Here is a 110,413-nt window from a genome sequence, read left to right as displayed (position 1 = left end):
GGGGCTGCTTCACTGCGCCTAGGGCAATGGGTATTGGTGGGGCAGGTGATTTACAGGCAATACATAGCAGAGGGGGATATTCTGTGAAAGAAAAAGTTTATGGAAGTGGAGAATATTCTGTGTGTAACTGGCAGTAATTATTATTATTATTAGGGCAGATTCTTTCTGTGTCAATGGGGGCAGGTTCTGTGTTTTAAGGGACAATAAATACTATTAAATATATTATGATTATTATTATTATTAGGGTAGATTCTTTCTGTGTCAATGGGGGCAGGTTGTGTTCAAGGGGCATTAAATACTATTAAATATTATGATTATGATTATTTTTATTATTATTATCATCTGACATCACAGCATTTGCCTCCTGACATAAACAGGACACATCCCCGGTCTCATTTCCTTCCCATATATTGCCCTACACGGTCTCTCTTTTTTCCGAGCTGGCAAATAGAATTAGCGCCCATATTACTTCCCAGCACTTTAGCTGCTACTTTCTCTGCTTCAGTTACACTTTCAATGATTGTCCCTTCCGAGTGAGCGCCCACTGCTCCTTGTTCTATTCCGCAGTCCTGGGAACTCATCCCCCCCAGTCCCTATTTCAACCATCCCGGACATTAGAGAAGCACCGTAGTTGGCCTTTACCATTCCCGGCCAAGGGGTTATCCACAGGTGACATGTAGCCATACACAGAGCTGGATTTGTGGCATCCCCTCTTGGTTAAAGTTGTAGCACAGTCGTGTAATAATATGAGCAGTTAAAGGCCTACAGAGGGCCCGGGCCCCCAACTCACTTCTCACCGATCCCCAGTTCTAGTGCCAGGCAATGTCCCCCAGGCTCTGTTTGGACTTTTGTATTTATGTTTTTTTTTTAATCAAGATTGTGTGCACACATAAAATGTGTTTGAGGTCTGAACAAGAATAACAAAGCCCAGACTCCCCCTGAAATATATTTTCCATCCTCCCCACAATGCCCCCCCTCAAATAAATTGAGGCCCAGCCTGGTGTTTTCACAAACCCTCGCCCGAGGCGCTCTCTAACACATTGTGGCAGTAAGTGCTCTTAATGGACACGTTAATTAAACTGTAATTAATCATACTGTCCGGGCTAAATTTGAACAATTACACTAATCAAACAGAAGTTAATATCGGTCAGAGTCTTGCCTGGGGCCACACTTCTGTTCTCCAGTATCCTAATCCCACAAACTGGAATACACAGCCTGAGCCAGGGAAGTACTTTTGTTATTCTATGGACTCTTTCCTCCTGATTTTCCTGCACTGCCCCCCATCCATCAATAGCCCCTCCCTTATAGAGAGTTTACCCTCAATATAAAGGCCAAGTGCACCCAGAGTGTCTCAGCACTAAGTATTGTCTTCTCTGTAGGTTCTCAGCTGGAGCACCTGGGGCCATTCTGCAAAATGATACGGTCCTTTTCTTATCTATAGCTGTCTGTCTGTCTATCACAGGGGTCCCCAACCTTTTTTACTTGTGAGCCACATTCAAATGTAGAAAGAGTTGTGGAGCAACACAAGCATGAAAAGAGTTCCTGGGTGGTGCTATTTGATAGCCCCTGTCCGAACTGGTAGCCTATAGGAGACTCTGTCTGGCAATACACCTGGTTTTTATGCAACCAAAACTTGCCTCCAAGCCTGGATTAAAAAATAAGCACCTGCTTTGAAGCCACTTGGAGCAACATCCAAGGGGTCGGTGAGCAACATGTTACTCATGAGCCACTGTTTGGGGATCACTGGTCTATCTATAACTTATCAGCTGCTTCTCTGAGTCCAGCAGTCTACCTGTCCTTTTATCTTATAGGGTCAGATTTAAAGGAGGGCAGAAGGAGTATCTGCCCTGGCAATTTTAATAAAAGTACAATATCCATGTGTGTAAATCTTGCTGTGATGCACCAGAAATAACCAAGACCAAGTAACAGAAATAGGAAGAAAACAGCAGAATCAGCATTCACCTGCAACTGCTAAAGGGCTAATAAATGTATCGGGTATTTCATTTGCACCAACAAAATAATATCCAGGTCATAATCCTTTGGCCTCCAGCCCAGAACTATAGATCCAGGGTCACATCCTACTGCCCTCTAGATTATTACTAGAGAGCCAGACCCTGGGCAACTCATAGACCCTATTGGACACATCCAGTGCCAAGCAACTCATGCCCAAGTCCTCCCCTTGTTACAGATCCCTGGGCCCTGATCACTGAGGCTAAATCTGATACCAGGGCTTTACTTGGGTTTCACAGCAGCAGCCTGGCGTCCTCCATCCCATAATTACCAGGCTATTCTGTAATTATCCCGGGGTACTGAATTATTTAGGGACCTATGTGAGGGCTTGTAAGAGGGTGGTGACGGGAGGTTGGGTGCCCCAGTTAGGGTCCTCACACCTCTGGCGTCTGTAATTAGAATTCCATTTCCCTCTCTCTCAACCCACTCCAAGGATATAATATCCCTGAGTCAGCTCAATATAACCCTCCTTTTTCAGACATACACTTGTGCAGCAGAGAGACCCCCCCCATACCCAGTAGTACAGAATCACACATACCCTCTACATCCAGTAGAACAGAGCCACACATACCCTCTACACCCAGTAGTACAGAATCACACATACTCTCTACACGCAGTAGTACAGAGTCTCACATACCCTCTACACCCAGTAGTACAAAACCACACAAACCCTCTCCATACCAAGCAGCACAGAGTCACACACACCCTCCCCATACCTAATAGTAAAGAGCCACACATACCCTCTACACCCAGTAGCACAGAGTCATACATGCCCTCTACACCCAGTAGTACAGAACCACAGATACCTTCCCCCTATCCAGTAGTAGAGAGCCACACATACCCTCTCCATAACCAGCAGTAAAGAGCCACACATATCCTCGACACCCAGTAACAGAGAGTCACACACACCCTCCCCATACCTAATCGTAAAGAGCCACACATACCCTCTACACCCAGTAACACAGAGCCACACATACCCTCTACGAATCGGAGTACAGAGCCAGAAATACCCTCTCCATACCCAGTTGTAAAGAGCCGCACATACCCAGCAACACAGTGCCACATGCACACTTTGCCACAGAAACAGGACATTCTCTTTAGAGACTCTGCTTTCCAATAAGAAGCGTGTATGTACATTTGTCCTACACTTACTATTGTTACAGGGCAAAATACTGTATCTGTCCGTGTGTGTATATATCACACAAAACAAGCATACTGCAATGTGCAGGATCCAGATGCTGGTGTGGCCATACTGGTTGTGCATAGTTACTACACAGTGAAAGTTGTTTCATGGCTCACTGTCCCCAGATCACTCTCATCACCTTCTATCATTCTCCCTCTCTGTATCTCTCATTCACACTCTTTTATTATTAATGCATTTCTTTGCACTGACTGGCAATCCGTGTAGGTAAAGATATCTATTTATCTATCTATCTATCTATCTATCTATCTATCTATCTATCTATCTATCTATCTATCTATCTATCTATCTATCTATCATCTATCTATTATCTATCATCTATCTATCTATCTATCTATCTATCTATCTATCTATCTATCTATCTATCTATCTATCTATCTATCTATCTATTATCTATCATCTATCTATCTATCTATCTATCTATCTATCTATCTATCTATCTATCTATCTATCTATCTATCTATCTATCTAATCTATCTATCTATCTATCTATCTATCTATCTATCTATCTATCTATCTATCTATCTATCTATCTATCTATCTATCATCTATCATCTATCTATCTATCTATCTATCTATCTATCTATCTATCTATCTATCTATCTATCTATCTATCTATCTATCTATTATCTATCTATCTATCTATCTATCTATCTATCTATCTATCTATCTATCTATCATATATCTATTATCTATCTATCATCTACCTGTCTCAGTGGGTCTGTCCCAGGTGAGGACATGCTGCATAGTGTCAGGCAGTGAGTATACAAGTGGCTGTCAGGCTGCCTTCTCACCGACTCACATCTTTTAACAGTTGAATTAACTGGAGTGTTTTCGTCTGATAATTAGGTTTAATTTACATAATTAGTACAGTATAAAGAGTAGTGGGGATAATGAAAAGGTAAAGACGTATTTTGCTTACTGTGTAAACACAAAGCCGGAATTAAAAAAAAGGCAGATGTAATTACAGCATTATGTTGTGTTAAGGCAGGGCCCTAATTGTAATGAATTTCTAATTAACATTCAATGATTAGTAAAGGCAAAAGGCTGTAAAATTTGTCTGTAGTTCCCCCATTTATATTTCCTTGGATTGAGTATGTACATGTATGAGACTGAAAGAAGGATCTTGTGGGGATGCAGGGGGCTGCCTGGCTCATCGCTGGTGACTGGGAGCGAAATTAAGGGGCGTTTAAAGCAGTATTATTATTATTATTATTATTATAATTAGAATGATTAATATCTGAACTAAATCACACTGCACGAGAACCAAGTGCAGGGAAGATGAAAAGGAATATTAAGGACTAGTGCAGCTCTTAGTCTGGGGGGGCTGTGTGGGATCCCAGGGGGGCAAATAATAACCATTCTACAAGGGTGTCACTGGGGTTAGATATTTAATCGGGTTGTGTGAGAGAGACAGTCCTACTCCTGCTGATGGAAAGACTGACAATGAAAGGACAGGAGGACAGGTAGAACTGCTGGTAGAGAGACTGCAGGACAGACAGGTGGGAATAAGAAAAAGTTGGAAGAACGGGTTCAAAATTGGAAGGTGAGACAGAGAGACAGACAGAAGGGTCAGATAGGGATGGAAGAGAAGAAGTGAACAGTGTCAGGGATGGGGAGGCAGGAAATATACATTGTATACATTGTATGTATAGTCAAATAACATTGGCATCATTCTCTGAATTGTTCTGTCTCACAGTGATACCCAGTACTCACATATACACACACACACAACCGGCACACTGACACATCTAAAATACACATATCATATTAGATCTTAAGTACAGTATTTACACATTTAAAATAACATTTCCCCGTGAAGAGCATGTGTATGTCATTTTTTTTAAATAGTGTTTTATTCTCAAGAGCCTTTTCCTTTTCTTCTGCTCTCTGTCTGTAACTGAGCCACCTACACACTGACACTGACACGCAACCCAAGTTATAGGAAAAGGCGTTTTTCCTTCACAAATCAGTTGATTAAATAAAGTAAGTTTAAGTGATACTGACTGAATACACTGGAACGTCTTTATTAGACCAGAAGGCAGAGAAACCTTGAGTAATATTACTATATGAATAGCCAGAGGCAACTGTTCCATAGGCCGCTCCTGTAAAAAGAGCCGCTGCGCCTGGATTCCTATTGCTGTGCTTTGTCATTAGATCTTCTGTTCTGTACCTCCACCCAGTCATATTGTCCCATTGAGTACAAACCATCCATCTCTGCCAGACCCTGTCCTGGGGACAAACTGGGAGATGCTGAGGATACTGGAAGCAGTGGGACCCGCTCCTGACCTTCTCTTTGTTACTGAATGGGAGATTAGCCAGAGAAATCGGCATTTAATAATTCAGTAGAGGGAATTATTTATTTGGCAGGTCTCTCAGGTCAAACGCACGGGCTCCTTTCTTTCCTAAAGTGCCACATTTAATGTCTCTCTCTGATTTACTGAGCTCAATATCTGCCCGTTTATAACGAAGAGAGAGAGAGAGCGCAAAACTCTAATTGGGCGCTGGGGGCGCTACTGAGTCCCCTCTCCTGCACTTAGTAATGGCCCTTGTGCTTGTGCCCCTTTATCCTGTATCACTAGAGCAACCAATGAAAAGTTCGCTTCCCTATCTCTGAGCGCGACAGACGCATCTAAGTCAATTGCTGATTTGCTGGAGTATTTATTAAACTGGGGGCGGCCGGTTTCAGCTCTTGTATTGTGACAGTGTCACGGCTCTCAGTCTATGGCTGTAGGATTAAACGCGGAGCTACTGGCTATTTCTTTGTCTGGTTAGGCTTGTGGGTGTAACTGTCGCACTTAGCTTTTGTATGATCCAGGAACTTGAGCAGGTTCTCTCCAATGAACAATATGAATCCTGCAGCCTCTTCTGTCTCTAGTAGTGTTTAGGCCCTCGATACCTGACACAACAATAGCACAGTTGTTCTGCCCTCACTCCCTGTTCTTAGCTTGGCATTTTCAGCGAACCCTTGCACAGTACTCCCTGACCCTGTGTGGCCTCTTCCAGAGAGGCAAATCCTTGGCATGACATTTTCTAAGTCCCCAGGCAAGGAATCCGGTGTATTCCAGAAGCAACCTGGCACTTCCACATACCCTGGCACTCAGTCTCTCACCACAGCTTTGTACTGTATCTCCTGGCTTAGTCTTGTATTCATAGTCTGGGATACTCTGTATCTCCTGGCTAAGTTTTATACTCATAGTCTGGGGTACTCTGTATCTCCGTCTTAGTCTTGTACTCATAGTCTGGGGTATTCTGTGTCTTCTGCCTTAGTCTTGTACTCATAGTCTGGGATACTCTGTGTCTTCTGCCTTAGTCTTGTACTCATAGTCTGGGGTACTCTGTGTCTTCTGCCTTAGTGTTGTCATAGTCTGGGGTACTCTGTATCTCCTGGATTAGTCTTGTACTCATAGTCTGGGGTACGATGTGTCTTCTGCCTTAGTCTTGTCATAGTCTGGGGTACTCTGTATCTCCTGGATTAGTCTTGTACTCATAGTCTGGGGTACGATGTATCTCCTGGATTAGTTTTGTACTCATAGTCTGGGGTACTCTGTATATCCTGGCTTAGTCTTGTACTCACAGTCGGGGGTACTCTGTATCTCCTGTCTTAGTCCTGTACTCATAGTCTGGGGTACTCTGTATCTCCTGGTTTAGTCTTGTAGTCATAGTCTGGGGTACTCTGTATCTCCTGTCTTAGTCTTGTAGTCATAGTCTGGGGTACTCTGTATCTCCTGTCTTAGTCTTGTTCTCATAGTCTGGGGTACTCTGTATCTCCTGGTTTAGTCTTGTACTCATAGTCTGGGGTACTCTGTACCTCCTGGTTTAGTCTTGTACTCAGTCTGAGGTACTCTGTATCCCTGGAACAGTCTGGCACATTGTGTCCCTGGCACAGTCTCAGTCTTGTATCTCTGTACAGTCTAAGGTACTTGGTTAACATCCCTGGTGTAGTCTGGGGTATTCTAGGTCCCTGGCAATGTTTTGGAATATCTGTGTCTTTGGCACAGTCTGGCTGGGTACTTGGTGCTCTCTGGGTTCCTGGCACTACCAGTGCCCCCTTTTCCCTGGTACATACTGATTGAGTACTTTGTAATCCCTGGTCTCCACCTTTGCTTCTCCAGCAAAGACATAAAGTAAGTGTAAGTGGCTTTTATTTCTGTAGGGGACGGATAAAACCGCAGTGTGTGGAAAAAAGATTGAATTTCCAGCTTCTATTTTCCAAACATTTAGGGCCCCCAGAAAAAAATATCAGCAGTTTCTTTCTGAACTAGACTGGAGTCATTTTTCGGTTAAAAGCTACAGATCCGTGTCCTATAAAATCAGAACCTTCTCCTCCGGGAAGATTGCCCTATAAATCACTGCAGACTAATTCAGTGCAAGTTTAATAAACGCTCCTATTGAAAATGAATGTTCTCCATTTAACAGTTGTATCAGCACCATATAAAAGCGTGACCCCTATAAATCCCTTTTTACAGGCGGATCAATCCCTCCTCTCTATTGATCTGCAGTCACACTATTCCTCTGTAGCATTTCTTGGATAGAAATAGCATTTCGATTAGACCCTTTATTAGGAAAAGATTGTTCCAAGCGGATCAGCGCGAAGAGATAATTAAACGTTGACATTTTAATTACGGGACATTGATGAAAGAATGCAAGGGAATGGCTGGGTGCTGCTGGGGGATCGTGGGTGTTTGGGGTGGTACTTGTTTGACCCAATCTGCTGACCAGTGTGGCTGAGAACAGGACTTATCCTCGCTCAATTCTAACAGAACCTGCTCTAAATCAGTAAATAATATATGCAACAGTAGCACGCTCAATGTTTGAGGTCCTGTTATTACTGTGCACCTTAGTGTAGTGCATCAAGTCCTGTTATTACTTTGCACCATAGAGTACTGCATCAGGTCCTGTTATTACTGTGCACCTTAGAGTACTGCATCAGGTCCTGTTATTACTGTGCACCTTAGTGTAGTGCATCAGGTCCTGTTATTACTGTGCACATTAGTGTGGTGCATCAGGTCCTGTTATTACTGTGCACCTTAGTGTAGTGCATCAGGTCCTGTTATTACTGTGCACCTTAGTGTAGTGCATCAGGTCCTTTTATTACTGTGCACCTTAGAGTACTGCATCAGGTCCTGCTATTACTGTGCACCTTAGTGTTGTGCATCAGGTCCTGTTATTACTGTGCACCTTAGTGTAGTGCATCAGGTCCTGTTAATACTGTGCACATTAGTGTGGTGCATCAGGTCCTGTTATTACTGTGCACCTTAGTGTAGTGCATCAGGTCCTGTTATTACTGTGCTCCTTAGTGTAATGCATCAGGTCCTGTTATTACTGTGCACCTTAGTGTAATGCATCAGGTCCTGCTATTACTGTGCACCTTAGTGTTGTGCATCAGGTCCTGTTATTACTGTGCACCTTAGTGTAGTGCATCAGGTCCTGTTAATACTGTGCACATTAGTGTGGTGCATCAGGTCCTGTTATTACTGTGCACCTTAGTGTAGTGCATCAGGTCCTGTTATTACTGTGCACCTTAGTGTAATGCATCAGGTCCTGTTATTACTGTGCACCTTAGTGTAATGCATCAGGTCCTGTTATTACTGTGCACCTTAGTGCAGTGCATCAGGTCCTGTTATTACTGTGCACCTTAGAGTACTGCATCAGGTCCTGCTATTACTGTGCATCTTATTGTTGTGCATCAGGTCCTGTTATTACTGTGCACCTTAGTGTAGTGCATCAGGTCCTGTTATTACTGTGCACCTTAGTGTTGTGCATCAGGTCCTGTTATTACTGTGCACCTTAGTGTAGTGCATCAGGTCTTGCTATTACTGTGCACCTTAGTGTTGTGCATCAGGTCCTGCTATTACTGTGTACCTTAGTGTAGTGCATCAGGTCCTGTTATTACTGTGCACCTTAGTGTAGTGTATGAGGTCCAGTAGCTACTGTGCACCTTAGTGTTATTAAAATTGTGCATTTGGGTTACACTGTAAGTCCTGTTACTATTGTGCTTGTGGGTCACTGTCTCAGCAGGTCCTGTTTCTGAGGCTGAGTAAAGCCGAGAAGCCCTGGCGGATTCAGCACTTTGGACAGCGACCTCCCTGTAACGCACAGACGAGCCATTGTGCAAAGAGCCTCGGGGGGAACTAATATCCCTCCATTCCCAGCTCTCCGCGGCTACACGATACCATAGGAGGGATTTATAGTTATTTCTCCTTATGGGATGTTTGCTTAGAATTATATCAATAAAAACATTTCTTGTGGCGCCCATAAAACCCGCACTCAGGCTAAAGCACAACGCAGACTAGTCATTTATATCCAGGGGACTTTGTATATGGGACTTTGGCGCAATAAATTCCACTGGGCACCTTGTAGCCCCACTGACCTCATATTCGTGACAGCCCCCAGGCCTTTCTCCTACTGCTGGCTACTACCGGACTTGCCTTATTGATGCCTCCTAGAAATAGCAAATTATGTGTTTCATGCCGCACCCTGGTCATCTGATCTTTTGCAAGACAACCTGGTATTCCAGGCATTCAAAAGAAGGATAAGATAGTGAAGTAGAATGAGATATTTTTATCCGACCTGGCTCTATACCGACTGGCACGTTTAGCATCCAATAAATAATAATTGTATCATAATTACTATATATATATATTTATTTATTTACATTATTTATATTTAATATACATTAAATTTATTTGTATATATATATATATATATATATATATATATATATATATATATATATATATATATATATATATATATATATATATATATATACATACATACATTATTTTTAATTTTTTTTACATTATTACTAGCTAAACATAATAGCAGCCGATACAAATCACACTTCTAGCTTTTTTTCCCCCCTCCGAAATAAATCAATCGCTCAAAACAATTCTCCACAAGCTGCTAAAACGCAGGACCTGGGACTGAATTCAGATACAAAGTTCCTTGTGTGAGTGTAACGTGTTCTGTGCCGGGTCCACGCGAGAGCAGATCATTTATCAGCGTGGGCTCGTCCTTGTTATAGAATAGTGATATGAGGTTCTTGAATAGCAAAAAAGGTTTAGGAGTGGGAATATAAACGTGCAAAATAATGTCTCCATATTTATAAATAATAAACCTTTGAATGAATTCAATCAGCGACAGTTTGTTTTAATGTAATATCATCTAGTTATATTAATACATTGCCTTACAGCAGATATACTCACAATACACATATCTGCTCCTGTATTTTATTAACGACTGATCGTTGTTGTTACCCAGTGTTTATACCTCCACTAAGGCCGAGATCGAGAGAATTTGACAAATGCAGTTTTTACAATTGAGCATTTTCGTTTCTGATGGATATTCCAGTGCAATGTAAGAGGCTGCGGAGGAGGAGGAGAAACAAAGAAATCTAATCAATGGACAATGTAAATGCATGGGCAATTGAACAGTGATATTTAGATGAAAGCAAAATTCGACTAAAACTGTGACATGGTTACAATCTGGATTTTGTCTTTTTTTTTATTGTGCGACACTTTGGGTTTAAGCAAATATAGAAAACTGTTTGTTAAATAATAAAGAACATCCTGTTATAAATAAGAATTATATGTCCTGCTAGATCTTAATGAACTGGTGAAAATGTTCTCCTTTCTCCACGACTTCATGGTCACCCGAATCAGCAGTGAACCGCCCCCCCCCCACTGTCCCCCAAATGGGTTTGTAACTATCCCAAGATATGTATGGTACATGAGAGCACACGTGTATATAGACTACACCCTCCTTTTACCTCTCCCACCAGATCAAATCCCCTCCCCCTGGAAATAATTATTGAACATTTTAATCAAATACATAAACAATAATTATCTGTTCCAATAAAAGGAAGTTCCATGTTATTTTTTTTAACAACTCCCATCATCATCCCCAGCCTATTAAACATATTGCTTTACTTCTGGTCCTCTACCATGGGCGCCCTTCTCTTGTGCTCCAGAAGATTTATTGTCTTGGCTGGTTTATCATGTTAGCCCGTATAAAGTGTAAGCTCCATGGATCAGGACCACCATAACTGCTGTAACTGGCGAACCAATACTCGAATATAATATTTCACTTGTTTGAAAGATACGAGCGTGTCCCCAACAGTGAATTTCTCACAGCTCCGTTTAGAGATGTGTACCTTCCTTACAAATAGTTTATCATGAATATTTACAATAGTAAATACATATTAAATGGACAGTTATACTTGCAGGTAAAACGTTTTAGAGAATTATATCCATTAATGGGAACTACCATACTGGTTCCCAGGCAGAGACCTTATCAGATATATATATTGGTATATATATATATTGGTTCAATAAACATATTTTTTTTGTTCATCACCAAAGACCTGTGAATGCAGTGTAATATGATGTATCTATCTATATATCTGTTTATATATATATGTGTGTGTGTGTGTATATATATATATATATATATATATATATATATATATATATATATATATATATATATATATATATATATATATATATATAATTTGTGCTGTTTTATATTTCAAATAAAAGAGGAACAAAGAGTGAAGTATCTTAAAGGTGGAAATACGCAGAAACCATTGTTCTGAGTACATATTTAGCTTTTGTCCTTGTAGTTTCTTTGAGATGAATATACACACAATAAATAAATCGATATAAATGAATAATAATGATTATAACTAACGTATAGAAATGGCAGTTTTTCGCCTTTGAAGGAAGCTCATTGGTTTGGCTGAGGAGCTGTCCAAGGTGCTGAATTCGCATTGATTAGCCCGTTGGTTTGGCTACAGCTCTATCCAAGGTACTGAATTCAGCCCAAATAGACAGCGCAGCGACTGTTGCAGCAATTAGACTGACTGGTTAATACAAGAGACCCCTCCTTCCTCGTCCGAGGCTGCTTGAAAACTGCCTAATTTCTATCAATTGCCAGGCAGGTTGCTGGTAAGGGATTTTGCAAAATGAAATTTACACGATCGATAGACAAGACTTTATTGATTAGGTTAAAACAGCTCTAAGGGAGTCGGTGAAAATGAAGGAACAGGAGCAATTAAGTCATCCAGTTAACCCTGGCTTCACGGCGACTAAATTGTAGTTTAATGAGAATTGGAGGAGGGGCCCAGAGGGTGACAGGGGAAATGGGAACATTTGCTGGGGGGCAGTGAGGGCCTAGACAATGGGAGGCAGATGAGGAAGACTACATATAGGCAAAGTTAATTGTTTCATATAGAGATACAGTGTTTCAAAAGTGTTTATATTTGGGTGGTGTTGATTGCAGCATAGGAACAGGGCCCATAATCCACAAGGTATGTAGAATAAACCCACTTGTGGTTGCTTAGCTTTTTTTCCAGAACTACAACTCTCACCATCTCCTGACAGGGTTGCTGGAAGTAGTAGTGTGTATACACACAGACACACACACTGGTAGGTAAGAGACACTATCAGTACAAACTGGATTAATATATGACCCATCCTGCTGCCTGAATATCTCATATATATATATATATATATATATATATATATATATCTCCAGACATCTCACACTAGACTTCTTCTGGGTCAGACAAACCTATAAACCTTGAACTGTGAGGGGGAAGTGCGACAGAAATTGGCACCCATTTATTCAATAAATAGACCTCAATAAATCGCAGCTTTAGTGCTCTCTAAATCATCGAAATCATCTCACAGTAAATGGAGAGAGAAACACAGAGCTCAGGGACGGGGCAGCCTCAGGTCCTGGGGTTTATGGTCCATTAGGCTTCTACAGCAATGTGTGTATATATGTCTAAGTGTGTGTATTTGTGTGTGTTAGTGTGTTAGTGTGGTTGGTGTGTGTGATTATAGAACATCATATTACACGGCACTTCATGGTGATGAACAAAGAAATATACCTTTATTGAACCAACATTTCGGTCTCAACAGATACCTTTATCAAGATTACAGTGTATGTGTGTGTGTGTGTGTATGAATATATATTCCTTTATACACAGTGTCCTTGCAAAGTATTTAGACCCATGACCAATCCTTTCACTTTATTGACCAGCAAACCTACACTGGAATCTGCTATTTGCATTTTCACAATGCACTTTGATATTTCTTTGAGTCACATTTTTAAAGCATTGCTCTCCAATGGGAGATTCCCATTTGGGTGACATCAGGGTTTTGACTGGGCTAGTGTAAAAAATGTACCTTTTTGCTCTTGGGTCAGCCTTGCTTTTAAAGCAGATCTACCCCCACAAACTGATTTTGGCTCATGAAAGAAAATCCAGAGCAACTGCCCCATTCCTAATAAATAAATACAGTAGTATTAAAGTTATTTGTAAATGTAGTGAAAGCAGTGTTTGTTTAACCCATTCTGTTCTCTGCTTCTGACTCTTAAAACAATGTAGCAGAAGTCAATTCTACTCCAGTTAATCAGCTGGTTTGGAACATTGAGCTGGCTTGGAACACTGGAGGGCAGAGAATATAAACAGCCAGACAGATACTGCTTGAAATCGCTATTTGACTAGGAGGCACATTTACTAAGGGTCGAATTTTGGAGTGCTAAAACTTCGAAATTCGTTAAAATTCTAAAGTTTTTTTTGAATTTAGCAGTTTTCGATCTAATTAAAATCGTTCGATCGATCATAGAAATCGTTCGAATTGAACGATTTAATCGATCGATCGAAAGAACTATTTTCAAAAAAAAACAAAAAAATAAACTTAGACTTCTAAAAACGTAGCCAAATATTTTCTATAGGTTCTAGGAGGTCCCCATAGGCTAACATAGCAATTCGTCCGGTTTAAGGTGGCGAAGTGTTGAATTCAAAGTTTTTTAAAGAGGCAGTACTTCGATTTTTGAATGGTCAAATATTTGAAGTTTCTTCAATTTGAATCGAATTTTGGCCTATTCAATAGTCGAAGTACCCAAAAATTACTTCGAAATTTTTGTTTTTTAATTTGAAAATTCACTTCGAATTCATTTCGACCCTTAGTAAATGTGCCCCCAGGTGTATCATTTGAAAGGGGTTTTAGTTGGATGTTACTGGGCCTCACAGCAAATGTTTTGGGACACACAAAGTATATCAGTCAGTATAGTCAGGGCAATTGTGTGCCGAGTAAACACCGTGTGTCAGGGGAATAGCAGCCAATACATATGGTGCATGATTTGTCTATGAGCGGCATAGTAAACAAATATGCAGCCAATATAGTTACACAGCAGCTATTGATCATTTAATAACAATTATTGATTTACTTGTTCCACAGTGGTCTCATGTTTCCAGTTGTATTTGTAATTTTTATTTTCTTTTGATAATCAGGGTAACAAGCCTTGATTTAGAGAACTTGGAAGGAAAAGTAAATATTATGCACAACAGGGGGCTGCTGGCTGAATATTTTCATTCCAAGGGACCCTGCAAGGCCGAGGGCCAGGAACAACTGCCGTCTCTGGGCATGTATTGCCTGTTTAATTACTTATCCATACTTCTACATCTTACGACGTGCACAGTTATGTCTAGTGAGAGAATATTCCAATGATTTTTATGTAATTGTCAAGTTATAAATTTGGATAAACCCTATAATTGCATTGTCATGAAAAGGGCTCACAGGGCTTATTTATTAACAAGCCACTTTGAATTGCTGGCCTGGACATTACATTAGTGTGGATGTCGCTAGTATAGCCCAATTGTTTCACTTAGATTCTGCCGTCGTCATCATAAACAATGACCATGTTATTAAGGGCCATTCCTTTCTTGTATGTTGTATTAGGGCAATGGAGATAACTAAATACAAGGATGGTCAATCATATATTGATTGGAATATTTCAAGGAGGGTACCACTGGCTGTTGCCTGATAGGCGGGTGCATTCATTTAGTGTGCCAAGTTTGAGAGCAATTACCAATATTGCCCAATATTAGCAGGGGGTGTAACTACAGAGGAAGCAGACCCTGCAGTTGCAGGAGGGGCAGTAGTTCAGGGGAGACATTAAGGCCCTAATTAAAGAGACATTTTAACACAACTTCAATATATCTTGGTAGGTCAATTTATCAATGGGGCCCTAAATTGAATTTGCTGTGGGGCCCAGCAACTGGGCATGGTGAAGACCAAAGCATCAGCAGAAGATCTCATTAGATCTCATAATGTAAAACGTTCTTATAATAAGGATTATTCAGTAAACTGTAGAGTTTGAATGTACCTTTCAGTACATTCATTGTATCTGAAACTAAAACTCACTAGAATAGGTAATGCAACTTTCAGCCAGGAAAGAAGAGCTTTGAGTAGATTCTGGTCAATATTCTTCACCCATGTACCCCCTTTACAGTCTGTATTTAAATCCTATCCCCTCACTCCACTTCAGTCTTTGTATTAAATCATGAGATCCCACCCCCATAGAGAAGGCTGCCCATGTCAGTATATTCAACTGAATAGCAGCAGCCATTTTTATTGTGGTGCAAGAATATAAGTAGTGAGCATGTATAGCACACAATTGCTTTCTCCCATATCTTCTTGCATATTTGGCATTCAGTCTCAGCAGGGTTGATTAACCCTCGATATTCGACTGTCAAAGTTAAATCCTTCGACTTCGAATATCGAAGTCGAAGGATTTACCGCAATTTGTTTGATCGAACGAAAAATCTTTTAAATCCTTGGATTCGAAGGATTTTAATCCATCAATCGAACGATTTTTCTTCGAACAAAATAAGATAGCAAAGCCTATGGGGACCTTCCCCATAAGCTAACATTGACTTCAGTAGGCTTTAGGTGGCGGACTAGGGGGTCGAAGTTTTTTTTTAAAGAGACAGTACTTCGACTATCGAATGGTCGAACGATTTTTAGTTCGAAACGTTCGATTCGAAGTCGTAGCCGAAGTAGCCCATTCGAAATTCGAAGTTTTTTTTATTCTATTCCTTCACTCGAGCTAAGTAAATGTGCCCCTCTGTGTCTGTCATTAAAAGGTGGTTCACCTTTACATTAACTTTTATGTATGTTATGCTTTTCAATTGGTCTTCATTGTTTAATTATTTATTTTTTTATAGTTTTTTAGTTATTTGTCTTTTTATTTGGATTCTTCTCAGCTTTCAAATGTCACTGGCCCCATCTAAATACAAATGTTCTGTAAAGCTATAAATGTATTGTTATTTCCACTTTTTATTACTCATCTTTCTCTTCAGGTCTTCTATTCACATTCCAGTCTCTTATTCAAATCAATGCATGGTTGCTAGGCTAATTTGGACCCTAGCAACCCAATTGCTGAAATAGCAAACTGGAAAGCTGCTGAATAAAAAGATAAATAATTCAAAAACGGCAAATAAAAAATGAAAACCAATTGAAAATTGTCTCAGACTATCACTCTACATCGTACTAAAAGTTAATTTGAAGGCGTATAACCCCTTTAAGTTGTAAACATTGTGGTCTGACATCAGAACTTGTTATTTCTCAGGATGCATTGGAAAATACACTTACACATTTTTAATCGTTAAATGAGGTGAACAACCTCTTTAAAGACAAACATCTCCTCTTCTTTTTGTGCCTGTATGAGCCTGAGACGTTAAACAGCTAAAGACAATGACACTTGATTCTTAGTAAAACCCTCTGCAAGTTGATCAAGAGCAGGGCTGTCCACAGGGTTTCCTCATCCCCAAATGATCGCCTTAGGGCTACATACATTTCTTTCAGTGACATCACTGGTTATACAAACCAACCACATTCACAGGCGACAATGAATTTTCTTGCTGAACCCTGGGTCTCTCGATTATCCATTAAGAAAAATCTCCTTGCTGCAGTTATCTGGCCACTTACTGCTTCAACCAACTTTGATATGAAACAAACAATTTATAATCCTTTCAGTCTCTGTTCTACCACTTTACTCATTGTTTTTATTCAGCCCAAGTGCGTGATTTTGTATTTATTAGAACTGAACTTTACCACTTCTCATCTCTGCTTACTGTGCCATAAACTTCAACTCTTTCTGTGCTCAGCATTTCTCAAGCTTAGTTTCCATACATGTTCATAGTTTGGTGCCATCTGTGAATACAAACCATCACAATAATACATACACAACCAATACACTTCTCAATGATTTCCAGTAAGCTTTGACTAGGCTCAGAACCAAAGGCCACAAGATGTGCTAGATGACAATACTGTGGGCTGGGAAAGGCTGTGGGCCTTCAGCAAGCTAACCAATAAGGGAGTAGCCTCCTCTCTTTTCCGCAATCATAAGGGCTGAAGCGGCTTTTGCAAACAGTCAGGTATTTTGGCGAAGAACTGCAAGTCTCTGCATTTTGAGCGGAAATCCGCCAAGTCTGTTCCAACAAGCCCATTCAATGCGGGAAAGTGAAGAGGCTATTGCCTGCAGCATGGGCTGAAAAAACTAAAATGGGTAGATTAGACAGGTACAGTTAGGGGCCGATTCACTAAGCTCGAGTGAAGGATTCGAATGAAAAAAATTTGAATTTCGAAGTATTTTTTGGGTACTTCGACCATCGAATTGGTTAGATTCGTTCAAATACGAACGAAATCGAACGAATCGAACGAAAAATCGTTCAACTATTCGACCATTCGATAGTCAAAGTACTTTCCCTTTATAAAAAACTTCGACCCCCTACTTCGGCAGGTAAAACCTACCGAAGTCAATGTTAGCCTATGGGGAAGGTCCCCATAGGTTTGCTAACCTTTTTTTGATCGAAGGATTTTCCTTCGGTCGTTGGATTAAAATCCTTCGAATCGTTCGATCGATCGAACGAACGTTTAGCGCTAAATCCTTCGACTTCGATATTCGAAGTCGAAGGATTTCAATTAGAGGGTCGAGTATTTTTTACTTCGAAATTCGACCCTTAGTGAATCTGCCCCTAAGTGTAGAGAAAGGGAGACCGTAAGTGAAACGGAAACGAAAAAACAGGAAGAATGCAGGTGTTAAAATAAGAATGGGAGTTAAGATAGGGAAGGGTTAGGTGAGAATGGCAGAGGTAAAAAACAAGAATTCTTTCAGTTCTGCTTTCTTAGTGTAATAGTTCACAAGTACGGATAGTACAAGCTAATATGAACATTTAATAAGTAATTATTACAGGCCTGCTACAAAATCAACCTACACTGGCATCAGTTTATGCACCCCACAACTCTAAACAATGCTTTTTCAGAGACTTTTTTGCTAAGCTTTCACATCTTTCAGAGGGCAGCGTAATTGTAGAAGGAGACTTTAATGCCACTCTAAACATGGATAGGGCTCAAAGTATTTCAGATCCCTCTGTATAGTCTAAACATCTCTCCATATACCTAACATTGGCAACTGGTAGATGCACTAGACAAAGATTATTCACACTACTCCAACACCCATGCTCCCTAATCAAGAGTTCACTTTACATTCACCAAATCCACATTATTATACTCCGTTCAGTTATCAAAAATGAATGACATAACTTGGTCAGACCGTGGTATGATCTATATCATTTTTGATCAATGGGACTTAGTGAGGGGACACAGATGCTGGTGTCTGAAGGAATCCATTCTACTAGGCAGTGACACATGAACCAATTTATCCAACACAATAACAGAATACTTTCAAAACAAACACCATCTCGAACAAATCTCAAATTGGCCACCTCAATCCTAGTGCTGCAAATTCCCTCTTAGCAGCACATTGGAAGCAACAGCAGATCCTGGGATTGCAGACACTTATCAATATCAGAAACAGCCTCCAGAACAGTAGCAATGAGGGGGAGCTGGAGACGTTTCTGTGGGCCCACTATATAAAAAGTTTGCAGCCACAACCTGACAACACCACTACCTGAGGAATTCTTCTCGACACCCACCATATTGGGTCCCTTATGAATTTAAAACAGAAACCTGAATCATTTCACTCTTTCTATCCTACCCCACCCACCACAATTAAAATGGCTAACTTGTGACACATTTGTGATGTATCTTTGCACTTTTATTGTGTCATGTATGAGTGATGACATATTGATATTGCTATTACTTATATTCATCATCATCATTTATTTATATAGTGCTGTCAAGATACGCAGTGCTTTAATATATATTGATATTACTGATGGCTGGATTCAATAAAAACTAAAATTTTAAAACAAACTTACACCATGTCATGCTCTGTAAACCAATAGGTACTAAATAAAACCTTGTGAAGATTGAAAATGATTGGGGTTATGTGGATTAAGTTTTCCCAGGGACAGTAAACCATAGCCACCAATCAGCAGGTAGTATTTACTAGCGACTGTATAAATGCATCTTATTGGTTGCCATGGGTCACTGCTCCTGAGCAAATTTAGTGCCTTATATTGCATATTGGGGTATGCGTCTAAATAGTAAGGCTAGCTTGATAAAAGCTTGTAAATGCCAGAGGTTTTTACATAACATTTTGTCCCAGGAATCTGTTCTTGCATCCAGATGAAAGGTAGACTGCTTAAACATTGAGTTCAATAGAGAGTCTACACCATGCTTTGTACAATCCAAGGAGGAACTTTCTCCCTTGTAACCAGGGGATATTCTATTCAAAAGCAGAGAGATAATTATCATATCAGATGTAAACACTGTAATTTCAAACACTGGGCCATTGAAGTAAGCGGCCAATAGATCCCAATGACTAGGAAGAGGCTGAGGATAACCCATATCAATAGGCTGGCAATTAGATCAGGAGAGGTTATGCACTTCTTGGTGCCCAAAAGGTAAGGGTAAGTTCACACAAGCAGATTCAGGGAGATTAGTCGCCCCAGCGACAAATCGCCTCTTCTTCGGGGCGACAATCTCCCCAAACTGCCTTCCCCCTGCCAGCTAAAAATGAAAATTGCCTGCGGCAATTTGTTTTCCAAATTCTCCCGAAGTTTCCTTGTGAAGCAACTTTGGCGACTTCGGAAAACGAAGCGCCGCGTGTGCATTGCCGCAGGAGATTTTCATTTTAGCTGGCGGAGGGCAGGGGGAAGGCAATTCAGGGAGATTGTCGCCCCGAAGAAGAGTCGCTGGGGCGACTAATCTCCCCGAATCTGCTCGTGTGGACTGACCCTAAATCTGTTGTTTCATTATCTGCGCTCTTGTCCAAGATTAAGTTCTGCAGGGAACTAGAATCCTACCTTTTATATTTTAAATACATCTTTTGTCGCCTTGTGGGACATTAGTGAGTTTAACCAATACAATTTTCAAAAGAACTAGAAATGTTTAGATATTATTAAGCCTCTTTTGGCTAAAAAACAACTTAAATGGAGTATTTTATTTACACAATGCTTTCAAGAAGCTATAAGGTTTCAAGGCTATGATAAACAAGATAGACTCTTATTTCTGGATACTTGGTATCATTTTATCAACAATTTGGCCTCAAAAGAAAAACAAAACTTTGAAAAAATCCTTTAGAATCAAGTGAAAGACTGTGTGATGAAGGTGTCTCAATAGTCAGAACTACGATTTGGTATGAAGCAACTCTTGAAGATTTACTTTAATCAGATACTTATTCTGGTAAAGGTTTAATATGGTTCTTTCTTCTGTAACTGCAGTTTGTTTGTTAATAACTTATACTCTATGTACTTTAGTTTTCTTCTTTTTGCGTTTTTGGAAACGTACTTCTTATTGATTGTGCATGAATGGGAATGTTTTTCTGTTCACGAAAAATAAAATAGTCTTTGGAGAACAGAGGTTATGGGGGCCCTAAAGACACAATCCAAGGCTAGAGTCTGCAACTGAAACTGCTATCTGGTTGTCTGGGTCACAGACAAACTTTTTTGTGCGTGTTGAAAAACACACGCTGAGCACGTAAAAACACATATACTGAAAAACAGGGTTTTTGTGAGCTTGAAACTCATCTCTATTATATTATGAATGTATGTCAAGCACGAAAAATACAAGCAGGCATAATGTAATCATGTAATCAATTAGCCAATACATTTAGTGCTCTTAAACCTGTGTCTCGGACATCAAACGAGTGTGCCTGTGTGTAAGAGCCATAAAGCAAAAGTTATCAACATGCCTCCAGATACACATATAGTACTGCCCTAAAATCCAAACAGGAGGTTTGGACCTTTGCTTAAAAAATGATGTGTGAAGACATGCATATTACTTCTTTATGTCCCTGTGGTCTGTTGTGCATCTAGAACCGCTGTTGTACTCATCTTCAGCCACAAAGTTAACAGCCATAAATCCAAAGTTACTTTTCTGCATCTTTTCAATTCAGTATACTTCAGTAGAATGCTGTAGGAATAGCAACAAAGTTCTCATTGGAAAGAATAGTTTATCATCAGACTCACCTTTTAGTGTTGCTTCTGGATGCCTGCCATGTCATCGCCATGCAATACAATCACAACAATGATAGGAGAGGAATTCACTTTCCTGTCAGGCATTTAGCCAATTTTATTAATTCTCAGACTGATATCCCTCGGGAAATACTAAAGGTCATCACAAGTCAGTCTGTGGCTTAATAAAATTGTCCACATAATAGGTTATGATGCCTCAAGAAGTGGTCCTCACCCCATGGATTTCTAAACCTGTTGATCAATATCTGGACCAGTTCCAGGCAGATAATAGATTGGGGAGGCTGGTCCGAGGGCCCCATATATAGGCAGAATGGGCCAGATCAACAGATTAATTCTATCTGTCTGGCCACCTTAAGGTCCATGCAGAAAGAGTTGGCCGAAATGTGAGCGGCAGAGCTTGGTCAGACCACAAATGGGTGCTGAGCACCCAGGGTATGAATTGTAACACTGACTGTGAGCCAAGCATGATTCCCAACATCAGCACCCAATGTAATTCTCTTAAGACTGAATGGCAAAAGCAAATCCCACCAACAATGTTTTTCTAATTTCCCCAAAGAGTAGAGCCTATTATGCTGCAAAGAGAGGAACAATATTTGATGTAGGACAGCCAGATGTCTGGATACTTTTGGGTAAACTGGGTAAGAGATTTGGGAGCAATGTATGGCTATTACTGATTATGGAGTAACTGAAATCTCTCCGTTGTTCAGGCAAACTATAGGGCATATCCCACTTATTTACATAAATACAGATACATAAGAAATATGTTCTGTGCAAATAGTGACATTTCATGTTACTGCCTAAGGCAAACGAAAAGATCTGCATAGTATTAAAAACATTTATTACAGAAGAAGCAGAGACCAATAATTAGAAAATGATACATAACTACTAGTTGGAACCCCCAAAAACAAAAGGCGAGGAGGGAAGGCACCTGTGTGTCTGAGGTCATTATTGGGAAAATTCTATAAGCCAAGTCAGATGGAACGAAGGACCCCCAAGACCTGGAATTAAATGGCACACATACACAAGTCTGCGTTCTGGAGAGTTCTCAGTACAGAAACTCCCTAACCAAAGAAATGAACCTCTTGATAAGTGAGGGTTATCTCTGCCTTTTTTTTAATCTGAGCTATCTAAAAGTTTATGTGATATGTAACAGTCATCTTTCCAATAAGCCCACTCTTCTGCAGGCCTTTCATTTCTGGGCACAGTGTGAAGTTGCCATTATGAAACAGACAAATGTTATCACCGGACGGCTCAAAAGGCCACATCCTTAAAGGCATGGCTGAAGGCACTGCACAGAAAGAATTTAAATAAGTCTCTGCGCTGAAGGTGCGAGTTGATCTTCTGCAGCCATTGATCGCTGTTTGCCTTGCTATTAGGCTCAGATCTTCACCATGGATACAGATTACGCCTGTCCACTTTGTAACCTCCTCTCTTCCAGCGCCCGACACACCCACATGGACACGGCTTCTGTGTTCCCATCATTGAACTGGACAATGAAAGGATGATCCTGTCAATGAGACAAAGACATTGCTTCATCCTATTCACAATCTATCATATACTGGAGCATCACCTGACATGAATGGAGTTCAATGAAGAAGTCTCTTGTTTATGGACTAAAAGAGATATTCACCACTGGCCATACAGTGTCACCCTCTATAATGTAGTTCTGCAGAATTGCCAGAGAACATGTAGGCTGATCAGAAATTAGATCAAGCAAAGTATTGTAGACAAGGAAGTTCTCATTTTGCACTAAGAGCTCAGCTCATATAGTCATATGTCTCATATGTCATATAGTCATATGTCCCATGATGCCGTGGGTAGTTATGGAGAGGCTCAGCATCGGCAGTGCAACTCTGGCAGGTAGTTCAGTTGCAGGGTCAGTGAGTGGCATTTCCAACCCCTCATTTCAATGTTCCTTGCATTAATCATCCAGCAGCTGCCTCAGCCAAGCCCACCTGACTGTCACAATCAGACACTGAGCTGCCCTTGGGACTCCCTGCAAATTCTTAATTGTTTCTAGGTCTTGATGGTCTTTTAATCTAAGATTAATTTATGCAATTTTAAATAACTCTTCTTATGATTAATAAGCTTGAAAATTAAAAGGAATTGGAAGCAATTATAAAAAGCCGTTGGTCATAACCTCATTAGCAGAGGGGCGTCAGGTTTCTTAAAATACACTGTTAACATTGGATGAGCTCTTCAGATTTTGACAATAGTCTGACTAAGGGGTGAAAGAGGCAGCATTGCCAAAGGAACATATGATGTCATGCAAATGATTGCTGACTCTGAACCTGAATATGTACTACCATCCCCTCCCACTGATCTTCCAACTATAACTCACAGAATTTTCAGTGTCTACTACGCTTCCTCTCATTGATTTTCAAACTATAACTCACAGAGAATCTTAGTGTCTTCTACTCTCCCTTCCACTGGTCTTCCAGCTATAACTCATAGAGGGTCTCAATGTCTACTATTATCCCTTCCACTGATCTTCCAATGGTAACATACCGAGAGTCTCAATGACTACTATTCTCCCTCCCACTGATCTTCCAACTGTAACTCAGAGAATCTCAATGATTACTACTCTACCTCCCACCGATCTTCCAATTGTAACTCACAGAGAGTCTCAATGTTTACTACTCTCCCTCCCACAGATCTTCCAACTGTAACTCGCAGAGACTTTCAGTGTCTACTACTCTCCCTCTCACTGACCGTAACTCACTGAAAACCTTATAGTCTAATACCCTCCCTCCCACTGATATTCCAACTAACTCACTACTACTATTCCTCCCATTGATCTTTAATGCATACTACTAAATCTGAATCTAAATGCGTATGACCCGTACACCGATCTGTAACTCACTCACAGACAGAATTTGTATTTCATGTGCCCTTACGTTTTATAAAAACATACAATCTATACAACTATTATTATAAAAGTAGCCTAGTAATGTCTATCTACACTATTTTCTTGGTCTCTCTCATTTTGCTGCTTTCACAGACGAGGTCCGTACTGACATGTTACACTAACACATGACTTCATATAGAAATACCTTTATAAATAGATAGGGAAACACTTAAATTGTCAGACCACCTTCCAAACACAGTTTTCAGATAGTACACCAGCAACAACTGCTTTTTCTTTTTAAACATTTTTCTAATACTAAAGTTAAAACTTTCATTTTTCAAAGTTTAAACTTCAGTATTAGAAAATCTGTCAAAAATAAAAAAATAGAAAGCCATTGAAAAAGTCTGGTTTCCTGTATATTATCTAAAACCAGCTGAACTGAGAGAGTGTTTTGAAGATGAACAAACCTTTTAAAAGGCAACATAATTCCATAATCATCCTTTACAAGTGGCCCATTCAACTTACCCAGCTCCATGACTTAGTATGGCCTTTTGATATGAATGCATCTTGTAGCATTGACAAAAACAAGTTTTACTCCATACTGACATAGTTCTAGACCAATGCTTAATTTTTATTATTTTGTGGGAAAATTATCTGATATAAAGTCATAGGACAGTATGTGAGATCTTTTTCCTGTGGATGGCTGTATTTGGCACCTAGCCCACAATCTGAACAGGCATGCTGTAGTCTGCCCCTATATATATTATAGATTTTTAAATCTTTTATAGTAGAAGGAAAGTTAAAATCATGGAGAGTTCCAAATGGTAGGTAACTGTCTCCCAGTGATTATAATAGCTTACCTGCGTCTGTGCTATCTGTTAGCAGACAACTGCATTGGCCCAGAGTATTTCTGTGTGTATTTATTATAACTTTCCTTTTCCTTTAATATTTCCATTAGACAAATACAAAGGGAATTTTAAAAAACATGGAGCCTTCCTTCAATTAGCCAATTATTAATGTCTTTAAAACCCTTACCATAGACATCCAGGCACTTTGAAGCTTTTTTTTTTTTGCGGCCTTACCAAAATTATTGCCCTACTTCTTATTGATTCCCTTTGTACTACACACATCTTGTATATAATCCAGCCTTACCATCAGCATTTCGGGAGCTGGTCTCTCCTTCGGTGGCTTTCTCATACTGTGCAAAAGAAAAAAAAAGTGAGCATTAGAGGGTGTGTGTATATAAAGAGCATCTGTAATGCTACAGTTGCAGAACTGGCCAAAACCAAAACATACTGACAACATCCCTCTCTAGTTGCTGGGAAGATGTTCCATTCCTAGGCAACTACTAACACTGGGCAAATTAAGTTTTGTTCAGCCAGCAGCAGGAATAATATTGAAGGAAAAAAGTTGATCAGTTTCCAAGGGCTACTATTTGTTAGTAAATACAACAAATTTTAAATCTAATATCACTTTGCTAAGGCCCTATTCATAAAATAAATGTATTCATACTGAGAATAAAGTACAGTACCCAGATAAGAAATGTCACGTGGCACCATAGACAAATTTCTTACCTGGGCTGATAGATTAAAACACATACATAATGATATAGAAGTGAAAGCAGAAAGAGTGGCAGGTGTGCAGTAGCCAGCATCCTTTGGAGAGCCTGTAAATGGTGAATGATGCTCATAGTTGCAGTTTATCATTTCTTGCTGATGCATAGAGCAATATGGAAAAGAAAGGGAGCAACAGCAACACAAGGAATGTAGAAGTAGGGTTAGTGACAGGAGGTAAGTATTTGGACTGGAGAAAACAATCTCTTTGTACAAGCTCTTAATTTCTATTAAATTAAGGCTTGAGATGGGTCAGCACTTCATGTAGTAGAACTCCAATTTTACATACACGGATTTTAAATTTTCCCAGAACCGACGGCCCCATATAGGCAAGTGGCATTTTTCCCCCCTGGATTTTAGTTTGTCCCAGAGTTTGCGCTGTTCCCTGGGAAACATAAAATCAGGGTTCTACTGTATATAGAAGAGCATACCACAATCATTTTTACAAGAAAATTTGATCTCCTTGAAAAACAAGGAGCAGGGTGTTTGGTGTAAGTAGCAGATAATCATACAGTACATAGTGCTCTGTGAGGTGCTCATTGCTCTATAGCCATGGGCAGTGCAAGTAAGTGCACCCTGGCTCAAGGCTATAGCTATGTGTTAGATTATGTAGATAGCATGTCTTGTGCAAACTGCTCCGATTACTTTATGCACCAGAGGTGCACAATAATAATTAACATGAAAACCTTCTGATGATATTAACAACAACTCCCAGCATCCCACTAACAGTCTAAAGGCTGTCAAGGGTCACCAGGTAAAGGGAAAAAAGGTGCTCCAGAATATCAATATAAATAGCAATGTAAATAGCTCACCAAGTGTGACCAGGTGGACCAGCCCCAGCAAACAGAAATGTACAACAGACAAAAAAGCCCTCTTTTTTCTGCTGTACAGGGGCCACCAAATGCCCACTCCTAGTAGAGTATGCCAAGCTGCCTTACAGTTCTTACCATTGTGTAATGAAGTGCACAAAGGATTCAGAGAATTCACCCACGGGGAGGACAGGACACTCCTAGGAGAAAGGACAAAAGTAAGTATCACATAGAGTATATTAACCGAACATGCAAGCCCATTAACCCTAACGAATCAGAACACATCCTTGCAACAGGCATGAATAATATATGCTCATTAAAACACAACGGACTGAAGGCAGCACGGTGAAATGATGGTTAGCACTGCTGCCTGGTAGCACAAGGGTCCTATAGCCAAAGCACTATGTGCAAGAAGTGTGTCGGTTATCCTTGTGTAGATTTCCCCTGGATAATGGAAGGTTACTTGGATCCTGAGAAAACTGACCATTGTGTATATGAATGTGGTAGGACTAGAAACTCAACTGGGGCAGGGATCTATGTATAATCTCTATGTTGGTTCTATATAAAGAATAATAATTTTATTCAGAACAAGTTATTTATTTGTGCCTTTATTAAGGAGTGGGAGCTGCCGGGCTGCTTACTTTACTGAGGTTAAATAAAATAGCATCCATGGACCACAATGCAGCAGAGCCACTTATCACCTAGTCATCATTACAATGGCAGAATGCTTGCTTGGTATTTAGTAAGCAAAACATATAAAATAAGAATTTCCCATTCATTAGAGGTTTTACTCAGCAAGAATTTATATACCAAACATCCGTTGAATTGGGTTGGATAACTTCCTTTAGGACAAATTCATGCTCACACACAAACTAAAAATGCAAGTATAAATCAATTCTACAGTATTATACACAAAATACAGATTTCCCAATCACATACCTGTTGCCCAGTATCATGCGGCTACCTAAAAGTTATGCAGACGTAACTAGCACCGTGGCAGACATATGCCAGTTTCAGTAGTGGCAACACACTGCCATCTGATTAGGAAATGTACAGATAATTGCAACGACTCAATTATCAGAAAAACAAGAGCTTTAATTACAAGAAGGACAATTAGTTGGAGCTCTTATTAAGGTTTTTGCTTTATACGGAGAGACAATTCAAACAAAGGATAAACACAGTATTACCCATGTACATATGAACAAACATTAACTATTGTCGCTAGGAAAGGGTCATGGACAGGGTGCCTTTATGCTGCTTAAGGGTTGCCCTGAATGCTACAGAGCACTGTAACCAACTCATTGCAAAAAATAAAATAAAGTACTGCCAACAAATAGAATGGACTTCAATGGAAAAAAATGCCTTATGCATGCATGGCCATGCTCCTAATCTGACAAGGCCAAGTCCAATTTTGACAAAACCCCTCTCATGATCTGCCTAAACCCTGTATACTCTTGATAGTGGTCCTTCACACCATCACATCAGCCAAAATATGTATAAGAGACTGACTATTGCTTTCACTTGTATATACTTAATCACTACTCCAAGCCCAAGAACCTAGACTGCCCCTCTACCTAAGCAAATAAATAATCTCTACTGCACAAACACACACTTCACGCTCTATATACACAATCTTACTGCAGACGTAGTATCATAAATATGTCTTTCCCCGTACAATGAGTATTATATTTACCTACTGCTGCTGATTATCTGTTTTGTGAACAAGAACCCCTAAACAGGACTGAATTCTCCAACATCGTAACAATTAGGGGGTTATGCAACAACACGGGTGAGGACTGTTACAATCTAGTAATTTGTCAACAAATCCAGAGTTGTAACTACAGAGGAAGCAGACACTGCAGCTGCAGGGGGCCCCAGGAGGTACAGGGGGGCCCCATGAGGCCCTAATGAATGGGCCATTTAAATATATTGGTAAAACAGGACAGCCTCTGCATATGTTGGGGGTCCTAAAATTTATTTTCTGTGGGGCCCAGTAACATCTAGTTATGCCACTGAACAAATCAGATGTTTATTGGCTTAGGCCACCAGAATGGCTAAGGCACCAGAATTTAGACCATACACTCTTATGTAAAGATGCACATTATTTTTCTATACTGATAGTCACAGCATTAACAAACCTGGGAACCTAGTGTTAAGGATAGTGTGGTGATAAGCAGCCTAAAACCAATGTCAGTCAATCTGGTACTAGGATGATGGTGTCATGGCTCCAGGTGTGTAAAGTAGGGCTGCCTACTTTGTGGTTGACGTTTTTCCCTACTATACTGCTTATCCCCCCATTTTTCCCAACAGTAGCTGGGAAGTAATCCCTATTGAGCTGGGTATATATACACATATGTACTCATATATGCACACACATGCAGATGGAGCAAACTTTTGCATGGAAAAGGGTGTAATAATGATCTACTGATCATTATTAGTGCCATCTATAAATACACATACAATGACACCTCGGCATCACAGCACACAGATAACATAAATTAATATTCCCAGGCGCTGTCCGTGGTCCCTATTATATGAGCCCGGATCAGCCTGCAGGGAGGCTCCATGGTGGAATGGGGTGGTGGAGAGCAGAGGCCAAGCCATGTTAAACAGGCTTTGCCAATGAACTCTCTCAGAGGGTGTCGTCCATTGTGCTTCATTAAGAAACAAAATATAAGCTTTCCACTCCATTAGGAATGACTTTAGGAGCGAAGGCACATAAGTCTGAGACTCACCTCATCAACAATGCATTGCAATATCTGGAGCGGCTGCAGAGAGAGACAGAGACAAGTATTAACCTATATGCAATATCCCTACAGTCGAGTCATAAGAGGCACAAAAAAAAACACCATTAATGCAATAAAAATAGCAAGATTAATCAACAGCAGAGAGCTCTTATAAAAACGCTTGTGCTGAAGCATTCGCTATTATTTCTAATGGTACCTAATCTAATATAGGCAGTTAAATGTTTGCTTTTTCTTCAAAATGCAATTTGCAAAGTTTAAAACAAGGCAGTGGAGCATGCAGGGAGAATCAGCCATCAGGAAAAAAAAAGAAAAGTGATTTTTTTTTTATCCACAGCATTCCCCCCTCCCCTGAATCTGGTTGGTGCTGTCCCCCCCCCCCCCCTAACTTGTAATGCTTACCATTAAAGATCCGTGGTTTTTTCTGAATCTGGGGAAGAGATGGGATTATAATAAAAAAAAAGGGAGCGAGAAAGCAGAAAAAAATAAATAAAGGAAAGGGGAAAAAAGGCAATATGTAATTAGCATGTCATAATCAAAACATCTCACTAGGACACATTATGATCACTGGGAGAAAATGATTGTCTTGCTGGTGGCAATTTGTGGGCATGTGTTAACACAATTTACATAATGAAAATACACAAGTGTTAATAGCTCTTCTCTCATTTATGGGTGAAAGTCGGCAGAATGCTAATTTACCACAAACACTTTTTAGTATCCTCCAGGTTATATTAGAAAGAGGGAGGGGAAAAAAAAAACATAATCCATTTCAGAGGCAGAGCGGTTTCCGCTTCGTGTATAAATAATGTTTTATGCGGCTCCATCGTGAGCGCAGAGCTTAATGTGGCAATCATCGCTAATGTGAGGAAACTCGCTCTTTTTAAATTAAAAAACGATTTATTTAAAATTGAAATTAAATCATCGTCAGAAATTAGAATTTCTGGCCGCCTGCCAGGGCTGGCCTGGCGTGTCACCCCTGCCTAATTTCTGGCTAGGAGACACAAACTTTAATTATATTTCTGTAATGGGACAGGGATCTGGTATGTGGAGTGAAGGACTGAGTTAAGTGGCAGATAGGAGGGTTTCTACAGACTTGCGGGCTGAAGGGCGGCACTCTAACCAGCCGAAATGGTAATACAAGTGGCTATTCATATACAATGGCAGAATATAAGCAGGTGCCACAAGCTTCTGAATAACTTGCAGCCAGTAAGTGGGCAGAATCCGAAAATAAAAATATATTTTACTACCACTGCTATGAAGAAGAACTGGCCTTTTTGGGGAAAGAATTTCTTAATTATTCCAGGGCAACTGTTTTGAAATAAAAAATAAAGTGGTATAAAGGTGATATCTTTATTGGCTAACTTATTTTTTTTTCCAAAAGGGTTGCCCTGTAACATTTTTACTGGCGAACACGATACAACAACTTTACGTGCAATTAAATATTCTACAAGCCATTGTGTTTATCTGCTTGATCCAATTGTTCTTAAAGTGTCCAACCAATTGACTATGCAACTTTGTTGAGTTGGCTGGTTATCATAGAACAGATGACCAACAGAAGTATAGAAAGATGGTGGCAACCTTCCTATTGCATACAAACAGTAAAATGTAGAGCAGACCATATAAAAGGTAGTCCAAGATACAACTCCCAGACTGCTGTGTGAGCTAGTTGACAGGAGTATTAGGTCTATGGGTGGCACATCCTATCCAGAGAGATTGTACAGAGATTGTAGTAGGCCCTGTTTGAGCAAAGACATGTTTTGTTGGCTGCAGTAGCCATGTAAGCATGGCACTCATTTAATAAAGGTAATCAGGGTCGCTTCTGTTATAAGGAAAGGTAAAAACCTTGCCTAAAACAGCACCAGAGGCATCAAAAAGCGGAAAAAATCTGACAAATGAATCTGTATTGTATTGGGGTAACTTTAAAAGATGCCCTGTAATGGGGGGCAATAACAGGTTGAAGTTTAGTACATCGGTGAATCCAATCCACGTGAAGGCTGCATTAGTAAAGGTGGGAAATGTTATAGCACAATTAGGACATAATGACTTCTCTCCCACTGTGCATCATAGACAACTCTAATTTAGTCACAAAGACACCTATGAACTTTTCCAGGGTGCAAATCTATGGTTGGATCCACAAATCCCTACCCCTGTACTCCTGTACTACGTCTACTAGGTCTAGAAATAGCATTTGGCTGACTAAAGACGTATCAAATGGCTTGCTATATAAATGTTAGATATGGAAGCACATGAACTAGGAAAGAAATGGTGTAACGGCTAAAAGCCCTATCTTCAGAGAAGCAAAACAATCTCTCTTCCCTCTGCCTCACACTTCTCCCTGTTCTCTCTTCTCTTTTTATCTTTTGATCATTCCTCTTCCCACTGCGTTCTCTTATCTGTCTCTTCTGTCTTGTTCATCAGATAATCTTCTCATTGCCCCCCTCACACGACACACGCCTGCATTTTATTCAAATAATTCTTAAAAACAGCTTAAAAAGCCGTTTGGAATAACAGAGAGCGTCGCCATCAATCAGTACGGGGGAGGGCGAGGATTTCCGCTGGTAAGTGTATAAACAGCAGATCAGCTCTTCAGAAGCAGTCATAAAAAACTCCATTAACTTCTGACAAAGAATGCAAATTAATCACAACATGGGGCTAGGCTGGAATTAGTGTGCATTCTGATCAGGGGCTAGGACTGAAGAGATCCCCAGTAGCCCTCGCTACAGCTAAATGAAAGCCCAAAGGAACATGAGATTTTCAAGAAATAGCGCAAAACCCATTTCATCCCAAAAGAACTAGCAGCTTCCAGTTTCATCTCCAGAAATAATTTTTATGACTGCATGGATACATTCCTGTGATGTCAAAATGGAAGCTCTTGTCATTTAGAAGAAGTCATAGCGAAACTACCACAAATAAAGAACAATATACAGAAGAGTTTTTTCCAACCTGGATGAGTTACATATCCTCACTCCCCACACATATCAGACATCTCACGATTTACGCATTCAGACACACCTCATTGTTACGATAGGGAATTAATATCCAACAACAACATAGACAGACCAATATATCCAAAATCTTCACCGACCACAGGAGCAGAGTCAGCGATCACCCCCAGGAGTCCCCAAATCAATAGGATGCTATTTACAAGTTGTGTACAATCAACAGCGATAAACTTCAGTTGTGGGATATATTGCTGTACAGATCACTGTTCTAGTACAGACAGTTAAGTTAAATCTATAATTTGCTTATTATTATTATTTGTTAAGACAAACTTTTACCTCCAAACTCCTTTCAAATTGTTTATTTTATACTGTTATGAAAATTAAATTAAAACATAGCAAATATTCCCACCATGCTCATATTTTACACAAAATACAATATTTCTGCTCAATAAAGTTAACTTAGTGAGAGGAAAAAAACTACAAACAACTATAGGAACTCTAGTCACCCGGAGATACTGTATGGTTGGATTCCATGGTAAAACATACACAATAACGTAAATTACATAGCAGGAACCAACGGGTCGAATAAGCAGATAAAATAATTTCTAGGCCAGAATTAAAGAGGCACTTTGACTGCAATGGTGCATGGGGCAATTTCAGGCACTTTGCCCGTCATGCTTGTTAATACAGCTCAAAGATAAAGGATAAAACCCAAGCCAAAGCTAGCCATCCTTAACTTCGTATGTGAATCCCCTAATAGCAGGAGTCGCATTAAAAAAAAAATAAACACATGAGGTCATGGCCACCTGAGTACTTGTTTGCACACTCGTACCAACACAACTCAACTGATGGAGCTGGACAGCAACTCCAAAGTTTATGAATTCCTGCAAGAAAGCTCAACGTCTAGAGCTCAACTGATATAGTGACATGGTAGCTGAGTAATATATGAGATTGAAGGAATCTATTATGCACATTACTCCACCTCTTCTAAAATTCGTATGTACTCTGTATTTTTCTGCATCTGAGCATTTTGATTGTCCTACCTGCATTCTATAAAACATGTTTTTATTGCCTGAAGTCATGAAGACCAGTGCTTTAAATTTGTTACAGTAGAACTCAAAACCATTAACTTCTGGGGAATAAAAACAGAGTTAAATGGGTAAAGCAGATCTGGTGATCCCAAGAATAGAAGGTGGGCTGCTTAAAAAAAATAAAATAAAGACATACCATGGGGCACCAACCAAACTCAAATCCATCTTCAATAGAAGTCAATGGACATGAGTTCTACTGTACTCATCCAAGCAGTCAGATCCAAATGACAATTGGTTTGTTGGCAAAGAGCATATAAACACTAGTTTGAATGGGTCTGAATGCATACACATCCTTCCATTATATAGAAAACACGGTGATACTTCAATGTAATGGATATAGATACCATTTTCAGCACCTAAGCCAATATTTGAAAATTCCTATAAGAAATAATGATAGCAGATAGCTCCCTAAGTGTTTGTGTGTATTGAGAATGGAATGTGAACAGACTTGTAATGAGACTGCACAGTGTTTGGAAATGAAGAAGTTCCCAATAAATAGAAGGTGCTGCAGATGCTCATCCACGGAGGGGTAGTGGCTGGCACATTTGGGCACTAAGAGTCTGGACTCGCAGCTCGTGCCTAAGGGTTTGCAGCATAATCTCATTTAGCCCCCAGGTACAAGCTCTGCCTGTGCATAAGGAGTCGGGAAAATTAAAAGCACAGAGAGGACTCTGGCATCAGCAGGGGGCAGGAAGGAGGGGGCCTTTGATGCCTTTTGAAAAGATGGGGGTTAAGGGAAAAAAAAGGAAAAATGAAATTTGAAGATGAAAAGATGGAAGTATATGAATTAATGGGGTGTGAAAACATAGGGAGCGCATTTGTAACAGAGGCCATTCCCTCAGATATCCGATCAGCTCATCTCTGGGGGATCTCCATTTCATTTACTGGCAGATTTCTGGAACTGGAGACAAAATGGGTTTCTTATTCTAACCAAAGTCCTCGCTTAGTGAATGTGCTTTAAATAACATGAGTCGGTACAGAGCCTGCTTGCTGCTACAGGCACTTGGGTATGTGGCATAAAACATAGAAACATAAGGGTGAAGTGACTCTGTGCCTGCTGCAGGGAAAGGGCACATTCTGGAGATAGAACCTTCATGCCAAATCCATTAAACTCTGTTGGATTTTGGCTCACTGATGGCACTCTATAGGGTTGGAACACTGGGTAAAACTGGACAGGTGAATCCCTCATTTTTACCTCCCTGCAGAAAAGCCTTGTTTAGTAAAAGAAAGGTTACATTGTCGCTGGTTTGTAGCAGGAGAATGTGGAGATGGTTTAAATGGGCAGATTCTGCTTACAGCATTTTGTCCCAGGCTGAGACACCTCTATTTGCATTATAATAGGTTATTAATAGCAGCCTCGGGAGCTCTGCCTGCCCCATCTTATAAATAGCCCAACACAGCCTGGGGCAGCAGCCAGACGGCAGAACATTCACCCACCAACAGCTCAGAATTTTCCCAGGACACAGTCTCTCAGGCAACGTACCAAGTGTCCTGGCTTTTTTCCTGGTGCTGCTTAGTATTGGAAATATCGAGAGAGGGGCGTAAGGCATAAAACAACAGTGTTTGTAGCCTCTTCTCTGGCACAATGTGATAGCATTACCCTAGCCTCTACTCTTGCTTTCATCTCTCCTTCATTGGCAGAGGAATTGCACACATAGCTAAATTACTCTTTTAATCACAATGTCCTCTGTGCTCCTTCAGTGAGAATGGCTGTTACAAACGTGAATTCCTTGTTAATAAATGTTTGTGAATATGCCGTACAGTTTTGGTCCCCATCACTCAAACAGGACATTATTGTATTAGAGAGGGTGCAGAGAAGGGCAACTAAGCTGGTAAAAGGTATTGAAGATCTTAGCTATGAGGAAAGACTGGCCAAATTGGGGATGTTCACGCTGGAGAAGAGGCGCTTAAAGGGCAACTAAAGTCTAAAATAGAATAATGTTAGAAATGCTGTATTATATATACTAAATATAAACATGAACTTACTGCACCAGCAGCCTAATAAGACAAATGATTTATGCTTTCAAAGTTGGCGCAGGGGGCTGCCATCTTGTAACTTTGTTAGACATTTCTGCAATATCAAGACTCGCACATGCTCAGTGTGGTATGGGCTTCAGTTGGGAGGTTAAGCTTAGGGATCGTCATAAATTATCAAAACAGCACAAGTCAAATAATATCTGCCATAGAAGCCAATACAGCAAGACTGATTAATAATCATAATATAGAGACTGCACTGCGTCTCTGGATACAAATCTCTACAGGGAATCCAACAATGCTGTTCGAGTTCTGGGAAGTAAGGTGGGGGGGCTCCCCCTGCCATTTGAAAGTATGATCGTTTACCTGCACAGCAGTTGGGGACCATCTGACAATTCCTATCCACAGCAGTAAAAGAAGGGGGAATTGCACTGCATACAGTCAGGTTTATGATAAAAACTGTAGACATCTTTTAATTAAAGTATATTGGAGATAGATTTCTTTTTCATTAAAGAAAGTAAAAATGGGATTTTATATTTTTGCCTTTACATGCCCTTTAAGGGGTGATATGATAACCATGTATAAATATATAAGGGGATCTTATAATTATCTCTCTAATGCTTTATTTACCAGTAGGTCTTTCCAGCTGACACAAGGTCACCCATTCCGATTAGAAGAAAAGAGGTTCCGCCTAAATATTCGGAAGGGGTTTTTTACAGTTAGAGCAGTGAAGATGTGGAATTCTCTCCCTGAATCAGTGGTACAGGCTGATACATTAGATAGCTTTAAGAAGGGGTTGGATGTTTTTTTAGCAAGCGAAGGAATACAGGGATATGGAAGATAGCTCATAGTCCAAGTTGATCCAGGGACTAGTCCGATTGCCATTTTGGAGTCAGGAAGGAATTTTTCCCCTCTGAGACAAATTGGAGAGGTTTCAGATGGGTTTTTTTTTTGCCTTCCTCTGGATCAACTGGCAAATAGGCAGGTTAAAAATTTTTACTATGTGACAGGCTTAAAAATAACAGGCACTCTGTGTGTAATAATGCCGGTAACATGCCATATATGCTTTTTCTTATAACTGTTAAGCCACGGGAACCATCTCCCATCACAGCACTGCCTGCCTGTTTCACATACTTCCACACTATATACATGGCAATACTACAACACACTACAATATATATACAGATATGCTAGGGTTGGCATGATAGTGGGAGTGTCCATCCTCCGACAATGTTAGGGAAGAGAGTTGTAGTTCAGCAGTAGCTGAAGGGACCTCCATTCATAAAACATACATACCTGTGGATAAGGGAATCTTCCAAGAGCCAACTAAGGGAAGAAACATAAAAACATCATGTTAGAGAATAACAAAGTGGTCTTATTGGTCCCAAGAGGGACCGAAACGTTGGTTATACATACTATGTATACTAACAATACAAGTTTTTTTCACTGCAAAGACCCCTGGTGCTGGTTTTTGTTCTCTCTTTATTTATTTATATATATATATTTTTATATATATATATATATATTATATATATATATATATATATATATATATATATATATATATATATATCTCCTTCCAAGTGAGTATCCGCACTCCAAGGCAAATAATTTCAGCAAAGGGAGGGGTGCACGGTAATTATGTACATGCCAATTATTCAGAGACCAGCACTCCCTATAGTAAAAGCCAATTTCTTTATTGTGTCTGTGCCCGACGTTTCGGTCCCGATTGGGACCTTTTTCAAGGAAAAAGGTCCCAATCGGGACCGAACTGGGGAGAATATTTTCTTCCCATGATGAACTTGCCTTATCTGGATGATGGAATGGACACCTACGGCTGCCAGCTACAGTTGTCTGCAACCCCCTGCATCCCCCAACACCAAGGGGGTTATTTATTAAACTCCGAATGCCAAAAACGCAAATAATTTGTGTTAGTATAAAATCTAAATATTTAGTGGGGAAAAAAACCCCAGAATTTTTAGGGATTTATTATACCCTGAGGATGGAAAAAGTCAGAATCCGAAAATCTGGCATCTCAGACCTGCTGAAGTTGCAAATAATATGATCACTTCTTTGATTGGTGTATTTTCATTTAAATATCACTGGTTGTATTGAGTATCCCTAGCTTATGATTAAGTGCCCAAAAGGCATAAGGCCTCCCTCTGAGATGTTCCTCTTTGTATGAATAAAACTTTTTAATTCACGTCTATTTTTTGTCCAAGTCCAGTTTTTGTGCCAGTCTACCACTGAAATCCAAATGTCTAGCATTGCCTCCCCAAGCTGAAGGTCTGGGGCTTGAGCACCTGGACCCCCTGATGTTATTGGTGAGTTTACCTTACTGCCCACGTGTTTTTGTCACACTGGAACGTTTTTCCCCCTTTTCCCATTCCCTGTTACCCTTGTTAGATTGAAGTTGCATATAAGTCAATGGGAGAAGTCCAGAAGATATTCTGATATGCGCTGGGTTTTGTGCAATAATACAAAGATTTGGTGGTTTTCGGGCAAAAATCTGAAAAAAGCCGAGTTTTCGGGTGGAAAATCCGAAAAATTAATACGATTCATTTTTTTTCACAAATTTTTCCCGCAAACAAAATTTTCAGGAAAGTGCATTGATAAATAAGTAGAAATATAACCCAGTGCGGATTTGTTCAGAGTAGTTTCCAGAAGATTTGAGCCTCCCAATGACTGAGCATTTTGGAAAGTGCAGTTGGAGAACCACGGGTCACAGATCACCTGATCTAGATAGCGAGTGCTTTTCTGCAAGTCAACTCTTCTAATAATGTTTTAAATTAAGCTACATTTAAAAAATGATTTAAAATAATTTTTTTATAATACACTTGACATCAACTATTAGAACTGATATGATCACTAAGCGCTACAGTGGAACCTTAATTTTACATACCCTGATTTTAAGTCTTCCTGCATTTGACACTGTTTTTCTATGGCCCAGCCATTTTATAATGCATGATACATTTCCCCCCATTTTACACTTTTTTCTGGCCCGCTGAAAAAAAACCTTAAAATGGGGGTTCGAACATATTTATATTTCAGATAGGAAATCAATGGATTTTGCACTATAACCATAATATACCCAAATTATCCTAGTGCTGCCCACCAATGTCTGAATGCAAGATGCATTTTCTGTTCTTGCTTATTAATTTTGGGATGTATAATTGCCAGGAAATGAAGATCTGCAGAGAGCAAAGTGTAATGTTCTCCAGACACAGCCTCCAGACATCTCACTGTACGAAATGTGCTTTAGATTTAATGAAGCCTTTATATCCTGTTGTATTCAGCCTGTGCGTTTCACGCAGGGTCACGCTGCAATCAGACAAAGGGGTTTGGTTTATAACCGGGTGTTGAAGGAAAAATACACAAACAAACTCAAAACTAATTTCTAATTTGCTTATGAGCTACACTGTATTTTCTTAATTAACTCTACTGGTTTAAGTGCTTGAACAACGGCTAACCCGGCCGGGAGATAGGTATTTATAATTAGTTTAGTGCTTCACATCAAACACATAAAGACAGAGTTTTATGGCATCTGTAATTCAGTGGCTCTTTTTATTGGCCTCAGTGACCCCAGCAAGCTTAAGAGAGGGTCCTTCAATAACAATTCTCAAGAAAGTGCAGGTCAGGCAGTTCTCTCCCCACTGCTTCATCCCGTATTTCCTCTACCTTTATCTTTCATCTAAGGATATCGTCATGTCATCTAAAGGAGAGGAATCTTAGAAAGGGTACAAGTATGGGATTCGTAAACCATTAATCTGTTATCCAGAAAGCTCTGGATTGTGGGAAGGATATAATTAATGCTTATTGGAGGCAGAACAATCCTATTGAGTTTATTTAATGTTTCAATTATTTTTTTAGTTGACTTAAAGGTGTTCTTCACCTTTAAATTCATTTTTAGTATGTTGTAAAGAGTGATATTCTGAGACAATTTGCAATTGGTTTACATTTATTATTTGTGGTTTTGGAGTTATTAAGCTTTTTATTTAGCTACTCTCCAGTTTGCAGTTTCAGCAATCTGGTTACTAGCGTCCAAATTACCCGAGCAACCATACATTGATTTGAATAAGAGACTGGAATGTGAATAGGAGAGGGCCTGAATATAAATGTAAACATAAATAAAAAGTGGCAATAACAATACATTTGCAGGAAATTGGAAAGTTGCTTTGAATTGACCATTCCATAACATATTTAGGGGCAGATTTATCAAAGGTCGAATTGAAAATTCGAATTTTCAAGTTTTTTTATGGTCAAAACTGGGGAAAAAAATTAGACTAGGGAATTGTTAAAATTCGATTAAAGTTTTTTAAAAATTCGAATTTTGAGATTTATCATACACTAGTCCTTTAAGAACTCAAATTCAACTATTCGCCACCTAAAACATGCCGAATTGCTGTTTTAGTCAATGGGAAACGTCCTGGGATCAGTTTTGAGTTGTTTGCAGCCTTCCTGTCATTTGAGTTTTTTTCAGAGAAAAAAACTCTAGTCGAGCATTTAAAACTCGAATCGAATTAGATTCGAGTTTTCCGGTCGATCCTATTCACCCGAGTTTAGAAAATTCGATTTTTTAAATAAATTTAGGTTGGTCAAATTTTAAGTTCATGGGAGTTTTTCTGAGTTTTTAAAAACTCACATGAATTCGAAATTCGCCCTTTGATAAATGTGCCTCTTAAAGTTAACTTAAAGGTGAACTAGCCCTTTAAAGTATGGAGATCCAAATTATGATAAGACCCCTTATCTGGATTTCACAATGTTTTGCCGACTGGTTCCTTCTGGGTGTCTTTATGGGGGTGTGCAGAAATTAACCATGGGTAGATAATCACATTGCCCCCATTTTTTCTAACAAACAGAAATTTTAGACTTTACACAGGCGTGTAACATGCTCTACAAAAGTAATAAACTAGTGGCCAACCTTTTCTCACTATGTGATCTGAGGTTTTAAATGTTGCTACAGGTAAGCTTCATGTACATGGCTGCCATCAAACTATTCCAGGGCTGTCCAACTGGAATGTTTTGGGCCAGCTGTTGGCCTCCAAAGTTTAGGTATAACTCTGCCTTTCCTTTTTTTTATTCAGCGTAATGGTCTATCACATAGAAGAATTTGGATACAGCTGAAGTTTGTCCAAACACCACAAGTGGTACCTCTTTATTGAAACAATGGCACAAGCTCTAAGAAATTCAACATTTTAGGCCTCCACAAATCTTTTTTGCAAGCTTGATATTTATGTTGCTTGATGTTGTAGAGGTGCATTTAAACCTTTAGCTTTTTGTGTTAATTACTAAACTTGCACTACAGCAGATACATACAGAAACAATTATATTAGCCCTGGAGACCCACATGGGGAGCCACCCACGGATTAGCACCTCGTATCTTTACCTTAGGGTGTGCGCCTCTCTACTTTGTTTTTCTTCATACAGAAACAATGACTTTTTTGACGTTTTACCCCCTAAGAATATCATGGTGATCAGCTAGGGACATCAGCATTTCTTAGGTGATTTTGATGCAATTATTGTTGAACTCCAAGATGAATCAAATATCCTTAAAGGAAAACTATACCCCCAAAATGAATACTTAAGCAACAGATAGTTTATTTTAAATTAGTGGGATATTAAAGAATCTTACCAAACTGGAATATATATTTAAGTAAATATTGGCCTTTAACATCTCTTGCCTTGAACCACCGTTTCGTTATGGTTTCTGTGATGTGTCAGAGATCACCTGAACTCTGTCTGTTAATTGGCTCATGTGATCTAACAGGTATGGTTTGTTTGTGTGCACCGTGAATCCTACGATCCCGGGGGGGGGGGGGTGGCCCTTATTTTTTTAAAATGGCAATTTTCTATTTATGGCACATACTACTGAAAAAGTAAATTATTATGAAAATGGTTTATTTGCATGAATCAGTGTTTTACATCACATGATCTGTTTTATGCAATATGTTTTTATAGAGACCTACATTGTTTGAGGGGTATAGGTTTACTTTAAACATTTTAGAGCTGGAATATTATGATATTCTGTAAATAAAACCTTCTCTGACACAGCACCTGCACAATCCCAGCAGTACAACATTTTAAAAACCTTAAGTTATCCCAGAGTATTATAATAGAGATCCGCACAAGGCTCTGTGCTTTAAATAGTTCATTGTTGCATTTTATACAGAGAGAGAATTACATGTCACTTCACAATAAACCAGATTCATGGATCATTGTTTATCACAGGCATGTACAAGTGAGGGCTTAATCTTATCACAAGCAGGGCAAGTAAATTATCTTGGCCCCTCTCATTGTGTCGAGTGAGCAATTGCAGGAGGGCACAGGAACAGTGACTGTGAATGAGGCTGGTAGAGCAAGTGAAGGAATTACAAATGAATGTAATCTGATGTCTACAGGCTGCTTCTGCACGGGGTGTCTGGGGGTTTAGAACAAAGCACGAGAAGAGAGGGGAGCAAGGAAGCTACATGTTTAATGTATAACACTATTAGCTGGCAGCTCGCAGAGGCTCTGACCCCTGTGGAGGTGCACAGAAGTCATGAACACAGATTGATGAAGGGGACAGAGCCCTGACCTGTAGCAGGACACAGCCTGTGACAACTGACAGAGCACAGAAGGAGCACTATGAACATACATTTGTGAGCTGGGAAAGTGGAGGACGTGAAGGCAGAAAACATAGTGAATGGCATACAGTGGTGTAGGAAAAAAGGTGCAGCAGAGGGACACTTCTTTATTTATATAGTGCAATGCATTCCCCAGCTCTTTACAGAGGTTACAGGAGAGCATGTTGTAATAAATAACAGGAAGAAAGTAATTGAGCAAAGGTAGTGGGCATATACAGAAGAATAAGGTCGGAAGGACTTTTCAGACATCTAAATGATGTTAAACTACAACCCCAGCACAGTCTTTATGGGTTGCACAGTAACATGTTTAGGTGACTCACGTGGGACACCCGTTGCCTATAAAGCAGGGAGGTGCTGCTTTCATTATTTTCATACTTCATGGAATAATAAATATTCTAGAAATTATTTTGGTCAACCCTGAACCAAAACTCAGTTTTGCATACCATACATTTTGACAGTAACTCTCCGTAGACAAAAACACAGGAAAAATCTGTGCTCAAAATGCCACGCAGCTTTATTGTGCTGGGCAATAGAACACAACTAATCTATGCATAATAAAGGTGCAGGGGATTATAGATGGTAGTTTGGGAATATTTTAAACAGAATTATGCTTGTGCATCCCTGTGTGTGTCCCTGTGCATATCTTTAGAGCAGACTCTGTGCAATGAGACAGTGCAGTTCTTGTTTAACAGCCCCGTTCCCCTCTACCCACCCTGCTGGACCCAGCCTAGTTCCCCCTTGCTCTGCGCATAATGTTGTTGCTGTAATTGCCTTATTTATCTTGTGAATCTCACACAAGCTGTGTGTGCACTGGCTTCCTGATTTTGATGCATTGGAGTCCCAGCCGGGCCTGAGCGAACCTTAGCTTACACTTCACAGCCATCTTGCCACCCTCCCACTCTGTGTCCCTGTGCAGCCCCATGATAAATCATCTCCGAAATTTACTCTGGTGAAGTTTGGCTGCGGATGGAGCTCCAGCTTCAGAATTGCTGGAGCACAGGCCCATAACATGCACTAATTATGGAAGTTCTGGTCAGTGAGTGATGGATAGCCCTCCGCAAGGCAACCAAAGCATTCCCAACACAACTGACGGGAGAGGGGAGAGCAATATTCTGCAAGCAACTATTAATTCACAGCCAGAAATGCCACTAGTACATTGGAAGTCAAAACTGGCCTAAAACCTGCATCAAGACCAGAATATGCTTAATATAGTGAGATCTTGCTCTCACATAGTGTAGTGCTGCAAATACAGACACTGATATTTATTTGTGTAAGTTACCCACCAATTTAGATTGTAAACTATATGGGGACTCCTCCCTTGTCTCTTACCACTAAGCACTTAATCTTGATTGTAATACCAAGTAACTATATAGTATACAGTGTGAGCACATAAGTGTTCAGTGCTCTTTAGGCTGTGGCTTTAGAAAACCTTCAGTCCAACATGTGGTCAGCACCCTTCATTAATTCATACAAAAAGGTATGGATACATAGAGGGTAGGACTCCATGAGCATTTTCGGCGCAATCCGACGCGCTGTGACATAACGCATGCAACAAAAATAAGGTGAGTAATAGAACTGTCGCATGGCGTCGCAGTGTTGATCAGAAACGACAACTGTCGGATGCAGACGCATAGTGCAGCATCTGCATCCGACAGTCGTGTTGCATCGGATCAACGCTGCGACGCCATGCGACAATTCTATTACTTACCTTATTTTTGTTGCATGCGGTTTGTCACAGCACGTCGGATTGAGCCGAAAACGCTTGCGGAGTCCTATCCTAAAACATTAACATTTCAGTCATCTTGCTGTTGTTATGTGCCCATGGGGGGCTCAATCTAAATGCCAGTAAGGAAAAGATTTGGGTTGAATGCAATTTTCACTCCTAGAACAAGAGAAAGACCATCTTGGAGGGCATAGAGAAATTGAGCAGGCACTTCCAAGGACCAATCTTCCAGGCAGACTTTTCAATTAAAAAGTATTTTATTTATTGAAGTGCACTAGGACACAGCCTAATGCATTTCGTATCGACAGCTTGGAGGGGGCAGTCAGGGTGAGATTTGGGATGATGACTTAAAGGAACAGTAACATCAAAACATGCAAGTGTCTTAAAGTAATAAAAATATAATGTATTGTTGCCATGCACTGGTAAAACTGCTGTGGTTGCTTCATAAAGACTACTACATAAATGTTGTACTGCACTGGTAAAACTGGTGTATTTGCTTCAGAAACTCTAATTGTTTTTATAACCAAGCTGCTGTGTAGCCATGGGGGCAGTCATTGAAAGCTGAAAAGGCACAGGGTGCACAGCAGATAACAGATAAGCTCTGTTGTATACAATAGGATTATTCAGAATGTATCTGCTATCTACTGTGTATCTTGTGCTAGAATGGCTGCCCCCATGGCTACACAGCAGCTTGTGTATATAAACTATAGTAATCATTCTGAAGCAAACACACCCGTTGTACCAGTGCAGAGCAACATTACATTTAGAACACTTTCATTTTTTGGTGTTACGGTTCCTTTAATTTGCTGGCAAAATATTCCTGGAATTACTGAGAGTATGACAATGTTTTCCAGTATCCGCAGCCTTCTCATGAAAAGACTGGACCAATGGGGACAAACAGAAAAAGCCCAATACAACCCACTGGCTTGGAGTGAATGGAAAGTTGCCAAACATTATAAACACAGCTTTAAAGCAGGTGGCCTAAAATCTTCACATTGTAACTGCAACACTGTTAACAACTGTGTGTGTGGCATTGTGGATACGTGGTTATCACTCTGCCTTGTTGCGCTTGAGGCCTTAGTTTGAATCCAACCTTGGCACGATCTGCAAGGAGTTTCTATGTTCTCTCTGTGGGTTTCCTACATGCACTCTGGTTTCCTCACATACCAAAAACATACAGGCAGGTTAATTGGCCTTAATGTGTTGTGTGAGAGTTATAGAAACCATAAATTGTAAACACCACTGGGGCATGGACTGACGTGAATGATTAACAATCTCTACATAAGCACCGCTTAAATGTGTCACTGCCAGTAAATAATCGGTAATAAATAAAAAATATATCTGCAGGAATTAAACATTCTGATGCAGTGGACTGTTTGAAAGCCTTACTTTCATGGACAAGGAAAGATCTATCATGTTTACTACCATATCCGCCTGATGCCTCCTTTTTCCCACCCCATCGAAACAGTTTGTTTCTTATTTTTCTTAAAAATTCTTTACCCACCTTATTTATTTTGCGTGTTACCCCATTTAATTCATCCATTCTTTTCAGTGGGAAAACTCTGACGTATTTTACATTTTTATTTATGTATGTTAAACTCACAACTGGTTTATTAATGTCACAGCTGTAGCCTCTCTCATCAGGAAAAGACTTCATACACTCAGTATGTATTGATGCTATATATGAAGAGCAAGATGATATATGACTTTTATTTCTACAGACAATGGGGAATTTAGCTGGCCATACACTTAGGGGGTTATTTAGCTAAGTCTGAATTTGTCTCAATATTTTCTGCTACAAACTCGGATCAAATCCGCTTGGGTTTTTTACACTTATTTATTATTAAATCGGATTTTGACAGATTTTTTGGACTTTTTCATCTGATTTTCAGGATTTTTTCATATTTTCACCCGAAAACTCAGAAAACTTCGGGGTATTGCCCGAAACCGAGCACACATCAAAAAATCATTGGGACTTCTCCCATTGATTTATATGCAACCTCGACAGTCTTGAGATGCCGTATTTTACAGATTCTGACTTTTCCATCCTCGGGTTTAAATAAATTTTGAAAAATTCGTGTTTTTTTAAATAGTCAGATTTTATTCAAAGTTTAGTAAATAACCCCCTAAAAGATCCACTCACCTGCCTTAGGTTGGGTGATATAGGTTGATCCGATCATTTGGCCCTAGGGTCAAATGATCAAATTACCATGATGGCAAATGCTGAATATTTAAACCTGCACAATCAATATATGGTCAATTTTCAGCCAAATATTGGTCGGGCATGTCCCTATATACAGGCTAATAAACTGCCGAATTGTTCCAGAAGGGCTGAATCTACAGATTTACCAGCCCATATATGGCCACCATTAATGTAACTGTACAGATATGCTCAAAATATATATATAGTCAAAAGTGGTATATAAAATTGTAGAAAGGACCAGCACTCTGTTTTCCAAAGAATTCAGTAGTTTATTTTAATATCACAGTGTCTCCTTTTAAAATAAACTACTGAATTCTTTGGAAAACGGAGTGCTGGTCCTTTCTACAATTTTATATACCACTTTTGACCAAGCACCCGGCAAAACGAGATGTTGTGACGGAGTGCAGGTATCATCTGCAATTTCATTTTATATATATATATATATATATATATATATATATATATATATATATATATATATATATATATATATATATATATATATATATATATATATATATATATATATATATATATATATATATATATATATATATATAATTCTTAATGAATCAGATGAAAATTGAGCATAGGACTGGCCAGATATGGGTTAACTGACATAGTTGGCCATCTTAAATATATTGCAATAAATGGACAAACAATCCCTGTTTTGTTTAAAAGGGTAAGGCATTTTTCAGTAGCAGTATGCACAAAATGTCTCTATCTTAAATATATTGATAATGGGTTGAGTGCAGAGGACTCTTGTATTTGTCTATATGTATTTTGTGGTCACAGCCTCATTGTACCCCCGCCTTATGGTTTTTAAAAATTAGTGGTGAGCACAACTTTCCCTTGTGTGTTATAGTTCTACAAGAGCAGTGACCAGCTTAATGTTGTAGCTCCCACCCTTCCCAACTATAGTCAGGTGATCCCACTGGTGTCTAATAAAAGGGCAGCCAAGTATGGAGGTTTACTTTGAAAGCAGCAAGTAAGTTGCAGGTAAAACTTAGTCCCTTTGTAAAATGTATAATGAAGCAATAGAATTCTTAATGAATCAGATGAAAATTGAGCATAGGACTGGCTGGATATGGGATGACTGACGTAGTTGGCCAGCTTAAATATATTGCAATATATGGACAAACAATCCCTGTTTTGTTTAAAGGGTAAGGCATTTTTCAGTAGCTCTATGCACAAAATGTCTCTGTCTTAAATATATTGATAATGGGCTGAGTGCAGAAGACTCTTGTATTTGTCTATATATATATATATATATATATATATATATATATATATATATATATATATATATATATATATATATATATATATATATATATATAATACACAAAAGCCATGAATATCTTGTAAATTATATCCTTATAAACGGTGAGTTCTGATGTCATCAGTTATAAACGGTGAGTAGTGATGTCATTTCTGTCACATGACTCACTAAAACTTGTGTATTATAATAAATAAAGTACCCCCTGTTGCAAAATATGAGGATATTAGAAGTAACCTCGGAGTTCCATGACCTGTATAAAAACACTCGGCCTTCGGCCTCGTGTTTTTATATGGTCATGAAACTCCTCGGTAACTTATAATATCCTTATATTTTACAAGAGGGGGTACTTTATTCACTATATAATACACACAAGCCATGAATATCCTGTAAATTATATCCTTATAAACGGTGAGTTCTGATGTCATCAGTTATAAACGGTGAGTTCTGATGTCATTTCTGTCACATGACTCACCGAAACTTGTGTATTATAATAAATAAAGTACCCCCAGTTGCAAAATATTAGGATATTAGAAGTTACCTTGGAGTTTCATGACCTGTATAAAAACACTCGGCCTTCGGCCTTGTGTTTTTATATGGTCATGAAACTCCTCGGTAACTTATAATATCCTTATATTTTACAAGAGGGGGTACTTTATTCACTATATATTTCTTCGTTTGGATCAAGTACAAGGTACTGTTTTATTATTACAGCGAAAAAAGGGAATCATTTTTAAGGATTTGGATTATTTGATTATAATGGAGTTTATGGGAGATGACCTTTCCATAATTCAGAACTTTCTGGATAATTGGTTTCCGGATAACGGATCCCAGACTTGTATGTGTGTGTATCTATAGTGTTTGAGTATATATATTAGAAGGTATTTAGATGCACGCACGGATGTAACAATAAGTGAATTTCATCGAAGTTCACAAAATCCCCCAAAACAACGCGTTTCGGTTCTTCTTGAACCGTCTTCAGGTTCAAGGAGAACCGAAACGCGTAGATGGGGGGGAGGGGAATTTGTCAACTTTAATAAAATCCACTTATTATTACATCCGTGGCTGCTTCTAAATACCTTTATTTGTCTTTAAAGAGGAGCACCGGAACAAACACACACATATATATATATATATATATATATATACACACATACACACACATACTGTACTGTGATTCTTGTAGACAAAGTTTAGTTTAGAACACAAATGGAATAAACTTTGTCAACATTGTTTTACAAGAATCCTGTGTCGTGAGTGCTTTCTATAACTGGACTATATGATTTTTGGTTAGCACCTGGCCTTTACTATTTGGAGTGGTGGGTGCCGGTGTAAATGTATAAATATATACACTTTGAGAAAGGCCTCAAGGGGGCCGAAATGTCAATCAGTAGTTTGTATTAATAAAAAAGTTTTACTTTTAAGTCCTGAGAGTGCGGACTCTGTTCGAAATTTGTGTTACATTTACTTGATTGTGCAGCCAGGCACATTATTTTGTTTTTTTCGAGAGTGCACAGGTGTTTACCTACACTGGCATTGTGGGTTAAGCATTTATTTTCTAATATGGTGTATAACACTGTGTGCAACAGCATTTTTTCAATTTATTTACATAAATTCCCTTCTAGAATTAACAGAAGTTTACTTTATTTTTTTTTTATTTTACAGGATGGAAAAGTCCAAGGTATGTATGATGTACAACAGCATTTGTACAGGCATGTTGGCTCTTACATGTTTATGAAACGGTAAACACCCATATTTCTCACCTCCATGAAAGAGATGCCCAAACTCCAGACATCAGAGTGGATTCCATATTGTTCTCCTGCAATACGCTCTGGCTGCAAAATACAGGATAGGGAATTAGAGCAAGAATTTACTCATTTGAGAATCAACATATGGCTCTGAATTCTTTCCAAGGTCAAACAAATGCAAGGCTAGTGGATAGCTTTGTGCCCTGGACAGAGCTTCATGCTGTGCCCCTAATGTACCTGGCTGACACGCACTCTCTCTAACAGCCTCATAACCCGGGGCCCTGTACAAGAAACCAAACCAAGGAATTAGTGCCAGCTGACTGTGTTTTGGGTGGTTATTCAGGTCAGCACTTAGAAGGTAGAGGAACGGTAACTAAGAGTCACTGTGTGATACTTAATGTGCAGCGTTTCTGAGTATTTTCCTTCAAAGAGTATGCTGGGTATGTGTGCATACTATTACAACTTGTCACTCCAAACACATTTACCTGGGAAAGCATTAGCTGCCACATTGCTTGCATTATAACACAGACCAGCAACGATAGGGTTACATATATAGTACCATTTCTAACAAAGCAAGGAAACAAGCAGAAATGCCATCCCTCCTTTGTTTAATCCTATGTTTCAATTAACAGATGGACAGGCGCCTTAATCTGCCAATCTCTTTAATGTACACCTGGGAACAGAAGAGTTATGTGCCATCAAAGAGGCCCTTAATTTAATTACAGTCTAGTTTTATCTACAATGAATATTTGTACTTTTAATCCATGCTTCAAGCACGTAACACCACCTTGTAAGCATACAGAGTACGGTGTGCTGAGTAAACATTATTCAGGAGATCGTCTGTATGGTAGAACCTATAGGACCTGAAGAAGGAATTCTGGGCACACACTGGCAGATCCCACGGTTCAACCTAATGGCAGAATGACTAGATCAAAGGGAAGTTTGCAAACATAACTTCATCACTTCATGGGATCTAGCAGAATGCCCAAAATTACCTAAAGAGGTTGTTGTGTCTGTTGGACATTCAGATTTTCCAGTATCTGAGAGCAAAATGTGTTTGACATTAAACAAAATCCCAACTCTATTGCTGGTTGCTATAGGCCCACACAAAGTCAGATTAAGCCATTTCATGGAATTACAATACCTTTCTTTTTGTATATGACCACTCACGAAGAATTTTATGACAATGGAGGAAGAGTAATAATATGTTGCAGTTGGAAATACACTGCACAGCTAAGTTTAATATCATACGAGGGGCCCTTATTTGGCAAATACAGCATTATACTATACCAGGGATCCCCAACCTTTTGAACCCGTGAGCAACATTCAGAAGTAAAAGGAGTTGAGGAGCAACACTAGCATGAAAAATGTTCTTGGGGTGCCAAATAAGTGCTGTGATTGGCCATTTGGTAGCCCCTATGTGGATTGTCAACCTACATTGAGGCTCTGGTTGGCAGTGACACTGTTTTTTATGCACCAAAACTTGTCTCCAAGCCTGGAATTCAAAAATAAGCAGCTGCTTTGAGGCCACTGGGAGCAACATCCAAGGGGTTGGGGAGCAACATGTTGCTCACGAGCTACTGGTTGGGGATCACTGTACTATACTATTATACTATTACTATATTTTAGCAGCTGCAGAGAACAGTGAGCGTTGAACAGAAAAAAGAAGAGCAATAGTCTGCACTTGTTAGAGCAGCCACAATAGTTTGAGTCTTCTAGACACAGGGGCATGCCTACAGACACACCTTCCTCCTTAGCTAGCCATACCAGATATGGTCACACCATGCAATCCGAGCACCAGTATCCTAGGACTTACCGCCATATAAGCATTTGTTCCCACATACGTCTTGGCAATAGAATTCACCAACTACAAAAAAAGAAAACTTGTTAAAATGACTAGAACGTAAAATGGGTAATTATTTCTCATTTAATCCACCCATCAAAAGCAAGGAGGATAGGAAAAAGAATCAAGAAATAAACGATGAAATAAAACAATATAGAGAGCCTTTATCTGTAGACATTAAACAGAAAATGATTAAAACTCTCTTTCACACATGAAAATAAGAATATCGTTCCAGTAACTCAAGTATTTGCTTGGCTGATATTCGCATGCTTGAAGGCTAACAAGGAGAGTAGAATCTGTGGATATTAGTCAATACTGAGCTGCAGAACAGCCATATGGGTCTGCTGTTATAGCTAAACACTTGTTATTCCGGTCTCCTCTCACCTGCCATAACCATTTCCAGTAAAGAACTGCTAATAATCTAGGGGGTGTATCAGAGAGCCTGTAGCAGGTAGGAAAAGTGAATATGCATATATTGAATATTAGTGTCTTGAACTGCATTGCTTAGGTAAACTGCAGGTATAAAAGAACTGCTTAGGTAGAACGAACTGCAGTGGGATTACTGGAAATATAAAAACTAGTTAGATAGAACTAACTGTAGAGAGACAACAGGATATACGCTTATGAAACTGAAGATGGAGAATTTCACATATAAATGCATATCTTAAGTAAGAGAACTAACTATAGAAGAAGAACTTCCAACATAAAAAAATGAAACTGTAGATGAATATATATATACATATATACATATACATACATATATACATATATATATATATACATATATATATATACATATATATATATATATATATATATACATACATATATATATATATATATATATATATATATATATATACATATATACACATATATACACACATATATATACACATATATACACATATATATACATATATATATATACATATATACATATACACATATATATATATATATATATATATATATATATATATATATATATATATATATATATATATATATATATATATATATATATATATATATATATATATACACACACACAATTTGCTGGTGCACACACTAACAATTATTCCATGCCTGGGTGCTGGTTATAGAAATTATACATATCAATAGCGTAAACAAACTGCACAACACAGGACTTATCAGTGAGAAAAAATATTCAGTTTATTCCGAATAAACGGATTTTTATATATATATATATAGGACTACTTCTGCTAGAAAACTAGATGCGTATGTTAGAGAACTAATTGTAAAGTGTAAAACTGTAGACAGAAAGAAAAGGGCTGTTGAGACTACATAATAAGCTATAGAGAAAGAACTGCATATATGAAACAGGATTGTTTGGGTTAGAGAACTGATGAGAAAGAAATGTCAATATAAAACAGGGTGGCTTAGGTTAGAGACATAGACATACTTTAGTGAGAGCAGGGGATTCTGCGATGTGCTGGAGAGAGATAACTAGTAGCATACAACAGCTGTATGAGAAAGGCTGGCAGTGCAGCAGGTGGGGCCGTACAGAATAGCTTCTGGCCCCCTGAGCCTTGTGGTCTTTAGCTGAGGAGGGGACTGGAGGGCCCTATTGAAAGTGACATGACAGGAAGGTCAGGGGTCACCTTGATGGGTGCTCTCTGGAGAGGCTCTGAGATGGAAATTAATTACAATTTAGGGGGAGGGTCCTGCCCAGACCTCACAGTCTTTGTTTTGCTCAACATTCATTTTTTAATTATTATTATTTTTGATAACAGTTTCCCCTGAAAGTCTCCCCCCCCTCACTTCATTCCATTGTCTGGACAGAACCGATCTTTGACGAACTCCCCAGGCCGCATATTAATGAGGCCGCAATCCCATTTGTAATTACCACATCATCTGGTACTCTGATTAACCCCCTGCCTGCTGGAGAGAGTGCTAGTGCCCAGCAGTACTTACAGTTCCACTTCAGCGATTTCAAGTAGGGAGATGCAGACTCACCTGAGTGCTCACACCAAAGTCACACAACTTCACATGGCCACGTGTGTTCACTAGCATGTTGGAAGGTTTCACATCTGATGGGGCAAACAAACATTGTTCAGGACAGATCAGACTACATATAACGTACATCATTAAATACAATCCAAGTAAACCCCCTCTAAATCATCTTTTTGTAATATACAGTTATATCTATATTTTTCAGCTATATCTTAAATATTTACACACAACACTAGAAATGTAATATGAATATAATATACAAAGATACAGGTCAGAGTTGTATTTATCCTTTTCTTCAGTTATTTACTGTATAACCAAACAAAAATGTATATATACTGTAGAACCAACAATGAAGATTACTATATGCCCTGGAGAATGAGATTTTGAGTAGGAATTAGCATGGTTTCATGAAGAACAGATCATGTTAAACAACTGTAATTGCTTTTTTATAAGGTAGGGCCGTGGGGTTGCAGTTCATGTGTGTTTATATTTATGTGTTGTCATAGTTCTTAAAGGAGAAGGAAAGGTTAAAACTAAGTAAGTTTTATCAGAAAAGTCTTTAAACTAGTAAACCCTCAAAGTAATGCTGCTCTGAGTCCTCTTTCAAAAGAAACACCACATTTCTTTCCTGTGTACATATGGGCTTCTGTATCAGACTTCCTGTTTTCAGCTTGAACCTCCAGGGCAGGGCTTGAGCATGCTCAGTTTGCTCCTTCCTCCCTTTTCTCCATACCTCATCTCATCCTAGCTGTAATCTGAGCCCAGAGCTATGAGTGAGCAGGGAGAGACTCAGGCAGAAAGTGATGTCACAGCAAGCTAATAGGGCAGCTGCTATCCTAAACAAACAGAGGCAGTGTATAGAGCTGTTTACTCAGGAATAGAAAAGCATTCTAAATAATAACGATGGTGTTCTAGCTTGCACTATTGTGGCTAATCTATTGGCAATAAACTGCCTTGGTAGCTTTCCTTCTCCTTTAATACAAAGCAACATAAATGTCTAAAGTGGTGCCACTCGCAACTGGATACAGAACTGGATAAAGGATTGTGTACAGTGCAATTGTACTTTCTCTAATTGAACTAGGATTCTAAATGGAGCCCTATATTGGTCTCAATTATGTCCAGAAATGCAGAGAGCAAAGTGCAATTCAGAGCGCAATCATTATGCCTTTTCCCATACAATTTCCCCCAAGAATTTCAGTGTTTTTAGGGTCACTGCGCCTGATGCAATTGCGATCAGTCTGTCACAATAAACTCAACTGCTCTTGCACTTCAGCGTATATTGGACACATCTGGGCTGAAAATATCAAAGTCTGACTGGTGTAATTTCTGGTGTTTGGTGTGAGAGATATGTGTGCCCAATTTTATAGATGCAAGTGCACTACAGGGTGCTACGGGAGCTGGTCTAGAGGTGGCGGTAGCTCTAGGATTCCTCGGTATCAATAAATTAAACTGCACTCGAACAGGAGGCAGGAAAGACAGAGCAGAGGCTTGCTTTTGCAAGTACCTTTATTAAATGGAGTTTTATGTGCAACTGACAGAGGAAATTTGAGCAAACGCAACTGCAGTAGCGGACGTGGGTAACCCCTTATATCTGTCAGTGTATTACAAAACTCATCTTTCCTTCCTACTTGAAATGCCGGTGCACTGTGCATAGCCCATTGTACACCGTCTGTCAATTCAGCCCAAAGGCAGTGTTTGGTGGTCTTAAAGGAGAAGGAAACCCTTTCGCTGAAAAAAGAAATCGGAAACTTTGTGAAATTCGGGCGCATGCGCAGTAGATCCAACTGGCAAATGCCTCCTACTGCACATGTGCCAATCAGTACAGGAAGAAGAGCGCTCGGACGAAGATGGCACCCATGAACTCAGCAAGAGAGGACCTGCATGGAGGGGTGACTAACAAGTTAGGGGCATTTGCCCAGGGGGAAGGGGTTTTGTGCCGAAAGGTTTTCCTTCTCCTTTAAGTACAAAGGTTCAAAGGCTGAGAGAGATGCAAATGTTTACACCAGAGGTGGACATTTAAGGGGAATTTAAAGTATATATATAAAAAAATAATTATATATATATATATATATATATATATATATATATATATATATATATATATATATATTTTGATGCCTTATATATCACTAAATCATTCCAGAGGAAACAAGGGCATCCCTTAAGAGTCATCATTTGATGATGCAAAAAGGTCCCTTTTACAGTGATAGCTGTGAAGCTGTGGAATTCTCACCCCTGAAGGAACTGTTAGTTAGTTTCAAAAAAGCCTTTTTAGCAAGTGAACAAATACTATGTTACTGAAATTGACTATTAGCAAATAGTTAACTGTTTTGGTCCTATAGTAGCCTCAAAGGGATATATTAGCCCCCTTAGGCAAATCAGAGACAGCTTGAAGGTTTTTTTTTTTTTGCTTTCCTCTGGACAGATGGCAGGATTTGCTGACTTGATTTCAAATTTGATAGGCATAAATTTTTTTAGCCTCAATTTGGTTAGTACAGGTATAGGATCTGTTATCTGGAAACCCATTATCCAGAAAGCTCAGAATAACAGAAAGGCTGTCTCCCATAGACTCCATTTTATCCAAATAATCCAAATTTATAAAAAATATTTCCTTTTTCTCTGTGGTAATAAAACGGTACCTTGTACTTGATCCAAACTAAGATATAATTAATCCTTATTGGAAGCAAAACTGGCCTATGGGGTGTATTTAATATTTACATGTTATTCTAGTAGACTTAAAGGGATACGGTCATGGGAAAAAAAATTTTTTTCAAAATGAATCAGTTAATAGTGCTGCTCCAGCAGAATTCTGCACTGAAATCCATTTCTCAAAAGAGCAAACAGATTTTTTTTATATTCAATTTTGAAATCTGACATGGGGCTAGACATATTGTCAATTTCCCAGCTGCCCCAAGTCATGTGACTTGTGCTCTGATAAACTTCTATCACTCTTTACTGCTGTACTGCAAGTTGGAGTGATCTCACCCCCCTCCCTTTTCCCCCCAGCAGCCAAACAAAAGAACAATGGGAAGGTAACCAGATAACAGCTCCCTAACACAAGATAACAGCTGCCTGGTAGATCTAAGAACAACCCTCAATAGTAAAAACCCATGTCTCACTGAGACACATTCAGTTACATTGAGATCAAAAAACAGCAGCCTGCCAGAAAGCATTTCTCTCCTAAAGTGCAGGCACAAGTCACATGACCAGGGGCAGCTGGGAAATTGACAAAATGTCTAGCCCCATGTTAGATTTCAAAATTGAATATAAAAAAATCTGTTTGCTCTTTTGAGAAATGGATTTCAGTGCAGAATTCTGCTGGAGTTTTTTGAAAAAAACATGTTTTCCGATGACAGGATCCCTTTAAAGTATGAAGATCCAAATTACAGAAAGATCAGTTATCTGGAAAACCCCAGGTCCTGAGCATTCTGGAAAACAGGTCCCATAATTGTATATGTAACCAAACCAAGAGTTAGAGAGATGTAAAGCAGGATTCTGGCTATTATGTTAGCCATCAAGTCACTCCAGCCTTTATACATGAAAGTTTTGCCTAACTAACTATATTAGAAACATTTTTTATTTTACACAGCCTATCTATTTACCCAGTTTTTATTTTCACACTGAACTGTTCCTTTAAAGGACAAGGAGAGTGGAACTCATTGGAAGCTGCCAATTTGTTAGGCACTGGGGTACTTTCTCATTAAGCACTGCACCGCCATCTTCTGCCACCCCTTGAAGCGGTCATGGACTATTCACGCACAACATCACATTACAAATTGGCAGAGATCCCTGGGAAATGACTGAAGACTGCAGTGTGATGCTCAGTGGAAAAGTACCCCGGCTGGTAAACGTTTTACAGAAGAGAAGCACCGGCCTGGGATAAAAAGTAAACAAATGTATTCGCAGGCTGACCTAACAGTTTGGCCTCTGGGCCAATGGTTTTATGTATGACAATATCATAATAATATTTGACACAGCCCTGATGCAATTATTAGTCACGGAGGCTATTGTTTTAGAAGCATACCTGGTATGATAAGCTATAGAAATACTCAGGATTTGGCAGCCTATTTGGTACTTGTATGGGCAGCTTAAGTTGAATATATAATATAACTACACAGACGTAGGTTACATGAAATACATGCGTTAATAACCCTAAAATGTGCTCATATGTAGTGCAAGTTATTAGACGACAGAGCATGTATTCAGTCACACCGAAAAATACTAGCATCACCCAAAGGATAATACTCAGAGCTTCAGAATCTCCCTGCTGTGAATTTAAGTGTATATTGCAAAGGGGAACCATATAGTGAATTGCTCAATTGCCACTAAATATACCTACTAGTCAAGATTTTCTTTAGCACTACAGGAGGCCAACCGCTGTTTCAATGGACTCATTATTATATGAAAATAATAACATTAATTTTCTTGAATATGTGTAATGTTTCTTATCACTGAATATAGGAAAGAGATGATTGCTCCATAACATTTTTAGAAAATACTTTGCCTTAGGGGATGTTAAAAATCGCCTCTACTTAAAAGGAAAACTATGCCCCCAAACAATGTAGGTCTCTCAACAAATATATTGCATAAAACAGCTCATGTGTAAAACCCTGCTTCATGTAAACAAACCATTTTCATAATAATATACTTTCTAGTAGTATGTGACATTGGGTAATCGTAAATCGAAAAGTGCCATTTTAAAAAATAAGGGCCGCCCCCTGGGATCGTAGGATTCACTGTGCACACAAACCATATATGTTAGTTCACATGAGCCAATTAACAGACAGAGTTCTGTCTTTTGCTTCCACACTTCTTCCTGTTACAGTTGCAGTATTTCTGGTCAGTTGATCTTTGAAGCAGCACAGAGACCATCACAAAATGGTGATTCAAAGCAAGAGATGTAAAAGCGCAATATTTACTTAAAGGGGTTGTTCACCTTAACTTTTCATATGATGTAGAGAGTCATTTTCTGAGATAGTTTGCAGTTGGTTTTCATTTTTTATTATTGAAGGTTTTTGAGTTATTTAACTTTTATTCAGCAGCTCTTCAATTTGCATTTTAAGCAATCTGGTAACTAGGGACCAAATTACCCTAGCCACCATGCATTGATTTGAATAAGAAACTGGAATATGAATAGGAGAGGTGTGAATAGAAAGATAAAGCAATACAAAAGTAGCAATAACTATACATTTGTAGCCTTAAAGAGCATTTGCTTTTTAGAAGGGGTCAGCGACACCCATTTGAAAGCTTAGACATGGGCATTCTATAACATAATAAAAGTTACCTTAAAGGTGAACTACCCCTTTAAATATATATATACCAGTTTAATATGCAATTTAATACTAAAACGATCTGTTGCTTTAGTATTCATTTTGGGGATATAGTTTTCCTTTAAACACTGAAATAGCTCAAAAATGCGTACAAAGGTTACACTGATTAATCTCAAAATCAACCTTGTGAACCAAGAACTGCTTTAAAATCAATTAACAACCTCAGTTTAATTTCTAATCTAAGTATTTTAATGCATTTAGTTAGCACGAGTTCCTCCTGTATTCAGCCAGGCAGCAAGTTGCCTTTTATCATGTAATTGGCATCAGAGGATGTCAGTATAGCTCATGTGGGTGCATCCTCCCACACCCCTAAAAATGAGCCACCCATTGTCCAAGCTGAAGACAAAATGGATTCTCTGGAAATATTGGTTGTTGTTAGATTATAATAGAATGATGTTAGAAATATCTGTTTGGGCAGACTGTGGGTCCTCGTCTATGGAAAATGACATCGATTTACTAATCAATGCCCACAGACAATTTCATCCTGATCTTCCCCCAAGACTGGGGAACTGCAGCAAAATTACAATCTTCCCTTTGTGTCATTCTGATGCCCCTTTTAGCCTCTGGGTGTTGCAATGTTCAGGCTGCTGGCTTATTGCTAATGCAGGTAGTTGTAAAATGTGATGCTGATGCCAGTGACAACTCTAGAGCACATATAGAATAATCAAATCAGTCACCTATTAAGGGGTACAGAGCAAACTGACCTCTGTGTAAAATCTTTAAGCTCCACAGGTAAGTCAAGCCTTTCAATACCTACAAAGAGAGATACCATTAGCCATATGCCACTATAGTCAAGTAAAAATAAAACAGACGTACAAAGTGCAGCATTCAAGGCTCCGAAGATACATTCTCTAAAACAGAGCAGTTTAACACAAACACAACTAGACATTCATAAAGGGTCCCTTTTTAGCCCAGTAAGAAGTCTTGTTACAATACAAACAAAATATTATACAGCTAATTTTCCTATTGAGGGGCTATTAGCAGGGTTGTAAATTTCCACTCACTCCTGACTAATAAAATGCAAGGGAATGGACAATGCTTAACACTGAGTGGACTGAGAACATTATACCCCTGACTGGCAGATCTCAGTTTTCATCCATAATGGAATGGCACAATAAAGCTTTCGGTGGAAAATAGCAATACACAGATTACTGGTGTGTCTGCACTGAGTGATGACATTATTATTCCTGGCTAGTGGCTAAAGGACACAGGCCAACTTATGTCCTCGAGGGCCACAATCTATCCACAGTAAATTATTTTGTAAATGATGTTTTGTAAATTAAATCTGGTGTGCTTGATTATGATGTATTAATTAAGAAAACTCACAAATGGACATAGATTATAAATGAATTGCTCTTTCAAGACCCATATGGTCTATGTACTCAAAATAAGCCTGGAATTAATTTGTGGGAATATTTTGCCTTTAAATAAGACCAAATTTGTGGCATTCTTATAATGAACTACAGATACCAGCAACAGTTTTTCTAAAAACTAAAGGTAAAATGAGTTGCAGTGCTTGTACACCACATTCACGTGCGTGTTTTTCCCCATCATGAAGCAACTGTAGTTTCTCATAGAAATCATTACCATACTGTAGAATCTGGGTCCAAATATCATATTAATACACAAGACAAAGAAAATGACAAGTGGTTTCCTGAGTCAGAAACAAACTTACAGCAACAGCGATTCTACCAAGAACCTGCTCTGGAATCTTTCTGTACACATCCAGGGATCCACCTGGGTGGATTGTCAAGGAGAAGCAATGTTAGAGGAAACTATTCTTCATACACAGGTAGAAAAATAATGGTTATTGTGACAACACCTTTGTTTAATTCAACTTTGCAAATTTCGCTAAGCAGCAGTAAAGTTTACTCCCAATCAGTAACCTAATGCTATTGTATTAGTCTTACTGTAATAGTTACTGCTGATTGGTTGTGTTACTATTCTAGAATAAAATAATTCCAGTCTTGTAAAACCCCCCCCCCCCCCCAAGAGAGGTTCCTCAACCTTAGGTGAGGCAATGCTCCTCCTCTGCTCAGATGTGTGATCTCAGTCTGGTTACTATTGATCAAATTATATCATTATTGTGTGTTTGTGTGGAGTAGGTGCACTCCCAATACAGACCAGCAATAGAATGTGTACACAGTGCAGAATAGGACAGGGTTGCACGTCCACATTGATAAGCTCACAAGCTGACCTGTTGGATCACTGCAACTTGCCCACCAACACATGCAGCCAGTCTGAACAATATGCAACCAATAGGTGCAATTAAAGTTATGGAAAGTATTAGAGGTCAAAAGAGACACAGAATCCTGTAATACCCTTGAGGCATTTGCTAACAGTTGTTTGAACTAACTTTCAATTTCCGCATTATCCCCAGTTGTTTACTTCCTAGCCTCAAATAATATTAAATGATTGGTTCTAAACTCACCATCCATAAATTCAGTACAGATGGAAATCCGGTTTTCCACAAAAAACGCTCCATAAAACCCAATTATGTACAGAGAATCGCACTGGAAGAGGGAGAAAAAAAAAAGAATTCTGGTGTCCATCATGACTACATACTTTTTGTGCTAAACACGCATGACACCAATTTCCCAAACACAGTCCCCAATGTTCAAGTACCTTGTACAGGATTTCAAGCTCTGACATTATCTGTCTCTGCAGCTCCACAGTAATATCTAATGGGATGACCTATGGAGAAAAGACAGAGAGCATTGTCACTGATGGATACTATGTGCTTGGCTCGCCACTGCTAGCAGCACGCTCATTCCCAAACACTGCTATGGCTTCATGTTAGATGAGACACCACCGCTCTGTGATCTGTTTGTGTTGAGAGCTTTCTGCTGTCAGTGTGTTTTTAAGCAGAGACTAAATAGCAGATGGTGAGCCTTTTTTCATTTAAAGGGTACTATTGCTATTATAAACAAATAAATCAAATTGTAGTGGATGTTCAATAAAGCTATTCCTCAAACCGTTTTAATTATGTTCTTACAGTTGAGTATATATTTAAGAGTTACTTGTGAGTTCCTCAACCTAACAATGTTTTTCTGTCAGCAAAAAACACGCTAATGCTGTGAGTCACTGACACATTTTACCTGCTCTAACTGGCTGAATCTAGCATGAGACAGCAATTTGCAATGTACTACTGACAAGCAGCCCGTTGTTTGCACTAGGGGAATCACATTACGTTGAGGAAGCACACTAATAATCCATTTATATCTTAAAACCATAAGAAAATGGTAATGTGAATTACTTTTGTTTCGTGGATTCATTATACAGTAATAACTGCTTCCCCTTTAAAGAGGAAGAGGGTTTAATCTATTTATAATGAATCAGACCCTGCAAAGAACATTCTTGCCAATATATTTAAACAAATATCCATTAAGCGGCATTAAGGAGGGTTTTTGTCCCAGCATTTATGAAGCATTTCTTAGCGGAACAAGTAATATAGCTCCCTCCGATGCTGATATCTGCAAACAAGCAGAGAATGGATGTTCTGTGTACACAATAAGAGAGCTAGGCTGGCAATCTTTTCTTTACAGACCATAAAAATGGGGGAAAATACCCTCAATATTATCCTTTTTAAAAGGCACACTGGGGCACATGTTCCAAAATGAGCCATAGTTAGGGTTGCCACCTGGCTGGTATTTTGCCGACCTGGCCGGTAGAAATTATGCTTGATGCCAATGTTATTAATAGGAAAAAATAGCAAGAATATTTGGTTTTGAAGTTACTATTTGTAAATGTACTTTCTACTGAAGCAGTATCTGTTCTGTCTGTTTCAAATTTTTCACATCTCGTTCTAATCCCTGAACCCATATCACAGATGCAAACTATTTATCAGACGTCGAGGAGAAATTACTCTTGCTAGCTACATTGTGTATTAGACCCAGAGAACTGAAGAGGATACATAAATTATATTTACATAGCTTAAGAACCACCAAAAAGTGTTAGAAAGTTGTTTAGAATGAAATATTCTTTGATTATGCAAAAAATATTCTTAGTTGGAGTCTCCTTAGATGGCACCAACAATAAAATCCCATTAGGTGCCTATGCAGACCCTGTGGGCGAAGACCACATCCATGGCCAAATGTGGTCCTCACCCAATGGGAATTTCCAGGTTTGGAGATCAACATTTTAGCTTTTTATTCAGCAGCTCTCCAATTTGCAATTTCAGCAATCTGGTTGCTAATGTCCAAACTACCCTAGCTACCATGCACCGACTTGAATAAGAGACTGGAATAAGAACAGGAGTTGACTTGAATAGAAAGATGTAGCACTAACAATACATTTCTAGCCTTACAGAGCATTTGTTTTTTAGATGAGTCAGTGACCCCTGTTTGAAAGCTGGAAAGAGTCAGAAGAAAAAGGCAAATAATTAAATAAACTATAAAACAATAAATAGAATTGGCCATTCTATAACATACTAAAAGTAAAGGGAACCTCCCCTTTTAAGCCTTTAGGCAAGAGCCGCAGACACTGGAAATGGCTCTGTAGTCCACATGCAATAACTTCCTAATCCTTGCCTAGGATAAACTGGCACGATTATCCTTACCTAGCATATTCACAGAAAGACCAAATATTGCCTAGCATCCAATAAAGCCCCCTAATACTTACCTAGTATTCAATGGAATTCCAATAATTCCCAGCACAGCATAAAAATGTTTTTGGACTGATAAACCAAATACAAACCCTAATATGCATATTACAAAAAATGAAAAAGGTGACTTTCGCTAGTCCGCAGCTAGTCACATAGGCTTTAAGGGTTCAGATTCGGTTTGGTTGAACAGGGTTCTATTGAATACTGATTAATTCCTGCCATGCACATCCGGAACCAAATCTTTGACTAGGAGCATCCCTACTAAAATGTTTCATAATAGCCCATAATACACATACTAGTACTTAACCCTTGCAGTGTTGTTTGGGTTACTCTTTTTGTATGTTTGAGACCCCCAGGCACTGACAGAAAGGAAAAAGAAACAAGAGATGTCTTGATGTGCCTCTTATACAATGCACTTGCATATCTGTGCAGCCATCAGAACAGACATATAAATGAAGATTTATATGTAGCATGGGGGGGAGGAAGGAATCTACAGACAGGATATGCAAAGGCATAAATTAAATTTCAGAACATTGCATGAGAAGAAATAGACTAAGACGCAACCTGTTTCAATCAAAAGCTTGCTTTAGGGTTATTTATAAACGCTCTGACTAATCCAGCTTGTAACTGTAATACAGAACTGCCAAGAGAAATTTAAAACACACGTTCCCAAATCAATAGTCATTTGCCAACTTCACTCACTCACATTTTTTTTCAGCTCAGAAAAACCAGAAAAAATATATATAATTTGCTGCTACATCATTGCAATTTTACTCAATTAAAGTATGAACGGCATTTAACGTTTGTCAGGTGCAGCCGAGGAGAGGGGAAGACTGTTCCCTGGGGACAGGTCAAACTGCTTCGCCAGCAAAGGGGCTACTTGCGTTATTACACTCTAATGGGGCAGCACACAAACAAGGTTCTGTACTACTGCAATTTTATTTTAAGTATTACATTTTGTGTCTATTTTTTTTCTTGCTTTTGTCATAGCGCCTACCTAAGCAACAGCCCTCACTTTCATAAAATTGAGAGGGGTTTTGAAAATAAATATCCTATGTATAGACAGGAATTTTTGTACATTTCTCTTGAAAATAAGTTTGTATGAGTAATAAAACTTATACCTCCTGCAAATAGAATCTCTACAAATTCTGATTAATATGTACAGTATAAGGGGGATCTGCCATGTTGTTTGACACAGCAGGGGATTCGTCAGACTTCATAACTATTTAGTAGAATTCGATTTTGTTATTCTCTTGACCACAAAGAAATTGCTACCAACAAAAGAAAACCTTGCAGCTAAAACATATCTTTTAATGCAAAATAATCATTTCCTTCTAATATTTTTTTTTTTATTTACAATGAGTTCCTTCCAGCAGACACAAAACCATCCATTCCATTTAGCAGAAAGGAGGTTCTGTCTAAATATTCGGAAGGGTTGTGTACAGTGAGAGCTGTGAAGATGTGGAATTCTCTCCCTGAATCAGTTGTACTGGCTGATACATTGGCTTTAAAGGAACAGTTCAGCGTGAAAATAAAAACTGTAAATAGATAGCCTATGCAAAATAAAAAATGTTTCTAATATAGTCAGTTAGCCAAAAATGTAACGTATAAAGGCTGGAGTGACTGGATGTCTAACATAATAGCCAGAACACTACTTCCTGCTTTTCAGCTCTAGAGTTAGTCAGCGACTTGAAGGGGGGCCACATGGGACATATCTGTTCAGTGACTTTGCAATTGATCCTCAGCATTCAGCTCAGATTCAAAAGCAACAGATATGACCCATGTGGCCCCCCTCAAGTCTCTGATTGGTTACTGCCTGGTAACCAATCAGTGGAAACCAAGAGAGCTGCAAAGCAGGAAGTAGTGTTCTAGCTATTATGTTAGACAGCCAGTCACTCTCCAGCCTTTATACATTACATTTCTGCCTAACTAACTATATTAGAAACATTTTTTATTTTGCACATACAATCTATTTACCCAGTTTTTATTTTTACACTGAACAATTCCTTTAAGAAGGGGTTGGATAGCATTTTAGCAAGTGAGGGAACACGGGGTTATGGAAGATAGCTCATAGAACAAGTTGATCCAGGGACTGGTCTGACTACCATTTTGGGGTCAGGAAGTAATTTAATTTTTGTCTTCCACTGCATCAACTAGCACTTTTTTTTGAAACATAACATACTATGTTAATATGTAAGGCATTTTCTGAGGGTACAATAAGCTTCCTTCTCATAAGTCACAGCTTATATTAGGGACTTTAAAAGATAACACCCTACTCATAAATGTGGCAATGTTTCACTTTACAGACATCTTGGACAAGAGATACATCTTCCTTCTTATACAAACTAAGGTAGTACTGTACGACTGTCAATTTAATATGCCAAAACAGATGAAACTTGGGTATTTGAGGCAAACCACATTGCAAGGGGTCCTGTGATGTATTCCCACAGCCATGTAAGTGGTATAAAGCAGTTTTTTTACACTTCATCCTATAGCTAAGGAGAGTCACTAGCACATATGTATGTCCCAGGTCCTACAATGTGACATATGAACAAGATAATGCTCTCTAAATAGCCATCCATTAAGTTGAAAAATCAAAACACTGTATAAGGGAAAAGTGAATTATCTGACTGATCACTAAAACCCTCAAATAGCACTGTAGTCTGACTGCACCACCATCCTATATATATATATAGGCTAATCAAGACCTGGACATGATAATAAGCAGGCGATTAGACCTCTAGACAAGATAGTAGTGTAGTCATATTAGAGCACTATTTAGGGATAGAGGTTATCAGTTTTATATGCGACCTTTCCCTTATTTCCTGATTTTCCTTTGTTAATTTGCTGTGATTAGCAAACCTAATTTCTGCCTGGAAAAAATGTTGTTCTGGTTTGGTTTGTTAAACCCATTAAGTCGGCCTAATCAGCTTACATGTTTATTTGCTCCAACACCATGTTATCAGATCACATGGGGCATCTACACACATAATGACCATGAAAATGTATCAAAGGCTAGATGTGGTTTCAGCTAAAGGGATTTTCAGCCTGTATCTTCAGTCCCAATCCAATATTGTTTGGGGAGGATGCAATTTTACAAAGGTTAGGCTGCTGAGCTAAGTTAGCAGCCAAATCTAGCTATGTAAACAGTCATTTTTAAACAGGTTATAACAGAATGATGCTATAACATAGCTGATAAAATCCTCCTGCTCTCCCATAAGAGAACCCACTCTTCCAATGTTAAAATACTTTTAATGACTTCCTGTTCAGAAAATAATAAACATATAAGAATCTTCTAATAAACCTCAAAGCCCTTCATTCCTGATAATCAAACCCACTGCCATCTCTCACCCCACAGCCCTTTAGCACTAAAGATCTGTGCCTCTGAAACTAATAACATTTTAATAATAATAATTTTTTTTAGCACTTTTCTCCCATGGGACTCAAAGTGCTTAATACATTATGGATTGAGAACATAGTCAAATGCCGGAGTGAGTAAAAAAAAAAGTCTTGAGTCTGCTTTTAAAAACATCAAGAGAGGATACCTCTCGGACTGTAATTGGCAAATAGCTGCATACTGAGGGTGCTTTATGACAGAAAGCACAAGATCCAAGGAATTTTAGTGCTACTCTGGGCACCTCGAGTATTCTTGAGCCTGAAGAGCAAAGGGACAGCAGGTACATGAAGAATAAGAAGCTCTTCCAGATAAACAGAGCCTTGACTATTAAGAGATTTAAAGGTAAGAAGGCCAATTTTGAAGACACCCCCAGTAGTTCATCTTCCTTTCAGCTGATTCACTGAAGATGCTCTGGGCAGCTGTCAGTTAAGCTGGCCAAACACCTATCCAATCGCCAAACCAGTGGTTCTTTCCTCATTATGCCTACGCCGAGCCGGGCAATATTGGGCTCATTGGATTGTTTGGCCCTCAGTAAAAGTATAAATGCCTTCGGGACGAAATTGACACAAACAAGTCTATGCGACCCTTGCCCAGATAGGATTTTTGAACCTGCCTGATAGCAATGAGATATTGGTCAGCAGGCCTATCACTGGGTAACATACATGGGTCAGAAAGCTGCTGACTTAGTTAAGAAGGACCGAGTAGGCATTTTAGTAAGTAATTCCAATTCCCATTACATGGCTGCATATACACCAATGCATTTTAAGCACAACAAACATTGAAAGCACTGGGCTGGGGGAGGTGTCAATTTGTTAGGTAAGTGATCAAAACTGTCTATTTTCCATAGGTTTCCACATCTTTGGTTTGGACCCTGACACTCTAGAAGCAAGGGACTCTGGGGAAAAAAGGTAGCACTTTTGGTTGGGGGTGCCTAACACTGGCACCACCCACCATTTTAGGCTTTTATTGTCTTTTAGCATCAAAATTGATTATTAGATGGCCCAGCTTCTATTACAAACATAAACCTGCTTTATTCTAGTTTTGATGTAATCTGATGACTTCCGGGCTGGTACAGTACATTCAGCATATAAAATACTGCATTTCTAGCCAAATTCTCTTCTAGGCTTTACATTTTCACGTAAGCTGTCAAGTTATGCAGGAGATCTCAGATATGGTCATTTCAAATTCACTTGCGTTGCTCTATTTAAATTACTTTGAGACTATTAAAATATACAGGTATAAATAAGGCCATCTATCACAGTCTGTCAGTGCTGACTCGGTGGACAAACTTTGCACCAAAGAGTAGGTGCAAACATAACAGGTCAATTGAGGCTGCTGTTCAGTTTTAATTCACTTAAATCACCAGAGACATAATTGTCTGCTACAGTAAGTAAAACACTACGGGGCACAGGTGAAGATTAAGCTGCCTTGTGAAAGGGTTATCCTTCTCTCTTACACCGGTAATACACTACTATACAAGAGCCTGTAGCTTTTCTTCATGCACAAAGAGCATTCAGTAGAAATGATCGTTCAAGAGCTATAGGGGCAGAGGACAGAAGATGGATCCTGATCTTTCAGAACATGAGTTTGGTTTTCAGATTATAGATATGAATGGATAATCTTGTTATACATTCAAATATGAAAGGTTTGTGATAATTTTGCAGTGTGGCACTATCACCTATGGTTCAGATGTACAATCTTAGGCACATTAAACATACAATGTCATGAGACATTAATGAGCACCACAAACAAAACTACTACAATAGCCTGTATTTAATAGACTTTCCTCCATAAAACATAAAAAAGGCACAACTTACCTACAAGTTCTACAACCTCAAGTGATATAAAACTGCATAACCAGAAACTTACAGACATTGGGGCAACACTTCATAAATTAGGGAATGGTTAGAAATATAGTTAGCCTGGACTATAATATTTTTAAGTTCTGCAACTCTTGTTGGTAATACATACCCCATTACCTCAAGCTATCATTTATCAGAAAAGTAATATCAAAAATGTTTTCCAAATAGAGATTGCAGTACATCTCCTGGTATATTCATATACATTATTAGACTGTTCCATTTCTTTGTGCTGGGTTGAAGTCTGGAAAAGCAGCTATGAGCACCAGCCATTTATTCTTCCCACCAATGGACATGGACTTTGTGTAACAGCTGGTAAGTTAGCAGCAGGCTTGTGTGTGGCCCAGTGACTAACCTGAGACAGCTGAGCAGTCATACGCTTACCTTTACAGCCAGAATCTTTCCACTTGGCACATGATACGCTCTGTGAAGACAAAAGAGAAGAGGTTTTACTTTCCTTTTCTTGTTTTGCACCTGCTCTGAACTGCAAATTGATAATATGCAAGGAGTTTCTTCAATGGGGGTGCAAAAATGCACTAAAGGCAAAAAAAAAAATAGAATGAGAAAGAAAATATACCTGTTTCTCTGAAGTTCTACATTTCACTCTCAAAAACAGAGCAATATTAAACCACACTAACCCCAGCACATTGCCAAGAGTGAGAAAACCAATGTCTCTGATAATTCCAAATTTGTTTTTTTTTTAATAGTAAATTAACTATGTACTATAGAGTGCAATTCCAATTGAGCAGGTTTAGGAGTTGCACCAGGTCTGCAGGAAGACAAAAGAAGACATACTGGAAGACTTTAATTGCGGATAACTGGAGAGCTTATAAAAAAGTTGAAGCAATTGTGGAGAAAAAAAAAAAGAGGGACAGCCCCATTGATGTAGGTGTGTTCATAAATTCTAATTCTGCAATAGTTTATTTTCTTACTATGAAATAAGCAAACGGAATTAATGTTGCACAACATCTCTACTTTAACAAGATCTGGCCCACAATCATTCTACACTTCAGAAGCATGGGCGGCTGCAGGGGGGCCCATGGAAGCCCTTATTCATATACAATTTCAATTAATACTGGTAAAAAAATTAATTCAACCTCTAGACATTTTCAGGGCCCATTCATTTCTAGTAACACCACTATTCAGAATTCTGTCAGAAAGTGGCTATCCTGTTAATTTTCTGGTATTCAAAGGAAGTCCAAGGAATTTAGACTTTTATTGATCAGATTTTTCAGAGAAAATACTCGTTTTCCAGAAAACTCCAAAATACATGAAGGTCAACTCCCATAAACTCAATTTTAATCAAATCAGCATTATTAAAAATGATTTACTTTTTCTCTACCTTGTACTTGATCAAAAATCATAATTAATCCTTATTAGAGGAAAAACAATCCTATTGGGTTAATTTAGGGGGTTATTTACTAAACCTCGAATTTATCTGGTCGGGCTTTTTGGGGCAAAACGTTTTCGTTTTTTATTTTATTTTTTTCAATTCAAATTTTTCAAGCTTTATTAAAGCCTCATGCTACAAAAAGCCTGAATCCCATACCTGTAGACACTTTTTATTTAACTTTGTACTTTCAGATTATTTTGAGGTAACGGAGGCTTTATAATTCATTCATCAACAAGGTTATATGAGAAGTGAAATTTCAGCTGCAGATTTCAACTCAGTAAGTGATAAGACTCCCTGATAGTCTGCACCGAGATAAATGAGAGCTGTAAAGGGCATTTAGTTACTGAATGAGTGCTGCCATTCATACCAAGAAGGTACACAATGTGCTCAAGCCTGATATAAGGCAAACTTGCAGATATTCATTTTGTCATCAGAATGTTGCGAGATGTAATTAACAAGCGATGAATGATCACTATTTTACAATACCTTGGCACAGGGTGCTGGTAATTGCAAGGAATATATATTATTCTAAATATGATGAGAGCTGTGGTTTGGCCATGTTCAAAAATCTTATCCTTTATAATCGGTGTGTCCCATACTGCAGAATTGTCCAACAGCCTCTATATAATTGGCCAATTATCTGATACACACAATACTAGAAGGTCAAAATAATGTTACTGAAAGAAGCTGCACCTGTTATAAAGTAATCAAATTTCTGGCTATTTTTGTCAGGACTGGCCTTAAAAACGATGGGTCCAAATCTGAAAATTTGGATGGGGCCTTGATTCTTTCAAATTACTGTTAGGCAAGTTTCATTTGGATGAAAGGTTTAATCTGATAAACTTTTTCTTTTCAACCTCACCTACTATGTATATCGAGCTTTTCACTGGCAGTCTGCAGAGAATGGATTTTGCACTGTTCAGGCCAGTAATATATTATAATGGCGCTAGCATAGATAACCCAAGACCCATTTTTGCGCTTGCAGCCAACACAGTGATATTTTAAAACAGCACAGCCATATCAGTGATATTTAAAAATGGCACAGACATATATTACAACTCAGGAATCAATTTTAAACACATAGCAAGGCCAGCCCAGATAGAAAACAAATTTAACTGGCCATACACAATAAGATCCTCACCAAACAAGAGGATCTTTCGGAGATATAACCACCTAAAATGAGAAATATCGGGCTAATCCAAACATTTGGCCGCTGGGCCAAATGATCGTATTACAATGACGGGAAGTCGGGAGTCGTTGAAGCGAGGACCCCATTACTAAGCAGACGCAGTCCTCAATCTGAGGGGAAAACCAAACCTGTCCAATCGACATTTGCTAATTTTTGGATAGACATCAGTCGGTGGGTCCATCTGAGGACCCCATAGACAGGCAGATAAGCTGCCGAATTGGTCTATAAGGGGAAAAAAAACCTTTTATTCTACCTTTGTAGGTATATAAAGGTATGGGATCCGTTATCCAGAAAGCTCCAAATTAGGGGAAGGTCATCTCCCATAGACTCCAAACTAAGATATAAATAATCCTTTTTGGAGACAAAACCAGCTTACTGTGTTTATTTAATGTTTAAATTATTTTTTGAATAGACTTAAGGTATGAAGTTACGGAAAGATCCGTTATCTGGAATAAGCCAGGTCCCAGCATTGTGGATAATTGGTCCCATACCTGTACCAGCCAAGGGAGACTGAATTAGTTAAACTCAGTGTTAGGAAGCAGAAAGATTGAAAAATATGTTTGATACCCTATAAGAACACCCATACTGGCAAATTTATATCATTGAAACCGTGGATGGGAATGTAATTTTGGGAACACAGATGCTAAATATGAATGTATACGTGTATATGTATTTTAGATTCAATTATATGTTAGTTTAATGTAACTGAAATAAATAAATATTATGCTTTATCCTTTTGAGTATAAAAATAATTTCTGGGGGGGGGGTCTTTGTATTTTGTTCCTTATAAGAATTAAGGGTTTAAACATATCTGTCGCTTTGACTCACTCACCTCTCCTTAAATGAGGGTAAAGTGAATACCTGGCCTGTTTCACTCTGTGAGGACTGGAGCTGTTCGCGCCTGCTTTATAAAGCATTATTGTTTAGATAGTCAGCTACAAAAAAATTGATAATGGGCCTGATCTCCCCTTGAGAATACAGACAAAAAAGGTACAAAAAGGTACCAAAAGAGGTACAAAAATCAGAGGGAGTTCATTAACACTTACTTTACCAGAAGTTTGCCAGCTTAATTAGCTTGTTAGGAAACTGGACCCTTTATCCAGAGGATGGCTCTACTGTTTCCCAGCCAATTAAAAGAGGTAGCATGATAATTTAATTATGGTGTGTGCCAATTCACCCGTGGAGACTCGGGTTAAGTTTCCTGTGCAGGGTACACGCCTGGTTTGGTTTACAGATCACTGACAGTACCAATTTAACATTTAATTATGGGGAGGATTTGGGTCACAAAAGGAGGGAGCAGGCAGGGGACACGTGTCAAAGGGAAGGAAAGGGAATGTGCTGGCTTGAGCATGGGATCTCAATTGCCTTGACTTACCCCAAACACTAACTGTAAAGTGATTAAAGGAAGCTGAATAGTAGATCTAGTTTCACTGTAACAGACACCTGTACCGCGTACTTCTCTCTTACTTAACAGCCAGGCCTTCAAATGAGGCTGTAGCAGCTGTAGTAATTACCTGTCTGCAATATTTGCATAAAGGAGAGGAGAATTTTAACTCTTCCTACCTGCAACATACAACCAACCAACCTGGATGGCCTATAACAAGTATGCATATGTCCGACTAAAATACCCTGTCGGGTCAAACTGGCATTGGGCATGAAAACTGTGCTATCAATACATGAAATGATTACGTTTCTATATATAGTAAACAACAGATGAAGAGGTTTAAGCCATAAAAGCTCCAATGTAGTGTTACACTGGCACAGTAATGGTAAAAGGGTGAAATGGAAAAGGTTGTATCCAAATTGTCATTACTCTTGCATCTTTGACTTGCATGACACTACAGGAGTTAGGGACTAATTAAGTTCTAATGACAAAATAATTGGGTTTATGTATTAAAAAGTCAGGCGTTAAAAAGCTCTGTTACAAAATCGGAGGCAGGGATGAGTTCTTGAACTACATTTCTATGCCAGAATTCAGTCACCAGTGATATCTGCCTGTGGTCACTTTTCAGATGATCCAAGAGTTTCAACAGCCAGGAGGACCACGATTCACGTTTGAGCAAGGCCTGGGGCGCCAATAATCAGGCTCCATAGCCGCAAGGTCCTTTGAAAATAGGACAGTCTGCCTTGTGAAGGGGCAGCCAGAACAGATACTACACTTATTATACCCCAATGCTGCAAAAAGGCTGAATCCAAAAATCAGTCATCTCAGACCTGTCGAGGTCCTGTATAAATCAATGGGAGACGCACCAATCTCAGTTTGAAGTGATTGTGGTCTGTGCTGGGTTTAGCCTGAAAATCTGAAAAATTCTGTATTTTCACTCCATTTTATTGTTTTTTCCCCCAATCCAATTAATTTTAGTTTTAAAATTAATTAAAAAAAAATAAAGTGTTTCCTTTAGGGATGCACCGATTCCACTATTTTGGATTTGGCTGAATTTCCGAATCCTTTGCGAAAGATTCCGCCAAATACTGAACCAAAACCTAATTTGCATATGCAAATCGGTTCAGCCGGGCAGAATGATTCGGTTCGGTCGGCAGAATTATTTGGTTCGGCCGAATCCTGCTGAAAAAAGCTGAATCCTGGATTCGGTGCATCCTTAGTTTCTTTTAATAAAATTAGATAAATTCGGAGTTTAGCAAATAACCCCCTTAAGCTGGCCATAGACACAAAGATCCGATCGTACGAATTCTAGATTCGTACGATTTTCGGACCGTGTGTGGAGAGTCCCGACATTTTTCGTCCCACGGAGATCGGCCGTTTGGTTGATCAGCCAGGTAAAAAAAATTCTGTTGGCTGCCGATAATATCTCTGCATGTATTGCCCATCGGACGATTTTCAGTGGGAGACTGAATCACCAGCTTTGTCGGACATATCTTTTGTACAATTGCTGTCAGGGGCAGAACACTGGCTGATCTGTTCTTTTACTAACTTTATTTGATCTGAATGGTTAGTGGCAGGTCGGGAGATGGGGAAGTCCAATCGTTCGAGGATTCGAACTATCGGATATTTGCATCTATGGCCAGCTTTAGAGTAATGAATATTCTATAGGTCAGAATGGTTCCTAATCTTTTTCACATCAATGTGGCTTACACTCATTCCAATGACAATATGTAAACACACCCCCGTGGTAAAACATACAACAAGCCAACAATCCCCCTAATTTAACAAAACTCTTTTCTCATATATCATGTTCTAATCTAGTGTCTGCTAATTTGTAGTTATGTATTTGAGCCTGCAGAGGAGCCCAGCATACCCCTCAGCACTGTCCCTTGCTTGCAACCATATTGTTGGATCCACTCATTCGTGGGCAAGGGAGGAGGGAGCAGCATAATGCGGGGGGGTTGTTTTTGCAGTGGGCACGAAGAAAAGTGAAGTGATACTACTGTGCTGTGGTATTGGGGTTAAACGAGAAATTTCATCTTCTGGCAGCCATGTCTGGTTTGCAAAGGATTTTGGGAGACAGCGGCAAAAGTAAAAATAGTGGGTGGCTTGTGCAGAACGCTGGGAACAGAGTTCAGTAACAGCTGGTAAACCACAGTTTGGAGATGGGTATTTAAATGACAAGCTGGTACAAGCAGTAGTTTAACTGCAATTAATTCCCATTTCATTGCTTGAAGTGACAGCAATTTGTTAATAGAGTGCTTCGGAATTCAAACAACTCCAGGTTCCGCACAGAAACTTCTGGGGCAAATAAGACAATGGTATTTAAAGAGAGGTCACATCTCAGTAAAAATTCTAAAATGTGAGATATGCCTGCCAAGCCCCAGGGAGCTCTGGCATAAACTTGTAAGTGTGCCTTTTTTATTTTGCGTGACGCTTAAGTATGCATTGGAAAAAAAACAAAACAAAACCTAAGAAAGTACTTTCATTTAAGAATCAGCCTGTTTCTAATTAAACTGGCGCCGGTAACTGGTTGCCTAAGTTTTAATCAGTTTCAATCACCTATTGATCTGCATACAGAAGCTAAGCAAAAATCATCTGCGCAAGAGATGGGCTGGTAATAGAAACGACTGAGAGTAGCCCAGCAGCCTTGGGAAAGAAGTCCTGTTTTAAGCATCCGATAAAGAAGCTGTTCAGTGCTGCAGCCCAAGGCCCCCGTGCAGAATGACTTTAACTAACCAGCAGAAATTTATCATCTTCAGCCAAAATCAATGTGCTGATCAATTCCCCCGAACACTGCCGTCTGCAGGGACTGGTTGGCAATTTAGGGAAATTACACCATGTAAATGCTTGTGCTTTTAATTGAACCGTTTCATCAAGATGCTTTCCTTAGGCTCACCCTCCATCTATCTGCCCTGGACCAGGAGCTTTGTCGTTTAAAAAGCCTTAACTGCGGGAACTGGTAGAGGTAAAAGGCAGGAGAGTCAAGGATTTAACTCAGTGATTTTAAGTAAAGCTATAGGGAAATAAAAGGGACATTATTTTGTGAAAACATTGCACTTATTTTGACTTGACGGTTTTTATTAAACACTTTACAAATCAGATTGAAAGCTTTAGGTTGAGCTTTGAGATCTCGATCTAAACTGCTTCTAGCTAATTGCAACGTCTCTTCTACTGCAGATAAACGGGTCCCTTGTCTAAAAATGCCATCTTTTATATACTGCACTTATTGCACCAGCCTAAAGTTTCAGCTTCTCTATAGAAACGATGATCCAAAACTTGTCACAGGGGGTCGCCATCTTGGAAAGTGTCTGTGTGTCTGCAACACTCTCTGAGCAGCTGTTGAGAAGCTATTATTAAATTCTGATGCTTTTTGCACTCGTTTGCGTGCTGCCATGTAGTAATTATCTGTATTGATAATTAATCAGCCTTATATTGGTACATTTTCTATTCTATGTGTACTGTATATTGTGAGTCCGTCCCTAAGCTCAGTAAGTGACAGCACTTACTGAGCATGTGCAGTGAATCAGCAGAAAAGAAGTTGGGAGCTACTGGGGCATCTTTGGAGACACAGATCTTTACTGCTAAGGGGCCGTAGTTGCCTTGGGCTGGTACAGAAACCAAAAACATATTGTACATTTCTACTTCTTTAGTTAAGATTTAGTTCTCCTTTAAAGTAAAAACATTTAAATCAGAACAATGTTTTAATAGGGTTGCTCACAGTTTAAATTTTTAGTATGGTGTAGACAGTGATACTGTGACATGTGTTATAATTTAGATTTTTTTCAGCAGCTATGTGGTTTAATGGATCCCATTGAACCTAGTGATCAGGCTGGGATTTGAATGATAGACTTAAAGATAAACAGGAGAGGGTATTTCCCCTGAAGGTTCTGCCTACCAAAAATTTTCCGTCCTTGACAAAGGGGTGTTGCCCTAAAATGTTGCCATACTGCAAAAGATTTTTTGCAAGGGCTTGACCCTGCCTTGTGTGCCAGTGAACTTCCTTTGCCTTTAAGAATTTGGAGGGTGCCGATCCCTCCACTACTGTCCACCATAAATTTGACTTCTGGAAGACCAGGTTGTGTGAGTGTGAACCTGCACTGAAGAGTAACTACTAGTTACTATCACACTCAATGCATGGAAAATAAAAAAGTGAAAGAAAAGGAGTTGAAGAAGCTTTTGCCCTACTAGGTGAGGCACTACTAATCCCAGCATGCTGCAGATCAGCAACAGCTATAGGCTGGATGAAAAGGAGATCTTGAGAATAGAAAGTCTTGGTGAAAGGGGAACCTGTAACAGAAAGGGAAGGGAGTGTACTATATACACAAGCCATAGGCCTAGCACTGCATCATAGCACACCCGCAGAAGCATTTAATTAGACCGTGAAACCGTAGCGCAGAACCCGAGCTGTCTGTTCCTGAAGCAAGAACGGGATGGATGTAGCACACCGACAGTTGTTTGAGGCTTAATTGGTTCTGCAAGAAAGTTAAATTCAAATAAACGTGTAAGCTCCTCATTTACTGCCACAAATAAAGACATAGAGACTTGTTAAAGGTGATGGGAAAAGTTTTTATGACTTTAAACGAGCTCTTCCTCTGGAGATTTTCCACTCCATGATTTCTAATATATATCAGCTTTTGCAGCACTTCAATTTTTTTTTTTTTGCTAAATCAATTAGCTATAGTTTATTGCTTTGCTGCCTACCTTGTCTATCCTTCTGCACAATACAATGCAGGAAAATGTCATTATAGTGGAATTGCCTGCGAGAGAAAAGCTGTTCCTATGCTGCTGTAAAATACAAGGGCAGGATTAGACATGGAGTAGTAGCAGGTCAGGAGTTACCTGGGAACATAAAAATGAAATATAGGAAACTAAAGGTCAACTTCAAGTTTATTTTAACAGCAATAGGTATAAGGGCTATTTTGCTGCTTTCTACAACAAGCAGTCCTAAGTGACATTACCCCATGCTCTCCATTCTTACTTTCTGTAATCCTTCTTAAAAGGGTGGTTCACCTTTAAAGAGATACTGACACTGATACTTTTTAAAATATGAAAGTACATTAAAAGTTACCTATAGGTCATGCTGAGAGGTTTGTTTTTGCAAGTAATTGTTAGTTTCTAAGCCTGACTGTTTTGCCAAACTGACTGTCCCATCTCAGCCTGTCAGTTAGTTTCTAATGCTGCACAAATATAGCAGCCCCCGGATAGGCGATCGCAGGGAGTCAGATTGGTAATATAAAAGCAATGGGCAAATACTTTATGGTAAAATTATAAGAAGCATGGAAAGTCAATTTTATGGTAGATGTAAAAAAGGTAAAATTTCTGGTGTCAGTATCTTTTTAAATTAACTTTTAGTATGTTATAAATGGCCAATTCTAAGCAACTTTTCAGTCTGTCTTCATTATTTATTCTTTATAGTATTTTTTTTAATTATTTACCTTCTGATTCTAGACTCTTTCAGGGGCATCTAAAAACAAATGCTCTGTAAAGCTACATGTTTATTTTTATTGCTATTTTTTTAACCTTCAGTCTATGCAGTCCCTGTCCTATTCATATTCCAGTCTTTATTAAAATCAATGCATGGTTGCTAAGATGATTTGGATGCAAGTAACCAGATTGATGAAATTGCAAACTGGATAGCTGCTGAATAAAAAATTATAATTAATAAACCACAAATAGTAAAAAATGAAAACCAATTGCAAATTGTCTCAGAATATCACTCTCTACATCATATTAAAAGTTAATTTAAAGGGGGAACAACCCCTTTAACGTTTCTCTTTTCTCCAAGTCATCAGAGGCATTGCATATGGGCACTACACTAACCCAAGGTGCAGGAGTGCCCAAACTTTAATAATGGGAGGTCTACTTTTAGTGAGGTTGTCCTATTATGGTTAAGATTAATAATAGCATTGTTAGCAATTTGTTCCATGGAAAATATTACTAAATTATTAATTTATGAGAAAATGTATATCACTATATTTAACAAACAACTCTTTCTTATGCTACTGTAACATAATAAATGGTGGCATTATAGTGGCAGGATTTCTGGAGAAATAGACAAGGTGGGAAAGTGTATGGTGAAAATATATGGTGATAAAGAATTGGGGATAACTACTGATCATTTCCCACAGTGGACAAAAAAAATCAGGATGAGTACAGATCGCCTGGAGGACTTACAAAAAAAATGTTTTTACATGTGACAACTGTACATATGTGGATTTCCTATTGCCCATTAGAAGAGACCCATGGAAAATCTTCATGCCTTTTACTGCTAATTCTCTATAGAGAAAATGCATGGTAACAACAAACAAGGCAATAACCTTATGTGCAGATTCCTATCCTAAATATCAGTTACCATGTTTAGGGAAACGCCTTGTGCCCACTCATACCTAAGGCCATTGGTCCCATGCCCTACCTCCTCTCCAGTCAGAGATTTCTGTTATAGGGTTCTTACTGGGCTCCCTCTCAGTTTTGTTTGGGTCACCTGAGAAAAATATATATATATATATATATATATATATATATATATATATATATATATATATATATATATATATATATATATATATATATATATATATATATATATATATATATATATATATATGATTCACAGTAAAAGCACATGGACCAGCTATGGTCTTATATACGTATGCTCAAGAGTAGGTAGTCCTGCAAATGGTATGTTTCCCTGGTAACAGTCTCTGAACCAGTATCTTATTGGCTGGCTTGCCAACTGTATACCCAGAGGGTGACTGCAATACCTGGCAGTTAAGGGGTTACCAGGTAACAATGGAGTGGCAGGGGAGGGGAGCGATCCCACTGATGTTTCACAGAAGGAGGGGTGTCTGTTTTATTTCTTTTCCTTTTGCAGCAATGTTATTATCCCAGAGAAACAGGCTGGTAATTACAGAGCGTGCAGAGTATTGTTTCTGGGTTCCGGACAGGTTGATATTGCTACACAAACAAGTTTTCATCCAATTGAGCCCAGTAAAATCAATACAAGGTTGCCATATTTCAGAGCTGAACTTGCTGAGGCCAGATTAAGACTGCAGTCTGTATAGAGTGTGAGATACCTTATAAAAAAAGTCCCAAACATATAAAAAACGTCCCCCTGCACAACACTACACAAATTGAAGGACACAGCTAATATACAACACAACTCTGCACACATGGCTACATACAAATGGGTACGAATAGTGTTATGAGCCCCATACCGCACAGTGGGATACACATACCCAAATCTACACTACATGCTTTCACTTCAGGGTATGCAGCAAGAAATGACATACAGAACAGCAAACATGCACACTGCATGCTCAGCAACAAGGCAGCTTATACACAAGCCTGCTTAAGTCAGCAAGACATATCATGACCTTGCTAATCGCAGCATGCACACCATCCAACATTGCAATTTATATTTAAAATTTTAAAAATGCAAACCAACACAAAGACACACAATCACACTATCCTGCAGTATGCTGGTTAAATAAATAGCCTTAGGACAGCCAACTTGAATGTTCTGGGCCCCGTTAAATCAAGGGCTCTGAAAAACAACATTTCAATTGATTAAGCCATGGGTTGTCCATTGGCTTTTTTATTATATTTACTGGGAGCCAAGTAGAAATTCATAATAGATGTATGCACACCTGGGTGTTAGCAGGCAAATCAGAGAGCACAAAGAGTTTTTGCAGAGCTTAACGACTATCTATGCTGGGACCAGGTCTGGACCGAGAATAAAAATTGTCCCTGGCATTTCAGGTACCCAGAGGCCCCAACAGGCCACACAGGGGCCCAAACAGCCCGCCACAAGCCCACTAAATACTGACTTTCTATCGCATCTCACAGCAGCCCCTCTGGCATTTGCCAGAACCCACAGATTGCCAGTCCGGGCCTGGCCGGGACCTAGGGTTTTCCGGATAAGGGGTCTTATGGATCTCCATACCTTTAGTCTGCTAAAAAAAACAAATTAAGCATTAATTAAACCCAAAAGGACTGTTTCAGCTCCAATAAGGGTTAATTATATCTTAGTTGGGATCACATACAAGGAACTATTTTATAATTACAGAGAAAAACCAAATCAGCTTTTAAATTTGAATAATTTGGGTAAAATATAGTCTATGGGAGTCTATAAGAATTTGGCACTTTCTGGATATCGGGATTTCAGATAATGGATCCTATAACCTATTCCAGAGAGGGGACCAAAGCAATAGATTCAATAAAAAAAATTATTCAATACAGCATCTGGCCATTATTATGAGTTTTCACCTGTTGAATGTTATTATATTCATGTGTGTGTCAAGCTGATAAATTCATCTGCTCAGATAAAAATGTTTATTGTTAAACACTTTGCCGACTGTCAGAACAGAGTATATAAATATGATAACATTAAAACTGCCGGAAATCCTTTAGTTCAGTAAATCTTAAAGGGATACTGTCATGGGAAAAAATTTTTTTTTCAAAATGAATCAGTTAATAGTGCTGCTCCAGCAGAATTCTGCACTGAAATCCATTTCTCAAAAGAGCAAACAGATTTTTTTATATTCAATTTTGAAATCTGACATGGGGCTAGACATGTTGTCAATTTCCCAGCTGCCCCAGTCATGTGACTTGTGCTCTGATAAACTTCAATCACTCTTTACTGCTCTACTGCAAGTTGGAGTGATATTACCCCTCTTCCTTTTCCCCCCCAGCAGCCAAACAAAAGAACAATGGGAAGGTAACCAGATAGCAGCTCCCTAACACAAGATAACAGCTGCCTGATAGATCTAAGAACAACACTCAATAGTAAAAACCCAGGTCCCACTGAGACACATTCAGTTACATTGAGAAGGAAAAACAGCAGCCTGCCAGAAAGCCTCTCTCTCCTAAAGTGCAGGCACAAGTCACATGACCAGGGGCAGCTGGGAAATTGACAAAATGTCTAGCCCCATGTCAGATTTCAAGATTGAATATAAAAAAAAATCTGTTTGCTCTTTTGAGAAATGGATTTCAGTGCAGAATTCTGCTGGAGCAGCACTATTACCTTGAATTTTTTTTTTTCCCATGACAGTATCCCTTTAATGACATTTTACAGGGGTATAAAGATCAGGGGTATTAAGTTTTGGTTATTTAACAATTGTCTCAGGATAGCTTCGATTCTCGCTTTCACTGAAGCAGTTTTATTCAATCACAATTATGTTATGCAAATGGGAAAACCCGTCTCTCAAAAAAATACGGACAGACATTTGGATGTGCAATCATTATATGGGGCTCATGCCCGCAGCAAAAGTTACCCTAGAATCTATCATTTACTCTAAATCAAGGCAACTATTTTGGTGAAGCACAGACAAGTGGTGCAAAGCTAATCATCACAATACAGAGCAACAGCTTGATGGCAAAATGAAGACATGTTCACCACCAGTAAAACAGACTTTACAACCATCCTTAATGATTACTGCAGCATGCTCCATTGTGAAACGGCTTTGCTTTACAACATTATAATGAACCTACTTTTCACTTCCCTTCATTTCATTTCCCATCATGCTTTAAGCTCAGACATATCATATATAATGTGTGTTTGATGTTTTTATTACAGTCTACACCTGAAGCAACATGTATTCCAGGGACAAACTGGCATAAATCTAATTGTGCACACTTGTATGTACATTATAATGAGAATGGAAATACCCTCTGCAACTTTTCGTCCTCTCCAGAAAACAAATGACTGACTGGCAGAATTTGTGGAGTATGTGCACTGCTCTATATAGAAACGCACGTTCACTGCCTGATAATGTTTCCCCTTTGATTTGACAGTGGTTTTGTCCCAAAGCAGTGCTGCATGTTTAGCATAGGGAGACTGGCATACTCACTTATACACGGTCCCTCCATTTCCATGCCCCAGAATGTCACGGCACTGGATATCAAGCTCATTAATCTGCACAGCAAGAGAGAAAAGGAGTGAACAAAATACCTAAATGTGAGAACGAGGCAAGAGGGAATGATATACAGAAGCATTGCAAACAAAGAAGAGGGAGACGACATTATGAGCTGAGGAGAGAGAAACAGAAGGGGAAAAAAGGGTAAATAGATAAAAGGGTAAAAAACAAAACATGGGTGTAAGAGAGCAAGAGGGCGAGTGAAAAGACAGTGTCAAATTCTGGATGTAAAGTGTCAGGACAAAGCAACTTGGGGCCATAAACAACACAGAGAGGCCAGGTCAATCCAAGTTCAGCTGCAAGAACAGCAGGATCAATACAACATTTGCTGTCCAATTTATAAAAGGTGATACCAAGGGACAGAGTGATGGAAAGTTTAATGGCAATTTGTTTACCTCGGTCATTTCATTAAAGTTTGATAAAAGGTGTCAAGCGAAGATGATATAGTTGAGGAGCACAGGGTCACACCAAGGGAGGGCAGGGGTAGGGGACCTTCAACAACTCTACAGCACAGTTGGGTTATTGCAGGGCTGAGCTGCTTAAAGTGGACCTGTCACCCAGACACAAAAAGCTGTATAATAAAAGTCCTTTTCAAATTAAACATGAAATCCAATTTCTATTTTTTATTAAAGCACACATAGCTGTTGTAAGCTCATTTAAACATCTCAGCTGTCAATCAAATATTGTCTGCCCCTCCTCTATGCCCTGGTCATAGAGGCAGGGCAGACAATTACTTTCACTTTCCATTCAGCACTACCTAGAAATCGCTGCTCTCCCCACATTCCCGTTCTCTTCAACGTTTAATTGTGTAGCCAGGGCATGGGGATGGACATCAGGTCCCCCATTCTGGTGCACAAACAAGATTCTGAGCTGATTAATAACAGTGTCCACAAAATGGCTCCTACCTGCTTCTATAATTATGAATTCCCAGACAAAAGGAAACAAGATAATTTATAGAGTGTAATTTAAGTTAATTTTGCTTGACTAATGTGATCAAATAGGATTATTAAAAAAAATTCTGGGTGACGGGTGCCCTTTAACTAGTTCCTATGCATTCACTACTATGGTTTGAGAATTGATTTATAGATGGTCATCACTTCTCATAAGAAACCAAAATGCCCTCACAGTGGATACCAAATATTCTCCAGTACAGGGTTTCGAGAATGATTAATCTTAAAGGGGAACTATTGCGAAAATGAAAATTTAATATAAGCTTCGTCATACTGAAATAAGAAACTTTCTAAATAGAATTCATTAAAAATTCTGGACCGTTTCTGAAATAATCAAGTTTATGTTCACTATTCCTCTCTCAGCATTTGTTTCTCTTCATTCTGTCTTCATGCAGGAGTTGGATGTTAGATTTTCATTGACAGTTAGAGCCAATATATCTTATAAGGGGGCTCCCATTCCTAGCAGATGAATTAGAGCTCATTCAAATAACTGACTTCAGCAGAAACAAAATAACTGACTTTGGCACAAATTCTGCATGTTGAGAAACAGGATTTCTAGTGATATTAATAGAGTGAGCTCTAATACATCTTCTAGGCAAAAGGAGCCCCCTAATATATATCGGATTCAACTGTCATTCAAAATCAGAATCCCAACTCCTGCAAGAAGAGAGAGAATGAAGAGAGAGAATGAAGAGAGAAAAAAGAAGAGAGGGAGGGAGTCAAGAGTAACATGATTATTTCAGAAACAATTCAGAATTTTTAAATTGATTATATTTAGAGAATTTCTTATTTCAGCTATAATATGGGGAACATGCATGCCCATTATGCTTTTACTCATGCCCTAGAACTTGTGCATTTCACATGCTCTACAACAAATGCTTGTATAATTTGATAACTTCTCTACTACAGCACCAATTCAATAATTTACGGTCTACAATAAGAACCTGGACAATCCACTCACACAAATCAAAAATAATGCTATGGCCTGGGTAAGGGAGATGTTATGGGTAATGTAGGGGGAAAAGGGGCAGTTTCTGTGTTTAGGTAGGCCTGGGATATCCGAGTAGAAATGGCTGAAATAGAAGAAGTTTGCATCTGAGATCAAGAGAGGAGAGCAGGAGATACATTTGAACACTGTAAGCGCAGAGTGAGTACTGGGAACTATACAAATTATCTTGCTAAAGGAGAAACTATACAAAACAAGAGTAAAGGGGGCCTAAGAAACAGACTTGAGGAACCCCAAGAAGAATTCGAAAGGTGAAAGGAATGCTAGGACAAGGCATTGTCATTATGGCCAAGAGAATGGAAGCAGGAGGAGATGTTTATCAACAGTGTCAAAAGTTTCTGGTTATTCTGTGTTTAAAGCTGGATTGATGCACAACCTCAAATATATATATATATCTATATAAAGTCCATAAATAAAAGGAAGCACCTCAAGGGACCGTCATCAGGATATATATATCTATCTATCTATCTATCTATATAAATATATATATCCTGATGACGGTCCCTTGAGGTGCTTCCTTTTATTTATGGACTTTATATAGAGATATATATATATATATATATATAGAGATATATATATATATATATATATATATATATATATATATATATATATATATATATATATATATATATATATATATATATATATATATATATATATATATATTTGAGGTTGTGCATTTAGAAGGAACTATCACAGCAGATATCAAAACATTTTAGCTTTTTCATCTGATGATACCAGTAGAGTGATAGTAAAGCAGGGTGATTCCAGATAACGGTCTTTCTGTTAATGATTCATGTATATACCAAATAATCGGCCTTATTAAATACTCTCTAGTGCAAACACCCCATAATTCCCTTACCTACTTTCTACTACAAGTACAAGCACAACCATAAAAACCATAAAATACACACTATCATTTATACTGTTGGGATCTCATATGTACCAGATCACTCCTCAACTATCACCCTCATTGGTTTATGCCTGCACTGTTCTTTCCAATATTCACTTTAATCAGGAAATTCCATTAATGTTAACTTATCAATTTCCAATAACATATCACTTTTTTCCATTACTCACCCTCCACAACAAAACACCTCCAGTGTACAATTACCCATCTCCTATGACACATTATTCACCCTATATCTCCTACACTGAGCATATCTAATGCCATTAATCATCATCTGATGACATACTGCTCCTCCCTAGAACATGCACAGAGGTGATTACATAGGTAGCAGTCACCCTATTATGTTTCCTATCCTAAACTATACACTTATGCTCCTTCATTTCTCACTGTATGATAACCACATGCTGAATATCACTGTTCCATTCAAGGGCTGCCATCTGGTTCATATTTTACCTGTCTTGCATGTAAAAAATTTTGCTTGATGTTAATGTTATGAATAGGGAAGAAAGATAAAAATAGGAATTGAAAAATAGGAAGGTTGGTATTATATGAAGCATCTCACACGCTCCATTACTTCCACTCTAAAACCAGTGTAACTACTGGGGGTGCAGGCACACTCCCAACTGAGGACCAGCCGGTTGGGCGAATGTGGGATGACCACTGTCTAATAACAGGAACTCTACTATACGTTTAAATCACTTTCTACTACAGATCCTTTATCTTGAACAAAAGGAACAAAACATCTTTTGCTTGCACCCTTCCAGTATCATAAGATGATTAATGCCATAATTGTATACAAGTATACCCTGTATCCACCTCTTCCCAACAAGTATATTTAATATTTTATCTTTCCTTCATAAGAGCTTCTAAAGAACTTTAGCACTTCTAATACTACACAGTCACAGGCTACTCCATATTCACTAATACTGCAGGGCCTGCAGAAGGCTGTTCCTGCAAGTGTACTGAAAGTGTTTCACACAGCTTCATTTATGACACATTTCAGAGCCTTTTTTCATTATATATATATATATATATATATAGGTGCAGGGTGGGACAGCACTCCAAGGATTTGAAGACAAGGATATAATGTCAAGAAAGTGAGCAGGTTTATTCAATCCGACGTTTCAGTTCCACACAGGAACTTTCTTCAGTGTGGAACTGAAACGTCGGATTGAATAAACCTGCTCACTTTCTTGACATTATATCCTTGTCTTCAAATCCTTGGAGTGCTGTCCCACCCTGCACCTGTATCCATTTATCTTTTGGATTAGCACCCAGGTCTTTTGCCACTTATGGTGTGCGGAACATCTGCATCTATATATATATATATATATATATATATATATATATATATATATATATATATATATATATATATATATATATATATATATATATATATATATATATATATATATATAGTATATATATATATATATATATAGTATATATATATATATATAGTATATCTGCTATACTTGAAAGGGAAAGTTAGCCGTACACTTCCGCTCAAGCTGAATAAGGTGTTTTTTTTTATCCCTTATATTTTTATTACCAGCATGGTGCACAACTCCTAGTGGCAGCCAGTAAGGTAAATTGTATTTACGAGTGACTGCCTGGGAGGAACCTTGCGTGTGCCAGATTCTTGCGCAGTTAGTAAACGAGGATTGAGCATGGAGGGTTTTAAGACTCCCAGCAGGAGCTGCATTGCTTCCTATCAAGTGCTGACACTATCAATAAGAGATCAATGCAGGCATTCAGCCAGAGTGACAGAAAAGAAATAAATATTTATACCACATAACCTGTATCAATGCAGCGCGCCGATGCGCCATTCTTGTGCTGTCAATATCTGATTAACTTGAGGAATGGCTACTCGTTTTCTATTAATGATTTATTAGAAGTGATATTAACATTTCAGCTGCTGGGAGACACCATTTCACCTGGCATCATGCTGAGCATTACTCACCAGTGATGGGGGTTAATTTAAGTGGTGGTAGGAAGGCTATCACTTCATCACTCACTTAACATACCTCTTTTGAGATGTATCACTCAGAAAGATGGCCATTGTATATAGTGATTTTTTGCCTCCCCCTATGCTCCAATACTGGTAGCAGTGTGTATGTGTTCTATTACAAAGTCGGATGTGATTATACAGGTATGGGGTTTTCCAGATAACGGCTATTTCTGTAATTTGGATCGCAATACCTTAAATAAATCCAATAGGCTGGTTTTGTTTCCAATCAGCAGTAATGATATCTTAGTATGGATCAAGTACAAGGTGCGGTTTTATTATTACAGAGAAAAAAGGAAATAATTTTTTTTAAATTTGGATATAATGAAGTCTATGGAAAATGGCCTTTCTGTAATTCAGAGCTTTCTGGATAAAGGATCCCATACATATGGGTTAAAGTTAGGTGCTTATAGCATCTGTATATTGTGGGATAAGAGGTAGAAGATTACGTTGTCTGAATAGTGGGGGTTATAGGTAAGTACTTATGTACCTGTGGGGTTGAGAGGAAAGGGTTTGCTTTATTAGATTTATCATAGATGTGGTTATGTTAGTAAGAGTGAGTCATTCTGCTCATTTCTGTTTGTACGGAGGAGGTGAGAATGTTGTTCTTGGGTAATGGTTTGAGGGTGTGACTCCCTAAAATACGAAAAGAAATTAGTATTAGTTTGCATTCTACAGTATGTGTATTAGGAGGAGGACATAGCACCAACAATAAAGGTATTCTTTAAAAAATAAATTAAATGACACCCTTTTCAGTGTCTGGGCATTTGTCCTGAAAATATATGTAGCTGCTGTGCAGAAAGTGGGAGAGAGGTGTCTCAAATGTCAGTATGTTACAGAGGGTGAAAGTTTTGTGTCCCTAATGTCTGATTCTAAGAGTGGGGGGGAAAATGCATCTGTAAATGTCTCCGTAAATTTTGGGGTTTTTGAAGGGGAAATATGTCTTAATATTTGTGTAGTCTGAAGGCAGGAAGATGTTGGAGTGTCTAAAACCTGTGTATAACAAGGAGAGGTATGAAAATGATATGTATTAGTAGACGTGTGTATTAAATATTGTTTTGCACAGAGCTAGTGTCCAGCCTGAATAAACAGATGGAGAGATTGAGCAGCGAGAATGTGATAGATGTGTGCTGGGTTGGTGAGAGAGGAGGCCGAGGGCCGAGCGGAGGGGGGGAGCTGCTTAATTGTGTTCTTGACATGCTCAGCTATGACGACTTGATTCATGAAATGCCGATGAGTCTTGGAGGGGTCACGCAGGGAAGACGCTGAGATAATTAAGATTTCAAGCATCTGAACAAGGAGGGGAAGTGAGCAGCAGTTAGGAAATCAATAAGACCCTTTTATTTGCAGTGACACAGATGTCTTGGCCAATTGATCCTAATAGGCAGGCTTGATAGCATCAGGCAGCTGCCTCCCAAGGGTAGCGAGAGGGACCCTGCTGGTTATCACATGCCCAGATCCCACACTTAACTTCCACAGGGCAACATAGCTAGGCCGGCAATTGTTACACACACGTGCACATCAAAACTGTCAGGTCCAGATGTCTGTCATGCTAAACTGACACTTTAGGAATAATTTGGAACTGAGGGGAGGGGGCTGTTTAAGAGACACAATTGTGGCACTTTAGTCTGAAATAAGACTCAGGGGCTTGACAATGAGAGGGGGGTGTATCAAGTATTAGAATGTCCCACCGGGTTGCAAAGCTAAATAAAGGGTATTGAAATGGAGAGTTATCTTAATACACAATAATCTAAGTCACTTTACAATTTACAAATCATTTTTTATGATTTTTTTTTTTTTTTTTTTTACATTTGCCTTAGTGGATATTATGGGGGTTGAAAACAGATGCAAACTGCAAAATGACAGAAACTGAGTTATAGTACATGCTTGATCAGTGACCTTCAACATGTGACTCGCACTACAACTGCCCTGCAACTGCCTGAGGTTACTGGGCTTGATAAATAGTTTTATTTACATTAGAAAAAAAAGGGTGGATATGACTACTTTAAATATCCTCAGGGCCAGGATAAAAAATGGTCACAAAATCACACCAATATTCACAAAAATGATTAAGGGGCAAAAGAAGATAGATATTCACTTAAGAGGACGGTGGTCTTATAATTCTATTCAATACCATGTACCTTCGGCAGACAGTGTTCAAGCGTATTAGTGTAAAAGCAAGGTAATGCAAAATCAGGGAAAGTCTCTGCTAAAAAACATAAGTTTTTTTAAAGAAAAACATGGATTGCTATGGACTTGTTTTATTTAAAGGGGTGATTCACCTTTAAGTTAACTTCTAGATTATTACAGAATGGCCCATTACAAGCAACTTTTCAATTGGTCATCATTCTTTATTTTTATAGCCTTTCATTATTTCCCTTCTTCTTCTGACTCTTTCCAGCTTTCAAATGGGGGTCACTGACCCCATCTAAAAATAGAAATCTGCAAGGCTACAAATGTATTGTTATTTCTACTTTTTATTACTCGTCTTTTTATTCAGGCCCTCTCCTATTCATATTACAGTATCTTAATCAAATCAATGCATGGTTGCTAGGGCAATTTGCACCCTAGCAACCAGATTGCTGAAATTGCAAACTGGAGAGCTGCAGAATAAAAAGCTAAACAACTATAAAAAACACAAATAAAAACGAAAACCAATTGCAGATTGTCTCAGAATATCACTCTACATAATACTAAAAGCTTACGTGAGGTGAACAACACTTTTAAGACATGATAACTTATAAATAGGGCTCCAGAGATATACCATGACCACAAGGCTTACACTCGCTCTCTCTTTCTAATCTAAGGGCTAGTCCACACGGGGAGATAGCCACGCGTTTGCGGTCGCGGCGACAAAGCGCCGCGCCAGTCGCCGCGACCGGCGCAGGCGACAGTTTTGTATGGGCGCCTATGTAAAAACGCCTGTGCTAACCACACGAGGCGATGCGCTTTTCAACAGTCGCCTGAAAATGCCTCGCCAGGCATTTTCAGGCGACTGTTGAAAAGCGCATCGCCTCGTGTGGTTAGCCTCGCCAGGCATTTTCAGGCGACTGTTGAAAAGCGCATCGCCTCGTGTGGTTAGCACAGGCGTTTTTACATAGGCGCCCATACAAAACTGTCGCCTGCGCCGGTCGCGGCGACTGGCGCGGCGCTTTGTCGCCGCGACCGCAAACGCGTGGCTATCTCCCCGTGTGGAATAGCCCTAAAACTGCTTCAGTTAGTGGATACACTTCTCCTCAGAGAGGTCACAGATCAGGAACAATTACCTCTTATTATCAGACATTGCAATGGGATTATCACTGATTAAGCAGTAAGCAGTAAAAAAGGAAACCGTAAAATAATTACATTACGTTGGCCATACACTTTAAAGTGATACCGACATTAAAAAAATACTTTTTAAAATATGAATGTACTTTAAAAGTTACCTATAGGTCATGTTGATCGTTTTTCACTGATAGCTCTGCTTTTGTAAGTAAATGTTAGTTGAAGTTCCTAAACCTGACTGTTTTGCCAACCTGACTGTCCCATTTCAGCCTGACAGTTAAAGTTTCTGAAGGTGGCCATAGACGCACAGATAATATCGTAAGAAACAAATTTTCGTTCGATATTCGGTGCGTGTATGGTGGGAAACAAGCTGACCGATATTGGCAGAAGACTTGGATATCGGTCGGCTCGTCGATCGGGCTGGAGGGAAAATTACGATCGAGTGCCTTTGAAGGAAAACAAATAAAGGCAATTGTTAGTGCAGAATCATCAGATACAGTTAAAATTCTATTGTTTCTATATGTATATCTGACGATTCAGCTCTACACGTGTGAAACGAACGATCTTTCTTGGAAAGATCTTTTCCAAGAAAGATTGTAATGGTTACGTCCATGGGCACCTTAATACTAACAGACTCCTGCTGCACAAATATGGCAGCCCCCTCATAAAGGAACATGGGGGTAAGAAAAGTCATGTAAAAAAAGCATTGGGCAAATACTTTATGGCAAAATTATAAGAAGCATGCAAAGTCAATTTTATGGTAGATGTAAAGAAAAGGTTCAATGTCTGGTGTCAGTATCTCTTTAAGATGAGTCTGGTGAGAGAGCCAAACTTTGCTCAATTTGGTCACCCTATGTGGTGGCCAAATCTGACTGATCATTCGCCTCCGGCACAATAATCAGATCATATTAGTAGCCTCATGACTAGGCTTGGGCTTTTTCTCTGTAAATATTCGCTGCTGGCGAAATGTCGCGACACCCATGAAAGTCAATGGGCGTCAAAAAGAAGCGCAACTAAATCTTTTTGACGGCGTCATTGACGCGCAATGCCATACAAGTCTATGGGCATTATTTCTGCGGCGAAACAAGGCAAAAAAATTCGCCCATCCCTACTCATGACGAAAGAACTGGAAGTTTGGGAAGTCTGCTGTTTTGGCCCCATACACGTGGTCTGAAGACGCTAACATTGGCACGTGTCCAGCTTTAAGAGTACAAAACTCACCTGTCCATTGGCTAAAATCTTCTTTAATTCAGCAGAGGACTTCTTTAAACTGTAAGAAAGGAATTAGTTGCTTAGTACAGAAACACACAATATAAGAAACAGTAAAAAAGTATTTGCATATGAGCATCAGTGCCCTGTAGTGTAGTCCATGGACAGATCTAGTTTGACATGTTACACTGTTCCATGTTCCATATCTAGTTTCTTAAATGACAAGGACACCCATACAATATCCTTTCACTTTCTGATCATGTGTAATTTATTTACTACATCAATGTCAATTGACATGTTGATTTGATCAAATATATTTTATTAAACATATATAGTACTTTATTATTGGTGTGTATTTGTTTATGCATGTTTATTAAAAATGGGCACCTCAATAACACCTGGGGGCAGATTTATTAACGGTTGAATTGAAAATTTGAATTTTCAAATTTTTTTTATGGTCAAAACTGTCATATTCAACTAGGGAGTTATTCAAATTTGTTTCGAGTTTTTATAAAAATTTGAATTTGATTTTCGAGTTTTATCATACTCTGGCCATTTAAGAATTTGAATTTGACACCTAAAACCTGTAGAATTGCTGTTTAAGTCAATGGGAGAGGTCCAGGGATCAATTTGGAGTTGTTTTCTTCTTAGAAAATCGAGTTTGATCGATTTTGATTCGAATTTTTGGGTCGTTTCAATTCACCAGTTTTAAAAATTAGACTTTAATATTACATTTAAATTGGTTGAATTTACAATTAATGGGAGTTTTAAAAAAACTTTGATACATTTAACTCCAGGAGGCACGAACAACTTGGAAGCCAACCAGGCTGTATGGCTAAAGATGCACCTGACAGCACCTCCGTCTGCAGAAAAAATAATTAATCACCCTAATGCCACCTGCCATTGAGTTTAATGGCAACACGTACAGTCAGTTGTAGGCCCAAAAACAATAAAAAATAAGCATTTTAAGGCATAAAACTAGCTGGGTCAGCCATAACAACCAGTTGCCATTAAACTCTATGACAGGTGACTTTGGATTGTTGGAAAACATGGACTGTCAGAAATACTTTCATTTGCTCAAATCATCAGTAAAGCCTAGATAGTGGGCCCTGCCAAAAGGGGCAAAACTACAACTCCCAACACCATAACGGTGAAGGAAACTAAGTTTCTGAAGCTGTAAATAAACAGTTTAGAGATCATCCATCTATGTAATGGATATATTTAGGAAGTGTGTTTTTTTCCTACCCATTTATATTTAGGGCTCAGAGTACAACAGACAAGAAAAATAATTAATTTCCTTTATTTTCTAAAATATATTGTGCAATATGTGCCAGAAAGCCTAAAAGAAATTAGTTTTTTGCTGTCAACTAAATAAGTAATGCTGGCTTACATGCTGAATTTTGCATTTACCCACCGCAGCCCCTTTATGCTGTTTGCTTTAAGGGGAACAATAGGAAGTGACACTTCCTGCACACAGCCTGAGGATAATGCAGTTTTAAGCTCTGCTGACACCAAACAGCTGAATGCACAGTGCCACGTGTATGCACCCACCAATTGCTGGAAATATTGTCTGGCACAGATGGACTGCTGCTACTGGAAGATCCGGCTCGGGTGTTCACCTGCAGAAAGAACAAATGTCAGGATGTTAATCTGGGACATTATTCTAAACATCTGCATTATGAATTAAAAAATATATATTATTATGGGTATAAACTGGGCCCCACTGTCCAAAATAGTTTTGGTTCACTGTCCCACGCTCTCCTTGAGAGCCGCAGGCACTAAACAAATTGCACCCTACTTTACATATAAAAGTAGAGTAGAAGGCTCTGTGACATTTTATAAATACCCTTCTTATTGCTTGCTAAGGATGATTAAAGCAAGTAACATAGATGCTTTACGCTCCTGGGGTAGAAAAGTGGTTAAAGGGGTGGTTCACATTTAAATGATCTTTTAGTATGTTATAGAATGGTCGCTTCTGTAACTTTTCAATTGGTCTTCATTACTTTAATTTTTATATAGTTTTTAAATTATTTGCCTTCTTCTTCCGACTCTTTCCAGCTTTCAAATGGGGGTCACTGACCCCATCTAAAAACAAATGCTCTGTAAGGCTACAAATGTATTGTTATTGCTACTTTTTATAATTTAATACTAAAAGTTAATTTGAAGGTGAACAACTGCTGGTTAACAATAACAGAAGCTGCTAATGAAATTGCCCATATACAGCAAAAAAGTGGTGCAAATCCACGTTTCTCTTAGTATCCCCCTGTAATCGTGGCCAGGAAATGCAAGCCCTGCTTGTCAGCACTGCTAGAAGTGTGGGTTTTTTTCCCTGACATTTCAATAAGTGGAACACAGCATTTCAAATCCATCCAACTTTACTGAAACAATTATTGAAATTCCTACCTTGAGGCCATGTATGTTCCGCTTCCCGGGAGGCTTGCAGGCTGCAACAGTAATAGACTAAATTGTAGATCACATTGGGGCCGTTTACAATTCCAACCTCACCCCCCTCCTTTCCTTTGAAATGAATCATTTAAAAAGAAATGAGAGTGACACCAAAATTAGCAGCGAGGAATGATTGAAGAGAGGCTCTCAGAGCCGAGTGAGAGAGGTCCCAGAAGACAGGATCCTTTCTGTGAAAGCACAGGCCCTCCTGACACCGTCTCATCTAAATTCTAATTTCTGTTTAAAACACTTAATAAAAAAACACACGCACACACACACATACTGTAAGCGAAAACTGATTGTGTGCTGCCCTTAATTCCATATTCCGGAGCAGGTGCAGAAATCCTGGGAATTCCTTGTGATAGGAAAGGCGGCCTATTCATATCGATATTCAGGATGCTGGCCACGTGCTGCCTGTCACTGTACAGCTTGTTATTAAATGATTCTAATATCTCTCTTACAAAGGGCAGTCTGGGCTCATTTCACACCACGGAGAGAAGCGATATACAGGTATAAATAACATTGACCCACGGACAGCAACTCCTATAACCACAGTACGGGAAACCTTCAGCTGCTAAATTGTTTCTGCACAGAGAAAGCAGCGAATCCTTTCCGATTTCAGATGAAACCCCTTTCTGATTATAGGTCAGGTACTCGCAGAAGAGCAAGATATGGTTACAAAGCATAGTGGGGCCCCATTCGCAGGATGTTACATCTAGTCAACAGCCGCGGGCAAGCAGAAAATTGCAGCGTGGCAATCTAAACAGTTGCAGGGGAAATTTACTGCATGGCTGTGCAAGGCAGCTTATAAATTGACAGAATACTAGGCAATGTCTCCAGGCCTTTCAAGGAACAATGTAGATTGGAAATATTAAACTCATGGGCTTCCAGCTGTGCAAAACTACAACTTCAAGTATCGCCTATTGCAATTCACAACTGACAAAAAGCTGTGATTGACATCCCTGGTGTGGACCACACAGACACGTGTTAAGTGGCCAATTGTTTTGTTCTTGGGTAGACCTAGCCAAAGCAGGGCAATTTAAAGGGTTGATTCACCTTTAAGTTAAGTGATAGAATGGCCAATACTAAGCAACTCTTCAACTGGTCTTTGTTAATATATATATATATATAAAATATCAAAACAGGGGGGTTGTGGGAGCACTCTAAAGGCTTTAAAGTATATATATATATATATATATATATATATATATATATATATATATATATATATATATATATATATATATATATATATATATATATATATATATATATATATATATATATAAGTATAATAAATGCTATTGCATATGTACCCAAAACAGGGGTTATTTTGTTACAAAGTTATGATCATAAAATTGATAAGCCACCATACCACGTCAAGGTAAACCTCGAATGGCGGTCCCTAACTTGTTTTATATTTTATGTGCATTTTAGCATTACCTGTAATCAATGTCCGTTGAACGCTAAATGCTAAAATGCACATAAAATATAAAACAAGTTAGGGACCGCCATTCGGGGTTTACCTTGACGTGGTATGGTGGCTTATCAATTTTATGATCATAACTTTGTAACAAAATAACCCCTGTTTTGGGTACATATGCAATAGCATTTATTATACTTATATATATATACTTTAAAGCCTTTAGAGTGCTCCCACAACCCCCCTGTTTTTATATATATATATATATATATATATATATATATATATATATATATATATATATATATATATATATATATATATATATATATATATATATATATTTTTTTTTTTTTTTTTTTTTTTTTTGGTATTATTTGCTTTCTTCCTCCTGCTTTCAAATTGGGGTCTGGGCTTCTGAAAACAAATGCTCTGTAAGCAGGGGCACGCCACCAATGAGGCGAGCTGAGCCGCTCGCCTCAGGCGGCAGCGCCTGAAAGAATTCCAGGGGCGGCAAAAAGCCGCTCCTGCACCTTTAAGAGCCGAATTTCCGGTTTTTGAACCAGAAATTCGGCTGTACTATTGTGAGAGAGCGCAATTGTGCTCTCCGCAATAGTGTTTCTGCCTCCCCTCCCGACACGCAAGTTGGTGAGGGGGGGGGGGCGGCATTGCAGGAGCCGCCTCAGGCGGCTCCTTAGTCAGAATCGCCGCTGTCTGTAAGGTTACACATTTATTGTTATAGCTACTTTTTAGTACTCATCTTTCTATTCAGGTCCTCTCCTATTCATATTCCAGTCTCTTATTCAACTCTGGGTATGGTTGCCTGGGTAGTGTGGACCCTAGCAACCAGATTGCTGAAATTGCAAACTGGAGTGCTGCTGAATAAAAAGCTAAATAACTCAAAAATCCCATAAAATAAAAACCAATTGTAAATTATCTCAGAATATCAATCTATACATCAGACTAAAAGTTAACTCAAAGGGAAACAATGCTTTAACAAAGTCTAAAGAGCCAACACTTTTTTTCTAAAGAGCAAACACTTTTTTCCTGTGTTTATATATCTTAATGTACATGTCGACCTGTGAAACACAAAAGGCAATAATGCACAAACATGGCCATGCTAAATTCAAGGTGTTGGTGCAAAGATTTAGATGTTATTGTACACTACAGCAAAGTTATTTTATGTACCTTATACCTTGGGGGAGCCACAGGACTTGTAACGTCTGCTTTTATATAGTTACGCCCTGAAGCTCTGGATTCAATTTTACTTTGGACTATCTATGTTAAAAGTTTTTTACCTTTAAATTAACGTTGAGTATGATGTAGGGAGTGATACTCTAAGATAAAATGCAATTGGTTTTCATTTTGAGTTATTTAGCTTTTTATTTAGCAGCTCTCCAGTTTGCAATTTCAGCTATAGGGTTGATAGGATCCAAAAAATCTTAGCAACCATGCATTGATTTAAATGAGAGACTGGAATATGAATATTAGAGGGCCTGCATAGAAAGATGAGTAATAAAAAGTAGCAGTAACAATATATGTGTAGCCTTTCAGAGCATTTGGTGCTTAAATTGGGCCAGTGACCCCCATTTGAAAGAAGGAGAGAGTCAGAAGAAGAAGGCAATTAATTCAAAAAGTATAAAAAAAAAAAATAATGAACCCAATTGGCCATTCTCTAACATACTAAAAGTTAACTTGAAGGTGAACCACCCCTTTAAGTTGGTCTTTCCTCTTTGAGTTTGTGTATTTGGATTCCATTGTTTCCTCCAACAGACCAAAAACCTACTGGCAGGGTGGCTTCTCATGAAGTTGATGCAAGTGACTGTTATTGGTATAAGACAATTAGATTGTAAGCTATTCTGGAGCAGGATCTGATGTGAATGTATTTAGTCTCAGTAAAGAGCTGCATAATATGTCGGCGCTATATGATACTATCATATATTGCTACAGAATAGTATACATACATACATACATACATAATATGGGCCCAAACCTGACTGTGATTGTACAATGGTAAATGGGTTGATGACTTCTGTAAGACCAGTCAGGCATTAGACAACCACAAAGATGCTTGGGCATGAAAGCATAACTCCATAGTGCACAATCTCAACCAAGACAAATACACCGGATGGCGGGAATATTTACCAATTCACACATTGCTGCACTTGTACAGTCATAACGCTGAACAGACACTGGAACATATGTCCCTGGCAGCCTTTTTCCTTGCTCGCCTTTTCAGAAATGACCCCCAATAATACAAATATTAGCATGCACAAAGAGAGTTATTGCAAAGTCGCACTCTCCTGTCTTTGTGTTCATACAATTCCATTAAAATCATGCAAAACAGAGAGCGAGATGTGTCAGGTCCTTTCATTAGTGCAGCACAATTTCATAGGCAGCTCTGTCACTGCTACATGACAAATAAACATGATTATTCTGAATATAAAAGCGTTCACAGGTCTTGGCTCACACAGAGCAGGCTGCTCCCTTTTCACGTCCCTTGCGCGCCACAAATTGTTGTTAAAGTCACTGTCAATTTTGATGGATTGTCTCGAAGCAAAGAATTACATTTTTGCCCCCTGCTCTGTCTCGGTGGAATGCATATTTAACCCCTGCTGTGTCAGCGGAGAGTGTGCTGTGCCCCAGCTATTAACAATCGTCACACACTCTATAATTACTGCACACATCAATAAGCCTTTGTGCAACGCAGCAAGATGTGAAGTAATGTATCCGTGCGGGTGGTGGGGGAACAGGTGCAGGGCCTCCTGCCTTTGTTGCTGCGGAATGGGTGCGCAAATGTTCGTCAGGCGTGATGCTGCACTTCATGCTAAGGCACCTAGTGAATAACCACAGTGAGTAAGCTGAACGTCCTATTGGGGGTTTCTATCTATTTAAATTCATATTGGATTCTTTTTTAGCCATCAGGTCAGCTTTTTAAAGCCCTATAATTATTATTTGATCCTTGGTTTCTACTTGCCTTGGTCGAAAGAAATTTCATCATCATTCACTACCGACGCTGAAACTTATAATACTGAGTCTAAGTTTTGACAGGACAATTTATTGGGTGCTATTATAATGTCAGTGTTTTCCATAGGTACGGTCTAGTTACAACACCCACCCTTCAGCTGTTATGCAAAGGAATCTGAAGTCTTAATTATTCTTACATGCAAGACAGCTTCCTATACCACAAAAAAAAATTATGGTAGTCTTGGGACACTTACTTATTTCAAACAAAGTGTTACATGAAGCACTGCGTATCTTGACAGCGCTATATAAATAAATGATGATGAAATGATGATGATGAGTAGGATACACTTTAGCCGATGTATCCACTCTAAACACCTCCAGTTAACCAGTTCAGTCTTATGCCCCTGAAGAAGCAGAGGTATCTGTGAAATGCGTTGGGCGGCATAGGTGGAAGGTGGGTGACTAGCTCCCACACGCTTCCCACATAGATAGGTAGAAGGCACTGGGGGGGGCGAATGGAAGGGAGGGAAAGGGTGGCTGTGGCTATAACTTTCAGTGACTGAGCTGTGGTAGACACTGGCTGTACTTAATTAAGTGGTTGCCACTCTTGGAACACTGTAGCTTTAATGACCAGCGGTGTGGTAATTTCTTTAAAAAAAAAAAAAAAATTCTTTCCCGGTAGATCAGTGCTGCAGCACAAAGGGGGAATTGTTAAAAGGGATCACAAGCGATACACACCCCTGGTACACCTAAGTTACTTGAGAGCAGAAGTTTAGACTTTAGACTATTTTTATGGACATGGTCCAGCGCTACTGATGAGATATAACAGTAGTGAGTATTGTTGATTGGGCAGCATGTTTTTAACTAAATGCCAATAAAAGTTAAGTTGTATAACACTAATAGTGTCTATCACCTGAACTGGTTAACTGGAGGTGTAAAGATTGGATACATTGGCTAAAGTGTCATGTAACACTGTTTGGAATAAGTAATTTTTGGATACATATAATTTACCTTGCAGGTGTTTGAGACAACTTTTCTTTACGCTAATTCTGGTAGCCATAGGGAACAGAGCAAATTAAATTAAAGGCGTTGCTTACCTTTGAATTAACTTTTAGTATGATGCAGAGTGACAAATATGCAATTGGTCTTAATTTTTTATTTTTATGCTTTTGAAGAATTTGGGTTTTTTCAGCAGTTCCCCAGTTTCAACTTTCAGCAGCAATCAGGTTACTAGGGACCAATTTAACCTAGAAACCAAGCACTGGATTGAATGAGAGATTGAAAGCTAAAAAGGAGAGGGCCTGAATAAAAGGTTTCAATGGCAAAATTGTAGCCTTACAAAGCAATATGTGACCCCATCTGAATGCTGGAAAGAGTTAAAATAGAAAGGCCAGGAATTAAAAAGAAAACAACGAAAGATAAAAAAAAATTAAGGCCAATTGAAAAGAGTAAAGTACAGGTATGGGATGCATTATCGGAAACCCGTTATCCCATAGACACTATTTTATCCAAATAATCCATATTTTTAAAAACGATTTGCTTTTTCTCTGTGTTAATAAAACAGTAAATGGAACACGATCCAAACTAAGATAAAATTAATCCTTATTGGAGGAAAAATCAGCCTATTGGGTTAATTTAATGGTTACATGATTTTATAACAGACTTAAGGTATGAAGATCCAAATTATGGATTATCCGGAAAACCCCAGGTCGCAAGCATCCTAGATAACAGGTCCCATACCTGTATTCTATAACATACCTAAAAGTAAACTTAAAGGTCATAATCAAATGTTTGCTTTCTTTATCTGCACCATGCTGATTAAAGCAAGTTTTTAAGGGCAGAGACGCACGGGAAGATTCGTGGAGATTTAGTGGCCCATCAACTAGTCGACTCTTCTTCAGGCAACTAATCTGACGAAAAGTCTTCCTTGCTGGCTAGAATCTGAATCGCCGGTGGGATGGCACTTAGAGCTCTTCGTTTTCCGATGTTGCCTGACGAGGAAACTTTGGGCAACTTCGGAAAAAGAAGCGATTCGAATGCCATCCCGCCAGCGATTTAGATTCTAGCCGGCGGGAAGGCATTTCGGGGAGATTAGTCGCCCGAGGAAGAGGCGACTAAATCTCCCCAAATCTTCCCATGTGTCTCTGCCCTAAGCAGATATTGGTTATTGCAAGGGACAAAATTGGTGCTACTTTTAGTTAATAGGCTTCAGTGCTTTCAATCACGGATTATACTTCGATTAGCCTTTGAAAGAGAACGAAAAAACCCCCAGCCTAACACAGCATAGAGGTTATTGCTGGTATAAAAACCAAGCTAAAGTATGCACAAAAGGGAAAACTTCGTGAGACGTAACACTGATTCTCAGAAGGCCCAGGGGCAATGTGTTTATGAGGCCAAATGTTTTAAGGTCATTTGATGTTGAAGTGTAGAGTGCTACACCGTTGATCCCATTGGCGCACTGCCGTAATCTGAAGCCCAGCCAAAATATTAGCATTCGCTGTGATAATGAACTCACTGCTCCCTTGTAAAACCAAATTAAACCACTCTTATATTCAATTATGTCTCTTAAATATTCACTAAAGCATAAGGATGTAGGCACTACCTTAGTAGTTGCCACTGCTGATTGGTCCATATGAGGCTGCAACTGAACACTAATGAATTAAATTAATGACTTAGTCAGAAAATGCAATATATCTATATATAAACACACACACACCCACACTTTTAAGCATGATTCAATCATGGTTGCATTGTATACCCAGCACTACAAAAAAGACCATGTAAAAGAGTAGGGAGAAGGCAGAAAGTAAACTTGAATGAATTTGTTATCGTGATCTGTTAAATCTCTACTATAATGGAAACAAAACAGAAATCTGTAGTAGTCCTTGAGAATATAAAGCCAAGACTCCTCACAAAGTGATTGGTCTATAGAACTATAATGAATGGGCATTTAAAAGCTTAAACCAATTTACAGTGATTTCATTAAAAATGGTAACAGATAAATTAGATTACTAAACAAAAACAACAAAAGGATTCTTAAAGTTGGAATCTATAAAGTCACAGGGACATGAAGATTTTAATATTGCAGATGAATGAATCAAGGACCAGGAAAGAGCCTGGCAATGATACAACTGCCATGCCAGTGTCCTATCCTGGGCATAGCTTGTTAAACATCAGTCTTGGTCAGCAGGATCTTCACACATCCCATTCGCAAAATGTCAGCATTGAAAATGAAATATATCCTGTACCTAAAAACATACGCCAAACTACACAAGACACAATGCTTGGTGTGCAGTGCAAGAAAGACTTACCACGTGGATAGATCTGCAGAGGTTCCATCAGAGGTCCACTTCCCTGTTGCTCAAGGACCATGCTGCAATACTGCAAGGCAAGAACAGTGGCTGTGAGTTAAAAGGAAGACAAATATCTACTCAAAAGAATCACAGTTCCTTCACCCAAAGTTCCAATATCACTACAGTACTGAAAAAAAAAAAAAAAAACAGGTTTCTAATGTCACCCTTACCTGGGTCAGAAATACCCCCTCGCTTCCATGCACAGGCAAAGCACTGTGGTGCTTAGAGAGTTTACATAAATATTTCAAGGGACAACCTCTGAATCTCTCCCTTAGTCACCAACATTGGCACCACATGAAACTTAAGCAACAACTCCAAAGCCTGGTTCCCAATCACCCCAGTGTTCATAGATTTATGGCACCACTCTTACAAGCTACACTCTACATAGTGGGTAGTAACACTAGGCAGTAATTTTTCGCTACTAAGGGAAGAGTTGCTCTGCACCTTCCTGATGCATGGACTGACAACCATATATGTTTCATTTGTGAATTATAGAACAGGAATGTCTTTTTCATGTGTAAAGTGTCATAATCATATCTGCCTGATGTAGACAGAGGCCCAAGCATATCTGTCTCGAACAACTACACACCAGGCTTGTGTATCAGTTTCATTGTGAACTGTACTAAGTTTTCAGTTCCTGGTTTCTATTATTTCTACTGCAGCCCAACATTTTAGAAAACTGGTGAGAAAAAAAAACCAAAAAAACAATCCCACTAGGATAAGCAGGAAGAGAGGCAGCTGACAGCCTGGAGGGGGTTAATTAGCAATGAGCCGTAACTTTAACTACTGCATAAAAAAAAGCTAAGAAATTGATAGTTCATTTATCCGGCACAATACCTAATGCACAAGTCATTAAGAGAGATTATTTCTAATGTGAAGCTCACATTAAAAAACATCAAGCGAGACCCCAACCCTCCAAGTCACTGAAGATCATTTATTTCCCTAGGACTTGACAGTAGCTGCGGGACAGAGAGACTGATAACCAGATCTTAAGAGAGTTGCAAGTCTGACATCACTTGAATAAAAACAAAATAGGTCTGTATTAAATGGCATGTCAAACAGCACAGCTTGGATGTTTCTATTTAGAGCTGAAATGCAGTGTACAAAGAGCCATGAGCAAAGTCTGAAATCATAATCAAGCATTTCCTAACTGGTAGAGGATTTCTCAGTCTATGGGTAAAGCTGGCCATACATTAAAGATCCATTCACTTGGCAATTTTGCCAAATGAGCATATTTTTCCCCCAATACAGTCCTTGAGATGGGTGATATTGGGCCTCGGCACGAGGACCACATTAATAAGTAGATACATACCTTGCCCCAATGAGATTTTTAAACCTGCCAATTGATATCTGGACAATTTTCTGATATCAGTCGGGCATGCCTATCGGAGAGCCCCATGGACAAGCCGCTAAGCTGTCAACTCAGTCAAGGGAGAGTGCATATTCAAGGAGAAGAGGGCAGATAGCAAGGAGAAATGCATATGCAAGCTAAGAAGAAGGAAGGTTACTAGCAGAAGAGTATATATAACCAGGTTAATAGTGTATGTATATGTAATGGTGGGAGAAATGTATGCAACTGGAAAAAGTGTATGTACGTAGAAATAAAGAAGAAAAGAAACTAGGCAAACAATTTACAAAATTAGGAGCGGAATTTAATTAATGCAACTAGGGTAGGCAGAATTTAAAGGAATTGTTTAGTGTATACCTGTAGAAATAAGTCAAGTTCAGTGCAAAAACAAAATCTGGGTAAATAGATGGGCTGTGCAAAATAAAAAAATATTTATAGTTAGTTAGCCAAAAATGTAATGTATAAAGGCTGGAGTGACTGGATGTCTAATATAATAGCCAGAACACTACTGCTTTGCAGCTCTCTTGGTTTCTCTCTTGGGACCCACATATGTCATAACTGTTTGCTTTTGAATGTGAGCTGCATGCTGAGGATTAATTACAAACTCACTGAACAGTTATGTACATGTGGCCCCCCTTCAAGTCGCTGACTAACTCAGAGTTATAGAGCTGAAAAACAGGAAGTTGGGTTGTGACTGTTAAGTTAGACATCCGTTTACTGCAGCCTTTATACATTACATTTTGGCTCACTAACTATATTAGAAATATTTTTTATTTTGCACAGCCTATCCATTTACACAGTTTTTATTTTTACACTGAACTGTTCCTTTAAGGTTACAGGGGACCCGGCTGTGCTGCACTTCAGGTTAGTCGAGCCCCCTTAAGAGAGTGCAAACTCAAGCCAAACGGCCGAAAAGCAGAACCACCAAAGTACCAAAACTGTGAAAAGACCCGAAGCCACGAAAGAAGCCAAAAGCCATCAAAGAAAACAAAATAGCTGCCATCGTGGAGGACAAGGAAGAACCTAACTTAAGTTCCACTGAGCACCAATGTTTTTTTTTGTTTTTTAAATTAAACCCTTGGCCACCAATGTTTTATTTTAATCATCTATGGGCCTCTCGCCACCAAATTTTTTTTAAAAAAATTCTATGGAGATCACTGACCACCAAAGTTTTTATTAAAACTTGTCAGGGGGGTCCTGGCCACCAATGCATTGTTTTAACTTTTATGGGGGGCCCCTGACCACCAATTGTTTTTTTTCAACTTGTAGGGGGGACCCTGGCCACCAATGGGTTTTTAGTAGTGATGTGCGGGCTGACCCGATACACGCGGGTTCGAAATAGGCCCTAGCATTTCATGTACACAGAGGCCTAAACAGCCCCCAGCCCAATAAATAGTGACTTACAGTAGCCCCTCTGGCATTTGCCACAACCCAGAGATTGCCAGTCCGGGCCTGGTAATAATGAAGAAGGAATATATTTAACTAGGAGAGGAAATGGGAAAAGAATGAACATTACAAGAGCTTGTGATTAAAAAATGGTGGCTTCATTACCCTAACAAGCAGGCAGGCATTAGGAAGTCAAAAAGGAACAGAATAGAAGTACTGAATATAAAAATATGCATTAAAACATTAATACTAAAACTGAAGCGTCAGTCGGTTGGGGGGGTTAGTGACCATCTACCATCTATCTGTAGGTCAAAAAGGCAGGTTAGGAAAGGTTATAATTTAAAAATGATAAAAGAAAAAATGTCCATAAAAGAGGATTAAGTGTGTCATGTGTGTGCGTCTTTGCATGTGCATTGAAACCAAATTTGCAGATAGCTAAGTGTGTTAAGTGGCGTATATGTAAACAGGAGTGGCATACACATAGTGGGGCTGAGCAAGGTCATATGGATGGTGTGTATTTAATCAGAAGGGAAGTGAATGCATGCTCAGAACGGAGTATGTCAGTACTGATGATGTGTATTTAAGCAGCAATATATATATATATATATATATATATATATATATATATATATATATATATATATATATATATATATATATATATATACACACACACACACACACACACACACACACACACACACACACACACACACACACACACACACATACATACACAGAGAAAAGGAATGTATATCGGTAAGGGCAATGGCTCACAGGTTTATCTTGGGCACCATAATCATAATGCTTTTAAAGTAGTGCCAAAACATAGATATACCTGCATGATTCTTTTACTAAACATTTCCCATTGGGCAATAATGTATACATTTAGCTTATTGTTTGTAATAATTACAAATATCTGCAGCTCTTTTTATGCATAGTACATAGTACATAAGAAAGGACAAAAGGCAAAGCACATTGGCGCAAAGTGAGTGGCTTGTGGGGCTATAGGCAAATGTGAATACAAGTAATCAGCTGCGAATATCCAGTCATACTAAACCTGCTGGAATATCAGAAGGTGTACCCAAGGACAAATCTATATTATATCCATGGGCTCAGCTAAATTATTTACTTTTATTAAGGAAACCGTCATCTGTACATTGTTCACCACAGAAGCTATTTGAGCGTCACAGTTCAAAGGAATAGTAACACTAAGAAACAAAAGTGTTTTAAAGTAATGGAAATATCATGTACTGTTGCCCTGCACTGGAAAAAATAATGTTTGCTTCAGAAACACTACTATACAGTAGTTCATATAAACAAGCTGCTGTGTAGCAATAGCGGAAATTGAAAAAAGGCTATATGGCACAGGTTAAATAGTGGATAACAGATAACACCATTATGTTCTACAGAGTTTATCTGCTGTGTAACCTGAGCCTTTTCTCATTTGAATGGCTGCCCCCATTGCTACACAGCAGCAGTAGTGTTCCTGAAGCAAACACAGTAATTTTACCAGTGCAGGGCAACACTGCATTATATTTTTATTACTTTAAAACACTTTCATTTTTTGATGTTACTATTCCTTTAAGCCAACTGTGTACTCTTATCCAAGTTGTCATTGTCAAGTCACATTTCCATTGTCAAATCAGACTATAAAATCACAGATAGAACCATAAGTTTATAATTCAGTAAGATGAATCGGTGCAGCTGAAGGCATCCGGAAATTGGTTAGGCCTCCAGAAGGGACTTGTGAACTACTGAGAAGAGAAGAGGTGAGCAGGAAGTGCATCAGAACAAGAAAAGGAGAAAGGCCCCATGAGAATAACTGCCATGCTTCTAACACCATACCAAAAAGTGCTCTACAAGCACATGGACACCTACATATGACAACATGGCCTTCATTTCCTCATCACTCCGAACTGTAATCCGATCACCATCCTCATCTTCGTCTTCAATATGTAAATAAAAGGTGACAGTCACTTAGAAGCAGACAACACATGAATTGCAATACTGTTATTGTAATAATGTACTGGCAGCTCATTCTGTACAGATACCATACAAAACTATGCAACAGGGTGGAAGAGTTACATACTTGCTGAGTTGGTTAGTGCAATCCTGAAATGTTTTTATAAATGAGAGAAACTGGAATCATTGTTAACTTTGTCATTAGTGTGAAGGATCCAAGTAGATGCTCTGCACTATAGACATTGACCTGGCAAAATTATTATAAACACTATAACATGTTATAGGTCAGAGTAAAGTAATAAAAAAAACTTTTGGCTTTCAAGCAAAAGTGTAAGTTTTAAGTAATAAAAAAGCAGCAGTTAAGTAATACTTGTCACTTGCATAACTATAAATTACTGCATTTCTGAATAGCTTTAATCACTACCAAGTATGCTCCAAAACCTAAAGCTTTACTATTATCTCCATCCACATGGTTCCTCACAACAGCAAGTCTAGTAAAGAGCAAGGTGATTTCATAAAAGTGAATAAACCCTATCTTCCAAACTGCCTGCACAATCAAAACTATCCCTCCCGTTACCTCGAGGTACCCTGCTACTCTTGCACCTCATGCTGTTGTATCACACAATTTACCTTTTTGCAGCACTATCCTGATAACTCTTCTATATATTCTGGCATGCTGCTGTCCTGCTCCCCCTACTCACAGTCATACATTGCTCTCCCCACCTACTCTGCGCCAAGAAGAATGAAAGTAATTCTGTATTTGGAAAACATGTTTATTTCAAAACACATCCGTTAATAGTGCTGCTCCAGCAGAATTCTGCACCGAAATACATTTTTCAAGAGCAAACTTTTTTTTATATTTAATTTTGAAATCTGACATGGGGCTAGACATGTCAGTTTTTTCAGGTGCCCCCAGTCATGTGACTTGTGCTCTGATAAACTTTAGTCACTCTTTAATGTGAATGTAACAATCTCTCTGGTAGAAAGAAGAACAGCACTCAATAGTAAGTCCCACTGCAACTCCTTCAGTTACATTGAGTAGGAGAAACAACAGCCTGCCAGAAAGCAGTTTCATCCTAAAGTGCTGGCTCTTCCCGAAAGCACATGACCAGGCAAAATTACCCGAGATGGCTGCCTACACACCAATATTACAACTAAAAAATACACTTGTTGGTTCAGAAATAAAATTTTATATGGTAGAGTGAATTATATGCAGTGTAATTTAGAAATAAAAACTACACCATAAAAATTCTGACAAATTCACTTCCATTATATTTGGGTGGACATGGTCTTTAAAGGATCAGTTACACACTCCGTCCAAGAGGCCAAAGCTAATTTTTTCACATTGATGCATTAAAGGGCTTGCTTAACTCACACTCAAAGGCAGTGGTTGTTGCATCAGGGATAACTTGACCAATCACATCCTAAAAATAAAACACAAAGCACAGAGTTAGTTAAACTCCTCTAGAATCAGTTGAAAAATCACAATCATTCAGGAATAGAGGTATAGCTAGAGATAAATAGAAGTCCATAAGGCATTATGAGCATATCAGCTGCAAACGGGCAGGGCCACAAAAAAAGCAGAAGCACATGATACATTTTCAATCCAGTTTTAGTACCTCCTGTATTCCAAAACATAATAATATTATTTATCTCGTCACCCACTACTTCAGTATGTGCCATTATGGAAAATGAACAAAAACACACAAGGTGGATGTGTCTGCTCATTAAAGGAGAATTCTACCCTAAAGTTAAAAAAACCCTACCCTACATAGACCCCCTCCCTCCTCCCCCCAGCCTAAGTGATACCACGGGCAAATGCCCCTATAACGTTTTACTTACCCCTCGGTGCAGATTCAGACATCGGAGTTCGCGGGTGCCATCTTCTTCTCTTTAGAATGAGACAGATGTGGTGGCGCACGTGCAGTTGGAACAATTTTCTGTTTTGCAACAACTGAGCATGTGCCGAAACTCACGAAAATCGGCGAAGCACCGATCTCATTACGAAGATTATCGAATCGGCTGAAGATCGGGCCCATGAACTCGATGCCTGAATCTGCACCGAAGCATACAGTATAACAAAAGGGAATATTCCATGGGCTGCTTGGCTGTGCCTAAGATATTGATTGGTACATGACCTTGATATTGCGCTGATAATGACATCCTGCATGGCTAGAAATTAAGTGCCCTACAGCAGTGTTTCTTAATATTTTCTCAGGGGACCCAATTCAAGTTTGGGAGCCAGCTTTTTGACCAAAAAGAACTGACTTAGACTTACTTACCCACCTTATTTAATTACAATTGCCTGTTGTAGCAGAACATTTCATTTGACTTACAGGGTCACTGAGACCCAGCAGCAACAGCATGGGGACCTACTGGTAATTTAAATGTGCCTAAAGGCACCCAGTTTGCAGAAGCATTACCCCCCCCACTAGAAGTTACCAAAGTCTGGGCGTATCAGTAGCAGTTAGGTCCACTATCACGACTGTCACTTTAGAAGGGTTGTTCACCTTTGATTTACCTTTTAGTATGAAACAGAACGTGATAATCTGAGACATTGTTTATTATTTGAGTTTAGGTTTTAGCCAGCAGATCTTCAGTTTGCAATGTCAGCAATCTGGTTGCTAGGGTCCAAATTACCCTAGCAACCAATAATTGAAAAAAGAGACTGGAATGTGAATAGGAGAGGGTCTGAATAGAAATATAAGCAATAAAGAGTAGAAATAGGAATAAATTGTAGCCTTACGGAGCATTTGTTTTTAGAAGGGGTCAGTGATCCTGGAAAGAGTCAGAAAACCAGAAAACTGAGAAGTGTGGAATTTAACTTTCTATAACATACTAAACATGAACTCCAAGGTGAGCTCTCACTTTAATTGCATGTCTTGGAATTTTTCTAGCAAAGCAGGGTTCAGTTCATAAAGATAATGGGGATGAAGATTTCAGAAACACAGGCATTGTGAGTTGCCCTTGAGGAAACAAAACATAAGAAGATTGCTCTGCTGTTCACCAAGATGCCACTAGTACCAGTGTAGTTGCCCCTGCATATGTGTGACACACTGCACAAATCACTACAGGTTGTTTAAAGTTAACAAACCGGCAGTTTTAAAAGCTCATAATTACATTATAAAAAATGGAGACAACCTGACATAGGCTAAATGACGCCCCACTCAGAAATAGCTTGAGGGCTGTGCGTGACGTCATTCTAACAGGAGTTTTACGCTGCTTGTTGTGGCCCTCTCTTACCAGGATGTCCCGGAACAGCAACTGAGTGGCCGGCTGTACTGTCCAGTCTACGGCGCCTCCATCAGGGATTCGTATCCGAATGACCAGAGCCTGGCAATCCATGTCCTGAGGCAGGCCGAAGCCAAATAACAGCATCCCGGGCCGTAGCCGGGTTACATCATTTGGGACGCCGGAGTACCTAGCCTAGGAATCAAACATTATAGGGCCGGAAGGTACGGGAAGAGGAAGGCAATGAACTCGACGCCATATTGGAATAGGGCAAAGTGACGTCTTACGGCTCGCCATCACCATATTTGTTTAGGGGAAAAGTGTCATGTTGTTAATAACAAAAATAATGTCATATCCGTTGAGACGATAACATATTAAACTATCATGGGGTGTTCTTTATTTGTGACTGCTGCACTAGGGTCTTTACTTGCATCCATCCTCACTTATTCTTGTGAGAGTTTGGTGCTGTTTCTAAATCTGTTAATATGCCCATGTAGAAAGATATTAATAATATATATATATATATTAATTATATTATTAATAATTAGGGATGCACCGAATCCAGGATTCGGTTCTGGATTTGGCCAGGATTCGGCCGAATCCTTCTGCCCTGCTAAACCTAGAGTCAAATCTCATGACTTTTTGTCACAAAACAAGGAAGTAAAAAATGTTTCCCCTTCCCACCCCTAATTTGGATATGCAAATTCGGATTTGGTTCGGTATTCAGCCGAATTCGGGGGTTCAGCCGAATCCAAAACAGTGGATTCGGTGCATCCCCATTAATAATTAATAAAAAGTAGAAATAACAATGCATTTGTAGCCTTAAGGAGCATTTGTTTTTAGATGGGGTCAGTGATCCCATCTGAAAGCTGGAAAGAGCCAGAAGTAGAAGGCAAATGATTGAAAAGTAGAACCCCCATTTTACGTTTTTCAGGGGACCAGAAAAAAATGGTGTAAAATCCAGAAAAATTTAAAATCAGGGAAATGTATTATGGGGATGT

The 110,413-nt window shown here is 39.0% G+C and overlaps 1 protein-coding gene across 2 annotated transcripts; it reads right to left on the bottom strand.

The window, feature by feature from the left end:
- Positions 1-22,273: 22,273 nt before the first annotated feature.
- On the bottom strand, positions 22,274-109,690 carry map2k5.L (mitogen-activated protein kinase kinase 5 L homeolog). 2 transcript variants are annotated; one of them, NM_001091260.1, is given in 23 exon segments: positions 22,274-22,959; positions 25,453-25,498; positions 26,861-26,922; positions 29,458-29,490; positions 29,869-29,884; positions 29,886-29,896; positions 36,770-36,799; positions 49,065-49,136; positions 50,866-50,916; positions 52,873-52,946; positions 58,904-58,952; positions 59,875-59,936; positions 60,631-60,712; positions 60,825-60,893; positions 68,443-68,482; positions 81,876-81,940; positions 91,307-91,355; positions 92,846-92,913; positions 93,698-93,738; positions 101,441-101,510; positions 106,098-106,165; positions 107,557-107,605; positions 109,425-109,668. In NM_001091260.1, coding segments are annotated over 23 exon segments (1,347 nt in total). In that variant the 5' UTR covers positions 109,560-109,668; the 3' UTR covers positions 22,274-22,854.
- Between the last annotated feature and the right edge of the window lie 723 nt (positions 109,691-110,413).

The sequence above is a fragment of the Xenopus laevis genome, chromosome 3L (genome assembly GCF_017654675.1).
Source record: "Xenopus laevis strain J_2021 chromosome 3L, Xenopus_laevis_v10.1, whole genome shotgun sequence".
NCBI lineage: Eukaryota > Metazoa > Chordata > Amphibia > Anura > Pipidae > Xenopus > Xenopus laevis.
This window is presented reverse-complemented; position numbering and strand designations above follow the sequence as displayed.

Excerpts from the sequence above, each read along its gene's own strand:
- map2k5.L (XM_041585039.1), bottom strand. The coding sequence starts at position 109,559 with ATGCTGTTATTTGGCTTCGGCCTGCCTCAGGACATGGATTGCCAGGCT. Across the intron at positions 81,941-91,306 it reads AGATTTTAGCCAATGGACAG|ATTAATGAGCTTGATATCCA; the intron begins GTGAGTTTTGTA and ends CTTGCTGTGCAG. Across the intron at positions 26,923-29,457 it reads TGCAATGCATTGTTGATGAG|GAGTGTCCTGTCCTCCCCGT; the intron begins GTGAGTCTCAGA and ends CCTTTCTCCTAG.